This window comes from Bufo bufo, chromosome 1 (assembly GCF_905171765.1).
Source record: "Bufo bufo chromosome 1, aBufBuf1.1, whole genome shotgun sequence".
In the NCBI taxonomy this organism is placed as follows: domain Eukaryota; kingdom Metazoa; phylum Chordata; class Amphibia; order Anura; family Bufonidae; genus Bufo; species Bufo bufo.
In genome coordinates this window covers 665,345,538-665,489,716 of record NC_053389.1, presented here as the reverse complement: position 1 = coordinate 665,489,716, position 144,179 = coordinate 665,345,538, and the positions used below count along the sequence as shown (strand labels likewise).

Genomic DNA, 144,179 nt, shown 5'->3' with positions numbered 1-144,179 from the left:
TACACGGGTGTACCTCCTATATATAGATCAACAAAAGAGAACTGGTACCACAAAAATACCCAAATTATCAAAGTTTATTAATAAAATGTAAAAGACATATATGACATAAATACACATGTACAAACATGTGGAAACCAATAAAGTGCCAGTACCGGCAGCTCATACAATCTCATGGAATCACATAACGCATACAGGTGAATTACCTAGAGTTCAGCCCCATGTGTACAGGGGATATAAGTATCTATCATTAGGTCCCCAGTATATGGAGAGAGTATGGAGGGCAACCAAGACTTGCATAGGTCCAACTATCAATAGTCAGATGTGCTCCAACATTCCCAAGCATTACATGTAGGAGCATACTAAACAAGTCTGGATCTATCTTACCCTGATAGGCTGAGTGAATGAGCTGTCGCTATGTGGCGTGTCCCTCTACGCGTGTTTTGCGTTTGCTTCTTCAGGAGGAATGCAATTTTTTAACATGTTTTAATAGAGTTTAAGTAACCATCTATATTCATATTACAATAATTAGAGGGTAAATGACCGGGCAAGCCAGATCCAGAGTTTCTGGTTTTCCCTATGATGACGTAACTATCCTAAATGAGAAGATTGATCCAGGCTTATATAAACCGCCATACAACAGACGAGACTTGACCACGGAGGAAGGAATCTCTGTTAACTCCGAAACGCGTCTGATGTACACAAGTCTCAAAGAAAAGAAGAAACCGCAGCACACAACCTGTGCACCGCCTTTGAACCTTTGGAAGCGCTTCCGAACATCCTACAGGAAGAAACGAAAGTCCCGTCGTGTCTAGAACAAATAGACACAAAGTAACGCCGGATACTAAAGAGGGTCCAATCACCCACTGACCCCGGCGTCAAAGCGGACTGTTTCCGAGTCTGAAAGTCCATTCACTCACCTTAAAGAGCCGACTGGAGGTAAGACCATCTGTGCTGCAACACGTGGGACGCCATGCTAAGCACAAACACTCGGGCACTCCACCGCCTCAAAAAGTGAGTAACTTGTTTAATCAAATTACGGTGTACTAGCAGATGAACATGCTATAGCTGTGAAGATATCTATTCAGTAAATCGAAAGGCCATGATATTCACCTATAAAATATAGGCGATATTGGAACTTTTTTACATCAAATATCCGCAAACCAATTGCGGACAAACATTGAGACTGTACTTGCTAATTATTGGCCACGATTCAGGAATTACGAATCAGTAACCATTTATTGAATATTATTGCGCACAATATTAACCCTCTAGATCGGTTATATTTTATATACAGTACAGACCAAAAGTTTGGACACACTTTCTCATTCAAAGAGTTTTCTTTATTTTCATGACTATGAAAATTGTAGATTCACACTGAAGGCATCAAAACTATGGCATCCACACATGTGGAATTATATACATAACAAACAAGTGTGAAACAACTAAAAATATGTCATATTCTAGGTTCTTCAAAGTAGCCACCTTTTGCTTTGATTACTGCTTTGCACACTCTTGGTATTCTCTTGATGAGCTTCAAGAGGTAGTCCCCTGAAATCGTTTTCACTTCACAGGTGTGCCCTGTCAGGTTTAATAAGTGGGATTTCTTGCCTTATAAATGGGGTTGGGACCATCAGTTGTGTTGAGGAGAAGTCAGGTGGATACACAGCTGATAGTCCTACTGAATAGACTGCTAGAATTTGTATTGTGGCAAGAAAAAAGCAGCTAAGTAAAGAAAAACTAGTGGCCATCATTACTTTAAGAAATGAAGGTCAGTCAGTCAGCCAAAAATTTGGGAAAATGTTGAAAGTAAGGGCTATTTGACCATGAAGGAGAGTGATGGGGTGCTGCGCCAAATTACCTGGCCTCCACAGTCACCGGACCTGAACCCAATCGAGATGGTTTGGGGTGAGCTGGACCGCAGAGTGAAGGCAAAAGGGCCAACAAGTGCTAAGCATCTCTGGGAACTCCTTCAAGACTGTTGGAAGACCATTTCAGGGGACTACCTCTTGAAGCTCATCAATAGAATGCCAAGAGTGTGCAAAGCAGTAATCAAAGCAAAAGGTGGCTACTTTGAAGAACCTAGAATATGACATATTTTCAGTTGTTTCACACTTGTTTGTTATGTATATAATTCCACATGTGTTAATTCATAGTTTTGATGCCTTCATAGTCATGAAAATAAAGAAAACTCTTTGAATGAGAAGGTGTGTCCAAACTTTTGGTCTGTACTGTATGTATTATATGTTATTTTTAATGACTATTTTAGTGTGATTAATTGAGGTACCGTTCACCTGATTTTATATTTGACATATTAAATAAACATTCATAGTAATATATTGGCTGGTGCTCTATGTGATTTCCGGATGCAGGTGTGCCCCTCTCACCTATTTATTTAATTTGTACTGGGAACAGTTCGCTCCTCCCCTGACCTTATATGAGGTACAGCTACTATTATCCCCAAACCAGACTGCATCCTGGACTACAATATAAAACCACAAAGGGGAGGGCCCCAGTACCTCTGGAGGTGATGGTGCCCTTATTGTACCAGACCAACATTTCCCTGGTGAAGTCCCTCAAACAGGAAGGTAGGAAAGGACCCAAAAAAGTCACAGAGTGTCTTCCAAAAGAAAGATACGAAAGGACACTATTTATTATTGTGAAACCTGCCCTGAAATACTTGGCCTCTGCATATACTCTGCGTGTACCACTCATCCACGGATTATTAATTATTGTAATTGTACCACCTTATTACTCTCTGATATACTCCACACAGCTCACTTTTCACTGCCCGCTGCTCATTCATTGCTGGAAAACACTTGTGGGGTCAAAATGCTCACTACACCACTTGAAAAATTCCTTGAGGGGTGTAGTTTCCAAGATGAGGTTCACTTCTTGAGGGTTTCCACTGTAGGGGTACCTCAGAGTTTCTTCAAATGTAGAAAGGCTCACAAAAACTATTCCTGAAAAATCCACCCTTCAAAAGACATATGGCGCTCCTTTTTTGCTGAACCCTGCAGTGTACCCTTACAGCAGTTTAAGTCCACATATGGGGTGTTGCTGTATTCAGGATAAAATGAGTAACACATTTTGTGTAATTTTCTCCTGTTACCCCTTAAAGCAACATTTTATTGAAAAATTTCATTTTTTATTTTCACAGCCAGGTGTTTCTAAATGTCAAACGCCTGTTGTGTCAAAGTGCTCATTACACCCCTTGAAACATTTCTTGAGGGATTATAGTTTCAAAATGGGGTAACTTTTTGGGGATTTCTACTGTAGGGGTACCTAAGGGTCTCTTCAAATATGACATAGCACCCAAAATCCATTCTAGTAAAATCTGTCCTTAAAAAACCATATGGTGCTATTTCCCTTCTGATATGTGGTGCAGTTTACAGGCACATATGGGATGTTGTCGTATTCTGGAGAAAATGGATAACAAATTGTGTGGTGATTTGTCTCCTGTTAGCCCTTCTGAAAATTAAAAATTGTAGGTAAATCTACATGTTATTTGCAAAAATTTCATTTTTCATTTTTAAAGCCAAGTGTTTCTAAATTCTATGAAACACAGTTTACAACCACATATGGGGTGTTTCTGTAAACTTGAGAATCAATCAGATACTGAATTTTGTTTTGATGTTATCCCTTGCTATGTTGCAGGAAAAATGGATTAAAATAAAAATTATGCAAAAAAAAAGAAGGAATTTTTTAAATTTAACCACAATTGTAAATAATTTCATTTCTCTAGAGCAAACAACGTTTCTAGAATCAGTTTTGAATAATTTGAGGGGTGTAGTTTCTAAGATGTGGTCATTTATGGGTGTTTCCTGTAATGTAATCCCCTCAAAGTGACTTCAGACCTGAATTGGTCCTTAAACATGTTGTTTTTGGAAATTTTCTTGAAATTTTGCTTCTAAAATTCAAAGCCTTCTAACGTCCTAAAGAAATAAAATGACATTTACAAGATGATACCAACATAAAGTAGACATATGGTGAATGTTAATTAATAACTACCGTATTTTTCGCCCCATAAGACGCACTTTCCCCCCCTAAGTGGGGGGAAAATGCCCCTGCGTCTTATGGGGTGAATACTAATGAAGCGCTTCCATTATAGAAACGCTTCATTGGTACCGGAGGACCGGGACGCGGTGAAGGCTCTGTACTCACCGCTTCCTGGTCCTCAGCTCGGCTCTCAGCTGTGCAGGGCTGCGCACAGCGTGAGGGCGCTCTGTGACCTCACACTGTGCGCCATGATACACAGCCGACAGCAGGATGAAGAGGATCGCGATGGTGAGGAGCGGTGGCGTCCAGGAGCAGGAGAGGTAAGTGAGTTTTTTTATTTCATTTGCACTGGGGGCTGATGGGTGACATATAGGGGTTGATATATGAGGCTGATGTCTGACATATAGGGGCTGATGGCTGACATATGGGGGGCTGATGGCTGACATAGGGGCTGACGGCTAACATATGGGGCTGGTGGCTGACATATAGGGGCTGATATATGGGGCTAATGGCTGAATATATTTGGCTGATGGCTGAGATATAGGGGCTAATGGCTGACATATACGGGCTGATGGCTGATATATAAAGAATGCTGGCTGACATATGGGGGCTGCTGGCTGGCATATGGGGGCTGCTGGCTGAATATATGGGGCTGCTGGCTGAATATATGGGGCTGATGGCTGAATATATGGGGCTGATGGATGACATATAGGGGATAATGGCTGACATAGGGGCTGATGACTGACATATAGGGGCTGATGGCAGAATATATGGGGCTGATGGCTGACATATAGGGGCTGATGGCTGAAATATAGGGGCTGATGGCTGACATATAGGGGCTGATGGCTGACATATAGGGGATGCTGGCTGACATATGGGGGCTGATGGCTGACATATGGGGACTGCTGGCTGACATATGGGGGCTGCTGGCTGAAATATAAGGGCTGATGGCTGACATATGGGGCTGATAAATGGCTGATCATTGGGGGTCTGATTGGGGCTGTAAGCTGAGGTCTGAATACATTTAGGGGTCTGATTGCTGGTCTGACCTGAGGTGTAATGGAAAATATTTTTTTCTTATTTTTCTCCTCTAAAACCTAGGTGCGTCTTATCAGGGCCGAGATAGTGTGAGCGGCAGGGGCATAGCGTGGGGGGGCCGTTGCCTCAGGCGCAAAATTGTAGGTGGCGCCAGGCAGAAAACACTTCAATGAGGGTCATGGGAGCCTATGGCTCCGTCCCCTCCGTTCTTCCTCATAGGATTCAGTGGCCTGAAGCATATGAGGCAGTAGAGCGAGCGCAGTGTCTAGAATGTAGTTGATCCTGGGAGGTATGATGTCAGGGGAAGAGGCGGAGTCTCGTCATCCAGGGGGTGGGGCCTAAAGATGTGCAGGAGATTCTACAGAGCAGGAGCAGAGTCTGCAGGTAAGTATGTGGAAGAGAATAGTGACTTATTTTTACTTGGGTTTTTTTTTTTGCAGGGGCTGAAGGGAGAAGGAATCATCTTTGTACTGGAGACTGTATGTTAGAGGGGTCTGAAGAGAGGGTAGTGGGGGTGATATTATTTACATGGGACTGTATGCTGGAGAGGCTGAAGGCAGGGGGGTGATATTATTTTACATGGGACTGTATGCTGGAGGGGCTAAGGCAGGGAAGTGATGTGTCTTACATGGGACTGTATGCTGGAGGGGCTGAAGGCAGGGAGGGGGGTTGTATCTTACATGGGACTGTATGCTGGAGGAGCTGAAGGCAGAGGGAGTGATGTATTTTGCATTGGACTGTATGCTGGAGGTGCTGAAGGCAGGGGGAGTGATGTATTTTACATAGGACTGTATGCTGGAGTGGCTGAAGGCAGGACGAGTGATGCATTTTACATGGGACTGTGCAAGAAGGGCTAGAAGGCAGGGGTGTGATGTATCTTACATGGGACTGTATGCTGGAGGGGCTGAAGGCAGACGGCAAAGAGATGGAGTGTGATATTATTTACATAGGACTGTATGTTGGAGGGGCTAAGGCAGGGAAGTGATGTGTCTTACATGGGACTGTATGCTGGAGGTGCTGAAGGCGGGGGGGTTGTATCTTACATGGGACTGTATGCTGGAGGCAGTGGCGTATCTATCACGAGGCAAACAAGGCATTTGCCTAGGGCGGCACTTGTCAATGGGGCGGCAAAATGCCTTGTTTGCCCCTTGTCCCATCCGTCTTATATGCCGGTATACTCAGAAGATCCGATGGTATATTCTAACCCCCAGGCGTTCCCATGGTGATGGGGAAGCTTGCCTGGGGGTTAGAATATACCATCGGATCTGAGTTTTCACGATCTCAGTGAGATCGTAAAAACTCAAATCCGATGGTATATTCTAACCCCCAGGCGTTCCCATGGTGACAGGGACGCTTGCCTGGGGGTTAGAATATACAGGGCCACGCCGCTCACAGGAGTACATTTATAAACTAAACAGTAACTTTAATCATTGCTGATCTCTTTACTTGGATATCTTACTCTGTCTTAGCTCCGGTAACAGCAGGCAGTGTGGGCGGCGCTCACTCACTGACGTCACGCGCCTGCTCTTTCCACTAGGCGGCGCAGGCGCGTGATGTCAGTGAGTGAGCGCCGCCCGCCCGCACTGCCTGCTGTTACCAGAGCTAAGACAGAGTAAGGTATCCAAGTAAAGAGATCAGCAATGATTAAAGTTAAAGTTACTGATTAGTTTATAAATGTACTCCTGTGAGCGTCGGGGAGGGGGATCTGTGGATGTTACTGTTTAGGGGAGGGGGATCTGTGGATGTCACTGTTTAGGGGAGGGGGATCTGTGGATGGCACTGTTTAGGGGAGGGGGATCTGTGGATGTTACTGTTTAGGGGAGGGGGATCTGTGGATGTTACTGTTTAGGGGAGGGGGATCTGTGGATGTTACTGTTTAGGGGAGGGGGATCTGTGGATGGCACTGTTTAGGGGAGGGGGATCTGTGGATGGCACTGTTTAGGGGAGGGGGATCTGTGGATGGCACTGTTTAGGGGAGGGGGATCTGTGGATGGCACTGTTTAGGGGAGGGGGATCTGTGGATGGCACTGTTTAGGGGAGGGGGATCTATGGATGGCACTGTTTAGGGGAGGGGGATCTGTGGATGGCACTGTTTAGGGGAGGGGGATCTGTGGATGGCACTGTTTAGGGAGGGGGATCTGTGGATGGCACTGTTTAGGGGAGGGGGATCTGTGGATGGCACATAGGAAGGGGTGGGGTTTAGAGAGAAAGGGGTTTGGCCTTGTCAGGAAGGGGTGGGTCAAATTTATATTAGGGGGGGGGTGCCCGAGTTTAGTCTCGCCTAGGGCAGCACAAAACCAAGATACACCACTGGCTGGAGGAGCTGAAGGCAGAGGGAGTGATGTATTTTGCATTGGACTGTATGCTGGAGGGGCTGAAGGCAGGGAGGTGATGTGTCTTACATGGGACTGTATGCTGGAGGGGCTGAAGGCAGGGGGAAGGTTGTATCTTACATGGGACTGTATGCTGAAGGGGCTGAAGGGGGGGCATAATTATTACTATAATACTACAGATGGGGCCATTATAATATTAATAATAATAATACAGAGGAGGAAATAATAATATAGGGGCCAGTATATATTATAATTATACAGAGGGCATTATATATGGGCACTATGGGGGAGGGGAGGTCTGTTATCTGAGGATGATAGAAATCCCCCAAAAATTCTGTGAAACTCTACAGAGATGAGACGCGGCTGAAAGAAGTTATCATGGCGGTCCTATCTCCGAATGAAGATGCTGAGGAAAGTCTACATCACAGGAAAGGTCACTGGATGTAACAGGTATGGTGCGGTATTCTCCTGTATATTTCATAGCAATGTATGTTATATCCATCCAAATATCTGTTTGGGGGGGTGGATATAGTATTTGGCCCATCCTGCCTCAGCCCGGCCCCAGACTTCAGGTCACACTGTGTGTGTTCTGAATTCTCACACCCATCTACTACATTATCTGTACTCAGAGAATTATCACTGTGTTATCTGTGGTGTTACATAGGACTGCAGATGACATCTACTGCATTATTTGTAAAAAGGGGCGTGATCACAGGTTGGGGGGGGGGCGCAATACTTGGCTTGCCCCGGGTGCTGGCAACCCACCCTACGCCACTGGTGAGAGCCTGGGCCTGGTGAGTGGCGAGCACTGAGCCGCTGGTTCCGGAGCGTGGAGGAGGAGCTTAGGGGCTCAGGCGCAGCGTCCAAGTGCTGCGGCCGGCGCCTTCACAGTCCAGAGAGCCGCGGAAGGATCCGCCGCTCGATGTGTGAGGGCGGCGGCCGGATCGGCGGTGCACCTCTGCAGACAGGGGGGAGGGAGCAGAAGACAGACACCACCAAATATCTTTCATTAAGTGGGGCCTGGGGGCAGGAGACTGGATAAGGATAAGTGTGACAGACACTGGGTATGATTAAGGGGGCAGGGGACTGGATAAGGATAAGGGTGACAGACACTGGGTATGATTAGGGGGACTGGATAAGGGTGACACTGGGTATGATTAAGGGGCAGGGGCCTGGGTAAAGGTGACAGGGTATGATTAAGGGGGGCAGGAGACTGGCTATGTGTGACACTGGGTATGATTGTACTTGTTTTGCACTTGCACTTAAATTATCTGTAATAAAAAAAACTGTTTGTTACAAAGATTGTTTTCCTCTTTGTGTATGTTTAGGTGAACGGGAAGGGGGGGGCACAAGATTAGCTCGCACAGGGCGCATGAACACCTAAGGCCAGCCCTGCGTCTTATGGGCTTGTGCGTCTTATATGGCGAAAAATACTATATTTAATGAGGTATTACTATCTGTCTTAAAAGCAAAGAATTTCAAATTTAATGTAGAAAATTGCAAAAAAAATAAATAAAAATTCTGCAAACTGGATTTTTTTTATAAATAAAAGTAAAACATAAAGACTCAGATTTACCACTAACATGAAGTATGACATGGCACAAGAAAATGTGCATGTCACAGAATTGCTTGGATTAGTGAAAGCATTCTAAAGTTATTACCAAATAAAGTGAAACATGTCAGATTTGCAAAGGTAAGCTGTGTCCTGAAGGTGAAAACTGGCTATGTCCTTAAGGGGTTAAAGCGACATATAGCCTGGTAGGGTTGATAACGCAGATTAAAATAATACCTGTCTGATGTCTGTTGGTTGTATCATTGCTGAGAAAAATGTACTTTTAAAATTATGCGAATGAACTATTTGAGCACCAGGAGTCAGGCTTATGCGGTTCGAGCACTGCTCTAGTGACTCCTCTGGTTCTTCATAATGCCCCCCGCCTTTAGATAGACCTGCTAGACCGCACTTGTGTCCAGAACAGTGCGTGCACACATCTTCGCTCATTGGGATGAAGCCGAAGATGTTGTGCGCATAATTTTAAAAGTTCATTTTTCTCTGCAATGATACCACCGACAGACATAAGACAGGTAAAGTTTTAATCAGGCTATATGCCTGGTAGGGTTCATCTGGGTGACTGAGCCGCTTTAATGGTATTTTCCCACCCCCCACCTTATAGTAATTTTGATAGATGCATTGCATCTTTCTACACTGGGTTGTTTATGAGTTAATGATAGAATAGACATACAGTAGCTTGCAATATCAGTTGCTATTCATATACATAATGATCTAGGATTAATACATAGTCAGGTCCATCAATATTGGGACATCGACACAATTCTAACAATTTTGGCTCTATACACCACCACAATGGATTTGAAATGAAACTAACAAGATGCGCTTTAACTGCAGACTGTCAGCTTTAATTTGAGGCTATTTACATCCAAATCATGTGAACGGTGTAGGAATTACAACAGTTTGCACATGTGCCTCCCACTTGTTAAGGGACCAAAAGTAATGGGACAATTGGCTTCTCAGCTGTTCCATGACCAGGTGTGTGTTATTCCCTTATTATACCAATTACAATGAGCAGATAAAAGGTCCAGAGTTCATTTCAAGTGTGCTATTTGCATTTGGAATCTGTTGCTGTCAACTCTCAAGATGAGATCCAAAGAGCTGTCACTATCAGTAAAACAAGCCATCATTAGGCTGAAAAAACAAAACAAACCCATCAGAAAGATAGCAAAAACATTAGGCGTGGCCAAAACAACTGTTTGGAACATTCTTAAAGAGAAGGAACGCACTGTGAGCTCACCAACACCAAAAGACCCAGAAGACCACAGAAAACAACTGTGGTGGATGACCGAAGAATTCTTTCCCTGGTGAAGAAAACACCCTTTACAATAGTTGGCCAGATCAAGAACACTCTCCAGGAGGTAGGTGTATGTGTGTCAAAGTCAACAATCAAGAGAAGACTTCACCAGAGTGAATACAGAGGGTTCACCACAAGATGTAAACCATTGGTGAGCCTCAAAAACAGGAAGGCCAGATTAGAGTTTGCCAAACCACATCTAAAAAAGCCTTCACAGTTCTGGAACAACATCCTATAGACAGATGAGACCAAGATCAACTTGTACCAGAGTGATGGGAAGAGAAGAGTATGGAGGAAAGGAACTGCTCATGATCCTAAGCATACCACCTCATCACTGAAGCATGGTGGTGGTAGTGTCATGGCGTGGGCATGTATGACTGCCAATGGAACTGGTTTTCTTGTATTTATTGATGATGTGACTGCTGAAAAAAGCAGCAGGATGAATTCTGAAGGGTTTCGGGCAATATTATCTGCTCATATTCAGCCAAATTCTTCAGAACTCATTGGACGGCGCTTCACAGTGCAGATGTACAATGACCCAAAGCATACTGCAAAAGCAACCAAAGAGTTTTTTAAGGGAAAGAAGTGGAATGTTATGCAATGGCCGAGTCAATCACCTGACCTGAATCTGATTGAGCATGCATTTCACTTGCTGAAGACAAAACTGAAGGGAAAATGCCCCAAGAACAAGCAGGAACTGAAGACAGTTGCAATAGAGGCCTGGCAGAGCATCACCAGGGATGAAACCCAGCGTCTGGTGATGTCTATGTGTTCCAGACTTCAGGCTGTAATTGACTGCAAAGGATCTGCAACCAAGTATTAAAATGTGAAAGTTAGATTTATGATTATTATTCTGTCCCATTACTTTTGGTTCCTTAACAAGTGGGAGGCACATATGCAAACTGTTGTAATTCCTACCTCCCTACCTCACCTGATTTGGATGTAAATACCCTCAAATTAAAGCTGACAGTCTGCAGTTAAAGCACACCTTGTTTGTTTCATTTCAAATCCATTGTGGTGGTGTATAGAGCCAAAAATGTTACAAATTGTGTCGATGTCCCAATATTTATGGACCTGACTGTAATATGCCTGGTATTCAAGAGTTGGGTTAGGGGAAGGAGGCTTAAAGAGGAGCTGTCACCTCTCCTGACATGCCTGTTGTAGTAAGGGGCTCAATACCGGAAAAAAACTGATCAGTTTTATCCTAATGCATTCTGAATGGAGAGCAATCCGTTCAGTATGCATCAGGATCTCTTCAGCTCAGACACTGTACGGTTTTTGGACGTAGAAAATACTGCAGCATGCTGCTGTATTTTCTCAGTCCAAAATTCCCGGAACACTTGCCAGAATGACGGATCTGGCATTATTTTACATTGAAATGCATTAATGTCGGCCCTAAGTGTTCCAGAAAAACGGAATCTGTTTTGCGGTCTGCGCATGCGCAGACCTTTAAAAATGTAAAAAAGATAAATACCCGATCCGTTTTTTCCGCATGACAACCGGAGAGACGGATCCGGTATTGCAATACATTTGTGAGACGGATCCGCATCCGGATCCGTCTACAAATGGTATCTGTTTGCATACAGATTGCGACGGAACTGCCTTCCGGAATCCAGCAACGCTAGTGTGAAAGTACCCTAACTATTAGCATTCCCCATGTAATACCAATTCTGGAGCATCTATTCTTATGACTTTATGAAGTGCCATTCCTTTATTATTTCTGGTAGAAGTTTTTTGTTTTGTTTTGCAGGGTGGTTATACCCATGGAAACAAGCAGTGTATAATGCAATGGAAAAATGAATCAAGCCATCAAAGGAGGTAATATGGACAATCACAATACATTAGTAAGTGTCTTGTACTAACTTTCTCTACATGATAAATGCCATTTGCTGAAGTGAGACAACCTCATTAATAAAAAAATAAAAAATTGTAAACTTGACAGAAATCTCAATGGGGGGCATACTAAGTTTTGCTATGGGGCTCTATAAGATCGTTGTACATCCCTGGATTTGTAGATTTATTGCAAACTCATCAGAGTAGAACTGCAGATGATTGTCACCACTGTCTCTATCATTTCTGAATAGCAAAACATCAAGTGACAAACACAGATCTTCTTTGCCCTGTGTATTTTGCTGCTGCCTCTGGAGCTTCCTATAGATGATTTGAGACTATTGACGGTAAGTGACCTCTGCCAGGTTGCTAGGCAACAGGGCATCAGCAGAAGTACCAGAAGCAAAGCAAGCAAGCCAGGGTCAGAGCCATAAAACCACAGGTATCAGTAATCCAAGAGTAACAAAGTCTTTAGCAAGGTGGAGTCAAAAGTATGGAACCACAGATTTCAGCAATCCAAGGAGCAAAGCAATGAATAAATCAGTGAGAAGTCCAGCAATGAGGCAATTGGGGAATGGCTGCGCTCAGCAGAGAGAGACTAGCACATTACCGCCATGTGGAGATGTGGTGGATGTGCATAGTAGATCCTCTGAATCAAAGGTATGCAAATTAGCTTTCTTTCCAAAACTGTGCCTCTGGTGCCACCTCTTGTAAGTAGGGTGGCCACTTTTTTAACCTCAAAAAGAGGACACCAAGACCACTCCCCAACTCACTAAGCCACAGCCCTTCCCAATAATGGTGCCGGGCAGGAAAAAAATAAGAAAGGGGGCGACCTCAAGGTGAGTTTCGCATGGACCCTGAGTGCTTCTCTCACCCTCAGTCATAGGGTGACAGGTCGGCCAGCTCTAGTGACTGACTGGGGGTGATAGAAGCACTCAGTCAGTCAGTTTGTGGCTACAACGCACACTCAGTGCAATACAGCTGTCCGAGCATGGAGCCACAGAAAAGGAGGACACCCAAGTGTCTGTCCAGGCCTTGCACTGGATGGAGGATCCAGGAAACTGGACTGTCCATCCCAAAGCCGGACATCTGGCCACCCTAGAAGGCAGCTATCCTATAAGTTGATGCTGGATCTTTTAAACAGGCCTGTTTAAAGGTCGACAGATTTTCTTATAACTGGTTGCACCAAAAGGCCCAGTTTTCTTCTTTGGAAAGAGAACTAATTTGCGTAGCACAATAACTATTAGAGATGAGCAAATTATTAAAAATATTCGATTCGGATGCCCTATTTCATCACTAAGTGTACCATAAAAAATAAAAAAAATAAAAAATCATACTTGCCTGATCCATTTGCTTGCCACGGACTGGCCACCGGGGCAGGCGGCGCATGACCGAGGGAGCTCCCGGTCTGCGCCGTCTTAATGCTATACATACGGTACTACAGTAAGTACAGAACAGTGCGGTATACATTAGATATGGATCGGATTGAATGTACTTAACAGCTGCGGGGCCCGGTGTATTAGAGTAGAATCACTGCACCGGGCCCTGCCATGAGTGTCTACGCCTCCTCCCTCCACACTGATGCATCTGATGGGGGATCTGTAGATGACACTTATGGGGATCTGTGGATGACATAAGTGTCATCCACAGATCCCCCATCAGTGTCATCCACAGATCCCCCATCAGTGTCATCCACAGATCCCCCATCAGTGTCATCCACAGATCCCCCATCAGTGTCATCCACAGATCCCCCATCAGTGTCATCCACAGATCCCCCATCAGTGTCATCCACAGATCCCCCATAACAGTGCATCATCCACAGATCCCCCATAACAGTGCGTCATCCACAGATCCCCCCATAACAGTGCGTCATCCACAGATCCCCCATAACAGTGCATCATCCACAGATCCCCCCATAACAGTGCGTCATCCGCAGATCCCCCCATAACAGTGCGTCATCCATAGATCCCCCCATAACAGTGCGTCATCCACAGATCCCCCATAACAGTGCGTCATCCACAGATCCTCCCATAACAGTGCGTCATACACAGATCCCCAATAATAGTGTCATCCACAGATCCCTCATAACAGTGCGGCATCCACAGACCACCATTAGTTCAAAACCTACCAAAAGCACACCTTTTGGTTCAAAATATTTTTTCTTATTTTCCTCCTCAAAAAACTAGGTGCGTCCTATCATCAGGTGCGTCTTATAAAGCGAAAAATATGGTTATGATTTTCTTTGTTTTTTACACTATTTTAGGTTTAATCGATTAGCTACCATGAAGCACGAGAAAATTTGGCTTTGCAGCAAATTGAATTTATCCTACTTCGTGGACTTCAATTCTCTCAACACTAATAGCTATAATCAAGCAAATTCTTCAGAACAAGAAGTGGCTTTAAATCTGGTGCTGCAGTACAGGAGAGCTGGACCGGAGTCTGGTGATGTCCTGGATCCTGGACAGATGAGAAGCATATTATTTAGAATGTGTCTGTTATTCTCCAGTATCCTGCAATTAATTTGGAATGATCTAGATAACTATAAATGCCTGGGGAAGGTATTCTGGGACATGTAGATAACAAAACTACAATTCTGATCCAAAAAAGTTAGTCTGAGTTTGCATGGAGGAAAGTAGAAGTTCACTGTTATATTGTACGCTAGGTTAGAGGGCGGTGGGAATGACTTCATGCCTCTTTTGAAGTTTCTGTTTAATGACTTTTGTACAGGTTGTGACACTGGAAAACACATTTCACCGCATTTAGATTGGATGTTACAGGACATCTAACAGTTAAAGGGGTTTTCTGAGACTCAAATACTGATGACCTACTGATGATCTATCATCCTGTTGCCTCCTCCTCCGCTTTCTCCCCTACCACCTCCTCAACTGGTCAGCGTAACACCTGCACCACCAACTTCAGCACAGCCAGGGGGAAACGACAGCATGCTGTTTTGAAACTCGTCTGTTTGGGGGAAAAACTCCACACCGCGTGGGAGCTGTGGATTGGCATGGAACAACAGATCGATGAGTGGTTGGTGCCACTGAGCCTCAAGCCTGGCCTAGTGGTGTGCGATAATGGGCGAAATCTCGTAGCAGCTCTGGGCCTAGCCGATTTGACGCACATCCCTTGCCTGGCACATGTGCTGAAATTGGTAGTGCAGAGGTTCCTGAAAAATTACCCCGATATGTCAGAGATGCTGCAGAAAATGCGGGCCGTCTGTGCGCGCTTTCGGCTTTCTCACCCTTCTGTTGTTTGCCTGTCTGTGCTGCAGTGTAACTTCGGCCTTCCCGCTCACCGCCTAATATGCGACGTACACACAAGGTGGAACTTCAACTTGGACATGCTGGAGAGACTGTGCGAGCAGCAGCAGCAGCAGGAGATAGTGGAGTTTCAGCTGCAGCACGCACGGGTGAGTCGGAGAGGACAGCTTGTCGTTGCCCCTGGGCACCCCGTCACACATGAGCGACTACATGCTTTAGTGCCGAGTTGCCCACATTCTAACCATTGCTGATTACTGGGTGGCCACCCTGCTGGATCCCCGCTACAAGGACAACGTGCTGTCCTTAATTCTATCACTGGAACGTGATCGGAAGATGCAAGAGTACAAGCGCACGCTGGTAGATGCGCTGCTGATGGCATTCCCACCTGACAGCGGGGGCTCAGTGGAAGCACAAGGCGAAGGCAGAGGAGGAGAAAGAAGTCGCCAACGCAGCTGGGGCACTGCCAGCACCTTAGAAGGGAGGGTTAGCATGGCCAAAATGGAAAAGCTTTGTCAGCACACCACAACAACAGGCACCCCCACCTGATACAGAATGTCTTAGCAGGAGGCAGCACAGTACTGTACTTGCCCTTTATAAGATGCAGTGCATCTTATAAAGGGAATACTAGCGAATAGTGTTGAGCGAACTTCTGTTTTAAGTTCGGCGTCTAAAGTTCGGCTTCCGGTTAGCGGAGAATCCCGGTATGGATTTCCGAATTCCGTTGTGGTCCGTGGTAGCGGAATCAATAATGGCCAATTATTGATTCCGCTACCACGGACCACAACGGAATTCGGAATCCATATCGGGATTCTCCGCTAACCGGAAGCCAAACTTTAGATGCCGAACTTAAAACAGAAGTTCGCTCAACACTACTAGTGAGCGCTTCCATAATTGAAGCGCTCACTAGTCTGCAGGAGGAAGGGGAGAGAAGCGCTGTGAGCGCTGTCGAGTACTTACCCCTCCTCCTGCTCGCTCTTCTCACGGCCCGCTCTCCTGTGTCCTGGCTGCCTGCAGCATCAGGACGTCCAGAGCATACTCTGACCTGATGCTGCAGGAGGTCAGGTGACTGCAGCGCGGGCCCTGAGAAGAGAAGACAGCCAGGACAAGGAGAGTGGCGGCAAAAGAGGTAAGTTACTTTATTATTTTACAGTCTGATCTGAGGTCTGATATGGACGTCTAAAGGGGGGTCTGGAGAGGTCTAATGGGGGTCTGGAGTGGTCTATGGGGAATCTGGAGGTCTGACTGGGGGGTCTGGAGGTCTGACTGGGGGTCTGGAGGTCTGACTAGGGGTCTGAAGTGGTCTAATGGGGGGTCTGGAGGTCTGATTGGGAGGTCTGACTGGGGGTCTGGAGGTCTAATAGGGGTCTGATTGGGGGTCTAGAGGTCTAATGGGGGTCTAATTGGGGGGCTGAAGGTCTAATGAGGGTCTGATTGGCAGTCTGGAGGTCTAATGGGGGTCTGATTGGGGGCCTGGAGGTCTTATTGAGGGTCTGGAGGTCTAATGGGGGTCAGATATGGGGTCTGGAGGTCTAATGGGGGTCAGATATGGGGGTCTGGAGGTCTAATGGGGGTCTGGAGGCCTAATGGGGGTCTGATTGGGGGTCTGGAGGTCTAATGGGGGTCTGATTGAGGGTCTGGAGGTCTAATGGGGGTCTGATATGGGGATCTGGAGGTCTGATATTAAGGTCTAGAGGTCTAATGGTGGTCTGGAGGTCTAATGGGGGTCTTATCTGGGGTCTGGAGTTCTAATGGGGGTCTTATCTGAGGTCTGATATTGGGTCAGGGTCTTACATGGAGGTCTAATGCGAGTCTGATCTGAGGTCTAAAGCTGGGGTCTTATATGGGGTCTAACATAGAGGTCTAAAGGGGGTTTGGTCTGAGATGGGGGGATCTCATTTAGGGTTTTATATGGGGGTCTGATCTGAAAGAAAGGGGGGATTTTTTTGTACTAGCGCACAATATAAAGGGGTGTTTTTGTGCTGACACACTATCTGTGTGGTACCAGTATTTTCAGGGGGACTGTTTCTGCAGGAAAATACTGGGGAGCACAGTGGACACAGTATTGGAGGTGGCTTGATGGGGTGTTGAGAAGGTGAGGAGGAGGATGGAAAAGTAGGAAAGTAAGATGTCTGTTTGTTTAACTCTACAGAGATGAGGCGCGGCTAAAAGAAGTCACCATGGCGGTCTGGTCTGACAGGAGAAGAAGAGGAAAGAGAATATCTACATCAGAGAAAAAAAGTCACTGGATATAAGAGGTACATATGTGGCGCCGTATTACCCTGTATGTTCTGTTGCACTGTATGTCATGTTTTCCAAATATGTCTTTAACCCCTTCAACCCCGGGCCTGTTTTCACCTTCCTGCCCAGGCCATTTTATTTATTTTTTTAACTCGCTTTATTGAAGAATAGCAAGCAAAGTGTGTTATAAAGCAGTCAGAAAATTATGCAGTGACATACATAACCCTTAAGACATATCAGAATTCCACAACATAGTGGCAAATGAGAGCAAAGATACATCAATAATACAGTATGCTAATGAGACATTAATATTAACAATTCCAAAGTACCTGGTGATTCCTTAAGTGAATATATTCCTATATTCTAAAGTGAGGGATAGGAAGATGTATAATGCTACTAAGCAATAGAGTGTAAGTGGGCCGCCGTAACAGTCGGCGGAGAGGCACACCATGGCCCCCATATCTTTTGGAATTTTTGAGGACATCCCCTGCGGGAATAAATAATCTTCTCCAGGGGAATAATGTTGTTGACTAGGGACTTCCATTGGCCAACCGTGGGGGGCCTATCCGCCACCCATCTGAGAGCAATCGCCTTTCTGGCAAGGAAAAGAGTTTCCCTGATAAAGGTGAGTGTATAATGTGAGCGTAAGTCGTCCTCAAGTATCCCCAGGAGACAAGCCTTGGGGCATACCTCTAGGGTATCTGGGATCATGGTAGATATAACATCCACCACTGCCCTCCAGAATGGGCGAATGTAGCTGTAGTCCCATATGAGGTGGCAGAAATCCACATTTAGCTGCGCACACCTGTGGCATCCCGTATGGGGCCTCCTACCCATTTTAAAAAGTCTGGTCGGGGTGAGGTAATATCTATGTAGGATAAAGAGTTGTGTCAGCCTATTAGTGAGAGACGGTGATACAGCTACCGGGGCCTCAGCTGATAAAGTGGGTATGTTGCCTCTCCACTTACTCTCCGCACCCAAGGGAGAAATAGAGATTCTGAGGTTTAGCAGGTGAGTGTAAAGGGCAGATATTAGTCCCCTTGGCCCCTGGGTTCTAAAAACCACAATGAGTGGATAGGCTGAGACCGACCTTTTAAGAGCCCGCAATTGGGCCTGAAGGGCATGTCTCAGCTGTAAATATCTAAAGAAATGTGGGCGTAAAATTCCAACTTTGGTCTGTAGCTGAGAAAAGGAAAATAGGATACCATTTACATATAGATCTTTCAGATAATGTACCCCATATCCTTTCCATATATTCTCCCCTTCACAATGTAACAGATGAGGAAACAGTGGATTATTCCACAGTGGAATATCATCCGGTAGGTCATTGTATTGCTGCAGCTTTGCAGCTCTCCAAACCTGGTGCGCAAGTCTATGGATCTGTAGAAGTGAACCTGATATAGATGCAAGGCCTTCAAGAACGGGCCACAGATTGGAGAGCCGCAAATGTTCTTGCAAATTGTATTCAGAATTGGGAAGCAAATCCTGGGACACCCATGGCACCAAATATCACAACTGACCAGTAAGGAAATACAAAAAATAGGCCTGGCAAGGCCGCTCCCCCATTGTCCCAGCTCCTTTGCAGAGACTGAATGGCCATTTTCCGTCTGTTCTTGCCCCATATGAATGTCAGCATAATTGAGTGCAATTTATCAAAAAATGTTCGGGGGATCGGGACACAGGCGTGTTCAAGTATAGAGCTTTAGGTTGGAGAATCATTTTGATTAGATTTATCCGACCCATGGTGGACAACGGTAGGGTGTTCCAGGATTTAAATTTATCCGCAAAATATGACACCAAGGGGATTGTGTTTAGTTCATGTGAAATAAGTGGTTCTTTAGTGATAATGACTCCTAAATACTTGAATCTGTCTACTACCATCAAATTCTAATAAATGGAAGGCCAGTCTGAGGTCCATAAAGGCATAATGGCCGATTTTGCCCAGTTTATGCAAAGACCAGAAAAGGAGCCGAACTGCTCAATAAGGGTTATTGCCCTGGGCAATGTAGACTCCACTGAGCCCATGTATAAAATGAGGTCATCAGCATTATAAGCCTAACCGATCCTCCCTATTCCCCAGAGATATTCCTTTAAATGTGGCGTCCTGGCGGATCCTTAGTGCTAGATGCTCAATAGCTACCGCAAATAAAAGGGGAGACAGAGGACAACCCTGCCTGGTTCCTCTATATAGCTTAAATGTTGATGACAGGGAGCCATTTATCATAATATTCGCGGATGGGGATTTGTAAAGGATATTCATCCAGCTGATGAATGCAGGACCGAAGCCAAAGTATCTGAGGACCTGTACTAAGTAAGGCCATTCTACTGAATCGAATGCTTTGGCCGTGTCTAACGCAGCCAAAGCCCATTGTTTCCGGTCCGCACATCCAAGCTGAGCAATAACCTGTGCCCTTCTTATGTTACTGGAAGTGGAGCGGCCAGGGATGAAGCCGGACTGGTTTTCGTGTATAATGGAGGATATTACCCTATTTAATCTGTTCGCTAATATCTTGGCTAGAATTTTATAGTCTAGATTTAGCAGTGATATAGGGCGATATGACCCACACTCCAAAGGGTTTTTGTCAGGTTTTAGCAGAACTACAATGGAGGCCTCATACAATGATTTCGGGAGCGCACCACCAGCCAGGGACGCCTTATACATACGCAGGAGCTGCAGTCCCAGAATGTCCACATATCTAGAATAAACTTCCAACGGAATCCCATCCGGTCCCGGGGCCTTGCCCAGATTCAACCCCTTGATTGCCTCAGTTACCTCCTCCAATGTGATCTCCTCATCCAACAGCTCCCTATCAGGAACAGATAACTGCGGGTGAGAAATCTCCTGGACATATTCCTCCAGTTCAGGAGTAGAATACTGAGCAATAGATCTGTATAAGTCCTGATAAAATTCCCCAAATCGGTCTAGTATACCTTCAGGTTCAGTTATTACTACCCCACTATTGTCCGCGATATGTAATATCGGTGGAGCCATATTGTTCCTACAAACTACCTGCGCCAGCACCCTTCCCACTCTGCTACCTTGTTCAAAGGTCTGCTGCTGCAGGAATAGCATCTTGCGATCACTCTTTTCCTGCAGATGGGTCATGTATTGCCTGCCCTTCAACATCCAGTCTACCCTGTTCTCCTCTGTAGGATTGGCGACATACACGAGTTCTGCATTCTTACACTGAGTACCCAGGTCCTCCTCCCTGCGGCAGGAGAATTTCTTGATGGAAGAGATGGAAGATCTAAGGCACCCGCGCAGGAAGGCTTTCAGAGTCTCCCACAGCAGGGCCGGGTCAGTGTCATCTAAGTTAATTGCGAGAAAGGTATGGAGCTGGTCAGGTACCCGATCGTTTAGGGACATTAAAGATAACCAGAATGGGTGAATGCGTTGCTTGGGGATTCGAACAGCAGTGTAAGGGTTAGTGATTGAGGCCATTATAGGTGCATGGTCAGACGGACCCTGGGGCCCATAATGTATGTCCCGCATTGCCATAAAGGTGCCAGGGGTGCCCAGGAGGTAATCAATCCTAGATAGAGCTCCCCTAGAGGGAGGGAAGCAAGAAAATTCAATTCGGTCCGGGTACCTCTCTCTCCATATGTCAATCCATCCCAGCTCAGACAGCAGGCGCGCCAGAGCAGTATTGGGTGACCGGCGAATAGAACTATTGGACGGGTTGCGAAACCAGTCCCTTGATTCGTCCAGGGGCAGGATAAGATCTCCCATGCCAAGAATCCCGGCTGAAGGGAATTGTGCTGCAAACCCGGCCGCTGTCTGAAGCAGCGAGAGACTAGCTGGAGGAGGGTTATACATATTTTACATATTTAGTATTACATACGGCATTCCATTAATATGAGCATACACAAAAACATGTTTCCTCTCTGGGTCAATACTCGTGTGATGTGGTTCCCACTGGACTGCCCGGTGTATCAATAGGGAGACCCCTTTAGAGTATGAATTACCATAAGCACTCTCCATCCACTGAGCCCAGGGTTTCTTGACTCTCCCTCCTGTTTCCATGGTAAGATGTGTTTCCTGCAATCCTAGTATATGTGGGGCATAACCCTGGATATGTGTGAATACCACCATTCGCTTTCTAGGCCCCACCAAACCCCTCACATTCCAGGACATTACTCTAAGATCTGCCATAGTGGAATCCAGGCAAAGTAATAAGAATAGGCACCTAGCCACTGGGGTTCACTATGGCGAGGAAGGTACATATTAGCATGAACACTCATTGCTTGACTACAATACACTTCAGTAATAGCGTGTAACATAAGAGATACTCTCAACCACCCAAACGCTGGGTTAACTATTAGAACATAGGCATAACCAGAATAGCTAATGGCCTAATGTGCACGGGGGACCTGCACGGTGCAAGAAGGTGGAATTCCAGTGCAGGTACGGTAGCTGGCTCCGCACAATAACAGTAACACTTGCCAGTGTTATAGGTGCGTTCAACGTTGAACGACCAGTAAGTAAACCTCAGTGTCCCCGAGTCCATATACAAATGTAATTCAATACATTACCGAACCATGAACCAAGAAAAACGGAGATCAGTGGTCCTAACACAGTCCTTGCAGGAACCTTTTCATCCCCTTTCTACATATCAATGGAGACCTTGTCTCCGAACAGGATGTTACGACCAGAGGATGTGGATCCTCTGTGTCAGCTGATAGAGGACTGGGAATTAGTCCAATATTGCTGACTGCTGACTCTCAGAGACAGGACCCTGGTGTCTGCACTGGTTACCTTGAATGCAGCTACCTGCAGTAGTGTGAACAGAGTCCAACAAAGGCAGAATAAAGGAACAGATGGTCTTTACTGGCAGACAATATTCAAAAAGTCACTTGACAGATACAGGCAACACAAAGTTCAGAGCAATATAGCATGCAGATATAAGCAGTCTCATAGGCAGCGCAGGGTCTGGATCCAGGCAGACTTACAGGAGGAGATGGGCAGATGAGTAGTCAGGCTGTGCAGATATAAGCAGTCTCGTTGTCAGGCAGTGCAGATATAAGCAGTCTCATAGGCAGTGCAGGATCTGGATCCAGGCAGACTTACAGGAGGAGATGGGCAGATGAGTAGTCAGGCAGTGCAGAGGTCTATAATCCAGGTGATCCAATAAACAGACAGCAGGCAGATGCGTGGTCAAACGAAGCAGAGGTCAGAATCCAGGAAATCCAATAAACAGACACAGATGAATGCTTCAGCGGGAGTCAAGAGGTACAACAACCACGCTTGGGCACTTCATGATGAGTGAAGCTGTCTTAAATACAAATAGTCCCGCCTCCGGGTGGGGATGGTAATCAGGAACCAGCTGCCTACTCCTATAAGAAAGGGAGAGGTGCGCGCGCGCATGCTATAGCACATCAGATGACACCTGGCAAAGAGGACGGATGCGGCGGTATGCTGGCGGGCACCTGCGTCTCCTATAAGGTAAGCCAGTACTGGGACCCATAGTGCTGCAATGTGTAGACAGCGGTCTGCCACCCTGCAGTGGAGATGCAGATCCCATACTGACAGTACCCCCCCTCTTACGCCCCCTCCTCCACACGGCTGACCTGGAGAGGAATTTCTTCAGCAACAGAGGGGCATGAATATTCTCTGCAGATTCCCATGACCTTTCTTCAGGCCCGTAGCCCTTCCAGTCCACCAAATAGAAGGTCTTACCTCTGACAATCCTCCTGTCTAGAATGTCCTTAACTTCAAACTCATCATCCATAGTGACAGGAGGAGGGTTCTGTGAAGTGCCTTTGCAAAACCTGTTAAAGACAGCTGGCTTAAGTAACGAAACATGAAATGAGTTGGGAATCCGCAAGGTAGCAGGTAGTTTGAGCTTGTAGGCAACAGGATTAATTTTCTTGATCACAGAAAAAGGTCCCAAGAATCGCGGAGCCAGTTTGTAGGAGGGAAGTCTGAGACGGATATTCTTAGAAGAAAGCCATACCTTGTCTCCAATGGCAAACTGAGGAGGAGGTCTGCGCCTCTTATCCGCAGACCTTTTCATCTGGTCCGCTGCTCTCCGAAGCGATACTTTAGTGTCAGACCAGACCTGAGACAGCTGCTCCACACAGGAATCTGCCGCAGGAACTCCAGAAGAAGGCCGCACGGGAAGAGGAACACTTGGATGTCGTCCATAGACCACAAAAAATGGAGATTTACCTGTGGCTTGGTTGACTCTATTGTTATGAGCAAATTCCGCCCAGGGAAGAAGCTTCACCCAGTCATCCTGATGGGCATTGGTGAAATGTCGCAGGAAACTGACCAATATTTGGTTCATGCGTTCCACCTGGCCGTTAGATTGTGGATGATAGGCAGAAGAAAAGTCCAAAGAGACATTCAGAGACTTACATAAAGATCTCCAAAACCGGGAGGTGAATTGTACTCCTCTATCCGAGACGATATGGAGGGGAAATCCATGAAGGCGGAAGATATGTAAAATGAATAGTTCAGCCAGACGAGGAGCAGATGGCAGACCTGGAAGCGGAATAAAGTGCGACATCTTAGAAAAACGGTCAACGACAACCCAAATGACTGTACAGCCCTCTGAGACAGGTAAATCAGTTATGAAGTCCATACCAATATGCTGCCAGGGGACCTCAGGCACCGGAAGAGGCAATAATAAACCTGCAGGTTTCAGTCTGGGAGACTTATTCTGAGCACACAAGGTACAGGAAGCCACAAAGTCTACAATATCCGCGGTTATGGATGGCCACCAGTAATGTCTGGAGATGAGATTCAAGGTCCCCCGTTGACCTGGATGGCCAGCAATCTTGGATGAATGCCCCCACCATAAAACCTTCCTTCGTTTAGATTCCGGAACAAAGATCTTACCTGGGGGAACCTTGGACAGGTTAACTGGAGCCACTGGGACTACTTTAGTTGGTTCAATGATGAACTGGGGTTCGTCTTCTGAATCTGTGGTTTCAAAGGACCTCGAGAGAGCGTCCGCTTTGATATTTTTGTCAGCGGACCGAAAATGCAATTGAAAATTAAATCGGGCAAAGAAGAGAGACCAACGGGCCTGACGAGGATTAAGTCGTTGAGCTGTCTGCAAATAGGTGAGGTTCTTATGATCGGTGTAAATTATGACCGGTAGGCTAGAACCTTCTAGAAGATATCTCCATTCCTCTAGAGCCAACTTAATTGCTAGGAGTTCCCTGTCCCCAATAGAATAGTTTTTTTCGGCAGTGGAAAATGACTTAGAAAAAAAACCACAAGGAGACATACGACCTGAGGCATTCTTCTGTGACAGGACCGCCCCGGCTCCCACGGAGGATGCGTCCACCTCCAAGAAGAACTGTTTGTTGGGTTCTGGGCGTCTAAGGACTGGAGCTGAAGAAAAGGCTTGCTTGAGGGAGGAAAATACCGTCTCTGCTTCAGGGGACCATTGTTTGGGATTGGCACCCTTCTTGGTCAGACCGGAAATAGGAGCTGTCAGGGTAGAAAAATTACGGATGAATTGACGATAATAATTGGCAAAACCCAAGAACCTTTGTATTGCCTTCAGGCCGGAAGGACGGGGCCAGTCGAGCACTGCTGCCACCTTTCCAGGATCCATTTTGAGACCATGATCTGAGATGATGTACCCCAGGAAGGGCAGGGACGACTTTTCAAAGACACAGTTTTCCAATTTAGCGTACAGACGATTCTCTCGTAAGCGTTGTAAGACCACCTGCACATGCCTGCGATGAGTTCTGATGTCACTGGAAAAAATAAGAATATCATCCAAATAGACAACAACACAAGAATAGAGGAGATCTCGAAAAATGTCATTGACAAACTCCTGGAAGACAGCAGGGGCATTACTGAGCCCGAAGGGCATCACGAGGTATTCATAGTGGCCATCCCTGGTATTAAAAGCTGTCTTCCATTCGTCACCCTCACGGATCCGTATTAAATTATATGCCCCCCGCAAGTCCAGCTTAGAGAAGATCCGAGCCCCACGGAGTCTATCAAATAATTCTGAAATTAACGGTAAAGGGTATTTATTCTTGATGGTGATCTTATTCAGACCACGGTAGTCTATGCAGGGGCGAAGAGACCCATCTTTCTTTTTCACAAAAAAGAATCCTGCCCCTGCAGGTGAGGAAGACTTCCTGATGAAACCCCTCTCAAGGTTCTCCTTAATGTAATCTGCCGTTGCCTGCGATTCAGCAGGAGACAGAGGATAAACACGACCCCGAGGAGGAGAAGTCCCAGGTAGTAAATCAATTGGGCAGTCATAGGGGCGATGGGGAGGTAGTGTCTCAGCCTCTTTTTTATCGAACACATCCGCAAAGGAATGATAGACCACCGGCAAGGCCTCCAGGTTTTTAGGGAGGGATATAGAGACCCTTCGTTGAATAGAACATAAGCACTTGCCTTGGCACAGCTGACCCCATTGAAGAACCTCTCCAGAGCTCCACTCGATTACTGGATTGTGCATCCTAAGCCAGGGCAACCCCAGCAAAAGAGAATGGGACAGTTCAGGGAGCACATATAGAGAAATCTTTTCAACATGTAACCACCCTACCTGCAGTTCCAACGGCTCAGTGATGAACCGGACTGGATCCGTCAGTACTTGTCCACTGACGGCAGTCACCAGCAGGGGATTTTTAAGCAGGCGTACAGGAATGTGGTAGTGACTCACCATAGCTTGGTGTATGAAGTTCCCCGCAGACCCGGAATCTAAGGAAGCAGATATGGAGACCTTGATGCCCCCAAGAACCAGAGTCACAGGAATTTGAAGAGTAGAACAGTTTTCGCCTAGGGCCGCCTCTCCCAAAGACCCTAAGCATTGGAGTTTCCCGACTTCTGGGGACAGTTTCGGACACGGTGACCCGGACCACCACAGTAGAGGCAGAGTCCAGAAGACATGCGAAGACGACGTTCCTCATCCGAGAGCCGAGTGGAATTCACCTGCATGGGTTCAGGATCCGAAAAGGAGGTGCGTAATGGAGGTTGAGACGTATTAGACTTAAACAGTTGTTGTGGAAGTCTTTTTTCTCGACGGGCCTCCCGAGCTCGCTCCGAAAACCGTATGTCGATTTTAATAGCCAGAGAGATCAGAGCCTCAAGGGAGGTAGGCACATCACGACCTGCAAGTTCATCCTTAATACGTCCAGACAAACCTTCCCAAAAGGCCGCCACCAAAGCCTCCTCATTCCACGAAACTTCAGACGCTAAGGTGCGGAACTGAATCGCATATTGGCCCACCGACCAGCTTCCTTGACGGACGTGCAGCAGAGAGGAGGCCGCAGAAGAAGCTCGACCTGGCTCCTCAAACACCCTCTTAAAAGAGTCCATAAATAGTGCCACATTATTGGTGATAGGACCAGATCTCTCCCATATTGGATTCGCCCAGGCCAGAGCCTCACCCTCGAGATGAGAGATAATAAACGCCACTTTAGCGCGGTCTGATTGAAAGTGATGAGGAAGCAGTTCAAAGTGAATTGTACACTGGTTAAGAAACCCACGACAGACTTTCGGGTTGCCGCTGTAATGGGGCGGAGCAGATAATCGTGGTCCGGAAACGCTTGGCTGTGCTGCAGCCGCAACAGGGACAGCAGAAGCAGTAGGAGCCTGTGCAGACTGTGCTGTAGAAAGGGAGTCCAGGCGAGCAGCTACATGCTGCAAGTAATTAATCACTTGTTTCTGGGTGGTACGCTGTTGTTCAAGTTCATGTAGTACTTCAGACATTCCTGGTTTAGAGCCAGCGGGATCCATGGCCCAAGCGTACTGTTACGACCAGAGGATGTGGATCCTCTGTGTCAGCTGATAGAGGACTGGGAATTAGTCCAATATTGCTGACTGCTGACTCTCAGAGACAGGACCCTGGTGTCTGCACTGGTTACCTTGAATGCAGCTACCTGCAGTAGTGTGAACAGAGTCCAACAAAGGCAGAATAAAGGAACAGATGGTCTTTACTGGCAGACAATATTCAAAAAGTCACTTGACAGATACAGGCAACACAAAGTTCAGAGCAATATAGCATGCAGATATAAGCAGTCTCATAGGCAGCGCAGGGTCTGGATCCAGGCAGACTTACAGGAGGAGATGGGCAGATGAGTAGTCAGGCTGTGCAGATATAAGCAGTCTCGTTGTCAGGCAGTGCAGATATAAGCAGTCTCATAGGCAGTGCAGGATCTGGATCCAGGCAGACTTACAGGAGGAGATGGGCAGATGAGTAGTCAGGCAGTGCAGAGGTCTATAATCCAGGTGATCCAATAAACAGACAGCAGGCAGATGCGTGGTCAAACGAAGCAGAGGTCAGAATCCAGGAAATCCAATAAACAGACACAGATGAATGCTTCAGCGGGAGTCAAGAGGTACAACAACCACGCTTGGGCACTTCATGATGAGTGAAGCTGTCTTAAATACAAATAGTCCCGCCTCCGGGTGGGGATGGTAATCAGGAACCAGCTGCCTACTCCTATAAGAAAGGGAGAGGTGCGCGCGCGCATGCTATAGCACATCAGATGACACCTGGCAAAGAGGACGGATGCGGCGGTATGCTGGCGGGCACCTGCGTCTCCTATAAGGTAAGCCAGTACTGGGACCCATAGTGCTGCAATGTGTAGACAGCGGTCTGCCACCCTGCAGTGGAGATGCAGATCCCATACTGACACAGGATCACTTGGGAGGGGAGCGGCGAGGTCTCCTGGATAGCTAGTCCTCCGCCTCTGCAGGGTTGGAGAAAAAAAGTGACTTGTCGCCGTCCATAATACGCAAACATGCCGGTTACGCCATTGAATACTTGAGATTGAGCTCTCTAAGACGCCGTTTAATGGAGACAAAAGTAGCGCGCCTCTTCTGCAGGTCAGCGGAGAAATCTGGATACAGGGAAATATTCGCCGATCCCAGCGAGATGGTTTGCGTGATCCTAGCTTGCGCCAGGATAAGATCTCTGTCGCACCAATTTAGCATGCGGGCTAGAAGGGGCCTTGGAGGGGCACCAAGAGGAAGTGGTCTGGCTGGAACACGGTGCGCCCTTTCTACTGTGTATGCGGATGAAAAAATTGCATTGGGGAACACCGATTTAAACCACCCTTCCAGGAAAGCCGCTGGATCTGGGCCCTCTGCCCGCTACGGCATTACGATGATGCGCACGTTGTTGCGCCGCGGCCCGGTTTTCAAGATCATCACATTTTTGGCGGCACAGTTCCACAGACGCTTCCACGGCAGTGAGTCTTGCCGGCAAGGGACCAGTCAAGTCCTCCAGGTCTGATACTCGCGTCTCGGTAAGCTTGACTCTCTCGCGCAGCTGTTATACGTCCTGGCGTAGGAGACCCACGTCCACCCTGACCTCTTCTATCTTCCCTGTCAGGGAGACCTGGCACCCAGTGATGGCCGCCATTAGTTGTTGATGCGAGGTTTGCAGGGTGAGCTCGGGCTCAGGCTCAGCATCAGGATGTGGCTGCTGTGCCGTTGACTCCTGGTGCTGGTTGCACGTGTTGGTGAGGAAGCTGCAGCGCCATGTTGGGCGTCTTGCCTGACAAATTCTTTAAGGCGCTCCGCCGCCATCTGGGCTTTGCTGGGGCTCATGACTCTGTTCTAGCACTCTTGGAGACCCAGGGACACCTCTCGGGTCAATATTCGGCAAGCGTACAGGTCAGGATGGCTCAGTATTGAGGATGGGAGCCGGAGCTGCTCTTAGATGCGTCCAGCCATAACGGCAGTTGGCCACGCCCACCCCCCGCCCAGGCCATTTTTTGCAAATCTGACATGTGTCACTTTATGTGGTGATAACTTTAAAACGCTTTTACTTATACAGGTCATTCTGAGATTGTTTTCTCTTCACATATTGTACTTCATGACAGTGGTAAAAATAAGTAAAAAAAACAAACATTTTTAGTCATAAAAAAATACCAAATTTACCAAAAATTTTGAAAAATTAGCAAATTTCAATTTCTTTACTTTTATAATAGATAGTAATACCTTCAAAAATAGTAATTACTTTACATTCCCCATATGTCTACCTTATGTTTGGATCATTTTAAAAATGACATTTTATTTTTTGGGGACGTTAGAAGGCTTAGAAGTATGGAAGCAAATCTTGAAATTTTTCAAAAAATTTCCAAAACCCACTTTTTAAGGACCAGTTCAGGTCGGAAGTCACTTTGTGAGGCTTACATAATAGAAACCACCCAAAAATGACCCCATTTTAGAAACTACACCCCTCAAGGTATACAAAACTGATTTTACAAACTTTCTTAACCCTTTAGGTGTTCCACAAGAATTGATGGAAAATGGAGATGAAATTTCAGAATTTCACTTTTTTGGCAGATTTTACATTTTAATCCATTTTTTCCAGTAGCAAAGCAAGGGTTAACAGCCAAATAAAACTCAATATTTATTACCCTGATTTTGCGGTTTACAGAAACACCTCATATGCGATCGTAAACTGCTGTACGGGCACACGGCAGGGCGCAGAAGGAAAGGAACGCCATATGGTTTTTGGAAGGCAAATTTAGCTGAACTGGTTTTTAGATGCCATGTCCCATTTGAAGCCCCCCTGATGCACCCCTACAGTAGAAACTCAAAAAGTGACCACATTTTAGAAACTACGGGATAAGGTGCCAGTTTTATTGGTACTATTTTGGGGTACATATGATTTTTTTAGTGCTCTATGTTACGTTTTTTTGAGGCAAGGTAACAAAAAAATTGATGTTTTGGCATCGTTTTTATTTTTTATTTTTATAGCGTTTAACCGAGGGATTAGGTCATGTGACTTTTTTTTATAGAGCAGATCGTTACGCACGTGGCAATACCGAATATGTATACTTTTTAAAAAAAATTCACTTTAGCACAATAATAGCAGATTTGAAGCAAAAAATAATCATATTTTAGTGTCTCACAGTCTGAGAGCCATAGCTTTTTTATTTTTTGACCGATTCTCTCAGGTAGGGTCTAATTTTTTGCGGGATGAGGTGACGGTCTGATTGGTACTATTTTGGGGGGCATATGCCTTTTTGATCACTTGCTGTTACAATTTTTGTTATGTAATGTGACAAAAATTGCTTTTTTTTACACAGTTTTATTTTTTTATTTTTTTACGGGGTTCACCTGAGTGGTTAGGTCATGTGATATTTTTATGGAGCTGCTTGTTATGGACGTGGCGATACCTAATATGTATACTTTTTTTTTTTTTTTTTCACTTTAGCACAATAATAGCAGTTTTGACACACAAAAAAATGATGTTTTAGTGTCTCCATGTTCTGAGAGCTATAGTTTTTTATTTTTTGGGAGATTGTCTTAGGTAGAAGCTAATTTTTTGCGGGATGAGGTGACGGTTTTATTGATACCATTATGGGGGCATACGCCTTTTTGATCGCTTGGTGTTGCACTTTTTGTGATGTAAGGTGACAAAAATGGCTTTTTTTTACGCTGTTTTTATTTTTATATGGCGTTTATCGGACAGGGTGGATCATGTGATATATTTATAGAGCCGGTCATTACGGACGTGGCAATACCTAATATGTGTGGGGTTTTTTTCTTTCAGTTTTTTATTATAAAATAAGGGGAAAGGGGCGTTTTTTTTTCTTTTTTACTTTATTCATTTTATTACTTTATAAATTTTATTAAAAACACATTTTTTTTTACTTTACTTTATTTATGACATTCACTTTTGGGGGGTCTGATCCCCTCTGCAATGCATTACAATACATCTGTATTGTAATGCATTGCCTGTTAGTGTATGACACCGAGTCATACACTAACAGGTTGCCTAGAGGAGACCCAGCCTGAGTCTGAATCTCCTCGGCTCCCGTAGAAGGCAGTTCCCGATGCCATGCAAGACATTGGGCAGCCTCTGCACGGCATCAGGCTGCCTTGTGTCGCATCGGGTCCCAGCCACAGCAGAGCGGGGACTCGATGCTCTCCCTCACCCGACACAAACCTCTTCTATGTCGCGGTCAGCGAATAGAGCAGGGGCCCGGCTACCACGGACTGCCAGGCCCCTGCAGTGATCGCGCCCTCCAGTGCCCGCGCGATCCTTTTGACATACTATTACGTCAAATTGCGGGAACTCAGTGGTTCCCATGACATAACAGTACGTTAAAGGTCGGGAAGAGGTTAAAGGGGTTATCCGCTTCTTTTTTTTTGTATGAGCGCTGCCTTCTCTGCTCTGTTTACCTGCTCATCACTGCAAATGCTACGGCAAGCAGGTGAACAGAAGAGAGAATGCAGCACTCCCCCCACCCCCAGAATCAGTTTTATGTGACCTTACTTTCTAATAAAGAGATTTAAACATTTTAAAAGCAACAGTTACAGGCAGAACAAATGTTAACCCAGTGCCTGACAGCTGATATTGACACTGATTGGAGTTGTTCACTTTTCTTCTCCATTTGGTCCAGACTAGAGATGAGTGAACCTTTTGACAATGATTTGTTTCAGGTTTGCTGAATTTAGCAAAAAATTTCAGTTTGGACCTAAATCAGTTCAGTTGCTCCAATTGCCCTGAAAATTGGTATATAACGCCCTCTAGTTTTGTAGGACTATTTTTGTTAAGTTTTTTTAAATAATTTTTGCATTTTCTCTCCCCCCTTCTCCCTTGGTGCATTTGGGTGTCACCCCCTGCTGTGCTGAAAACCTTCTTCGAGATAACACTGGAGGCTGGGCAAGAAAAAAGACAGAGAGCATACTGGACCAGTTCGGGCAACTGTTTTAGTCTGCCTGCCCAGAAGTCCATGGGGTCAGGGATCAGTGTATGCGCCAGAGTTAGGGCAGAGTCCAGGTAGGACTGCACCTGGGCATTGAAGTGATAGGCTTTGATGCACTTTAGCAAGTGGCTGTGTGGCTACTGTCACTCAAGCCGGTCAGTTCCAACTTTCCATGGCAACACTTGACTTGACACATGTGATAGTAGGGGAGCAATTCTCTGCCCTGTTGCTGTTGGGAACAGGAGGATGTCCATAGAGGAGTAGGAGGCGGATAAGTGCCTGGTGTGGGAGCCACAAAGGACCTGGCCTGGTTGCTGGGATGCTACTTTGCCGCTGACGCAAAAATTATTGACCCAATGGGCCGTGAAAGACATGTACTTTCCCTACCGATAACAGCTGCTCCAGATGTCCACCGTGGTGTGCACCTTGCTGCACAGTGACAATTGCAAGGATCAGCCTACGTTCTCCTCCACGTTAGAGTACGAGGCACGGATGCTTTTTTGCGAGAAATCATGCTGGCTAGGTATTTTCCAGCCCGCCATAAGCTCCTTGAAGGCATCAGACTCTACGGCACAGCAGTGACTGCAACATCAGCAACTTGGCCAGATGGGTATTAATCTTGCGCACCATCGGGTTGCTGGGCAGACAAAGTTGTTTCCTGGCCACACATTCTATTATCGATTGCTGATGACGGAGTGTAGGAGGAGGAGTCTGGGCGGGAGTATATACGTACTAGTTTTTAAACAAAAAAGTTTTTAAACAAAAAAAAAAACGCTGTCTCTATTCAAATGAGAAAAAAAGGAATCAGGTTCTGCAGCAGCTGTGTTATTAATCACTGACTGTGCACCACCCACCCCTTCACATATTGAAACTGCTTTCCTTAAACAGACCCTAGTATTCTACACAATTATTTCTTCCTATTCTGTTCCTAAACTGGGTTAATTTGGCATACAAATATTTTTCGTGCAAAACCCAGTTCATTACGAATTGCTTTGCTCATCCTTAGTCCAGACCATCATGACAATTCATGACATCATGAATTCCTGCTCTCCTGCCGACCTGCTGATGACTGACCGTCTTCTACCTAGTTTTCTCCCTTTCTCTCTAGGAGGGAACTGTCAATCATCAGCAGATGGGTGAGAGTGCAGGAGATTAGGAATAACCATGACTCTTCTCATGGTCTGCAATGATTATGATGCTGGTTCTCGACAACCACTTACTTTTAGCTCATGAGTAACACACCGCTGAAATCAGCATTTCTGTCAGTATTTTATGCTTCCCTCAGTGAGTTCAGCATAAAGTTAATGACAGGTTCCCTTTAATATATAGCAAATGGTAGATGGTGCCATGTTACAGATTTTGCATTAGGGGCCAGCAGATTCAGGGTACACTTATGACTTTTGCTTCATGCTTCTGCAGTCCATCTCCACTCTTCAAGACAAAAAAAACAAACCTCTATCTGGCTGCCCCCATAACACTACCAATCTTATATCTCCCAGCAATACTGTTTCTGCTGGTGCCCCACGTACCTACATTACTGTATCAACAGTGCTTACCAATGCCCCCAAATGCTGAAATCTCAAAATAATGCCATGGGGTGCAGATACAGAACTAGAAAATGATGGGCCCCAAAGCAAAGTTAGTCATCAAACCCGGGAACTGACCACCAAAATAGATTCAAACACCAGATTAGAACCAAAAATTAAAGAGATTGTTCAGCCATGTCATTTTTTTAAACTTGTTACAATGGGATAAAATAATAAAAGTAGCGATAATTTATGGGTGCACCAGTACACTCTACCAGTCCAGGCCCTGGACGTGGTGAAGTTTTAACTGAGTATATAGACTGCATAATTTGACAATGTGTTAAAGGTAAACTGGACTTTCATTATTAGTGGAAAGAACCTGATGTGAAAACTGGATTATGGGTCCTTTTCAGCAGATTAAAAATGATAACTACTGGAAACGTTTTACTTCATTATTCTTTTGCTTTGCAAATTGCAGCTAGCTTAGAATATCTGGCATTTAGAACAATATGAAATTTATGTATTGGCAGTGGGATGGTGTTAGCAAACAATGTGGGGGTACAAATAGCAAGCTGCCCATGCACTGCATTATACAATAGTGAGTCAGGAAGGTAAATATAATTTCCTTTTTGCATGTGCTGAAAGGTATATATACAGATATGAGGACATATATTAATGGGAAGAAAGAAAAGATTACACAAGCTGGGATTTCTACTAGCTTATACCAGACATAGACTCTGATAGTGAATGATAATAAAAAACAAACATAAAGGAAGCGTATGATCATCAATGCATACAACGGTCTTGTGATTTAAGAGGAGATTAATCCGCATACCATAGCTGATCATATGCAGGAACACACTTAAGACAATAAAGGCATGTTAAGCACCATAGTATAGCATTGCAACATCACTTTAATCTTGTGTGTCGCAAAAGTAAACAGAAGCACAGACCACAGAGGAGTCGTGTGTGTGTGTGTGTGTGTGTGAGATGCAAACTGCATGTCAAGGGTCACATTTGTTCTTTTTTGTCCGTTTTCACTGGCCATACAATTGAAGTGGACCATTTCAGTTGTCAGTGTCTCAGAAAGGCATCAGTGAAAAAAGTCAGTTTAAGGCCTCATGCACACGACCGTATTTTTTCACGGTCCGCAAAACGGGGTTCCGTTGGTCCGTGATCCGTGACCGTTTTTTCGTCCGTGGGTCTTCCTTAATTTTTGGAGGATCCACGGACATGAAAAAAAAGTCGTTTTGGTGTCCGCCTGGCCGTGCAGAGCCAAACGGATCCGTCCTGAATTACAATGCAAGTCAATGGGGACGGATCCGTTTGACGTTGACACAATATGGTGCAATTTCAAACGGATCCGTCCCCCATTGACTTTCAATGTAAAGTCAGGAGTTAATATACCATAGGATCGGAGTTTTCTCCAATCCGATGGTATATTTTAACTTGAAGCGTCCCCATCACCATGGGAACGCCTCTATGTTAGAATATACTGTCGGATATGAGTTAGATCGTGAAACTCATATCCGACAGTATATTCTAACACAGAGGCGTTCCCATAGTGATGGGGACGCTTCTAGTTAGAATATACTACGAACTGTGTACATGACTGCCCCCTGCTGCCTGGCAGCACCCGATCTCTTACAGGGGGCTGTGATCCGCACAATTAACCCCTCAGGTGCTGCATCTGAGGGGTTAATTGTGCATATCATAGCCCCCTGTAAGAGATCAGGGGCTGCCAGGCAGCAGGGGGCAGACCCCCCTCCCTCCCCAGTTTGAATATCATTGGTGGCCAGTGTGCGGCCCCCACCCCCGGCCCCCCCTCCCTCCCTCTATTGTATTATCATTGGTGGCCAGTGTGCGGCCTCCCCCGCCCCCCCTCCATTGGAATATCATTGGTGGCCAGTGTGCGGCCTCCCCCGGCCCCCCTCCCTCCCTTTATTGTATTATCATTGGTGGCCAGTGTGCGACCTCCCCCGCTCCCCCCCTCCATTGGAATATCATTGGTGGCCAGTGTGCGGCCTCCCCCGGCCCCCCCTCCCTCCCTTTATTGTATTATCATTGGTGGCCAGTGTGGGCCCCCCCTCCCTCCCTCTATTGTAATATCATTGGTGGCCAGTGTGCGGCCTCCCCTCTTCCCCCCGATCATTGGTGGCAGCGAAGAGTTCCGATCGGAGTCCCAGTTTAATCGCTGGGGCTCCGATCGGTAACCATGGCAACCAGGACGCTACTGCAGGCCTGGTTGCCATGGTTACTTAGCAATATTACAATATTAGAAGCATCATACTTACCTGCTGCGCTGTCTGTGACCGGCCGGGAGCTCCTCCTACTGGTAAGTGACAGGTCTGTGCGGCGCATTGCTTAATGATCTGTCACTTACCAGTAGGAGGAGCTCCCGGCCGGTCACAGACAGCGCAGCAGGTAAGTATGATGCTTCTAATATTGTAATATTGCTAAGTAACCATGGCAACCAGGCCTGCAGTAGCGTCCTGGTTGCCATGGTTACTGATCGGAGCCCCAGAGCGATTAAACTGGGACTCCGATCGGAACTCTCCGCTGCCACCAATGATCGTGGGGGGGGGGAGGGAAGGCCGCACACTGGCCACCAATGATATTACAATAGAGGGAGGGGGGGGCCGGGGGGGGTCGCACTGGCCACCAATGAAATTAAAACTGGGGAGGGAGGGGTGGCCAGTGCGACCCCCCCGGCCCCCCCCTCCCTCTATTGTAATATCATTGGTGGCCAGTGTGCGGCCTCCCCGGTCCCTCCTCCCTCCCTCTATTGTATTATCATTGTCATGTACACAGTTCGTAGTATATTCTAACTAGAAGCGTCCCTATCACTATGGGAACGCCTCTGTGTTAGAATATACTGTCGGATATGAGTTTTCACGAAGTGAAAAAACTCATCTCTGAAAAAGCTTTTATGCAGACGGATCTTCGGATCCATCTGTATGAAAGTAACCTACGGATCACGGACGCGGATGCCAATCTTGTGTGCATCCGTGTTCTTTCACGGACCCATTGACTTGAATGTATGCGGCTGCAAAATGGTGCTTTTCCGATTTTTCCACAGAGCCATTGAAAGTCAATGGGTCAGCGAAAAAAAACGGAAAACGGCACAATGGCCACGGATGCACACAACGGTCGTGTGCATGAGGCCAAAAAAACAGACCGATTTGCAGTTTTTAACTAACTAATGACATACATTTACTGATAGGGAACTTCGGTTGTGAGCACCATTGGGGAGAGTGTGATGCTAATGTCTGTAAAGCTCTGCGGAATATAGTAGCGCTATATGTGCATAAAATAATAAAATATAAAAAAAATATATAATTTGGAGTACTCTTTGGTACTAAGCCTTTTTTGGTTGGGAGGGTACAGTTAGCTGATCGTAATGGTCCGACCCCCAGCAATCAGCTAAAATCTGTGGGCTATCCTAGCAGCAAATGTTCACCAGAGTACCATAGGATCCTCCACTGGGCTCAGGCTCTGACACCATAATGCAGGGGTCAGCAACCTGAGGCATGCGTGCCAAAAGTGGCTGGCAGACCACATTTTTCTGGTACAGCAGATGTCGCAAGGCTTTTCAGTCTTGTCGCTATTTGTTACTTGCCTCACTGACACATCACACACGTCTGCTAGGCCCACCCGTCGCCCTTCCCACCCCAGGCCCCACAGAGTAGCAATAGCAGAGTATGGAGCTGTGCTACGCAGCAGCTTGCCTGCTACTTCACTGCGTCTGTGATGCTCCTCCTCAGGACTGCCTCAGAAAGGTATCTGAATGGACTGGGGATCGGGAGAGCAAGGTAAGCTTGGGAAGATAGGGAAATGAGCTCTTTAACCTCTTTGGGGGTGGGGGAGATTGGGGCACTTGGAGGAACGAGCACTGTGACAAGTTTGGGGGTGGGAGAGAGTATGGTTAACTTGGGGGAATGGGGGAACTAACACTGTGACCAGTTTGGAGATGGGAGGGAGGATAGTGAAATGGGGGAATGAGCGCTGTGACCAGTTTGGAGGTGGGGGGAGTATGATGAAATGGGGCACTTGGGGGAACGTGCACTGTGACCAGTTTGGGGGTGGTAGGGAGGATGGTGAACTTGGGGGAATGGGGGAACGAGCACTGTGACCAGTTTGGGGGTGGGAGGGACAATGGTGAAATGGGGGAACAAGCACTGTTATCAGTCTGGGGTGGGAGGGAGGATAGTGAAATGGGGGAATGAGCACTGTGACCAGTTTGGGGGTGACGGGAGGATGGTAAAATGGGGGAACAAGCAGTGTGACTAGTTTGAGGGTGGGAGAACGATGGTGAAATGGGGGAACAAGCACTGTGACCAGTTTGGGGGTGGGGGGAGGTTGGTGAAATGGGGGAACAAGCACTGTCACTAGTTTGGGGGTGGGGGGAGGATGGTGAAATGAGAAAACTAGCACTGTGAACTCAGGAAAATGGGGGAATGAGTACAGTGACTAGTTTGAGGGTTGGGGGAGGATGGTGAGCCTGCATGTAATTGTTGGGGGGAAGATGAGAAGCAAACTTTCTGACTACTTTGGGGAAGGGGGGGCAGGGAATGGTGAGCCTGAATGTGATTGCTGGGAGGATTAGGGGCTGGTTATGGGATGGAATGGGAAACCAGCTTTCTGACTACTTTGGCGTATTTTTTATTTATTTTTGGGGGGGGGGGGGGGGGGGGAGTGGTTAGCCTGAAAATTGTCAGTAAGTGCTTAGTGGGGGAGTCCCCATTAACTGGTCCCCCATATATTGGGATTTTAGGCAGATTCAGTTGAGCTGTGACATGCTTTATTATCCATATATTTACCAGAAGGAGTTATGAGCATGCTCCAAAGCTTTGCCTTGCCCAGCACTGTATCACGCAGGGCAAGGGCTGTTTGTTTATATTTTTCACACTGCTAGGCGGAGGCTTTTAGAGGCCAGGGCAGCGCGAAAGACCACCCATTAGAACCGGTGACATCACAGGGCTCACTGCTAGGAGGAAGCCTCCGCCTTGATTTACCCATGGAGAGCCCAGTAAGTCACCGGATCTAAAAAAAAAAAAGCCTCCAAAAGGAGAGCATGCTTATATCAGGGCAAAGGAGAGACGCTTATATCAAGGTGCTGCCTGGGTGAAAATGGGGACATGTCCGGGTTCAGCGCTGAACCCGGACAACCTTTTTAAACCGTGCAAGTCAGGCAGTGTTGTTGAGAATTTTGAATGTGGCTAGTAAATACCTGGTTTATGTCATATGTTTGTGTTGTATGACTTTGTAAGGCACAGCACAGTAAGAGCTTCAGCTTTTTCTTGCATTCCGTACAAAAAAGGTTGTCGACCCCTGCTATAATGAGTCCCAATGATCTAGGGGGAAAAAAGCATTTGTCTGCCTTTGGAGTCAATTAGCTGCCACTACAGTCTATTTCTTTGATTCAAAACCAGTTAAATGTTATTGATGATATAGGGGTTGGGCCTAAAGAGTAATTTCCTTTGGTGGGCCCCAGGCACCTCAGTCCCCTAATTAATTCAAAAGGGGGTGTTAGGATTGGGGAGCATCTCAATGACATTTGCAATAAAACGGGCACGCCAATAGCGAGACACGTGGAGGAATGTCATGCCGCTGATATAAAAGCTATTGTTTTTAAGGACATTGAACCTATCAAATCTTCACCACGTGGGGGAGATATTGACAGAAAACTCCTACAGAAGGAAGTGCAATGGACGTTCAGATTGCAAACGTTACGCCCTAATGGCTTAAATGAATATATCTCATATATCTCATTTTTGAGATGATGTGATCAGGTGGACCAATCTGTGACCACCATCCTTTGCCACGTTCAAAATAAGCAATCATTGGTGTCCTGCATGTTTACATCATTTGTGTAACATCGCTCCTTTAGTCGCTCTCTTTTGCATCAATAACACACAGTTGGCATCACCCGTGCTGGTAGGCCCACTAGTGTGGGATGCTTGGCATCAATGAACTTATTGTGACTACAGACCTAGTTTAGTCCCCAGTTTTGGGACATTTATACTGGTGGCGTAATTGACATATTATAGTGAGTGCAGCAGATTGTCAGATTCGGCCTTTAATTGGCCTCACATCTAGTCCCCTATATTACATTCAACATCATTCCTTGTAATTAACCTTTGCATTATTTTTATTCATACATTGTGTGTACCATGTATTATTATTATCTTGGGTCTGACTGCCATTGTGATGCCATTTAACAGTGTTTATGAATGAGACAATCAGACCCAGCGTATGTGGAGTTAAAGCTGATGAGTGCTTGTTAGGCTACTTTCACACTAGTGGCACGGACCTCTGGCAGGCTGTTCCGTTGTGTGAACAGCCTGCCGGATCCGTCCTGCCGCTAGTGACTATGTGCCACTACAGATTACATCATTCACCTTTCTAACAGGTCAGAGAATATAAAAAAATTTGCGGGAGTTCTACTTTAACCACTTAAGGACCACAGGTTTATACCCCCCTAGTGACCAGGCCCTTTTTTACAAATCGGCACTAAACAACTTTAACGGTTTATTGCTCGGTCATGCAACTTTGCACCCAAATACATTTTACCTCCTTTTCTTCTCACAAATACAGCTTTCTTTTGGTGGTATTTGATTGCGCGCTAAGATTTTTAGTTTTTTTTTTTTTAAACATCTTTTTATTGAAGTGGAAGATTACATACAAAACAAATATTTGTGTCATACAGAAAAAAAAATGACATTTTCACTTGATAATACATATCGTTGGTCATAACTCAAGTCCATCTTTCCACATCATTTTCAATTTTTCTCTTCCCTCCCCTCAACAATCCTTCCCCCTCCCCCCCCCCCCCCCAAAAAAAACCCCCAACCAGGAACACTGATTTGAGACACTAATGCCTTTATGTTTCCAATTTCCCTAATCTATTAGCCAGTTGCTCTTCCAAGTACCATTTTGTCAACCTGAACGGGTCCATAAACTCCTTAATCTCGCTACATGACAGCAGCTTCTCGGCAAAGGTCCTCCATTTTTTGATAAATTTCTTGACCAAACGCTCCTTATCCTGTTCTACCTCAAGCCTCTCCAAATAAAGAACCGCCTTCATCATACCCAACACCTCTTCCCGAGACGGCACTTCTCCTTCCAACCAATGCCTTAAAAGGGCTTTCTTTACAGCCATCAACATAAGATGTACCCCTCCTTTGGTGACTACTGTACCCATTTCCTCATCCTGATTTATGGGTATATAGTGAAAAATGCACTGTTGGGGTGATAATCCCACCGTTTCCCCCCAAACTTCTTTTATTGTACCTATCGATTCTTGCCACAAGGGGTTCACTTTCGGGCATTCCCATATAGCATGTAAAAGCCCAGCTCTTGGGAGGTTGCACTTGGGGCATTTCCGCAGGTAATGAGCAGGAGCGTCTCGATATGACAAATTATAGGCATACGTCGCCCTATGCATAAGTCTTAGTTGCGTTTCTCTCCACTGCTCATTATATGTGGCCCGCCTTACCAAGTCAAGACCCACTCTCATTTTTTTTGCAATATTTTGGTCCTGCAGCTCTCTTTTCCAGGGCTTGTATGCCCCCTTCACCAAACCTATTGTTTGGATATTATGAATCCTATTGTGCAGTTCTGACAAAGACATGCGGGAACCACTTCTGCCTAGCAAAGCTGAAAACCATGCCAGGTTCTCCAAGTCTCCTAAGGAGCTCGCCTGCGCTTTACAATAACTTTTGATCTGCTGGTAAGGGAGATAGTGTGCGTCTCGCATGTCATATTTCTGCTTGAACTGTTCCCATGATTGCCATTGGACCGTATTATCCAGCAGCAGATCACTAAGTCTGGTGATGCTTTTGTCCCTCCATCTCTGAAATAAAGTATTCTCCCTACCTTGGGGAAAAGCCGGGAGCGTCCACAGCGGCATCCTAGGAGAAATGTAGTAAGGGAGCCCATACATCTTTCTGATAGCCTTCCATGCCACTATAGTGTCTTTCAACAATACAGCCTGTCTAATTGACGCTGGGATGTCTCTTAGCCAAGATTTTTAGTTTTTCCGATATTAATCAAAATAGGCCGCAATTTTCTCAAAAAAAGTGTATTTTTAACTTTCTCTGGTTAAATTGTTCAAATATAATTACATTTCTATACAAGTTTGTGTCAGAATTTATTGTGCTACATGTCTTTGATTAAAAAAAATCAAATGTGTATATTTATTGGTTTGCGCAAAAGTTATAGCATTTACAAACTATGGTACAAAAATGTGAATTTCCGCATTTTGAAGCAGCTCTGACTTGAAGACACCCCAAAGTATTCGCGGAGGGGCATGGTGAGTTCATGTATGATTTAATTTTTTTTCACAAGTTAGCGGAAAATGACACTTTCTGAGAAAAAAAAAAAAAAAGTTTCCATTTCTGCTAATTTCTGGCAAAAAAAAATAAAATCTCCCACGGACTTGTTGGACTTTCGGCCCCTTTACGCACCTAGGCTGCAAAAAAGTATCACACATGTGGTATCGCCGTACTCAGGAGAAGTAGGGCAATGTGTTTTGGGGTGTATTTTTACATATACCCATGCTGGGTGAGAGAAATATCTCTGTAAATTGACAACTTTGTATAAAAAAAATTAAAAAGTTGTCATTTACAGAGATATTTCTCACACACAGTATGGGTATATGTAAAAATACACCCCAAAACACATTACCCTACTTCTCCTTAGTACGGCGATACCACATGTGTGACACTTTTTTGCAGCCTAGGTGCGCAAAGGGGCCCAAATTCCAATGAGTACTTTTAGGATTTCACAGGGCATTTTTTACGCATTTGGATTCCAAACTACTTCTCACGCTTTAGGGCAGTATGGAAAAGGTTAATGAATACTGAGAGACTTTTTAGCTAATAATGAGAAGCTAATCATTTTCCACAGTTACCATAAGGGTTAAAGAACAGTATGTTTTGGAGGGAAAAAGCTAGACTTGTTTACCACCAAAACCAGACAGCCTGACCTTTTCAATGTCTGGTTACTTCTGAAGACTTCTTTTTGTCTGGAAAAACTGCTGTCATTCCTTTTAGGTATTATTGACGTTCTAATGCAAGTCTATCACAGACAGAAATTGTAACTTTGAATCTGTTTCTTCTGAGTTTCTCCACCCCACCAATTACAATGTTCAGAGAGAGAGAGAGAGAGAGAGAGAGAGAGAGAGAGAGAGAGAGAGAGAGAGATTCTTCTGCCTGGGAGGAGACTAGAAGATGCAGCCCAGTGTCTTGCCTGTAAAGTTTTGCCCTTGAGTTTCTCCAGTAAAAAAAGCAAACTGGTTTACTGCAGACCCTGACTCTCTGGACTTATTTTCCATTGGGGTGCACCACGCCTTACCATTCCTTCTGGAGAGCAGCAACAAGTGGTGACACCTTGATGGTGCCCGGGGGACCCCTCATAGCATTGCATTTTTGTTCAGATTGGAATACTGTTGCAGAATATTTTGGCAAGCACAGAACAGGCAAGCCACCTCACCTGTATCTGATTGGATGGCTCTCTGGACTTGGAGATTGCATAACTGCAGCTTGCCTCCCCCACCCTTCACTTCAAGTGGGTCACGTCAATGGCCAAGGCTATTGGGGGACCATTTCTGTTTGCTCATTCTTGGCCCCTGTGTTGCAGTTTCACATTAGTTTGGTGTTTTTGGCATCAGCCATGACAGCTTCTTCTGTCAGGTAGGTGTGCAACCATGCACATTAGCAGTGGAAGGAGCGTTTGTGTGTGTCATCTAAGGGTACAGATCTATAGGGGGAGCGATGTGGCCTGAAAATATGCTTTTGAACAGATTGGAATACTGTTAAAGCATATTTTGGCAAGCATAAAGAAGATACGTCACCTCACCTGGTTCTGATGGAATGGCCCTCTGGACTTGGATTGACAGGTCTGTCCAAGTGCAAATCACATTGGCAATCTCTAGAAAATCAGTATTGCATCTCAAATTAAAATGGACATAGCCGGAAGACTGCACATGTCACAATGCAGCCATGCAGATCTGTAGGTGAAAGTGTGTTTATGGGTGTCATCCAAGGATGTACACCTATAGGGGAAACAGAACCGACAAGACATCTCAACCATTTATGATGGAATGAAAAGTGCACTAATGCACCCCAGGGACAATTCAGCATGTGGTGCATTTGGAATCAATGGACTGTTTGCAAATGTATAGACATTTGGGGTCCTTCAGAGCAAGAGACTTTGTAGCTGCTGTTTGCTCTGTTAAATAAATGAAGATCCTGAACATGGACAACCCCTCTCACTTTGACTTATAATTCTCAAGTAGGGTATATGAAATGAGTTTTCAAAATTTAAAACATGAACCATAAACTGAATTGCATATTGCAAATAATTTTCATGACTAACCACAGCATGTTTATCTCTGAATCTTACCTTTGAGGAATTAAATTCATCTATCCTGTCATCCTTTGAGATGCTTCCATTCCACAAAAATAAAATAATAGGAGCCTGCTGAAATGGTCAATGTCATTTCAACAGACTTTAAATAGATCAGTAGTACAAGCAAATATGAGAACATTTGCAAAACATCTTATTTGAGAAAAATTCTCCACTTATGAACAACTTCTCTTTCCCTTCCTTCTACACTGATCTTTTAATCTAATTCACTGCTAAATCTGTTAGGAGAGACTATTTGGGTTAACAGTTCACTGAGGGAATCTATGGAAAGAGTAGAATGTGGACCATTGTGGTCCTATCATATGATTGACTAACAGGCACAAGACACGACCATTAGAAGAATGTAGGTACCGTACTTTTTTTGTGTATATGTTTCAAGTAGACAAAGCGTTTAAAGATTCATTGACTCCTTTCTCACGTCTTGGTATGAATTTGAGATATTACAGGCACTTGCAAGCGTCATCAACAGCTCTGATACAAGGTGGCTGATGGAGTGGGAGGCTGAACGTTCTGAGGCAGCATGGCAGGTGGCTGCTAAGTGCCGATGCTGCACTTAGTATCCTCACAGCCGCCTGCCACACTGTACTGTACTAATCAACATCTAATAGGCGAGTGTGTTATATACCCCCCCTGGGGACTGTCGAGTCAAACATACTTAGGCTAGTTTCACACTAGCGCATAGTATCCGGCAAGCTTTTCCCTGCCGGATATCTCTGCATTCTGGCACTGCCGGAAGCTTAATCATTGCCATATGGCTGAATTAACTATAATGGGGACCAGTGGAGACCCGGCCGCAACCCGTCAAATATGCAGATAATCGAGCTGCGGTTTTCTTCCTGCTGATTCTCGGCATATTTGGCGGGGTTGTGCCCGGATCTCCACCAGTACCCATTATAGTTATTGGGGCCGGACGGCGATGTAAGCAATATTGGAATGCAGAGAGATTCGGCAGGCTGTTCCCTGCCGGATGCTAAATACTCGTGTAAAACTAGTCTTACCCTAGGGGCGCCTCTCTCTCTATTGCCTTTATTTGTGCAAAGAGGAGAGGGGAGGAGGAGAAAGCAGCTACAGCATGAGAGAAAAAGGCAGAGCTACACAAATAGATTCTAGTTAGTTTTCTCTTACCCAGTGCTGGATTCACAGCTATACTGTTTAGTATTGCTGTACAATGTCCAAGATCTCCTCTTCTCTGTGTGCTGTATACTGGAGACATCATAGCAGCTAATCTCTAACCAATGGCTCAGGGAAAACAGAGATTGAGCCTGCACACATACGACAGCTCATTGTGACCTTGCCCACGCTGCACCAGAAAAAAGCAAGCCGAGGGACCGGAAGATGGACACACCAGAGCCATCGCAGAGGACCTCAGTGGTGTAGGGCAGGTAAGTATGAATGAATCTTTGCTTACTGAGGAAGACTGCTGGCATTAGGTACAAACTACCTACTCACAGAGAGCCCCTTTAAGCACTTGTCTGTGGACAACTGAATCTAGTTCAGCAGCTCTTATAGAAACAAGATTATTTTAGCCTTCATGGCATCATAGACAATGGGTTCTAATACACAACAAAAATGTATGTGTGGATGTCCATAGAAGCTTACCTGTGGGAAGTGAACTGATAAGGACTGACCTTTTAACATGGGGTGATGATCGTTCATACAAATGTTCGTTCCTGGTCATTGCCCAGTGGAATGTGCCCAGTGATCAAACGACAAACAATAAAAAGCTTGTTTGTCATTGATCACATCTTTGATGTAGACATAAGAATTATCATTGATGCACACTTCTCCTTGTGTAAAGAGGGGGTGTGCTGCTGACAATAATATAAACTGTATTGGGGGGGGGGGGCAAAGGATTGCACAAACAATCATTTGTACAAACTCCTCACGATAATTGCTGCATGATATAAAAGTAAACTAGTACTGAGTGACTTGTTATATTGTTGATTGGAGCCCATTATGGGCATATATTCCTGTGTAAAAGGACACTTAATGGTTTAGACATGATCCAATTTTCTTATTTTGATAACTACAGTAGTTGTCTTTAGTTTCTAATATAAGTTCTGAGGAAACAAAGCATCCAGAGGATGATCTACTTTATAGAAGAGATGGACATTTCCTTTAAACCCCCTTAAGAATGCATTCTAGTTTGGTATTTAAGAGGTTATGCCACAACAGGTTGTGTTTTTAAAACCACCATTTTGGGGTACCTCTAGTGTTGTATAACTACACATTTTTTGGGGGTACAATTGTGAAAGAAAGCAATTTTATCATTGTTTTTAGGGTTTCATTTTTACAGCACTAACTGCATGGTAAAAAATCAAATGGTAACTTTATTCCGTCAATACAGTTATTGAGATACCACATTTAATTGTTTTTTGTTATGCTTTACTACTTATTAACCACTTACCGTCACGCTAACGCCGAAAGGCGTCATTTCTGCGGCGCTCCCAGGTCACACTAACGCCGATTGGAGTCATCTCGCGTGAGCCGAGACTTCCTGTGAACGCGCGCACACAGGCGTGCGCGCGCTCACAGGAACGGAAGGTAAGAGAGTTGATCTCCAGCCTGCCAGCGGCGATCGTTCGCTGGCAGGCTGGAGATGTGATTTTTTTTAACCCCTAACAGGTATATTAGACGCTGTTTTGATAACAGCGTCTAATATACCTGCTACCTGGTCCTCTGGTGGTCCCCTTTGTTTGGATCGACCACCAGAGGACACAGGTAGCTCAGTAAAGTAGCACCAAGCACCACTACACTACACTACACTACCCCCCCCCCCCCCCGGTCACTTATTAACCCCTTATTAGCCCCTGATCAAACCATATAGACTCCCTGATCACTCCCCTGTCATTGATTACCCCCCTGTCATTGATCACACCCCTGTAAAGCTCCATTCAGATGTCCGCATGATTTTTACGGATCCACTGATAGATGGATCGGATCCGCAAAACGCACACGGACGTCTGAATGGAGCCTTACAGGGGCGTGATCAATGACTGTGGTGATCACCCCATATAGACTCCCTGATCACCCCCTGTCATTGATTACACCCCTGTCATTGATCACATCCCTGTAAAGCTCCATTCAGACGTCCGCATGATTTTTACGGATCCACTGATAGATGGATCGGATCCGCAAAACACATACAGGCGTCTCCCTGGAGTCTTCCAGGGGGGGTGATCACCCCATATAGACTCCCTGATCACCCCCCTGTCATTGATCACCCCCCCTGTCAGACTGCATTCAGACGTCCGCATGATTTTTACGGATCCACTGATAGATGGATCAGATCCGCAAAACGCATACGGACGTCTGAATGGAGCCTTACAGGGGCATGATCAATGACTGTGGTGATCACCCCATATAGACTCCCTGATCACCCCCCTGTCATTGATTACCCCCCTGTCATTTATCACCCCCCTGTAAAGCTCCATTCAGACGTCCGCATGATTTTTACGGATCCACTGATAGATGGATCGGATCCGCAAAACACATACAGGCGTCTCCCTGGAGCCTTCCAGGGGGGTGATCACCCCATATAGACTCCCTGATCACCCCCCCTGTCATTGATCACCCCCCCTGTCAGGCTGCATTCAGATGTCTGTATGATTTTTACGGATCCACGGATACATGGATCGGATCCGCAAAACACATACGGACATCTGAATGGAGCCTTATAGGGGGGTGATCAATGACAGGGGGGTGATCACCCCATATAGACTCCCTGATCACCCCCCTGTCATTGATCACCCCCCTGTCATTGTTCACCCCCCTGTCATTGATCACCCCCCTGTAAGGCTCCATTCAGACATTTTTTTTGGCCCAAGTTAGCGGAATTTTTTTTTTTTTTTTCTTACAAAGTCTCATATTCCACCAACTTGTGTCAAAAAATTAAATCTCACATGAACTCACCATACCCCTCACGGAATCCAAATGCGTAAAATTTTTTAGACATTTATATTCCAGACTTCTTCTCACGCTTTAGGGCCCCTAGAATGCCAGGGCAGTATAAATACCCCACATGTGACCCCATTTCGGAAAGAAGACACCCCCAGGTATTCCGTGAGGGGCATATTGAGTCCATGAAAGATTGAAATTTTTGTCCCAAGTTAGCGGAAAGGGAGACTTTGTGAGAAAAAAATAAAAAATATCAATTTCCGCTAACTTGAGCCAAAAAACAAAATTTCTATGAACTCGCCATGCCCCTCATTGAATACCTTGGGGTGTCTTCTTTCCAAAATGGGGTCACATGTGGGGTATTTATACTGCCCTGGCATTCTAGGGGCCCCAAAGCGTGAGAAGAAGTCTGGTATCCAAATGTCTAAAAATGCCCTCCTAAAAGGAATTTGGGCACCTTTGCGCATCTAGGCTGCAAAAAAGTGTCACACATCTGGTATCGCCGTACTCAGGAGAAGTTGGGGAATGTGTTTTGGGGTGTCATTTTACATATACCCATGCTGGGTGAGAGAAATATCTTGGTCAAATGCCAACTTTGTATAAAAAAATGGGAAAAGTTGTCTTTTGCCAAGATATTTCTCTCACCCAGCATGGGTATATGTAAAATGACACCGCAAAACACATTCCCCAACTTCTACTGAATACGGAGATACCAGATGTGTGACACTTTTTTGCAGCCTAGGTGGGCAAAGGGGCCCATATTCCAAAGAGCACCTTTCGGATTTCACAGGTCATTTACCTACTTACCACACATTAGGGCCCCTGGAAAATGCCAGGGCAGTATAACTACCCCACAAGTGACCCCATTTTGGAAAGAAGACACCCCAAGGTATTCCGTGAGGGGCATGGCGAGTTCCTAGAATTTTTTCTTTTTTGTCACAAGTTAGTGGAAAATGATTTTTTTTTTTGATTTTTTTTTTCATACAAAGTCTCATATTCCACTAACTTGTGACAAAAAATAAAAACTTCCATGAACTCACTATGCCCATCAGCGAATACCTTGGGGTCTCTTCTTTCCAAAATGGGGTCACTTGTGGGGTAGTTATACTGCCCTGGCATTCTAGGGGCCCAAATGTGTGGTAAGGAGTTTGAAATCAAATTCTGTAAAAAATGACCAGTGAAATCCGAAAGGTGCTCTTTGGAATATGGGCCCCAAAACACATTCCTCAACTTCTCCTGAATACAGAGATACCAGATGTGTGACACTTTTTTGCAGCCTAGGTGTGCAAAGGGGCCCATATTCCAAAGAGCACCTTTCGGATTTCACTGGTCATTTTTTACAGAATTTGATTTCAAACTCCTTACCACACATTTGGGCCCCTAGAATGCCAGGGCAGTAGAACTACCCCACAAGTGACCCCATTTTGGAAAGAAGAGACCCCAAGGTATTTCGTGATGGGCATAGTGAGTTCATAGAACTTTATATTTTTTGTCACAAGTTAGTGGAATATGAGACTTTGTAAGAAAAAAAAAAAAAATCATCATTTTCCGCTAACTTGTGACAAAAAATAAAAAGAAGTTCTATGAACTCACTATGCCCATCAGCGAATACCTTAGGGTGTCTACTTTCCGAAATGGGGTCATTTGTGGGGTGTTTGTACTGTCTGGCCATTGTAGAACCTCAGGAAACATGACAGGTGCTCAGAAAGTCAGAGCTGCTTCAAAAAGCGGAAATTCACATTTTTGTACCATAGTTTGTAAACGCTATAACTTTTACCCAAACCATTTTTTTTTTACCCAAACATTTTTTTTTATCAAAGACATGTAGAACAATAAATTTAGAGCAAAATTTATATATGGATCTCGTTTTTTTTGCAAAATTTTACAACTGAAAGTGAAAAATGTCATTTTTTTGCAAAAAAAATCGTTAAATTTCGATTAATACCAAAAAAAGTAAAAATGTCAGCAGCAATGAAATACCACCAAATGAAAGCTCTATTAGTGAGAAGAAAAGGAGGTAAAATTCATTTGGGTGGTAAGTTGCATGACCGAGCAATAAACCGCTAAAGTTGTGGAGTGCCGATTTGTAAAAAAGGGCCTGGTCTTTAGGGGGGTATAAACCTGTGGTCCTTAAGTGGTTAAAAAGCTTCTTTTTAGAAAAATAGAAGATTCCTTTGTGTCACCATATTCTGACAGCCATAACTTTTTTATATTTTCTACTGACACAGCTGGGTTATTGCCTTTTTGCTGAGCAATCTGTAGTTTTTATTGAAACCATTTTGGGATATATGCAACCTTTTGATAATTTTTACTGACAGACAGCCTCCTGCTGTAACTGCTGGCATTGGAATTAACTCTGATACTGGCAATTTAACCCCTTAAATGAAGCAGTCAATGCTGAGCTCTGCATCTAAGTAGTTTACAGAGGGAAGGGCTTCCTCCCTTAATCTGTGATCGCAATGTGATTGCAGGGTGCCGATGGTTCCTATTGCAGCTGGAGGTCTTACAAAGGCCTCTGGGTCTGCCAGCTACTGAAGCCTATAAAGCCCATCCAAAGGCAGGGTCTAATAGGTGAACTGTGTAAAACTGACAGTCACAATGCATTACAATACAGTACACAAAAGCAAAAATATCCTACAGCTCGCCATTATGTGCTCACTGAAAGGCTCAGCAGTGTTTTGTAGGATGATTGGATTCATCTGCAACGCATAAGGCAATACTGTATATTTTAATGGAATGAAATAAAAACGTTTGGTTTTACAGTACAGTATTAGACCCTCAAAAGTTGAAGTCCCATAGTAGGACAAAAATAAAGAGTAAAAAAAAAAGAAAAGAAAAAAGTATTTTACAAGAATAAAAAATAAACGTTTCAAGTAGAACAAAAAAAAATGCCCCTCCCCCCATCAAACCATTTACTATTGAAAAAAAAAGTAAAATAGACATATTTTTGTATCGCCAGGTCCATAATGACTGGCTCTATAAAAATATCACATGATCCATCTTGTCAGGTGAATGCATTTTTTGGTCACCTAGCCTCCCAAAAATCATAATATCAAGCTATCAAAAAGTCCTCTCCTGCATAATACTGCAGTTTACAACCACATATGGTTGTTTTTCAAAATCTTGTGCATGTGCAGTGCCTAACACTGTCTGCGCCTGCGCACTGTGTCCCAGAGGGCATCAGCCTCAAAACTGCAACTGGGCATGTGCCGAGCCCAGTGATGTGTTCGGCCTGTGAGATTTAGACGCTTTGTGACAGGGAAAGGACCGGCTGGGTTATAGCAGGACTATGACGTAGCTGGGGGGTGTGGGCGGACATTAATTCCTGTGGAACATCTAAAGGATTACAAAGTTTCTAAAATCAGTTTTGAATAATATGAGGGGTGCAGTTTCTAAAATGGTAATTTATGGGTAGTTTCTATTATGTCACTCCAGAACTGAATACGTCAGACATTTTCTTGAAAATTTTAAAAATTGCTTCTAAAATCCTAAGCCTTCTAGCGTACTAAAAAATAATATGACATTTACAAAACGGTGCCAACATAAAGTAGACTTATGGTGACTGTTAACTAATAACTATTTTGTGAGGTGTCACTATCAGTCTTAAAAAGGTAAAGAAATTTTAAGTTAGAAAATTCAGAATTTTTCTAAATTTTCTGTAAATTTAGGATATTTTTTATAAATACAGTATGGCTAAACCATATTAACCCAAATTTACTACTAACATGAATAACAATGTGCCACAAAAAAACAGTCTCAGATTGGCTTGGATAAGTAAAAGCATTCTAAAGTTATTACCTGTCACATCTGTGACATGTCTCAGAAGGTCTGAAAGATTATCTATGCATTAGTGGTGATCTGACAGCCTCTTTTGGTTTCACTTTGTCTCTGTGTTGCTGGTATGTCCACACCTCCTGTTCAGGTGTGGATCATGTGACCGTTACCTCGCCCTATTTAGTCTGACTTTACCCATCACTCCTTGCTTGGGATAGCTTCATTTGGTTTTGGAAGAGCTGGAGTGTGGTTCTTGTTGGAGTCCTGTTCATCCATCATCCTCAGAAGTTAAGTGTTCCGCTTGTTGTGTTTTGTATCCCCCCCCCCCCCCGGTTGTTTACTAGGCCTCAGTGAGACACTAGTTCCTTCACGAGGGAAGGAACGGGTGGTCTCTGCCCTGTCAATATCTTTAGGGCATCCAAGGGTCACTAGGGTTTTTTAGGTTCCTGTGTATGGGCATCTCTACCATCGAGAGGTGCCCATACGGATAGGAGTTAGGGCCAGGAGCAGGGTTTTATAGGTGGTGACCCTTTTCCTTCCCTAGCGGTGAGGCCTAGTGTCTTTCCCCTTCCTTCTTGTCGTCTTTTGGTGTTCTCCCCTACTACATCCGTGACATTACCACTTAAAGGGACACACATCAGATTTGCAAAATTAGCCTGTGTCAAACTGGTTGTGTCTGGAACAGGCTAAGATAAAAACAATGAGTCAGTTTCTGATGACACATTCACTTTAAGAAACTTTAGATTTAGGGCTCTTTCACACTTGCGTTGTCCGGATCCGTCGTGTACTCCATTTGCCGGAGGTGCCCGCCGGATCCGTAACAACGCAAGTGAACTGAAAGCATTTGAAGACGGATCCGTCTTCAAAATGCGTTCAGTGTTACTATGGCACCCAGGATGCTATTAAAGTCCTGGCTACCATAGTAGTAGTGGGGAGCGGGGGAGCAGTATACTTACCGTCCGTGCGGCTCCCGGGGCGCTCCAGAATGACGTCAGAGCGCCCCATGCGCATGGATGACGTGATCCATGCGACACGTCATCCATGAGCGTGGGGCGCCCTGACGTCACTCTGAAGCGCCCCGGGAGCCGCACGGACGGTAAGTATACTGCTCCCCCGCTCCCCACTACACTTTACCATGGCAAACAGGACTTTAGCGTCCTGGAAGCCATGGTAACCATTCAGAAAAAGCTAAACGTCGGATCCGGTAATGCGCCGAAACGACGTTTAGCTTAAGGCCGGATCCGGATTAATGCCTTTCAATGGGCATTAATTCCGGATCCGGCCTTGCGGCAAGTGTTCAGGATTTTTGGCCGGAGCAAAAAGCGCAGCATGCTGCGGTATTTTCTCCGTCCAAAAAACGTTCCGTTCCGGAACTGAAGGCATCCTGATGCATCCTGAACGGATTTCTCTCCATTCAGAATGCATTGGTATAATCCTGATCAGGATTCTTCCGGCATAGAGCCCCGACGACGGAACTCTATGCCGGAACCCAACAACGCAAGTGTGAAAGAGCCCTTAGTCAATTTTTTTTTTAAATAACATTCTCCATCTGCAATTACAGCATTAAGCTGCAAAGTTCTCACGAGTGGCATCACACAGATGATCCATTTATAAACACTTATGATTCACACAATTGATTATTTAAATTATGCATTTATTAAATCACAACTTTAGTTTAAAAATATTCCAAATACCAGTTTAATTTGACTAGTTAGTACAGAAACCAGAAACAGTTATAAAATGCAAGACAACTGATTACCATAGATTATCAAAAGTACTTTCACAAGTCATATGTCTGTACCAAAAGGTATAAAAATTTTCTGAAAAAAGCCTTTTCGGAGCTTGTTAAAGTCTTGTATTTACACCATACTGTACTGATGTGTACATATACATAAGAACCAAACAGGTTGAAGCGCTCATGGACAGATTGCGACGGTCATCTCATGGTGATATTTTGTATACCCCCCCAAATGTTTTGTTAGTGCTACACAATGTATCCTAATTAAAATTCACAACATCTGATGTACTTTAGCACTGTAGAACATGGGAGGATGAAAGCTTGCTGACTAATATATGCAAATATGTAACTGCTTATGCCAAAATTGAAAACTGGGACAATGTTCTTTCAGTAGCTACAGTGGATAGGAAAAACGTCAATGCACTCAAGTAATGACTCGATATATAGGGCAGTGGGGAGGTTTGACACCTATTTCAAGCTAAAACTATATGGTATACTATTTGTATGGCACTATTCTCATAATTATTCTTCACAAATATATAAACTATATTCTCTAGTTTCAAGGGACTGCTCCCATCTGATATTTATGGCATATCCACAGGAGGTGGAGGTCCTAACTCCTGCCATTAGGAATCTTCGCTATTTTCGGAACTCACACTCGGGAATATGCCATAAATGTACAGACAGGAATATCAATATCCCTTTTAGCAACTTCACACGATTGCTTTACAAATGACAATTTCAGACAATTTCGATATTGGGCAACTGCCATACAGAGGGTTCCCCTATAGTCTTCACATGTTAACTGCAACTTGACCGCAGGCCACCTAAACCTAAATTGTGTATTGTCTGTGCTACAGGTGACTGAACTGGTCACAGTGAAAAATTGTTTTTCAAGGATAGTGTATGGAACGGGATTCAGTCAACTAGAGATGGACTCTCTAACATTTACAGATATAGCTGTTAGCAGCACGAAAGCAAAGATAAATATAAAAGAAAATCAAGACGCTGTTGGAAAAACTAATTAAACCTACATTTTTTTTGCTCATTTTTGTTCAAATGTTATAAAAAACTGACTTTAATAGAAATATATAACTAAAAAAAGGATTGGCTTTAATAGTTGATGACAACCATTCCATTAAATTAACAAAATGTGTTTTCAATAGATTAAGAGGTTTCGAAGAGTTCTGTATATTGGACACAGCAGCCCAGCAGAAATTCTAAGTGGTCAGGAAAGTGACATGGACATACACTAACATGGACAGAATATAATCACTTAAAGCGGTTGGCCATCTTTCGGGGGGTGGGGCCCTTCCTAGGAAGACCTGCAAAGGGAAGCACACTTACTTGCTCCCTGTTCCCTTGCTCCCCAAACTCGGCTGCTTTGCTCAAGTTCCCTGCTATCAACATCCGCTTTGACACCAATGGAGCCAATAGCTGGTACTGGCCGCAGTGGTGATCTTCTCCCCCTGGTTAAGTTACGTGTGCTTCCCTTTTCAGCTCTGGGGGGATGCAAAAAAACTAACAAAAAAGGTGGCCAATCCCTTTAAGGCTACTTTCACACTCGCTTTTTGGTTTTCCGTTTGTGACATCCGTTCAGGGCTCTCACAAGCTGTCCAAAAAGGATCCATTTTTTTCCTAATGCATTCTGAATGGAAAATGATCCACTGAGTTTGCCTCAGTTCCCTCTCTATTCCGCTTTGGAGGTGGATACCAAAACGCAGCGTTTTGGTGTCTGTCTGACGAAACTGAGCCAAACGGATCCGTTCTGACACACAATGTAAGTCAATGGGGACGGATCCGTTTTCTATGACACAATCTGGAACAATAGAAAACGGATCAGTCCTCTATTGACTTTCAATGGTGTTCAAGACGGATCCGTCTTGGCTATGTTAAAGATAATACAAACAGATGTGCAGATCCATGACAGATCGTCACCAAACGCAAGTGTGAAAGTAGCCTAAGTTGTGTGCATTCAGACACATTTTATGCTCATAGGGTACCTGGCTCCCGAGCCTTGTTTAGCTGGTCATGTGAAATACAGTAATCCCAGTAAGGACAAGGAAAAATATAGTTTACATAGAAGACCAGGTGAAACGCAACTATTCCTGCAGGTGAATATTCAAATTATCCTGATGAAGACGTGATACCGCCAATGCTCTACGTGTCAGGATAAAGGATAACACCCTTGTTTATCAAGTTCACAGTTACTTTGTCAATCATCAATGCAAAGCCATAGGCCTGTAACCAACCTGACATATTAAAGGGCTCCTCTATGTAAGCAATGTTTAAGGGGTAATTGTAGGACTTAAATATTGATGACCTATCCTTAGGATAGGTCATCAATATCAGATTGGTGGTAGTGTGCCTGCCGCAACCACTGATCGGATGATAAAAGGAGCCAAAGTATGCCAAACCTGGCACAGCGTCATAGACTGAGGCGTAACCAAGATGTACTGCAAGCTCATTTCTATTCAAATGAATGGGACTGAACTTGCCATATATTCCTTCTCAGTACAGTGTACAGAGCTGTCCCAGCAACTACAGACTGTACAGAGAAGTGCTGTTTCCTGCACACTGTGGATCCCTGTATTAGCTGATAGTGAGGGTGCTGGGAATTATGCCTCACTCACACGTCAGTGTTCGGTCAGTGATTTCCATCAGGGATTTTGAGCCAAAACCAGGTGCGGCTCTAAACACAGAACAGGAGCAGATCTTTCTCTTATAACTTATCTCTGTGTAGCCCCCAATCCTGATTTTGGCTCCTAATCACTGGTGGAAATCACTGACCAAAATACTGACGTGTGAATGAGGCTTTAGATCCCCACCTACCTGATATTTATGACTTATCCTAAGCATAAATCACCTTTAAACTGAAGCTCCAATTTTTGATCTAAACATCTTCAAGCAGAGAATGCACATAGACCTTTTAACTGTAGGAGGACTCATTAGGAGGACTCTGATCATTTGCCTCTTGACATCTGCTGGCAGTTCTTCCAGGCTTTAGAGCCATGGTCCTTTTGCTGCAATGGAAACATGCTCACATTTCTGTATAACTAGTACAATAGTCCCAAACAACATCTTGTCAACCAAGGACACCATCTATAGGCAAGACTCAAGAAGACAGCCCAAGAAGAAGTAGGTAGGTCTACGGAGACTGTACTGAGGTGAAAAGGAAGCGAGCCTAGCTTACCTTAGGGAACAGCAGTTAACTGCAGGGGTGCAAACGCCAACATGAAAACTTCATGAGCTGTGGACTCCCCTGACGTGAATTGACAGCTTTCTTCCAATTATTGTGAATAGTGAGGCCTCATGCACATGACCGCAAAATGTACACGGTGGTGTGTATGAAGCCTGAAAAAGATGCCAATCAGTGGCAGATGGGCGAGAGGGAAGCCCATAGCTCACGCTGGCATTGTGCTCCAACTAATAATCTGCATGTTTCCAACACAGCCAACACTAAGGGGCACACCGCTGAAATCAGCATGCCTGACACTACTTCATATTACTCAGAGAGGGCAGCATAAATATGCCAACACGTTGCCTTTAACTTTCCATGAACAGCAATAGTCGTGAAGTATTGCAGCGCACAACATACAGCATCTAAAATACAAATCAGATAAACAGAATCACAGCAAGGATAATGTAAAAACGGTCTGCTTGATGGAAAGAAGTTCATCATGGCACAACTATTTAAGCAGAAGGTACACACATACAAGTACATTATAGTGAAGGCTTAGACAATGTTGTTGCTTAAAGGATTTGTCCAGGATTACAAAAACATGGCTGCTTTCTTCCAGAAACAGGTTGTGTCTGGCACTGCCTCTTTGCTCCATTGAAGCGAATGGGGCTTATTTGCAATACCACACATAAGCTATGGACAGGTGTGGTGCTGCTTTTTGAAGAAGACGTCCATGTTTTACTAATCCTAGAAAACCCCTTTAAAGTGTGCAAAAAAATGAGACAACTAAAAAGTTTAATTCTCCGTAACTTTTTCATTCTGCTGTTAAATGCTCCTGTATCACTGATCTCCTGTGCTCAGTGCTGCGGCAGAAATCTAGAAACAGTGTGCGCTATCATCAAGGCATCATAATCAGTTTTTATGTAGGAGTTAATAATTGCATTCTGGCAAGCCCCATTTACTGAATAACGAAGACAGTGGGCACGCTACGTCTAGATTTTTGCAGTTCATGCACAACACAATATTTACTGAAAGTCACCAGAATATGTTAAAGGGGGTTTCCAGGATTTAAAATACATGATCACCTATACTCAGTGTATGCCATTAATATCTGATTGTTGGGAGTCCAACCTTCCGTCGTTCACCTGGCTTTTGTGTATCTCAGTCCCATTCAAATGAATGCTTTTGAGCTGCAATACCAAGCACAACCGCTGTACAATGTACACTATGAAGAGGCTGCAGCGTTGCTTAGAGCCTTGCAGCCCCTTTAAAAAGCTTACAGCAGGGGTGCTAGGATTTGGACATCCACCGATCAGACATTGATGGCGTATCCTGAGAACAGGTTAGCAACATTTATTTGCCAGATAACCCCTTTAGTTAAAGATCTGTATTCATTACATCACTGAGTCAGTTTACGCTATTTGTATACTGATCAGGCGGTACACTTTAAGAACTCCAGGTCCAATGCTAGAGATGAAGAGGCAAGAAATACAATATCATTTTCTTTCAGAGTGCATAGATCTTAAGACCTTTCCTAAGTCAAATAAGGCACAATTAAATGGAAAAATCTCTCACAGTATTACAATCCTCCCTCAGATTTATATATGATACAAAAAAATTCTAGAAAATGTTTCAGATTACATTTTGTAATGGGATAAAATCAGGAAAATATTCTAAAACCAAGCAGAAATAATGGATTTCAATATAAAATAACTGCACAGCATAACGGTTACATCATGGTTCTTCTTGTTCTTCGTCTCGTATAATATTTTCTTCACTAACAGTGTTATCTGTTTGATCCATTATCTATATCATACAGGAGAGAAAAAAAATTATTATTGTACACTGAATGTGGAAAACATTAAAATAACAAGTTATAAAAGTAACAAAAACCAAAATTTTCCAACAGCCCCACATGAGAAGATTCACCAGTGTTAGCATAAGTTGCTTATTTTCAACGGGCACATTTCTTAGCCATTTAACATCAACATGTCAAGTACAACCACAAACCCATTATATGTCTTTTACAATGGCTAATTAGCAAGTAATTTATTAGAGACGGTTTAGGCTACTTTCACACTAGCGTTCGGGGCTCCGCTTGTGAGTTCCGTTTGAAGGCTCTCACAAGCGGCCCCGAACGGATCCGTCCAGCCCTAATGCATTCTGAGTGGATGCGGATCCGCTCAGAATGCCTCAGTCTGGCTCCGCTTGGCCTCCGTTCCGCTCAGCAGGCGGACACCTGAACGCAGCTTGCAGCGTTCGGGTGTCCGCCTGGCCGTGCGGAGCCAAACGGATCCGTCCAGACTTACAATGTAAGTCAATGGGGACGGATCCGTTTGAAGTTGACACAATATGGCTCAATTTTCAAACGGATCCGTCCCCCATTGACTTTCAATGTAAAGTCAAATGGATCAGTTTGCATTATCATGAAAAAAAAATAATAAAAAAATAAAAAATAAAATATATATATATTTTTTTGTTCATGGTAATGCAAACGGATCCGTTCTGAACGGATCTAAGCGTTTGCATTATAGGTGCGGATCCGTCTGTGCAGATACCAGACGGATCCGCACCTAACGCAGGTGTGAAAGTAGCTTTAGGCTACATTCACACTTTCAGTTTTTCATGCCCCTTTTCAACTATTTTTGCTCCAATGGACTTTGCACTAAGAAAATTAAGTACATCTAGGCACATTCATGCTGTGCAAAACATTCAGACTATGGGGCACATTTATTAACACCAGCGTTTTAGACACTGGTCTTAATAGGCCCTATAGCTGGAGGTGGATCTGCTGTAGTTATGTTGAGGCGCCACAGAATTCTGGAGAAATTTACATGCTTTGCAACACATTTACATGATGTAGCCGGGTTAGCACTCAAACTCCTAACTCATCGTGTTATCTTGAAACAAAAGCCATTAAAAAGCAATTGAATGTGTTTGCTTAGTTTAGATAACACATCTCAGAAAGCATGAGTGTTAGGCTACTTTCACACTAGCGTTCGGGGCTCCGCTTGTGAGCTCCGTTTGAAGGCTCTCACAAGCGGCCCCGAACGGATCCGTCCAGCCCTAATGCATTCTGAATGGATGCGGATCCGCTCAGAATGTATCAGTCTGGCTCCGTTTGTCCTCCGCTCCGCTCAGCAGGCGGACACCTGAACGCAGCTTGCAGCGTTCAGGTGTCCGCCTGGCCGTGCGGAGGCAAACGGATCCGTCCAGACTTACAATGTAAGTCAATGGGGACGGATCCGTTTGAAGTTGACACAGTATGGCTCAATTTTCAAACGGATCCGTCTCCCATTGACTTTCAATGTAAAGTCAAAACGGATCCGTTTGCATTATCATGAAAAAAAAAAAAAAAAATTTTTAATTTTTTTGTTCATGGTAATGCAAACGGATCCGTTCTGAACGGATCTAAGCGTTTGCATTATAGGTGCGGATCCGTCTGGGCACATACCAGACGGATCCGACCTAAACGCAGGTGTGAAAGTAGCCTTAACTCTACTACATTGGTATTAAGACGTTTTTTTGTTACCCTGACAAGGGCACAGTTTAAAACTAAGTTTACACTGTCTTACTTCCATCTAGACCAGGGGTGCACAACCTGAGGCCCCCAGAGCCAAGGTTTGCAGCCCCCGTCCTCCTGGACAGAAACACAGCTGATCATGCGATCAGCTGTGTTTCTACCCGCAGCGCCGTACGATGGAGCATTATAGCTCCTGCAGTGTAGTAGGAGCAGGACGGGTCCCCGGCTGTCAGACACCACAAGACCTAAGGAGAAGGCAGAAGCAGTGTGTCAGCGTGCACTGTGCAGTTTAACCTGGCTATCGCGTGATCGACAGGTGTCAGGGGCAGAGGACTGCAGAGCCTCAAAAGCTCTGACCTGTACAAAGCCCCCCCATCCCCCCCAGCAGGCTGGTTTTCCCTGTAACTGGGGTGACTTTGGATGCTCCAGTTACAGTGGAAATAGTGCAAAAAAGTAAAAAAAAAAAAAAAAGGAAAAAAAAAAGGAAAAAAAATTGTGCAAAATAACAAAATAAAGTCTGTCACCCAGAGGTCTTTTAAAGACCTCTTGGGGGGTATACAGTGCTGCAAAAATATATTTCAAAAAAATATATAAAAAATATGAAATTTTTGGCAAAAAGATGTTAAATAAATGAATAAATAAATAATACAAGTAACAGAAAATTATAAAATGGAAAAATTGTTCACTGTCATATTAGGTGTCAAAAATATATTTTTAAAATAAATAACAAAGTAATGATAAAAAGCCCAAAATAAATAAAATAAAAAGGAAAATGTGCAAAATAAAGTCAGTGTCCCTTAAAGGTCTTTTTGTAGCAGAAATATATATTAAAAAAAACACCCACACCAACCAAAACCATTACAATTACAACCCCATTCATGTGAAACTATTCATATTGTATAATAAAACGATCCAACACATGTAGGGAACTAATTATAATAATTTGCATATTTAAATAATGAGCTATAGTTTGAACAAAAATGACTAAAAAAAAAACTAAAAAACTGTAGTTTCCCCCTAATAAAACTTAAAAATATATATTAAAAAGCCCTGTGTTATGTAATAAAAAGCTGCAAAAGTTATTTTGGTCGTCCAAAAAAATAAAAAAAGTTACAAGTGTTCAGGGGCGTAGCTATAGGGGGTGCAGAGGTAGCAGTCGCTACTGGGCCCAGGAGCCTAAGGGGGCCCAAAGACCCTTGTGCCACATAAGAAGACACCAGTATTATAGAAAGTGCGTGCTGGTCAAGTTACACCTCTGGCTCATTGAGGTGCCGTTTAATTTTTGCCTCGGGCAGCACGAAGGCCTTGTGTTTCCCTGCCCCTGGCCACAAAGCACTGAGGGAAGGGGGGCCCCAAGCTGAACTCTTGCACCAGGGCCCATGAGCCATTAGCTACGCCCCTGCAAGTGTTTGAACCATGTGCACTAAATCACGAAAAAAGTGACTGGTCATTAAGGGTTAACCAATAACTGCTTTCCAGGCTAGTAAGGCCTCATACACACGACCGTACCCTTTCTTTTGGTTGGCAGGACATCAGCCATGTGTGTTTTGCATTTTGCAGAACGGAGTAACGGATGCGGACAGCACATGGAGTGCTGTCCACATCTTTTGTGGCCCCGTTGAAGTGAATAATAAAAAAACTGCGTCTCAGATGCGGACTAAAACAATGGCCGTGTGCGTGAGCCTTCAGGGAAAATGCTTACTGGTTATTGCAGGGCACCTGGGGGCGCAGGAGGCGGTAATAACCAGTGAGCGCCGTCCTCTGCAGTGAAGTAAAGCGCTCATTTGTAAATAGGAGGCAGGAAGGAAACATCGCCACTAAAAAGGAGTTTCCTAGTTAAAATGATTTTTTTAACAAGTTCTTGCAGCATGGTCCCTGACAGAAGATTCCTACTTTCCTGCTCCGTGCTGCTCTCGCTGTCTCCATCTTCCGGTCCCAGAGCACCTCTCTAGCAAATGACTGGCTTCAGCAGTGAAACGCTGCTTGTGGCCACATCACCACTGAGGCCAGTCATGGGCTGGAGAGATACAAGTGACTATGCCCATAGCCAACCGGATGTAAACAGCGCCGGAACCAGAAGATGAAGATAGCGGGAGCAGGAACGTATGAATCTTCTGTTTCAGGCCCATGCTGCAGAAACATGTTAAAAATCTTTTTTTACCATGAAATCTCTAAGCTCCTGTTACACGGCACGATATTCAGGACAACTACTGGGAACAAGAGTTCGTAGGAGCGCTCATTCCTGATATCTGGCCGGTATAATCGTGCCGCTGATTAGCCGATAAACAAGGAATCACTTGTTTGTCGGCTGATTAGCATTTTTTATCTGGATAAAAGACATACAATTATCGTCAGCACATCTCACCGTGTAATCAGGAATGTGCCACCGATAATCAATAGAAGTGAATGAGGGAGGAATGACTGTCGTAGTGATCATTCCTCCCCAGTCACTTTGCATTAGCCTGTGTAATAGGCTGATGCAAACAAGCGCTGATTAACTTTTTTTTGCGGCCCTTTGAAATAGAGCGATGGGACAATGCGGCCCCCAGACCAAAAAAGGTTGCACACCCCTGATCTAGACAGTATCAGTAAATGTAGGCCAGTGCTGGCAGAATGTATGCTGCCACCTGGTGACTTCAAACCATAGGACTTGGATCAATCTGAATGGACATGTGTAACAGCAGAGATAAGATTCCATAAGTAAGTCCTTCCTCTGTGCTTCTCTTTCCATAAGTTCACAATGCTTAAAAGGGTTGTGTCACTTCAGCAAGTGGCAAAAGTGCTGGCCTCTCTGGTGGCCAGGACCAGGGAGCACACATAGGCTGGTGCTTTTTCCTATAGTGTGCAAGCACAGCAATCACTGTTGGATTGCAGGGTGGTCTGTAACCATGGAAACGAGCCGTGTATAATGTAATTGAAAAATGAATCGAGCCAGCAAAGGAAGCAATATGGACAATCACAATCCATTAGTAAGTGCCTTGTATTAACTTTATCTACATGGTAAATGCCATTTGCTGAAGTGAGACAACCCCTTTAGATGTCATGAAATGTTGACGTATATTCCATGCTGCAATCCACGAGAAAAAAACAAAACAAAGCACATCTGCGTCCCAGTGTATTCCAATGGGAATCTGCATTGCTGTGAATACGGTTGTCGGTAAGGGGCAAATAAGATAAGTAGAATAAGTAAATATCTGAGTGTCATTCCTTACTATACCGTGTATAGGTAGAAAGACGCCAATTAGTCATGGTGAGGGATATACGAGAATTCCCAATGGGGTAGGTGATACACAACAATGACTCTCAATCCCACTGGAGATGATCACCAGTGAATTTATGAAAAATACAGCAGTAAAAATAAAAGTGACCTGCATCATAGTCTGGGTCCCAGTCACCAGTTTACGCTGCTCTAACATCTAACTTGATGTTATCCGCTATCCACAGTGTAGAAGATAACTAACTGATCACTGGGGGTCAGACTGCTGAGACAGGGGTCCTGTTCCCCCAATCTGATGGAGCAGCAGTTCAGTCATGCACCCTGCCTAATTGACCAAAATGTCCCCTGTGTTTGGGAAATAAAGACTTCAGATTAATATTATTAATACTATAAATGTCCAGATGGGAATACCCTTTTAATCTGAGAAACTGTCACAACGACAGACGTCTGTACAATTCTCCAATATATCAACCAATGCACCTACAGCAGAATGTGGTCTGACGTGTATTATCTTCTCTCCCTGAGCAGCGCATAGACGAGCACAGGACACAATAAGTAGTTGTATTTTTAAAGAACAAATGCAAAATCAAATAGATCTGTCTGGGCCAGTGGGTCTGCAGCTCTTATGAACTTACAACCCCTAGCATTCCTATAGGCTATCATAGAATAGTGGGAGTTAGTTTCACAGCGGCTGGAGAACCACAGGCTGGAGATCACTATCAGCCGCTAGTATAGTGCCATCAGGGAATCCTGAAGTTCGCCGGATTTGCAATGTGATAGTTTCTTTTCTCCTAGGGATTTCTCAAGGACCAACACAATATTTATCCTCCTTATGTAATAAATGAAATCTGGAAATGGTTTCTGGATCCCCTGCGGTTTGTAGGTACACTTCATGAATAGTGCACTGACAGCACAGGACTTTAGTGGTTAATACCTCATAGCAGCCGCCATTCCAAAACTTTTTCATTTCCTTTCTTCTCCAGGCAACGAGAGAACTGGCGAGAAGTGTGCAAGGCACGAGATACAGCAGGGCTGGCTGCCCCATGTTCATTACAATCAGAATTACTAAAGTCAAAATCATCCCCACAGCATAACCTACAAGAGAATATTAACATTAGCAGCCGACAGATGGCAACGGGAGGAGCTCTACATGATCACACTATACAGTATCGTAGAAAACCGCATCTTATGCCTATTGATCTAATAAACCATCCCCAAATACATGGACTGCAAATGAATCCACCATGCAAATAAGGCTACTTTCACACTAGCGTTTTGTGCGGATCAGTCATGGACGGATCCGTTCAGATAATACGACCATCTGCATCCGTTCAGAACGGATCCGTTTGTATTATCTTTAACATAGTCAAGACGGATCTGTCTTGAACACCACTGAAAGTCAATGGAGGACGGATGCGTTTTCTTTTGTGCCAGATTGTGTCAGTGAAAACGGATCCTGGCATATAATGTAAGGCTACTTTCACACTTGCGTTCGGAGCGGATCCGTCTGGTGTCTGCACAGACAGATCCGCTCCTATAATGCAAACGATGGTATCCGTTCAGAACGGATCCGTCTGCATTATATTTCACAAAAAAATCTAAGTGTGAAAGTTGCACCATATTGTGTCAACTTCAAACGGATCCGTCCCCATTGACTTACATTGTAAGTCTGGACGGATCCGTTTGCCTCCGCACGGCCAGGCCGGACACCCGAACGCTGCAAGCTGCGTTCGGATGTCCGCCTGCTGAGCCGAACGGAGGCCAAGCGGATCCATCCTGATGCATTCTGAGCGGATCCGCATCCACTCAGAATGCATTGGGGCTGGACGGATGCGTTCGGGGACGCTTGTGAGAGCCTTCAAACGGAGCTCACAAGCGGAACCCCGAACGCAAGTGTGAAAGTAGCCTAAGTCAATGGGGACGGATCAGTTTTCACTCAGTTTGGCTCAGTTTCACCAGACAAACACCAAAACGCTGCAAGCAGCGTTTTGGTGTCAGTCTCCAAAGCGGAATAGAGACTGAACTGATGCATTCTGAGCGGATCCTTTTCCATTCAGAATGAATTAGAATGCAAACTGATCCGTTTTGGACCGCTTGTGAGAGCCCTGAACGGATCTCACAAACGGAAAGCCAAAACGCGAGAAAGTAGACTTACCCTTGCTCACAAATTAGAAGTTCAAACTATACCAATATTATACATACCTATAGTGCAGGATATGTAATATGTACTAGTAGAGGTAAATCGTACGTCAAATCTTCTGCAATATGCTACCAACAGGCCTACAATGCAAACACAAAGCTGGGGCTTAATTACAGCACACAAGATTTATCCACATAACTCTACATTTAAACCTTCTACAAACACTCATTTATGGGATTAAGTACAAGTGAAAGGAACAACTAATATACTTTAGCAACAGGCCCATGTCTAGAAATCCAAAGATCATGAACACCCTGACAACCATTTATTGCTGCAATGCATCTAAAGTAAAAAAAAAGAAGCAAATGGCATTGACTAAAAATCTACTGTTAACCCTTAGGATACCAGAGGTTTTTTAGTTTTCATTTTTCTTCCCTATCTTCCTTGAGCCATAACTTTTTTTATATAGCTGTATGGGACTTATTTTTTGCAGGACAAGTTGTACATTCTAATGCTGCCATTAATTATGGCATAAAATGTAGTGGGAAGCTGTAAAAAATTCCAAATGGGGTGGAATTGGAAATAAAAAACGCAATTCCTCCACCGTTTTACAGGTTTTGTTCCCACGGTGTTTCGTTTGCGGCTAAACTGACCCATGTCTTTCATTCTCTGGGTCAGTATGATTACAACGATACACCATATGTATATATTTTTTATGTCTAAATAGTGTAAAAATAAATGTAAAAACTTTGAAAAAAAAATTTTTTTTTACATCACCATATTCTGACCCCCATTTTTTTTTTTATAGTTAGATCTACTGAGCTGTGTGGGGGCTCATTTTTTGTGGGACAATCTGTAGTTTTTATTGATACCATTTTGTAGTGTGTGACTTTCTGATCACATTTTATTACTTTTTTTGGGGTAAGAGAAGAAGAAAATTGCAAATTGGACATTTTGACACTTTTCTCCCATTACACCATTTGCCGTATTGGAAAAAAGGGCATTTTCGGTTGCGGTGATACCAATGATGTTTATATTTTTTGTTATTTAGGTATTTATTTTTTTTATTATACAGAAACTTATTTTTAAAATTTTTATATATATATTTTTTTAAACATTTTTTAACATTTTCTGTAATGATTGGAGCTCACATATCAGCCTATAAAATCTGTTTTTTTATTTTTCATTTTGAACAATCAGGGAATTTTAAAATGAGTTTATTACTGTATATTGCTCATTTCTTATGTTGGCCTGCCATCTGGTTGCCAAAATAAGAATTGCAGCAAGAATGGTGTGAGTCTCGTCAGCCAGGCTCAGAGCATTTAAAGCAACTACCGACATTTCCATTGGCTGCAGGGGATACCGGTAGGATGCCCAGAAACGTGAGCTTCTGTGTTTTTGACACATTAGATGCAGTGATCTCACTTGAAAGTCTTTAATTACTGCGATCGGCATTACTGTCGATCACAGTAATTAGCCACAGGTCTCTGCTGTTTGAAACAGCAGAGACCTGCCGGCCATGACGCTGCTGAACGTGCGTGCAGGCACCATGTTTACACATTGCTCCAGCACCGTACATGTACGGCACTGGTAGCAAAAGAGTTAATAGTTACTATGTGGACCTGTGTGCCCCCATGGTAACAGACAACAAACAAAGCCTGTATAGTCAGATCCTACAGACACACTGCTTTCCATCTGATAACTTACAGTTAGCATGATAGCAAAATGTATGGAAACATATGGGAGAGAGGGAATGCAGGTTTGCAGAACATGCAAGGTTAGATTGCAGTCTGTAACCAAAAAGACATAGAACTGCACTGGAGCTGTAAAATAAAGATTATAATTAAGGCCTCTTTCACACGGGCTTCGCGTCTGAGGGCCGGATAGGAAGCGGGTGCGTCGTGGGAAAATGCACAATTTTTCCACACGAGTGCAAAGCGTTTTAATACGTTTTGCACGAGCGTGAGAAAAATCGGCATGTTTGGTACCCAGACCCGAACTTATTCACAGAAGTTCGGGTTTGGGTTAGGTGTTGTGTAGATTTTATTATTTTCCCTTATAACATGGTTATAAAAGAGAATAATAGCATTCTAAATACAGAATGCTTAGTAAAATTAGGTATGGAGGGGTTAAAATTTTTATTTTTTTTATTATTTAACTCACCTCATCTATTTGTTCGCGCAGCCCGGCTTCTCTTCTGTCTTTTTCTTTGATGCCCAGGAGGAAAAGGACCTGTGGTGACGTCACTGCGCTCATCACATGGTCCATCACAAAAAAAAAAAAACTTCCATGTATCATTTTCCTCTACCTGTATCAGGACCTCGGCCACATAAGGCCCCTTTCACACAAGCAAGTTTTCCGTGTGGGTGCAATGCGTGACGCGAAGCATAGCACCCGTACTGAATCCTGACCCATTCATTTTAATAGTTCTGTGTACATTTATTTTTTTTCACGCATCAGTTCTGCGTTGCGTGAAAAATGCAGTATGTTCTATATTCTGCGTCTTTCACGCAGCCCTAGCCCCATAGAAGTGAATGGGGCTTTAGTGAAAAAAAAAAAAATTGCATCCGGAAGCAAGTTCGGATGCAATGCGTTTTTCACTGATGGTTGCTAGGAGATGTTGTTTGTAAACCTTCAGTTTTTTTATCACGCGTGGAAAAAACTGAACACAATTGCAGACAAAACTAACTGAACTTGCTTGCAAAATGGTGCGAGTTTCACTGAACGCACCCTGAATGCATCCGGACCTAATCCGTCACACTCGTGTGAAAGAGGCCTAAAGGGTAATTTGGAATATGTATGACAGGGCCTTCTGTTAAAGGGGTTTTAAGGGAGTAAAATAAAAAGGATAAGCCACAGCTCACACAAGAGCACCACGTCTCTTCAAAGAGCTGATCGGCAGCGTTACTAGTAAGACCCCCACTGATCAGATATTGATGACCTATCCTGAGGATAGATCATCAATATTGTACTCCCCTTTAAAATCTGCGTTAGATGTTCCATTAGGGAACAAAGCCTTATGCAGCAGGTTTCTTGTGACACATTAAGCAGAATACCGGTATTACATAATGAAAATAAAAAATGTATTATTTTTATTTTTTTTACTTACCAGGTACAATTATATCTCCAAAGCCCAATAATGAAAAAGGCATCACACATAATTTAACAGCAGAATACTCCAGCCTAGGTACCCTAATAACTACTGGTAACTGGAAGACAAAAAAAAGAAAGACATATTTTAAAGTGGAATATCAAAGCTGGCCATAGACAAAGATTTCCTCCCAAAAACAAGCATTCCTTCTCGTGAAGGGGCATTAACAGAAAATCATGTGTAGTGTGGGGAATATCATCAGATGGAACGGCTATAGTTATTGAAAATCTGAGGTGTTTAAAAGGGGACCTGTCACAGGAGCTAGGAAACCAGACCACATGCAAATGCAGGTAAAATAAGGTTGTTTATTTAAAGGAACATAAATAAATCAGGGACAGCGAGGTTAGGAAGAAGCCGGTCAAGTCCAATGCAGGTAGTTGTCCAAGCCAGAATCAGGTCCAAAGAGGGTAGTCGTCCAAGCCGGGGTCAGATCCAAAGCGGGTACGCCTGCCGATGCGGGGTCGAGAGCCAGAGGAAACGTCAGCCAGGCCGGATCATATACAGGAACACAATGAACCTGAAGCCTGAGCAGACTGATATAGTCAGGTGTTGCCACATCATCACTGCACGACGCCCAGGCAGCAGGCAATTGATGATGCACTCAGAGGTTATAAGAGACTACAGTCTGCACATGTCCAAAATGGCGCCACCTTGAGGACAAGGTAAGACCTTGACAGTACCCTCCCCTCAATGGCCCCTCCTCCACGGAGCAAAAAACAGTTTCTGCGGAAAGAGAGTATGGAAAGCACGGAGAAGGGCGGGCGCCCAAACATCAGCGGAGGAAACCCAGGAGCGCTCCTCAGGACCATAACCTCTCCAGTGAAACAAGAATTGGACTCGACCTCGGAGCAGACGAGAATCCAGGATGCTGCTAATCTCATACTCCTCATGATTGCCCACAGGAATGGGACGAGGAAGTGAGGCGGTATAGCGATTGCAAACCAGTGGCTTCAAAAGCGACACGTGGAAGACGTTGCAGATACGCATGCCAGGAGGAAGGTCAAGGGCATAGGCAACCGGGTTCACCTTACGGAGGATGCGAAAAGGTCCAACATAACGTGGGACCAGTTTCGGAGCAGGCACCTTAAGGTTGAGATTACGAGTCGATAACCACACCCTCTCCCCAACTCGGTACGAAGGAGCAGGCAAACGCCTCTGGTCAGCCTGGAGCTTCTGACGCTGAGGAGAAACCCGTAACGACGAAGAGGAACGGAGGGCATGAAGATAATCCTCCACAGCCGGAATGTCCTGTGGCAAGAATGACTCAGGCAACACAGAGGGCTGGAAACAAAAATATACCATAAACGGAGACATTCCGGAGGATGAGTTGATGGCAGAGTTCCTGGCAAACTCCACCCAGGGCAGCAGATCCACCCAATTGTCATGATGGTCAGAGATATAGCAGCGGATAAATAGCTTCAGGGCTTGGTTGGAACGCTCAGTGGCACCATTAGACTGCGGATGGTAGGCAGAGGAGAAGGAGAGGTGAACACCCAACTGAGAACAAAAGGCATGCCAGAACCTAGAGACAAACTGGCTTCCGCGGTCTGAGACAATCTCCTTAGGCAGCCCGTGTAAACGGAAGACCACCCTGGCAAACACCGAGGCCAGCTCCTGAGCGGTAGGCAGCTTCTTAAACGGAACACAGTGGCACATCTTGGAGAACCGATCGACAACCATGAGGATAACCGTGTAACCTCGGGATACAGGAAGTTCCACAATAAAATCCATGGCCAGGTGAGACCAGGGACGCTCTCCATTGGAAATGGGATGCAGTAGACCCAAGGGTAGGCGGCGGGAAGATTTGATAAATATATATAGTGGGCACTCAATATCTGCAGCTGCATTCAGGGTACAACACGTTTATTATATGATATTAAATAAAATTCAATAAAACATTCAAAAACACATAGTAACACATAAGAATCAATGGCAGTTAATATGGCAATCTGATAAAAATTGTTAATTCATTAGAACCATCCTAAAAGTTCCTAAAAGCCTTTCACACTAATCATGTGATTAAATCAAGTCCCAATATTTCAAGCACTTGTTGGTGCTATATCCGTGCTGTTTATGAGTTAAGATAGTCTCAAGTATAGATGATCAGGGTGGTAATGAGGGGTTAGTTTTATACAGTGTATAATTTGTACTCACTGTCTATAGTCCGCTCTTTTTCTATCACTGACTGCAGAGGCGTCCCACTACAAGTCAGCGCACTCACCCATCTTCTTCTGTCCGGCAGCGTGTGTGGATCTGCGGTTTGTCCTAGTCACAGATACCGCGTCTGTTTGGTAAAGTAGTTCCGGTTTCTTCTCAGCGTCCCACGTGTTGAAGATGTCTCACGTGATCGGAGCTTAGGGAAATTCCACGTGATCTGTGTTCTGTTCCGGAGGCGGTACCAACCCCCGTGTTGAAATATGTTAGCACAGATGTTTCCTGGAATTTTTCGCAATAATGCCGGTAATTAAGATGCTGTACAGTGTCTTCTTGGTATGGGGATCTCATCCGCTATCGCTATACGCGTTTCGGGGTCACCTACCCCTTCATCAGTAGCTAATTTCTGAGATCCATCTTACTTCCTTATATAGTCATATAGGTTACACCCTTTGGTTTAATTGGAGTTCTTTATAAAATCTGGTACGGATCTTGTAGGATTTTGGAGTCAGTTACATTCTTCATATCAGGATATATTCATGCAGTGTATTACTTATAGTATATTCATACGATTCTTTTTCTTTCTTTAATATTCTATATATCTATAGGGCTATAAATTTCATAAAACCCTAGATTTCATAAAACCATAGTCTCCATCCACAATCTATTATCAAGATAGTGGGTATTCTCTACTCCATATGTATTTACTATCTAATGTTATCAATATTTTTCTACCACAATTCATAAAATTACTAATAGTTAATAATTAATACATTATAAATACAACAAAATTTTTTTTAAAAAATTTTATAAAAATTTTAAAAGTTCCTAAAAATTTCATAAAATTTCATCATGTAACTTCATTTTTCTGCTATATATTCTCAGCTGTATGTTTTCTGAGGGAGTAAAGGTGAGGGGCCCCTCATCAAGAGGAAATCGGATGTCCACGATATATTAAGGACACCGATATCCCATCAACGAGGGGCACCACACCCATTTATAGGAATCCAAATATCTCGAAGTCCGCATTTAGACCTTCAGGTTGCAAGGTATTAAAATCATATATACGCCTTGCTTCCTGTCGCGACATATTCGAGATATGGTCCCCTCCTCTCCAATGTATATCAATTTTTTCAAATGCCATAAATTTTAACAAGGTAGGATCTTGATTATGAAAAATTTTAAAATGTTTAGACAGTGAGTGTTTCTCATATCCTGACCTGATTTTCGTCATATGTTCTCCTATTCTGGTTTTCAATAATCTTTTTGTGCGTCCTATATATTGTTTCCTACACGGACATTCAATTAAATACAGGACGTTAGATGTATTGCAGGATAAAAATGTATCGATTTCATATGAAAATGTACTTGTATTAGAGGAGGCTTTACTTGTTTTTTTGGGAAATTTCGTATTCTTACAATTATTGCACTTATTGCATCTATAGAATCCCTTTAGACCAAATATATTCTGTTTCGTGTTCTTCCTATTTCTTTATTGTTGGTGCTACCTTTAAAGATAGATTTGGGGCCTTCGTGTATATCATCCGTGGACCACTAGTTAGATATGGTCCTATTAGTTTATCTTTCACAATATGGTGCCAATGATTTTTTATGATAGTCTCAATTTTCTTATATTGTGCGCTATAGGGTAGAATGATCCTCACTAGATCATCTGTTTTCTTATCCATTTCTTTATCTATCCCTAAGCTTTCTTTTTCTTCAAAGAATATTCCTCTGTTCATATTATATACTTCTTTCAGGGATTTATCCACCTGTTTGATGGGATACTTCTTTATAAGAAATTGTTCCTTCATATCTGCCGCCTCCCTAATGTAATCCTCGTTCTTTGTGCAATTTCGCCTCAACCTTCTAAATTGCCCCTTAGGAATATTTAGCAGCCACCTTGGTAGGTGGCAGCTGGTGTATAGAATATAGCTGTTTCTAGCCACCTCTTTCTGGTATGTGTGGCATATTAACCTTTCATTTTCCACTTTAATAGTCAAGTCTAAAAACTCTATCTGTTTCTTGCTCATATTTAGCTTGAATCTTATATTATTTTCATTCATATTTATTTCATTAGAGAACATTAATAGTTCTTCTTCTGTTCCCTGCGGGAAGATTTGTTCTGTGCACAGACAGAACACGCAGCCACATACGCAGCAACATCAGTGCGGAGAGACGGCCAGCAGAACAGAAGGGAAACAGCCCAGGACATCTGGTTCTTACCAGGATGACCGTCAGTCCTTCAATTCTGGTACGTGCGCAGCAGCTTGATGCGCAACCCCTCAGACACAACATTTGCCAGCAGGTCTCACCGTGGGTGCATCGGACTGAGCAGCCAAGATCCGTTCCCCAAGCGGAGAGGTCAAGTTGGGGCGGATAGCAGCCAGGATATGATCGGAAGGTATGACTGGCGTCGGCACGGAGTCCTCCCTGGAGAACTCAGAATACTGGCGAGACAAGGCATCAGCCTTAACATTCTTGGAGCCGGGCAAATAGGAGACCACATAGTTAAAACGAGACAAGAATAAGGTCCATCTAGCCTGACTGGGTGTAAGCCTCTTGGCCTCCGAGAGATACGTCAGATTCTTATGGTTGGTAAGAATGAGAAGCGGAACCGCATAACCTTCGAGCAAGTATTTCCACTCTTTGAGAGCCAGGATGATAGCCAAGAGCCCTTTGTCTCCAATCTCGTAATTGCATTCTGCTGGAGACCGCTTCTTAGAGTAGGACCCACAAGGAAGCAAAGGTCCATTAGGTGTCCGACGCTGCGACAGGAGGGCGCCTACTCCTGTCTTAGACGCATCCTCCTCTAGGACAAAGGGCAAACCAGAATTGGGATGAGACAGAATCAGAGCCGAAGCGAAAGCAGACTTGATGCCCTCAAAAGCCTGGGAAGCGTCAGGCGTCCAATTGTGGGGATCGCTGCCCTTCTTAGTCAGATCTGAGATGGGTTTGGCTAAGGAAATGCTGAATGGAACGGAGACCACTGGGGCGAGGCCATTGCAGAACTGCTGAAACCTTCTGAGGGTCTATGGAGAACCCTTCAGCAGAAATGATAGCCCAAATAAGCAACCTGAGACAGGTGAAATTCACATTTCTCAAGCTTACAGAAAAGCCCATTCCTACGTAACCATTGAAGCACCCGTCTGACATCCAGGTAGTGTGATTCAATGGAGTCCGAATAAACCAAGATGTCATCCAAATAGACCACCACACATTGTTGCAACATATCACGAAAGACATCATTAATGAACTCCTGGAAGACAGCAGGCGCATTGCACAAGCCAAAAGGCATGACCAGATATTCATAATGACCGGTTCTGGTGTTAAACACGGTCTTCCACTCGTCACCCTCCTTGATACTTATGAGGTTATATGCTGCCCTTAGGTCAAGCTTGGTAAAGACCGTTGCTCCCTTGAGTCGGTTGAACAATTCGGTAATCAACGGAATCGGGTATGCGTTCTTGACAGTGATACGATTGAGAACCCTACAGTCAATGCAAGGTCTCAATTCGCCTCCCTTTTTCTTTACGAAGAAAAAGCCAGCACCCGCTGGAGAAGTGGACTTGCGAATGTGTCCCCGGAAAAGGCACTCCTCCATCGCCTTATTCTCCGCAACGGAAGGAAGATAAACCCTGCCACGAGGGGGAATGGCATCGGGTTGCAGATCTACAGCACAATCGTAAAGACGATGAAGAGGAAGGGCACCAGCGTGCATCTTGTCAAATATATCCATTTACTCAAGATATTCTCGGAGGCAACACAGAATCTAAGGAGGTACAATGTACCTTAACAGGCCCATTTACGCAAACAGCGTCACACTGTGGAGACCAAGAGAGGATCTTGGCTGACTGCCAATCAAAGGTCGGATTGTGCCACTGAAGCCAAGTGAACCCCAAAACTACGGAGTAGTGCGGGGACAAAATAACCTGAAAACAGGCAGATTCCCTGTGAACAACCCCAATCGCCATATCGACCGGAACAGTCTTGTGGATAACATGCGCCGGTCGCAGAGGTCTCCCATCAATGGCCTCGATGGTCAGTGGAGTAACACGAGGCAGCAGAGGTATGGAATTTGCAGCAACAAATGTACTGTAATTAAAATAACAGCCAGCACCGGAGTCCACCAATGCTTGAGTAACTGCTGTGCCCCCTGTCCAGGAGAGGACAAATGTGATCAGCGGTTTATCTTTGTGGGATGTCGGGGACAAGAAAATTCCACCCAAGATCTGCCCCAGACAGGACCTTGGGTGCGAGCGTTTCCCGGACGGGTCGAGAATGACTTCAGGAAATGCACACTGAGACCGCAATACAGGCGCCGGCCCTCTCTCCTCCTAAAGGCCCGCTCAGCCTCAGAAAGGCTGAATCCCAGCTGCATAGGTTCACTGCCAGACGCACCATCCCCAGGAGGTGTGGGAGGAATGGGTGGGAAAAAAAACGTAGGAGCCAATCTGGTAGGAGGTCTCCGCAGATGCTCCTTAAACGAAGGCCTCTCCCTGAGCCTGGTATTGATCAAAATCAGGAAGGAAACGAGAGCCTCGAGCTCAACAGGAAAATGCTTAGCCGCAACCTCGTCCTTCAATGCATCAGAGAGACCATGCGTGAAGGCAGCCACCAGTGCCTCATTATTCCAACCCACCTCTGCAGCCAGGGTTCAATTGCATATTCAGCTATGGTTCGTATGCCCTGCTGAATGGACAGGAGCTGCTTTGCAGCAGAGGAAGAACGAGCAGGTACATTGAATACCTTACGAAAGGAGGCAACAAAACTCGGGAAATCACGTATCATAGGTTTATCGTTCTCCCATAAGGGATTTGCCCAGGCCAAGGCCTTGTCCGAGAACAACGAAATCAGGAAGCCCACTTTTGAAACGCCTGAGGGACCATCTCAAAATATATGTCCACTTGGTTTTGGAAGCCATGACACTGACATGGTTCACCCCCATATCGCTGCGGCAGGGGGGCTGAACCAGTCATCCCTCTGGAAACAGGGACCTCAGCTGTAACTGCAGGAGCAAGAGTGGCAATGGGAGCAACAGCAGGAGGAACCATCGGCCCAGCACCAGGAGGAAGGTGTGCAGTGCGTGCAAGCAACGTCTGCAACGCCTGAGCGAACTGACCCAAAAGGTGATCTTGTTGATCGAGCCTGAAACCACAAAAGTGCAGCAGCACTTCTTAGAGCACTCCACATTATTGGGTTTCATTGGCTGTTTGACTGTTCCAGCATGTGGAGTAGGGATCTATAGAAAGTATAAGAGATCTGTACTCCGCACGTTGGAACAGCCAAGGAAACCCAAAGGTGCAGAGCACTCTGAAAAGCACCGCTGCACCTTTGTGGTTTCAGCAAAGGTTTAGGTCCCTTTTAACAATAATGATGACATCTCAGCAGACACAGGTTGTTGTAAAATAATGTCTATGGGAATGTTAATTCCCTACAGCTTCCCTGCTCTATTAAGGAGATGGTCCAGCTCATAAAGGGAGAGATTCTGGTAATAGTTATATATTAGGGAATACCTATTCATGCAATTCCTCATATGCCAGTGTAGGGTCACATAAAGTAAAAGCTATATCTACAGGTGGACAAACACATTAGACAGCTTTCGGTCAAAGAGCTCTTTCTCCCGACTCCTCCATACACATGCATGATGAGCTGAGCAGCAATAGTGCATGCTTAGCTGAGCAATAGGTGCAGCAATATAATGATTAACTGCAGAGTTATAAAGCTCCCCTGACTCAGTCTAGGGTTGGGCGATATCAAAAATGTTCAGACGATAACGATATTAAGAAATTTATCGCGATAACGATATATATCGCGATAAATACCCATTTAAAAAAAAAAAAAAACACAAGGTGACATTATACTGTATGGGGCAGCCACAGGGAGACATTATACTGTATGGGGCAGTCACAAGGTGACATTATACTGTATGGGGACGGCCACAAGGAGACGTTATACTGTATGGGGGCGGCCACAAGGAGACGTTATACTGTATGGGGGCGGCCACAAGGAGACGTTATACTGTATGGGGGCGGCCACAAGGAGACGTTATACGGTATGGGGGCGGCCACAAGGAGACGTTATACGGTATGGGGGCGGCCACAAGGAGACGTTATACTGTATGGGGGCAGCCACAAGGAGACGTTATACTGTATGGGGGCAGCCACAAGGAGACGTTATACTGTATGGGGACAGCCACAAGGAGACGTTATACTGTATGGGGGCAGCCACAAGGAGACATACTGTATGAACAAGTTTTGACCCCCCTCAGCATAATAATGTCATGTTGCTTATGTATGGAGGACTCATTATTCCCTAATGCCTGCTATTATACATCTGTGTGCAGCTTGCAGGCAGGAAGGAAGGACCAGGCCACAGGGCTGCAGAAGACAGACAGACATAGCACCTTTATGTATGACATCTTGGCCGATTCTATTCTATGTTTAAGGTCTCGTGTCTATCACTCCTCGCAGGCCAAACTCTGTGTGTGGGAGTTGGAGAGACTTTTCCCACCTGGCTTTTGAGCTCGCCTCTGCTGTTATCCGATTCCGACGTCGGTGGGCGGAGACATGAATATGGGGAGCTAGGAGGAGTTGGGGGCGGCTGCTGCGGGCAGTAATGTGGTTGTGAGTACTGTTATGGAGGATGCAGGGGTGGGCGGACACACATTTAGAAGCTGTCAGCACACATGTGACGGTCACAAAATACAGCGGTTATTAGGAAACAGCGATATCGCCATATCGCTGTTTCTTAATACCGTGGTATATCGCTGACACCGGTTTACCGCTCAATCCTAACTCACACTGCCAGTTCCTGCTATCTAGGTGTAGAATCTCCAGTGGATTTTTTTGAGATGCAGCTTAACACTGCTCTTCCATGCCTCCTGCTTGTAAGAGCTCACAGAGAGAGATCTACACATCCCCAGCAGGAGACAGGGTAGAGCAGTGTGAAGCTGCATCCCGTAGGATACACAGACTCTGCAGAGTGAGTTATGGGACAGATGTTCTATGTCACTGACCTATCACTTGCTGTCCTTATATAGGACAGGGCAAATGTGGTGTGACTCTGCCCCCTCTGTCTCTACAAAGCAAAAGGCTGCATTAGGGCAACCACATAAGAAGGTAAGAAAACCCATATATGTAACATCAACTAACACAGGTATACACAAGTCATACACAAGAGTCTAGAAGCCCATGCTGCACTATATAGGAAAAAGTCCTGGAGTGCTTCTTTAAGGGGGTTGGATTCCATGCTATATTCTTGTGTACCCTGTTACCCAGGGGAGTTTGACCAAACCTCAGCATGAGTGGCATGGAGATGCAGTGCACTGTTATAGTAGACAGGACTTACTGTGACCTCTTCTGAACATGTAGTGAAGTGTAATTAAATGGTAGTCATGTAGACAGGAAGACAAGTATCTGCCAGGCATAAGATACCAACGTCTGCAGAATTCACTAACGTGAGCACCAAGAACAGAAAGAAACTTTAAACACTATAACATGCATTTGCAGAATCAATCTATGTGTAAACCTCCAGCTCCGAATTATTAGTAAAATGTAAAAATTTGGTTTTCAAGCAGAGGTCTTGTGGACTGTGACCATGTAATGAAGTCATTTTCATATATCAATGCACAACCATACGATGGAGACACGAGGTGGCCATCAACTGGCCATACACTTGAGACAATGATCAGCTGCATTAGGTCTGATCAGTCATCCATGGGACCGTTCGTATGAATGATTCCACCAGACTACACTGACTGCCTGGTCCTTGAACATAATGCCAAATCATCTGCCATATTTAACCGATCATGCCATAAACACTCCATTTCAGCAGACAGCCGCTAAAAATTTTCAGCATGGCTGATTACATTTTAGTCAGACTAGAGACTGATGTTGGCCATTCCACAACTTTTGTCTCATGTGTATGGCCAGCTTAACCATGTTCAAAACCATGACTGCTCCTCAGGGACAAGATGATTAAAGGGGTTATCCTATGACTAATGTAAAAATTAAAAAAAAAATCAGACATCATATAGTATATAGTACATGCGAACCTCTTTCTAACAAAGCTAAAACCAGCCCTGTACCTCACATGGATCCAGAGATCTCCACATTCATTGCTCTGCTAGATTTATAATATCAAGCTGGCAGCTCAGGGGAGTGACTTTTCTGCTGCAGCTAAGGGGGCGTGTCTCAGCTCTCCCTATCACAGCTCAGGAGGCAGTTGAAGGAAGAAACTGAGCATGTGCGGCCATCTCAGTGAGCAGGACAGAGAAATAAGAAAAAGGAGAAGCAGCGCTATACAGATACATTTTATTGAATAACTCAGTGGCTATGCTAAATTTTTAATGACATGCAATGTCAAAAGTATTCAGATACAGGTGCTGGTTTTAAACTGTTGAATATTTTCCATGGGACAACCCCTTTAATGCACATGTAACGTTCAAACTACTGGAGCAAACAATATTTGGTAAACTTCTGTAAAATCATTTGAACGCATTTATAGTCTGAATGTTGCATCCTCCTGTGGACCGGATTAGGATGCTATGAATACGGACATGGAACATATAATTATAAATGTACAATTAAGATCCTCATTTACATTTCATTAAAAAAATGCCATCGAAATGGCAACCAAGACATATGTATCATGAAAGCAACAGATCATATGAAAAAACACATGACATACAAACATGGGATAGACATGGTACGGATTTCCGCGAGAGTGTGATAAAAGAATCCATTCAAGTTATCTTAAAGACAATCCTTACTTTCTCGTAGGTGGCTTGAGAGTCAGCAGGGACCTCCACATAGTTCTCACCATTCTAGGATCAAATCCAAGTCAAAGACATTTAATATCCAAATGGATCAGCCAAACACAGGCCAGATTTGATATACTTAGTGTATCTGTATCTCTTAAGCAATCACAGGACTGCCCGCAGGCCACTTCACATGTCATGCCTTTGAGTCTTTATGGGTTCCAGCCAAATAGTATAGACTGGTATAGGAATTAGAAAAAGGTGAAGATTTCCAGCTAGCCATCAAAGGGTTAAAAATCTGAATGTAAAATAATCCCATGCTAAAATTATATCTGGCGGTATGTGCCGCTGCAGGAAGTTTATTCACACGGAGGTTTACATCCGCGTGGTATCAATTTCACTCTGCTTGCACATAGATTAACCATGAATTTTGCAGAGATGAGGATTTTTGTATGTTGACTTCTATAAACCTTTTATTTCAGCATGGCTATCGTGTAATCATACTATGCGGTCATGTTTATCGTGTAATCATACTATGCGGTCATGTTAAGTATTATGGAAGAGAAACACCTTGTGAATAATCCCTTTATACTTGTAAGCAATGTAATGAAATAAGGACTCATTTATACCTATTTGCCTTGGATGCTCATGACTCAGGCTTTCCAATCACATAGTTTAAATAGGTTTTCTGGGCTCCTGACATAGTTGACCTATCCTCAGGAGAGGTCATCAGCACCCGCTTGTTGGGGGTTCGACACTCGGCCCCCACTGATCAGCTGTCTACTGTGGCCCCCGGTGCTGGAACTAGGACTTTGAATGCATCAGGAAGCAGAGTTATGCGAGGTTACTGCAGCTCTGCTCTCATTCTAGGATAATTCTATCCAACAATGTCTGATCCATCTGTTTCCAGAAAAGCATGGTGATAGCCATGGTGGCTGCCATTACAACAAACAATGAAAATGGTCACCAAGCCTTCCTAGTATCCTGAACAAGCAGGGGATATATTACTGCTCAATCTGCCATTCAGGAGTCTGGGAATGTAGTCAGGACAAAGCTTGTAAGATCTATGACTGTTTGTAGCAGCAGTTTTCCAAAAAATATATTATATTATATATGGCTTGGGCCCCATTCACACAACTGTGGGACCACCGTGCCTGTGTTAACTTCAGTGGGTCCGCAATCCGCACGGTGCGGTGAAAGACAGGACATATTCTGTCTTTTGTAGCGCAGAGACATGAAAGGCTTCCACGAGCTTCTAGGTCCATGCCTCCCCACAGCAAAAGATAGGACATGTCCTATCTTTCGTCACATCTTGCGGATCGCGGACCCACTGAAATTAATGGGTCCGCATCTTGATGCACGGTTCCCAATGCCTGTGTTTTGCAGAACGAGCAAGCTGGTCCCACGTTGATTCTAATGGTAGTTGATCCTCAGCACTCTTTGCCGAATAATATTTGCTACATAACACACATCTTCTAAATAAATATTCTGAGAACAGCTATTAAAGGTTAATACGATTTCCATTTGGCATGATTTTCCAACATATGTACTCTGTGTGACCTCTAAAGCAGACAATGCATGGGGACATTCTGACTGTCGAACAGCTATAGTCTTTCACTTGCAATCCCTACTGATATACCCTTCCTGTCCAAGCAGTCTATTGTCAGTCTCTTACTGTCTGTAGCCTAGCTGTACTTAAGAGGGGCTTCCTGAAATTCTGATATTGATGACCTACCCTCAGGATAGGTCTTCAATATCTGATCGGCGGGGTCCGAATCCTGGCACCCCGGCCAATCAGCTGTTTGAGAAGGCAGCAGTGCTCCAGTATTACAAATCAGTTCTGTTCACTTGAATGTGATTGAGCTGCGCCTAGGCAATGTGACTGATGAACGTGGTCTAGGAAAATGCCGTGGTGCTCAATGCTGATCTGTGGGGTTGTCGGGAGTCAGATCCCCCCCCCCCCCCCCCAATCAGTCACTGAAGACCTTTCCTGAGGATAGGCCATCAATATCAGAATCTTGGAAAATCCCCTTAAGCTGCCATATATAGGTCAAATCTGGCAGCAGATAAGAATGGGCAGGGAGATGGCAAACAAAGATATTTGACTTTTAGTAGTCTGTAGCACCCAGTAGTTCCAAGGTTTGCAGAGGCACACTCTCAAACTCTCCTGTCCAACTTAACAGTGGGCATGTAGAGATGCAACTTCAGAAGGGGCGCACAGATACAAAGGCAACCGTCTGATATGACTGTATAATGCACAGGTCCCATTAATTAGTATATGTATCTGCATGATGCTTGCTGCATCTGCCCCTGTACTGCACAGCATGCAGTTGCATCTCTCGATACCCAATGTCGGACTCAGCAGCAGAGTATGCCTGGACACCCCTTTTTCTAAAAGACTGAGTGGAACCAATGCTAAACTAGCAGTGTTGCTCAAAACGGAAGTAAGCCCCAGCTCTGAATTTTAAAGGAGCACTCCCACAAAAATTCTCACTAGTGACTGTATTTATGAGTTCTACCTTCCCTTCTGATCCTCAGCTGTGTCAGTTACTTCTCTATTCTATGAGACTGACATTGAGGCTCCCATGGAAATACATAGAGAAACTGGCTTCCTATTCACACATAAGATGCTGTGTTATTTGGAGTTAGAGCGTTGGTCACATGACCCAGCTGAGGATCAGAAGGGAGGGAATAACTTACAAATGCACTCTCTGGAAAGAAAATTACCTTGACTACAGTTTACATCATGTACCTTTCTAACAGGTTAGAGAATCATTTTTTTTGTGGGAATGCTACTTTAATCACTGGATCAAACTAATTAAATAACTGTTATGAATACAAAGTATTTTAAAGGGAATCTGTCACCTAATCTGAGCCTTTTAGACCGCTCAGATCAGGTTATAGACTCCTTTGCCCACATTACGATGGTACCTTTATTTGTGCTGTCCCTTGCCAAAATCGTCCAAAAAAGACTTTTAACTTATGCTAATGAGGTTCGGCAAGTGCCCAGGGGCGGCGTTACTGCAGCAAGTGCCCAGGCCCGTCGGCGATGTGCCCAGAAAACCACACATTTCACCCCTCTGGCCCGCCCTCCTTTCCTATTATTACCTCCTCCCCCTCACAAATCTCGCTCCTTCGCCGCTCCACACTTGTCCTGCACCTGCGCACTGCTGTGCCCATTATGGGCAGAGGAACAGGGAGTTGGACTGCGCATGCGGCGGTCCGTAGCCCGAAATCCAGCGGGCGGAAGTAACCAGCCGCTGCAGAGGACTGCAGTGAAGCCAAAGAAGGGGCGGGTTGGCGCAGCAGCGTCTTTCCTCTAGCAGGCGCGAAATTTGTGAGGAGGAGGAAAGGAGGGCGGGACAAAGGGGTAAAATAGGTGTGGTTTTTTTGGGCACATTGCCGAGGGGCCTGGGCACTTGCTGCAGTAACGCCGCCCCTGGGAACTTGCCGAACCTTATTAGCATACGTTTTAAAAGTCTTTTTTGGAAGATCTCGGCAAGGGACAGCACAAATAAAGGTACCATTGTAATGTGGGCACAGGAGTCTATAACCTGATCTGGGCAGTCTAAAAGGCTCAAATTAGATGACAGACTCCCTTTAAACATGTATAATTCATTTCTGTGATTAGAGTACATACCTTTTCTGTACTTCCTGACGGCCCAGCTGCCACTTCAATCATGATGCTCTGGCCATTCTGAAAATATCCATTAAAACAGAATAAAAAATTAGTCAGATGAATACAAGAATACTGACCAATGCCTGTAATGCTTAGCCTCCACATGTCCAATTCCCATAGAAAGCTCCAGGTTTCCAACATTTGTTACTGACATCTTTCCACATAATACAAGTTACAAAGTAAACTATCGGTTTTCCTGTTTGTACCCTTGAAGTCACTTCAATGTTTTTTTTTGTTCTAGCAATTTGCATTCATGTGTAATAAAGTCACATTTCATTAAATCAGAGATCTCAGAACGTAATTCAGATATACAGAAATCTTTGGGACGCAGTCGTCTTTCTCTCAGCGATATATCATAAAGAATTAAAGAGGTTTTGTATAAATGTGAATGTGCCTTAGGCTACATTCACACGACCCGTTTTTTTTGTTTTGAGGACCGCAAAACACATACGATGATATGGCATCCGTTTTTTTTTTGCGTATCCATTGTAACAATGCCTATCCTTGGGAGCAAAATGGACAAGAATAGGACATGTTCTATATTTTTTGCGGGGCTACAGAACGGACATACAGAAGCAGATAGCACACGGTGTGCTGTCCACATTTATTTTGGACCCATTGAAATGAATAGGTCTGCATCCTATCCACACAAAAAAAAAAAAACGGAACAGACACGGAAACAAAATACGTTTGTGTGAATGTAGCCTAACAAAGTGTCAGCACACTGCAAACAGTGCAAGTGCAAATACCTGAGAGAACCAGACGTGCCTTAGGGCTCATTCAGACGATCATATGTGTTTTGTGGTCCTTAAATAACGGATCCACAAAATACGGACACCGTCCGTGTGTATTCCGCATTATGCGGAACGCACACAGCCAGCCCTATGATAGAAATGCCTATTCTTGACTGCAAATGCGGACAAGAATAGGACATACTCTATCTTTTTTGCGGCGCTGTGGAACTGAAGCATGGATGCGGACAGCACAAGGTGTGCTGTCCACATATTTTGCGACCCCATTGAAATGAATGGGTCCGCATCGGATCTGCAAAATTGCGGATCGGATGCAGACACCAACATACAACCATCTGAATGGGCCCTTAAGTGGATCTGTAACCTGAGATAAATATATTAAAGATTGCAGCAAATTATTGTCAGATTATTGGTGTATCTGAACCATGAGGTGGTGTAAGGTAGATATATAAAAGCAATCCAACATTATGGGCCATTCACACAATCTTTTGCAGGCACAATTCCGCACAAAAAAAACGGCACAAGGAATCAACTCCTATTATTTTCAATAGGAGACCATGGTTCATGACTCCGCCAATAGAGGACATAGCCTTTCTTGGTTTAATCACGACAATAAACCTTGGCCGTATGAACAGCAGCACAGCCTCCCACTGAAAACAATGGATGCCGTGTGAATGGCCCCTTAAACGGAGTATGTCACCAAGTGTTTGCCTATTAAACTAAGCATAGTGGCTGGTAGAACTTGGAGGCACAATTAAACCATTACCTTTCTTATCGCAATCTGTTTCGGAGTGGTGTACAAAAAGCATTTTGTTTTACCATGCAAATGAGCAGTTTGCTGTACTCAGGGCTAGCCCGAGCCCCTCAGTGCACCAAAATGCAGTTTCCCTGCAGAATGATCTCCTCCTTTCTCAAGTTGATTGAAAGAACCAAGCATATGAATACAGTCCTTGCCTGGCCCCATAAACTGTGTGCCAGAATTTCGGCGCATGCACAGTAAAGCATCTTGTGAGAGCAGCTGCAGTACCTACAGAAATTGTGGTGCGCGGCAAATGCGCAAGGGATTACGTGGGCCTTTATAAGGAAGTATTCAAATGCCTGGTCCTGTCAGTCAACATGGGGCCTGCCCTTTGTGCAGTGAACAGTTAATTTACATATTAGAACAAAGTGCATTTTCTACACGATGCAGCATAGGATTGCCCTTCACTCACTCTGAACTCAATGACAAAATCTATATCCAGAGAGAAGATTATCAGCTCACTGAGCAATAAGGTTGACCATAGAAGTCTATGAAAAGTGAGGGAAGGAGGAAGCAGCTGCAGAGGGACAGAGGCAGAGAGACACACAGGGATGCCGCTGAAACCTCTCTGGGCTGGATTCCCAGCTACACTGTTGAGTACTGCTTTACTATGTCCTCCTTGCTGCTTCAACTTATGAAGATATGCTACAAAGGAAAGAGGAAAAGAATCTTCTGTCTGTGCGCTGTGTATAGGAGACAACATTGCAGATAATCCCCTGCTCCTGCTTTCCTCTCTACAGACTTCTATTGGCAACTGTAACCTGATCTCTCATCAAGGCAGATTTTAGATGTGAATTGAAAATGAACAATGTTCCAAAGGAAGTGGGGGAGAAGTCCATAAGTGGAGTAAGAGGAATTCTTCCTTAAGATATATTACAAAGTTTCTTATATTTACTTGTACAATTGATATATGGAAAGTTGTTTATAATCAGTTGTACACGTTAACACTTTCTAGGTATATTGCTATTTTATTTTTTTTACATACCTTTGTGATGAATGGCGTTATAAAGACAAAAAATACATCATACAAAAGCAAGAGACCTAGGAGAATGACACACGCCTGTAATAAGATAAAGCAGCATAAGTGGACATGGAACAAAAAAAATATAAGCAACATTTAGAGTATTGAAAAGAAGAAAGGTGAATGCAGTTAGTATCCATATAAACACAGTTGGTGAGATTTATTAATGCAATAATCACTAATTGTGGTAAGCCTAGATATTGTTTTGTGGGTGAAAGAATTTTATTTAAACAGACAATTGGACAAAGTTTAAAAGCATGGATGGACTAGGCAAACCCCAAGCATGGGAGAATAATTAAAGTGCAACAGTGCATAAATGATCATGCCAAATGACATTTTTGTCATTTGGCATGATCATTTATGCACTGTTGCACTTTAATTATTCTCCCATGCTTGGGGTTTGCCTAGTCCATCCATGCTTTTAAACTTTGTCCAATTGTCTGTTTAAATAAAATTATGTCTTATTTTTGGATGTGCGACTGCAGTGTGGTATTTCTTTTCTTGTCGCTTTTCATGGTTGCTTTTTGATACCAGGTCTGCACTCCTCTTATTATATATATTTATTTCTCCGGTGTGCCCCTCATTGTATAATTTTGTAATTGTGGGTGAAAGAAGGCATGGCTTACCGCTAATAGCCCAGGGAGATGCCACAGAATGAAATGCAGATAGAGGCCTGTATCCATTTGCCCATTTTTTTTCTGTTATCAGTTAGTACCAGTTACCAGCAACTGCTTTGTAATTATTCCCTTTGTGGTATGGCTTTTATATGATTTCCTATGTTCTTATATTGAGACCAGTGCATTATACACTGCTCAAAAAAATAAAGGGAACACAAAAATAACACATCCTAGATCTGAATTAATTAAATATTCTTCTGAAATACTTTGTTCTTTACATAGTTGAATGTGCTGACAACAAAATCACACAAAAATTAAAAAATGGAAATCAAATTTTTCAACCCATGGAGGTCTGGATTTGGAGTCACACTCAAAATTAAAGTGGAAAAACACACTACAGGCTGATCCAACTTTGATGTAATGTCCTTAAAACAAGTCAAAATGAGGCTCAGTAGTGTGTGTGGCCTCCACGTGCCTGTATGACCTCCCTACAACGCATGTGCATGCTCCTGATGAGGTGGCGGAAGGTCCCCTGAGGGATCTCCTCCCAGACCTGGACTAAAGCATCTACCAACTCCTGGACAGTCTGTGGTGGATAGAGCGAGACATGATGTCCCAGATGTGCTCAATTGTATTCAGGTCGAGGGAACGGGCGGGCCAGTCCATAGCATCAATGCCTTCGTCTTGCAGGAACTGCTGACACACTCCAGCCACATGAGGTCTAGCATTGTCTTGCATTAGGAGGAACCCAGGGCCAACCGCACCAGCATATGGTCTCACAAGGGGTCTGAGGATCTCATCTCGGTATCTAATGGCAGTCAGGCTACCTCTGGCGAGCACATGGAGGGCTGTGCGGCCCTCCAAAGAAATGCCACCCCCACACCATTATTGACCCAATGCCAAACCGGTCATGCTGGAGGATGTTGCAGGCAGCAGAACGTTCTCCACGGCGTCTCAAGACTCTGTCACATGTGCTCAGTGTGAACCTGCTTTCATCTGTGAAGAGCACAGGGCGCCAGAGGCGAATTTGCCAATCTTGGTGTTCTCTGGCAAATCCCAAACGTCCTGCACGGTGTTGGGCTGTAAGCACAACCCCCACCTGTGGACGTCGGGACCTCTTATCACCCTCATGGAGTCTGTTTCTGACCGTTTGAGCAGACACATGCACATTTGCGGCCTGCTGGAGGTCATTTTGCAGGGCTCCGGCAGTGCTCCTCCTGTTCCTCCTTGCAAAGGCGGAGGTAGCGGTCCTGCTGCTGGGTTGTTGCCCTCCTACGGCCTCCTCCACGTCTCCTGATGTACTGGCCTGTCTCCTGGTAGCGCCTCCATGCTCTGGACACTACGCTGACAGACACAGCAAACCTTCTTGCCACAGCTCGCATTGATGTGCCATCCTGGATAAGCTGCACTACCTGAGTCACTTGTGTGGGTTGTAGACTCCGTCTCATGCTACCACTAGAGTGAAAGCACCGCCAGCATTCAAAAGTGACCAAAACATCAGCCAGGAAGCATAGAAACTGAGACGTGGTCTGTGATCACCACCTGCAGAACCACTCCTTTATTGGGGGTGTCTTGCTAATTGCCTATAATTTCCACCTGTTGTCTATCCCATTTGCACAACAGCATGTGAAATTGATTGTCACTCAGTGTTGCTTCCTAAGTGGACAGTTTGATTTCACAGAAGTGGGATTGACTTGGAGTTACATTGTGTTGTTTAAGTGTTCCCTTTATTTTTTTGAGCAGTGTATATATTGCCATTATAGCCTGGCATTATTTTCAAATGGTTTGTACACTGCATTTTTATGATGTATAATTAGAGATTCTATTGTTCTATGGTACAAGCCTCATCCTCTGCTACTACCTGCAAGTAGCTTGGACCATTTTCTTCACCAGATAGGAGATCAGACCTGTACATTTAATTTATCAGCATTATAAGAAATGATGATGCAGAGCTGCCGTGGAAAGAATAAAATAGATTCCAGGTACTTTTCTTACCTTAAAATTTGGCATTCTTAAAGTTTTAATAAAGTTAAGGCAGAATGCAATTCCAAGAATATCTTGAAGTATCCAAATCCACCTAAAAAATAAAATAAAAATTTATATATAAAAGGGGATTTTTATCTCACAGCAATAAATGTAACAAGCATATCAAATCTGGACTACACTGTATCTATGCCCACTATGTGTCCGATTACATGCTTGCACTTACATGCTTATCTCCAGCACTTACAGGCTATTAATAGGACAGTGAAAAATGTGCCACGTGCATCTAAGAATATTGTTCAGTTTGTATCATCACACACAGTACCTGTCTTCATTCCGAAATACTGCCCAAATCACAGATACAGCTACACAAAAAGCCGCCAGGAAGACTAGTCGCACTTCTGCGCTTTTACTAAAACATGAAACTCTGTGGAAGGTAAATAATTAAGAAAAATTAGACATGATGCCTGGATAAAAAATAAAAAAATAATAAAAAGAAATGAAATCATCCCCATCACATACCTGCATCTTCCATATGGGATGTATTGGATCAATGCAGAGAGACAGTTGAACATACTCAAGGCAGATGCCAAGCAAAAGACGCAAATGATAACATACACTGGAAACAAAAGAACCGTCAGTTAATTCGTACATAGACTATAAATCTGTTAAAATATGAATGAACGTGTCAGACAAAAAGTATCACCTCTTAGGGTCCATTCACATGTCCGTAGTGTATTGCAGATACGCAATACACCCAGCCGGCACCACCCATAGAACTGCCTATAGTTGTCCACAAGAATAGGACATGTTCTATTTTTTTGCGGAGCCGCAGCCCGGAAGTTCGGGGCCGTGCTCCTTGAAATGCAGATGCGGAGAGCACATAGCAAGCGCAGCCGCCCCCTATTCATTTTCTATGGGGCTGGCGAAAACAGCCGAGCCAATAGAAGTGAATGGGAGTGGTGGCCGGACCGGAGTCCTCCAGCCACCACCTTGTGGGGCTCTGTTCTCGATATAGGTGCGGGACCCGCACCTACAAGACAATGGGAGTATATCCTAACAATATTCCCCCATTGTCTATGATGAGACAACCCCTTTAATGTACAAATGGATTTCCTCCTGTCAAGGAGTAACCATCGACATTGGTGTGCAACTAAAGGTGACATTTTAGCAGTTCTAAGTTTTCAATTTGTCATCAATCTAAAGGAATCAGTCTACAAAGCACAATACCTTGTATAATTACAGTAGCTCAGAAGAATGTAATAATATATTTCACTTGTGATCCATTGTTTCATTCTGGAGAAAAAGTACTTTTAATCCATATGAAAATGAGTAGGTAAGTGCACCAAAGAGCGGACCCAAGCCACCCTACACGCTTGCTCCTCCTGGTTCCTCTGCCAGTGCCTTCCTCTCCTTCTTGATTGAAATAGCAGGCAAGATGACGATGCAGGAACCTGTCCTTGTCAATCAATCAGGAGAGAGAGGAGCTGGCAGAGGAAGCAGGCGGAAAAATGGTGCACAGAGTAGCTTGTGCCCACCCTTGTGCACTTACTGGCTCATTTGCATATGGATTATAAGTACTTTTTCTCCAGAATGAAGTGATAGATCACTAAGTGAAAGGTATCACTACATTCAGCTGAGCTAGGCCTGGGGACAGGTAGTCTTTAAGGCCGCAATCACAAGACCGTGGGACGAATGTGGCCATGTTACAGACTGCAAACCACGGGCATTGGCCGTGTGCACTCTGCACCTTGACTTCAATGGGTCCGCAATCCTCAAGATGTGGCGAAAGCTAGGAAAGGAGTGGAGACACAGACCTGGAAGCACATGTGCTTCTGGCTCCGTGCCTTCACCCCGCAAAAGACAGGACATGTCCTATTTTTCAGATCGTGGACCAATGGGTCCGTACTGCGATGCAAGGTGCACATGTTTTGAAGCTCCGCGGTTTGCGGTCCACAGCACGGGCACGGCCGTCCCATGGTCATGTGAATGGGGCCTAAAGTCAAGCACAAACAGGTAGAACACGAGAAATAACTGAGTGTTACTTACCCAACCACTTATAGAAGAAGTAGAGAAGAAGTAACATGACACAGCATATGACAACAAACAGGATAACAGTAAAAGAAGTGAATGTCACATTGTCATCTTTCTTCTTTCCGCCTTCATTTTCCCCTGTATTCTGGGAGGGTCGTAAGTCTTCCCTGCAATAAGAAGTTAATATTTTTAATTACATTTCTGTCTACATTGTACAGTCATCTGTAATAAGTTTCCCTGGATGTGGCTTCAGTCATCTGCCTAAATTATGCATTTCCCTTTAATGCCAACTACATAAATGTTTTTTACCCCAAAGCAGACATCATGTGACAATTGGACACCCACATACACACAAGACTGTTGTGGGATTAACCGACATATATCTAAATTGTGCATGGATTTCCAGTCACACAATATGCACATTACTGTAGCAGTTATAAAAACAAGATGGTCGCACATGTCATTATTAACCCCCTCTACCCTGGGCGAGTTTTCGCCCTCCTGTCAAGGCCATTTTTTGCAAATCTGACATGTGTCACTTTGAGGTAATAACTTTGGAACACTTTTAGGCCTCTTGCAGACGAGCGTTCCTCCCACAGCGAGTCCGCATCGCAGCACCCGGCCTGACCTCCCATCGCTGCCGGGAGTCCCATAGCATTATATTGATTTATGATGCTATGTAACCCTTACAGTTCTGGAATGTACTGGATAACACTGGCAGCATTACATAGCATCAAAAATCAATATAATGCTATGTGACCCCCGGCAGCGCTGGGAGGTCAAGCCAGGAGCTGCGTTGCGGACTCGCTGTGGGAGGAACGCTCATCTGCAAGGGGCCTTACTTATTAAGCCATTCTAAGACTGTTTTCTCGTGACACATCATACATTATTTTAGGACGTTAGAAGCCCTAAGAATTTTAAAAGCTATTCTAAAAATTTTTAAGAATTTCCAAAACCCACTTTTTAAGGACCAGTTCAGGTCTGAAGTCACTTTGTGGGGCTTACATAGTGGAAACCCCCCATAAATGACCCCACTGTGGAAGCTACACCCTTCAAGTTACTCAAAACTGATTTTACAAACTTTGCTAACCCTTTAGGTGTTCCACAAGAATTAAAGGAAAATGGAGATTACATTTCTAAATTTCACTTTTTTGGCAGATTTTTCCATTTTAATAAATTTTTTCTTTAACACATCGAGGGTTAACAGCCAAACAATATTCAATATTTATTACCCTGATTCTAAAGTTTACATAAACATCCCACATGTGGTCGTAAACTGATGTAAGGGCACACGGCAGGGAGCAGAAGAAAAGAAGCGCCATATGGTTTTTGGAAGGTAGATTTTGCTGGACTCATTTTTAGATACCATGTCCCATTTGAAGCCCTCCCTACAGTAGCAACTCCCAAAAAGTGACCCCATTTTGGAAACTACGGGAAAAGGTGCCAGTTTTATTAGTACTATTTTGGGGTACATATGATTTTTAACTGCTCTACATTATGTTTTTTGTGAGGCAAGGTAACCAAAAAATGGCTGTTTTGGCAGCATTTTTATTTTTTATAACATTCATCTGACAGGGTAGATCATGTGCTATTTTTATAGAGCAGGTTGTTACGAACGCAATGATATCAAATATGTCTACTTTTTTTGTTTGTTTCAGTTTTACATAATAAAGCATTTAAAAAAAATATATATTATTATTAATAATAATAATAATAATAATAAATATATATATATATTTCTGTGTCTCCATTTTCTGAACGCCATATTTTTTTTATTTTTCTGCCGATCAAGAGTTGACGTTTTTATTGGTACCATTTTTGAGTACATATGATTTTTTGATCATTCATTATTACAGCGTTCACTTGAGGGGTTAGGTCATGTGACACCTTTATAGAGCAGATCGTTACGGACGTGGCAATACCTAATATGTATACTTTTTCTTATTTAAGTTTTACACAATAATAGCATTTTTAAAACCCAAAAAAATGATGTTTTAGGGTCTCCATAGTCTGAGAGCCATAGCTTTTTTACTTTTTGACCGATTGTCTTAGGTAGGGTCTCATTTTTTGCGGGATGAGGTGACGGTTTGATTGGTACTTTTTGGGGGGGGGGGGGATATACCTTTTTGATCTCTTGGTGTTGCACTTTATGTGATGTTAGGTGACCAAAAAATGGCATTTTTGGCACTGTTTATTTTATTTTTCAGGTGTTCACCTGAGGGGTTAGGTCATGTGATATTTTTATAGAGCAGGTTGTTAAGGACGCGGGAATATCTTAGCCTACTTTCACACTAGTGTTTTGGCTTTCCGTTTGTGAGATATGTCAGGAAGGGGCTAACACTAGCGCAGCTCAATACATTTTAAGCAAAGAACATGGACATTTGATGTACCTAATAGAGCCATCATGATCCGCTGACAATGTGATAGCAATGGTGCCTAGTAAAGTGTCAAAACGATTTGATACATATGCAAATTAACCTGAGATGAGTCAGAGTTTGAAAATATGACTCTTCTCTGGTCACACAAGTAAGATATGACTCTTATGTTAATTTGCATATGTATCAAATCGTTTTGTTTTTTTTACACAATAAAAGCACACAGAGCTATGGGGACTTGGTATTGAGTATGTGCTAGCGGCCATCTAGCAACCCATGCCCTCAGCTCTGACAGGTTCCCTTTAAGAGCAACATTTTACACACTAGTCTTAATCTATCCCCAATTGCATTAGATGTGGCACAAATATTAAGAAGCACACCCTCTTAATAATTTTGGTGCTCTGTGCAGGTCCATGTTCCAGAAATCTATGCCAGCGACAGATCTCATGTAGATTTCAGGTATAATCTACTGAGTTTCCTGGCTATGCCCGGCCTCGCACATTCCTACCCCGCTCACTGTTTGGAAAGAATGGCAAGTGGGGAGCAAACCCACCAAAAGCCACAACATTTTGTGCAAGCAAAGTGTACGCCAAACATTGCAAATTTAGGATGGCAGTTTTCTGGTGTTGATAAATGACCCCCATAAAGAATAGATAGTAATGTCTATGTTAGGTGTTTCTGAAAGTAATATACATGGTTGACTAAAAAAATACTGTTGACATGTACAGCTGCGTTGTTGTATAGGTAGATAATGCTTATATGGGGGTTATATGGAGGCATTTATGCTGTATGCCAGTGTGTGACGTTATATGGAGTCGTACTGGCTGTATGACGACGTGTCAATATACTAGCTGCATGCTGAACATATGTTGGCCTGCAAAGCTATATAGAAATACTATGGATCTATAGTCTTTTGTAAGGCCATAGAGATATATTTGACATTTGGTGGTGTGCTAAGCTGTATTGTGATACTCTGGACCTACAGTAAGGCCATTACAGACATGTAGAAAGGTACTGTTGCTTATGCAGAGCCATAAAAAAAATAGGTGTAGACAAGCCGTACGTTTTCCAAAGGTGAAAGTAAAGTTTCATTACAGAGAATAAGAAGCGCAGTACTATATATTCTAGACATAAGCATTTGGGATAAGAGTATAGGTTCCTCTCTTCATATGCAAAATACATAGTAAAAGACAGACTCATTTTTCAGCACACTTACAGCTCTGATACTCCACTCCAGTAGCCACCGAGTGCCACGGTGAACACAGAGATAAGGAATATGACCAACATGCTGTAATCAAACAATGGAGGTGCTGGGGAATACATTGTCACATTAATATTCCTTCCAACATCCTAAGAAGGTGGAGAAAAAAAAACACTTTATAGATTATGACATTCTGGTTTCAAATTTCAATAAATGCCTACACAAAGATTTGAAAGGGGTACTCTGGATAGGTCATCAATATCAGATCAGTGGGCGTCCAGCTGTCAAAAACAACTGATCAGTGGAGGTGCTGGATCCCCTGATGGAATATTAAAGCTGGAATACCCTTTAAAGGAGTTATCCAAGATTAATACAGAGCTCCCAGTGGCCAACCCGAGGTGGAGGTTATGCTTACCTGGTCCCCTCCACTGGGTTTGGTGTCTGCTGCTCCCGGGCTGGTTCTTCCTCTCCCTTCAGCGCTGAAAGCAACATCCGTCAATGGAGATACATGTGACTGCTGCAGCCAATCAGAGACCACAGCAGTGACCTGCTCCCCTTGTGTCAAGACAATTGGTCACATGATGGAAAGAGAGCAGGTCACCTCTGACTGACTGCAGAGGCCATGTGTCCTTCCATCGAGCGATGTTTCAGCGCTGCAGGGAGAGAAACAGCTGGTCCAGGAGCAACAGACACCGAAGCCAGCGGGGGGAACAAGCAAGTATAATCTCCACCGCGGGTCGACCACTCTGGGAGGTCTTTATTAGTCTTGATAACCCCTTTAAAACCTCTCTCTTAAAAGCTGATCAATTTCTTTTACGCTATTTAATACTGTGGACCACAACAGGACACACAGATTACTTGACATTTCACTTTATTAGTAAGAGGATTGGGACAAGACATTATAAGCCATCTAGAACGAAGACAAGACGTACAAGGAAAAACATGACTGAAAGTGAAGTAAGCATACCCTGCCAGATCAATAGATTAAAACTGGGGTAAAGGGAAGAAATAGGTGGAGGCAACAATGTAGAAGGAAATTTGGAGCCGAGGTGTCGGTACAAGAGCATTCTAGGATTCTAATCAAGTAAATTTTAGCCTATGGTACCAGGGGCGGACTGGCCATAGACCCTACCGCCAAATTTCCCAGGAGGCCGATGCACTGGGGCCACCCAAGGCCTCCTCATGGCCGCCAACAGGTATGTAAAGATCTGATGCTCTAAGCATTCATTAATGTAGGAGCATAAGGTACTTATGCACCTGGCCAGTGGCTGAAGATGCCCTCCTGTATTCAACGGTATTGATGCACTTTCATAAAGGCGGGCGTAATGCTGCAGTGTGGTATTTGGTTCTGAAGTCATTTGTGCTGCACTACAGTATTGCAGGCCTTGACGAGTTCGGTTGTTCCTGCCTACTTGTGTTATCCTGCCTTCGGTAAGTTTGGATCCACATACAACATGGGGCCAATTTTAGTTTTTTTTTCCAGGGCCACTTTTAAGTACCCAGTCCGCTCCTATATGCTACAACGTTTTTTAGTGCAGGTTGAAGGCTAAAACTTAATGGAGGAAGGATGGATTATGTGTTCTCTAGATAAGTGGGATGCATGCTCTAGCAGCCTTTAGTTGGAGGACCTTCTATGCCAGCATGTACAAGTGACACATACCTGCGCCATGTCAACGATATCTCCATATTTCACATAAGCAATAGGTATTGTAAGGCTTTCATATCCACTCCTGTTGTCTGTTGGACGAGGCTGTAATAAACAAAAAAAGTCGATAAATTACACAAATATCATCCATTTTCACAATACAAACATACGGTAATGGTTTTAGAAATGTTTTGTCCTTAAATCTTTTTTAACAGTTAGAAAAATAAATTTGATGACAAAGAAAAATAATAAAATTCATCTAATGACACAAAAGAAATGTCTAAGGTGTACCGTGAAAAATCATATTAAATACATGTAGGTTGGCTCAGAAATTAAATAGTTATTAGTGGTTAAATAGGGTCATTGCTAGAACTGCAAAAATGCCTGGTAAGGAAAGGGGGGTAAACACTCCAGTAATGAAATGGTTAATATTAGTTGTATAGTATATCATTTGGCAGTGTATAGCACTGTAAGCACATTACTTTGTGTACATTGCTTCTAGCTGGTCACTGTATGTAGTGTTTGCTTTGAGTTGAGTGATATTAATGTAAGAACGGTATATTATTTTTGCGGTATATGGTCATGGCAGCGCTATAAAACATAGTTAGGTAAGTTATGTAACACATAATCAGGACTGATCGGTATGGTTATTTATACACTGTAAGACATTACACCATATTGGGTGCAGGGGCACTATCTAAGGTACTGCACAAGGCACCAATGTAAAGCTATCCATGCACCAATGTTATGGTCTTAGCTACTATTTCAAAATCTCTCTGTGTTGACTTGCTGTACTGCTATGGAAGGTCAAAATTTGAGACCCCGTTTGTTTGTTTTTGTGGCATGGCACCTGCTCTTTTGTAGCATGGCGCCAGCTGATTTGTGGCATTGAGCCAACTGTTTTATGGCATTGCTTTGTAATGTACAGTAACAGCTGTCACCTTTTCCGCTTCCTTACAGGCATTAAAAGGGTTGTCAGGTTTTTACTGTTCCCATGTACTTATTTATAGAACAAGAAATGATACAGTCCTCTAAAGTTCTGCTCAGACACCTTTCTTATACTGATGCCTCAGGTATAGCCCACAGATTGGTCCTGTGTAACGTATCCGTGGGCTAACTGAATAGGATAAGAGATACCTGGATGCAATACCAGGGATACATGACTGACACCAAGTTTAGTCCATTCAGTTATACCATGGGATGCATTGTTATGGACTAATCTTTGCATTATACCATTTTTTTCAAGACAGGGTCCTATAAGTAAGGTATGGGAGCAGAATATTTAAGGTATGTATAATAGTAAAAAACTGACACCACTTTTAACAAAGTGCAGAAAAAAATAAATAAAAAATACTCAATCTGTGTAATCTGAACTAATCCATAAGCTTTTAACAACCCAATGGAATTTCGCTTTAAAGCAATAAAACTCAGCATTATAATCCAGACACCTACCAGACCTTCCTTACTTGCCACAAGCAACATTTTAGCATTGCGGCTCTGAGCGATCACAGCTTTGTCCAAAATCGAGCAATTGCCGACCATCACCACCACGGCTTTATCCTTCAGACTAACGACAGGTAATTCCGACTCGCTGCACAGCCAGACAGAGGTTACATTTTCTAGCTTGAAGGAAAGCTAAAAGAAAAAATTTAATTTGTTTTCAAACCTTGCCATTTTTAATAAAAAATTGAATCAAATCCTACAGTGAAGAAGGGCGTGCTATTAGAACAAGGTAGAGATGAGCGGATTGATTCTATCGATTCACAAATCATCCCTAATTTTCCAAAATTTGGATTCTAATGAACTTGAATTTCTTGCGCCATTCATTTCGGGTGAATCGAGAGAGAGAGAGAGAGAGACAGAGAAAACTAAATAAGGCATGTCTTACATCTGCTGTAAAAGTCATTTGCATATCTTTGGGTTTGCAGGAAAGATATTCAAAAGTGGAGCTTTTCTAATGCCACCAGATGTCTCACATGCTAATTTGCACATATTTTTCCCAGAAACCAAGAGAAGCGTTGCCTAGCCTACAATACACCTCACATATACCGTGCGGTCACCATAATAGAAATATTACCCAAGGCCCCCCAAGGCCTCTCAGTTAAAAAACAAAACAAAAAAAAAAAACAACCTTGTCTAGTCTGATAAAGGGCATTTGTCTGGAAAGAGATATTTGTAGATGGCTTAACTGTTATCTTAGTTATCATTTTTTACTTTTTGGGAGGAAGTCTCCACTGCATGTGTTTTTTGCACGTTTGCTTTCTTTTTTTCTTTTCTGACATGTGTAACTACATCCATCTGGGTTGGCCTAGGTCTGTCTGAAAATATTCATAGAAAATCAATAGTTTATAGTCTACATGCATACAATCGTATCCACTCTGCGCTTAGGAAACAGTGGTCTGCAAAATCCACATAGCTTCCGTGTGCAATCCGCAGTCCTATTATAGAAATTGCTATTCTTCTGATTTTTGTCTGTTTTGCGAACAAGAATAACAATTTCCATATTGGGACTGCGGATTGCACACAGAAGGTATTTGTGGATCTGTGGTTTCCTGAGAGCAAAATGGATACAGTTGAGTGCATAAATCCTAAAAACAAGTCATTTTATTACAGTTTCTTTCAGACTGACACCAAGGCATGAGGATGCACTTTCATGTTGCAAGAAGACAAAGCTAGCTAACATATGAAAAACACACACAATGCAGCCTTCTTTCCAAGTGGAAAAGAAATCTGATTGTCTAACATCAGCTGATGTAGCGTGGCCAAACCAAATCATTGACTGACCTTTTAAACAGGCCTTCAAGCATAACTAGAAAAATAGCTAAGCCACCTGCAAATTTCTCTTTCCAAGAGATTTCCCTTTATCAGACCAAGACAGAGCAATGTTGTTTTTTTTGTGGGGGTTTTTTGTTTTACCCAAGAGGCCTTCGGGGCCTCTGGGCTAGTACTATTTTTTATTAAGGAGACTGCCTACTATATGCGAGATGTATTATGGGCTACGCAAAACTTCTCAAATTCCGTTTGCTCAGGAAAGGTATTTTAAATGTATTTCCCAGAAATCCAAAGATAAGCAAATTACCTTTCCAGCAGAAGTAAGATATGCTAATTTTCACATATTTTTGCCCGGAAACCAATAGCAGCAGTGCCTGCCCAACAATACTCCTCATGCATACTAGCCACTCTCCATTCTGAGAAAGAGTACCCACCAGACGAATCACATATATTCTCTTAATATCCCTCTCCATCTCTATCTAGGACTCATACTGCATTTATTCTGCAAGATCATAGTAAGTTATATACCAATTTTCAGAGCAACTGGTGCATATTTGATCGATGTAGAATTGATTTGGGTCCAAATGGAATTTTTTGTAAAATTCATTGAATCAGACCCAAAACAAATTTCAAATGGTCATGTGACACAAGGGCAGCATAGCTGGAAAACCCAGATGCAGAGTAGTACAGACCAAACTCAGGGGCAGGGACCAGGTAAGTATGATCACAGGGGATCAGCCATTCTGATGTAATGTTGGATAACCCCTTTAAGGGGCCGTTCACCGTTCCCTTCTCGGCAAGTCAGAAACAATGCAGCCGCTGGCTAAATTTTGGCACGGTGTCCACGCCTAAATTCTACCATTAAAAAATGCTAGGTGAACGGCCCCTAAAAGTTGTGGCAGTTTTTCCCAACTAAACAATAGATACTACTGCTCAGAAGGAATAGTTACTATGTGCGCATGGAAATATAGGAGAAATTGGGGCAGATTTACAAATACCGTCTAATAGTAAGGCAGACAGTCTTAAACTGTGCCAGATTAATCACAGTGTCTGATGCTGGATTATATATCTGGTCCACCTTTAGATTGTCTAATGTAACTTTTCACCACCTATTTGTTGGCATAGTTTTACAACAAACTTCTGGCGCTTTTTAAGCCACACCACCTTTCCCACAAAGCCATCCCCATTTCCGCCAAGTCTCACTCCTATTTGGACATGGTATAAAAAAAATGTCAAAGTGTAAAACTCTTCATAAATGCATAAAAAAATAAATAAAAAAAAGTTAAATAGTAAATCTGTCCCATTATCTCACTACAGTAATTTCTCAGGACAGACATACATGTGTATATCTAGTGCAGTAAACTCACAGCATTGGTGTAAGATGTTGGGAGTGACGTCCATGAAGAATTGTATGTGATGCAATAATCTTTCGCAGAATTCGATCCCCCGTCAACTGCATGTAAAATACCTTGAGTTGCACGGATCTGTAAAATAAATACAGCTTTGTATGAGACCGTATCAAACAAATACGCCGCAGGCTTCCCTCACGTTCTCACTTTATTTGACAAAGGAAAGGCAAATTCTGAGACTTACCTTGAAGTATTTTCTCAACAAAGCAAATAGAGGGAGACGCAAAGGAAAATGTCTTTTGCCATTCTATATGCAAAAACTAACACAAGGAGAACCTGTCACCACATATTTCCTATGAAATAAACATAGTAGAGTGCGCTGCGCCTGAAGACACTCAAAGTGCAACCGTATAGTGTCGCCATTAGACACCACAGTGTCCCCTCTAGAATATTTGCTCCCAGGAAGGGAACGTCTCTCTTATGTTACATGCAGTGAAAATGCACAATATGCACCAAAAACCTGATTCATACAACATGGGCCTGTAACATGGCTGTATTCAAGAGGCCTAACCTTTGAAATGGGTTTGTTCACTCCTAGACATCAGCATCTAGGTCTAGACAGTGAAAGTTATTGTGAAGGGGTTAATATCTGTATGCCTGGTGATCTGAGGCATTAAAGAGGTTGGCCACCTTTTAAGGGATCTGCAAGGGAAACATACTTACCTGCACCCCAACCTCAGCTGCTTCGCTAGGGTCCCCTGCTGTCAATATCTGCTTTGACACCGCTGCAGCCAATCGCTGGCCGCAGGGGTGACCTGCCCCCCTTGCATCACATGACCAATCGGCAAGACAGGTCACTGACTGCGGACAGCGATTTGGCTGCAGCGGTGTCAAAGCAGATATTGGCAGCGGGGGGACCCACGCAAGGCAGTCGAGGCCATAGAGCAGGTAAGTATTCTACCCTTTACAGGTTTCTTCAGGAGGAGGGTTAACCGATGTATCTATGGTGGTCTTTTGCAGTGAGGAGGTTAAAGAGAACCTGTCAACAGTTTCTGAACAACAGGCAGTATGACATACTGATAGGCTCCACCTTTACAAATAAATATGCTTTAGGCCTCATGCACACGACCGTTGTTTGGGTCCACATCCGAGCCGCCGTTTTGGCAGCTCGGATGCGGACCCATTTACTTCAATGGGGCCGCAAAAGATGCGGACAGCACTCCGTGTGCTGTCCACATCCGTGGCTCCGTTCCGCGGCCCCGCTAAAAAAATATAACCTGTCCTATTCTTGTCTGGGCTTTGCGGACAAGAATAGGCATTTATATTGCCAGCGCCCGTTCCGTTTGGCAAATTGCGGAAGGCAACACGGGCGGCTTCCGTTTTTTTGCGGATCCGCAGTAAACGGCACGGCCGTGTGCATGAGGCCTTACTCTGAAATAATGCCGTATATCAAAGAAAACACAGGAGTTTTTATCCCTGAATTCTGGCTTCTAAGAGTCACAAAATAGGGCTGTATGACTTTTTGGACTCTTACTCCACTCAAGCCAGTTTTCAAAAGTGGGAGGGAAAGTGAGTGTTGTTAGCCTGTCGAGGGGGGTGTTGTAGAAAGTGGAGTAACATCTCAATACAGAAGTGTTAGACTCCTGCATAGATGACCTTAAAAATTCCCCTCATGGTAAATCTCCCTCAGTTTTAAAACTCGCTGGGCATGGTTGGAAGTGTCCACTTGGGTTGGTATGCCTGGCATATTGGTCACCATACACAAACCAATATTTCATGCTGCTTATAGTTCATGTGGCATAAAAATGTTGACAGGTTACTAGGCCTCATGCACACGACCGGATGCATTTTGCTGTCCGCAAAAAACTGATCCATGTGTGGACAATAATAGGACATGCTCTATGATTTTGCAGAACAGAAATATGGAAACGGAATGCACACGAAGTACCTTCCTTTTTTTGCGGACCCATTGAAATGAATGGTTCCGCATACGGTCCGCAAAAAAAAAAAAAAAAATGAACGGACACAAAAAGAAAATATGTTCATGTGCATGAGGCCTTAATTTAAGGATCCTGGGTGGTCTAGAGCAGTGAAGAGATTGCTTACAGTACATCTGGTGATTTAGGGCAGTGATGGGGTTAATGTATAAATCCCTGGTGGTCTACGTAATTGAAATTGTTAATTTTAAGATTCCATAGTTTTTGAGGTTGGAGGGTTAAATGGAGATTCTGGTTATAACAAGTTATCCTCTATCCAATTACTGTACTGCATTCATTTCAGGATATGATTGGTGGTGGTCCTTATTATCCCCTATCCATTCTTACAACCACAATATCCCTTTAATGCTGAATACCTGGGGTCTAGTTGCCTCTCACCTATCTAGCTCCAGTTTTGTTCTGGAGGTAACCGGACGCTGAACACGGATAGTAGTGCCTAAAATGTATGGGCTTCTAGGATAATTCAGCCCTGCCCTCAAACAGTATTCCAAACCCATGTCCACCACCACGCCAACCTTAAAGGTGTTTTCCAAGGCTTTACAACTGACGACCAATCCTCAAGACCCCACACAGAACCCCTTTAAAAAGGTGGAAGCAGACTTTCCCCAAGTGTGTGTACCTTCTGAGAAGCATGGCTATGCTGCTGCACATCTTATTAGCATGTCTACCAGCTGTTAGTGCACAAATGGATACCAATCATGGAGAATATGACTATTAAAGGGGTTTTCTGAGATTTTTATACTGATCACCTATCCCCTATAGGTCATTAGTATCTCAACAGTCAGGGTCCTGTGAGCGCCGTGGCCTGTTATCTGCTTTTCCAAGGCCGAGTGACAAAACGTTTATGCCTATGCGCAGCTCAAGCCCAGTCGAGTGAATGGGGGGATACCAAGCACAGCCGCTATACAATGTACGGCACTGTGCTTGGTGAACACAAAGAAGGCTGCAGAGCTCACAGGAGCACCGATGCCTTCTCAAATAGCTGATCAGAGGTCTCAGGTGTCAGACCCCCACCAATCACATACTGATGACTGAACCAGAGGACAGGTCATCAGTATAAAAATCCTTAAAAACCCTTTTATTAAAGGGGTTATCCCATGACTAATGTAAAAAAATAAATAAAAATCAATCACATGGATCCACAGATCTCCACATTCATTGCTCTGCTAGATTTATATCAAACTGGCAGCTCAGGGGAGTGTCTTTTCTGCTGCAGCTCAGGGGGCGTGTCTCCGCTCTCCCCATCACTGCTCAGGAGGCAGTTGAAGGATGAAACTGAGCATGTGCGGCCATGTCAGCAAGCCGGACAAACAAATAAGAAAAAAAGAAAAAAAAAAGACAGCCAGATACATTTTATTGAGTAACTCACTGGCTTTGCTAAATTTTAAATTCCATTTGATTACAAAAGTATTCATAGCCAGGTGCTGGTTTGAAAACTGTAGAATATTTTTCGTGGGACAACCCCTTTAACTAAAATGAAGAAAAAAAAAAAAAGTGCCCCCCATGAAACACTGCTTGTGTGTCAGCAGCATTTCCCAGACTGACTCACTGCATCATAGTGATTTACAATGCTGCTCTGACTGCAGGTCTATTGTACTGTACTCACATGATGATGTGTTTCCCGGACCAGAACGTGTGCATGTGGACTAAATCTGATGCTGTTGCCCAGCAGGACATGAACATTTCTTGACTAATAAAATGGTTGAAATTTCACTGAGGGCAACATAACTACTGGATTGTAAAGGGAGGTAATGTGAGTATATAATCCAGGAATACATGACTCCTGATGCCTGACTTGTTAATTCTGACACTGCGTTAATTAATGCTGCCATCCTTCCATTGGTTTGCTGTTAAGCCTCTTAAGTGTAATACAGATGGTAGACTGGTGTACTAGTAATAACCGGTGGAGATTATCCAGAGGATCCGCTATGATACCTCCCTAATCACTACCAGGTAGCACACTTGGGGGTCTTGGGCTTTAAAAAAAATATAAAAATTTGATGTGTGCAGTGTTTCGGTGGGGGTCCGACACCCGGAGGATAGGTCATCAATATTTAAAGCCCGGAGAAGCCCTTTAAGACAATGGCTGACCTATTTAAGACCCTTGAAACATGATCAGGAATGGACATCGGCCAAACCAGAGACACCCATCTGTGGAGTATAAGCTGTTTTAACATCCAGGGATGGAAAATTTGGTTTCCCTTGATTACTCTAAAGGTGTCTTCACACACGGCAGATTTTATTGGAGAGATTTGTGCGACTGAAAAGGGGCCTGCAGAAGTCCATGTGCATGCCGCCAAAACAGACCCGTTAAAATGAATGGAAGTAATTTTCAGTTCCAAAAATTTCGGCAACAGAATCTGCCACGTGTGAAGGTCCCACTCCTGTTTTGGCTAACAAAAAATGATGAACAATAACGACCAAATATGGACCATGTGAAAGCGGTCTTACTGAAAATTGTTGTTAGTGAGGCCAATTGCACAAAAGCCTATTAAGTGTGTGAAATACTCTCCGTGTGACAGCAGTATTTCCCGGACTGAACACTGCTCCTGCGACACAAACTCACAGCATTATAATGCTGTGTAATCCTGCGCGTCCTCGGCTGTACTGAATTGTACTGATGGCATTATGCAATTACAATCCACTACAGCCAAGGTTGGCCAGGAACCCACAGCTTTATAAATCATTATAATGCCGCGAATTCCTGTCTCAGAAGCAGTGTTCAGAAATACTGCCGTTACGTGGAGCGCATTTCACACACTGAATACGCCGTGTGAAACTAGCCTTAGCTAGGGCAGCCATGCCTGGTTCTTGTACTTCTCTACAGCCCTGGGGCCCAAAAAGAAAACACCAATTAGTTTTCTAGTACTAGAAGTCAGTCCAGGACAAAGAACAACTGGCTTCTGACAATCCCGCCATGTAAAAGGCCCCATGCAAACGACCGTGGTGTGCAAATTGCCGATCCACAAAACACTGATGGCGTCCGTGCGCGTTCCGCAATTTTTGGAACGGCACGGACAGCCTTTAATATAAATGCCTATTCTTGTCCGCAAAGCACAGACAAGAATAGGACATGTTATATTTTTTTTTAGCGGGGCCACGGAACGGAGCAACGGATGCGTTCAGCACACGGAGTGCTGTCTGCATCTTTTGCGGCCCTATTGAAGTGAATGGGTCCACATCCGAGCCACCAAAACGGCGGCTCGGATGCGGACCAAAACAACGGCCGTGTGCATGAGTCCAAACCAGGATGAAACAACATCACATATCCTCAGGGACCAGGCATTTCTACATGGCAAGTAATCAATGTAAGGCCTCATGCACACGACAGTTGTTTTTTGCGTCCGCAAAAAAAAACCAGATGCGGCATCCGTTTTTTTGGGAGGATCCGTTTTTTTCCACAGATCCCTTGTAATAAATGCCTATCCTTGTCTGCAAATGTGAAAAAAGTAGGACATGCACTATTTTTTTTGCTGAAGGGAAACACGGACAATGGACGCGGAACACAAACGGATGAACTATCAGTATTTTTTTGCTGACCCATTGAAATAAATGGGTTCCCATCCTATCCACAAAAAAAACAGAACGGAGGCCGAGAAAAACAACTGTCGTGTGCATGAGGCCTAAGTCTGCTACTACCCAGGCTATTCACACGTTAGGGTTTTGCGCTTCATTTGTCAGTATACACTGGTTTATTACATTATGTCATTACGGCACATAATATAGTAATGTTCAGCAGTGTATTCCACAATCTAATTTTCTCATAATGTTCTTTATCAGCCGCTTTCTACTCTGGAAGGTTTTTGCAGGCATTTTTCTGCACTTTTTGTGCTTTTTTACTGTAAAAAGTCCACCTGCAGATGTTAGCTGAAGGTCTATGAGAAATATGAAACGCGAGACACACAAGTATTTTTTAAATATTTTTGCTATCGCTTTTGTTCATTAGGTAGCGATTCAGACTACTTTTTAAAGACGCAGCATGCTGTAGCACTTGCCGTTTTTTTTTTTTTCCCATTCAATTTCACAACACCTTCTTCTACAGTGGAAAAATGGCATGAAGAAAACATTAGTCGGCACACTGTTTGCAAAAAAAAAAAAAAAAAGGGGGGGGCCAAAAAAATGGAATTGGCCCAAATAGGTCAAGCAGAGACACGCAGCATTATAATGCCGTGCAGTTGTGTGAAAGGAGCAGTGTCCATAAAGGGAAATCGTGCTCAGACGCAGTTTTCCTGCACTGGATACGCTGGCCTGAAATTAGCCTACGAACGTATGTTGGCTGTGCCCGTGTTGCAGACCACAAACCTTGGAGCAGCAAAACACGGGCACGAGAAGTGTGCACTCCGTGTCGTGGTGCAGACCCATTGACTTCAATAGGTCCGCGATCTGCAAGATGCGGCGAAAGATAGGACATGTCCTGTCTTTTGTGGCGGGGAGGCACAGACCAGGAAGCACTTCTGCCTTAGGGCTCATGCACACAAACGTACTTTCTTTCCGTGTCTGTGTGTTTTTTTTGCGGACCATATGCAGAACCATTCATTTCAATCTGTGTGCAAAAAAAGGAAGTGACTCAGTGTGCATTCCGTTTCTGTATGTCCAATCCGAAAAAAAAAAAAAAAAAAAGAATATGTATTATTGTCCGCATTACGGACAAGGATAGCACTGTTCTATTAGGGGCAAGCTGTTCCGTTCCGCAAAATACGGAATGCACACGAATGTCATCCGTATTTTTTGTGGATCCGTGTTTTGCGGACCGCAAAATACATACGGTCGTGTGCATAAACCCTTATAGAAACAGCAGAGCAGGCAACCGGTGTAGCAGAACAACCTATGCTGCTTCCGTGACTCCCAGCAGCTGTTCGCATAGCTCCAATTTGGCAAGATTTACATCTTTTCCAGCATTGAGTTCCGTCCTGGGGGCTCTATACCGGAAAAGAACTGATCAGTTTTATCCTAATGCATTCTGAATGGAGAGCAATCCGTTCAGGATGCATCAGGATGTCTTCAGATCAGTCTTTTTGCCTTTTCAGGACGGAGATAATACTGCAGCATGCTACGGTTTTATATCCGGCCAAAATTCCGTAACTCTTGCCGGAATGCCGGATCCTTCATTTTTTCCCATTGACATGCATTAACCTGTTCCGGACATAGGGCGTACCGGTATGCCCTGATGTCCCGGTACTTAAGGACACAGGGCGTACCGGTACGTCTTATGTATTTCCGATCAGGCACCTGGGGACAATGCGCCGGAGGGTCCGGTGACCCCCCCCGTGTAGGCGATCGCAGCAAACCGCAGGTCAATTCAGACCTGCGGTTTGCTGCATTTCCGGGTTATTCGGGTCTCTGGGGACCGGATAACCCGGAACAGGATGATGATCAGTGGTGTGATAATACACCACCAATCACCGACCTGCGATCCTGAGAGGTGATGTGACATCACCTGTCAGGATCGCCTCTCATTGGTCGGCTGGGCGGGCAGGCATTTCAAATTACATCTGCATCGGATCTCCAGCCAGCACCCCCATCTGTTCAGAGCTCAGGATCGTCATCCAGCACCCCATCTGTGCCCCAGCACCCCCATCTGTGCACCCAGGTATTTAGGGAAAGGTTAGGTTAGGCATGGATATTCCGGGAAAGTTAGTGGAAGAAAAAAACAAAAACTTTTCTGATTACATCGCCCTAGATCAGGTGTCTGGGGTCACAGCTGTGTGACCCTAAACCCCCCAGGGGTGCTGCAGCTTGCCCCCCTGCCCCCCCCCACAACTTTTTTTTTGGGCGCAAGCGTCCGGCCACTGTTAGCGCATCGCACACCCCACCGCTGATCAACTTCAGACGGTTGATTAGCGATTTAGAATTTTTGTATATTTTTTTCACATTTTATGGCCTTTTTTTAGTCTGTTAGGTTTAGGGTGAGTTCGCGAACACCCGTGCCCCCACACCAAATAAAGTTTATCATGCACGCACACACACACTCCCCTATGGTGCCGGATGTTCTCGGCCGAGGAGGCATACGCCCAGCTTGCCTCCGACTCAGAGAGTCCCAGTGAGGACGAGTATGACCCCACTTTCCTTTTGTCATCCGCGTCCTCCCCCAAGGCGGCGAGCAAGGGGACCGCCATGCTAGGGACCCTGTGGCCCAACCTAGTACGAGCAACTCTGGGACTTGTACTAGTTTTCCGGCCCACCAGTTAAGTCCACTGGAGCCCCCTGCCGGTGAACTTGTCTGGTATACCCCAGAGCGTTTTGAGCCCGTGATTCCTGATTTTGTAGGCCAACCAGGAATCCAGATTTCCACAGTGGGCTTCACTGAATATGACTATTTTAGTCTTTTTTTCAGTGACCACTTTGTAAATCTAATGGTGGAGCAAACAAACCTGTACGCCCAACAGTTTGTTGCTCAACACCCGGGCTCCTTTTTGGCTAGGCCCGGTGGCTGGACTCCGGTCAGTGCAGCCGAGATGAGGACATTTTGGGGCCTCGTGCTACACATGGGCCTAGTCAAGAAACCTAGTGTCAGGCATTACTGGAGTGGGGACGTCCTCTACCAGACCCCACTTTACAGTACGGCCATGACACGCTCCCGGTTTGAGGCCATGCGGAAATGCCTGCATTATTCAGATAATGCAGAATGTCCCCCCCAAGGTGATCCTGCCTATGACCGCCTGTACAAACTCAGGCCGGTCATCGATCACTTTGGGGCCAAATTTGTACAGGCCTATGTACCTGGAAGGGAGGTCGCGGTTGATGAGTCTCTCATTGCTTTTAAGGGGAGACTCCTGGTGAGGTATGGCGTGAAGCTGTACAAACTTTGTGAGAGTACCTCAGGGTACACTTACAAGTTTTGTGTGTACGAGGGGCGAAATTCCCGTATTCAACCCCCGGAATGTCCCCCCACTCTGGGTGTTAGCGGGAAACTTGTGTGGGACCTTATGCACCCACTGCTAGATAGGTTACCACCTGTACGTGGATAACTTTTATACTAGTATCCCCTTGTTCGAGTCCCTCGCCGCCAGATCCACGTCCGCTTGTGGGACCATGCGGAAAAATCAACGCGGCCTCCCTACCTACCCCCTCCAGGTACCTATTCCCAGGGGTGAGACCCGTGCCCTTACCGCTGGAAACCTGTTGCTGGTCAGATATAAGGACAAGAGGGATGTCCTTGTACTGTCCACAATTCACGGTAATCGCATCACCCCTGTCCCTGTGCGAGGTACCGCGGCAACGGTCCTCAAGCCCGATTATATTATCGACTATAATCGGTATATGGGAGGAGTCGATCTCTCTGATCAAGTCCTCAAGCCATATAATGCCATGCGCAAAACCCGGGCATGGTACAAAAAAGTTGCGGTCTACTTGGTGCAGGTTTCCTTGTACAACTCTTTTGTGCTGTCCCGGAGTGGCAACACAGGGACATTCCTTCAGTTCTATGAGGCAGTCCTCAAGGACCTGATCTTTTCAGACCGGGAAAGAGCAGGCCGGAGTACCTCGGGAACTGGAGGCGCCCGGATCATCCCTGGCCAACACTTTCCAGGTGTGGTCCCCGGGTCCCTCAAACTGGAAAGAAGGGACGGACCCAAAAAAAAGTGCAGAGTGTGTCACAGGAGGGGGATACGGAAGGACACCACCACTCAGTGTGACACGTGCCCCGATCATCCGGGCCTCTGTACTGACGGTTGCTTCAGGCAGTACCACACTTCCATTGAGTACTTAATTTATATCCCAATTTAACCACTGACAATCCGATACAAAACTGGTTCTTAGACTTGGGACACTAAAACGAAAAAAAAAAAAAAAAAATGACTCTTAGACTATGGAGATACTAAAATGTTTTTTTTTTTTTGCTTATAAAAAGATAATATAGTATAAAACAAACAAATTTTTTAAAAGTAGACATATTAGGTATCGCCGCATCCGTAAGAATTTGCTCTATAAAAATACCCCCCCTAACCCCTCAGATGAACACGGTCAAAAAAATTTAATAAAAAAGTTTTTTTCCATTTTAATCTTTTTTTTTTCCAGTAACAAAGCAAGGGTTAACAGCCAAATATTTATTACCCTGATTCTACAGTTAAAGTAAACATCCCATATGTGGTCGTAAACTGCTGTATGACCAAACGGCAGGGCGCAGAAGGAAAGGAACGCCGTATGGTTTCTGAAAGGCAGATTTTGATGGCCTTTTTTTTTTTGGCACCATGTCCCATTTGAAGCCCCCCTGATGCACCCCTAGAGTAGAAACTCCATAAAAGAGACCCCATCTAAGAAACTACACCCCTCAAGGTATTCAAAACTGATTTTACAAACTTTATTAACCCTTTAGGTGTTCCTCAACAGTTTATGGCAAATGGAGATGAAATTTCAGAATTTCTATTTTTGGTAACCTTGCCTCACAAAAATGTAATATAGATAAACCAAAAATCATATGTACCCTAAGAATAGTCCCAACAAAACTGCCACCTTATCCCGTAGTTTCCAAAATAGGGTCACTTTTATGGAGTTTCTACTCTAGGGGTGCATCAGGGTGGCTTCAAATGGGACATGGTGTAAATAAACCTGTCCAGCAAAATCTGCCTTCCAAAAACCACACGGCGCACCTTTCCTTCTACGCCCTACTGTGTGCCCGTACAGTAGTTTACAGCCACATATGGGGTGTTTCTGCAAACTACAGAATCGGGGCAATAAATATAGCATTTTGTTTGTCTGTTAACCCTTGATTTCTTACGGGAAAAAATGGATTAAAATGGAAAATTTGCCCAAAAATTTAAATTCTCAAATTTCATCTCCATTTGCCAATAACTCTTGTGCAACACCTAAAGGGTTAACAAAGTTTGTAAAATCAGTTTTGAATACCTTGAGGGGTGCAGTTTCTTAGAAGGGGGTCACTTCTATGGAGTTTCTACTCTAGGGGTGCATCAAATGGGACATGGTGTAAATAAAAAATCTGCCTTCCAAAAACCATACGGCGCACCTTTCCCTCTACGCCCTACCGTGTGCCCGTACAGTAGTTTACGGCCACATATGGGGTGTTTCTGCAAACTACAGAATCGGGGCAATAAATATAGCATTTTGTTTAGCTGTTAAACCTTGCTTCGTTACTGGAAAAAATGGAAAATTTGCCAACTCTTGTGGAACACCTAAAGGGTTAACGACGTTTGTAAAATCTGTTTTGAATACCTTGAGGGGTGTAGTTTCTAGAATTGGGTCATTTTTGGGTGGTTTCTATTATGTAAGCCTCACAAAGTATCTTCAGACCTGAACTGGTCCCTAAAAATTGGGTTTTTGAAAATTTAGGAAAAATTTCAAGATTTGCTTCTAAACTTCTAAGCCTTGTAACGTCCCCAAAAACTAAAATGATCCACCTGGCTAGGTAGGAAAAATGTCCTGACCACCTATATTCTCCCATTGCTTATGTACACCCTTAGAGCCCTTCCCATATTAATTCCTGGCAACTTTATAAATAGAGTTCAATCCATTATGAGTAAATACCTCTGGAATGGAGGTCACCCTAGAATGTCCTTCCGCTTGCTCTCTCGCAGGAAAAAAAACAAGGTGGCATCTCTCTCCCAGATCTTCCAACCTATATACAAGCCATTAACCTAGAAAGATGGCTTTCAATGACTAGATGTAAGTCTCAATATATGCATATCGACTTGGAGTTGGCCCTCTTGGGCAAAGACTCGTTTCATAGAATATGGCTACCTGGGGCATCCGGGGGAGAGACCAAAATTGACAGTGTACTCACCAGAGGAATGTTACACACCTGCCACAGATCAAAGGAACTTAATTCAGGGCAAAGTAAGATTTCCCCCCTGGCTCCTATCTCAGTATTACCCACTCTTTTGTGCCCCCAAATTAAATATCCCTCTGATATATGGCTTTCACTGTCAAATCATAGATTGGGAGATTTAGGGAGACTTGAAGCTACTGTTGATTTCTTCAACACCCTTTCAGGCGATATAGACCTGGGGAAAAACTTTATTCAGAGAAATGATTTTGAGTCCATGTGTAGACAGTTCAAGTCCCCTTAGCAGACCCAACGTGGCTGGAAAATTTTGTTTTACTCCCACGTTTGCCTCATAAATGCACCACTCTTATATACAGACAAATCCTCAATGCCAGGGACTCCAAGCCCCCGCCATGGGTAGCTGACTGGGAAAGGGAACTGCAACTCACTTTAAATGAAGCCGATAGGAAATGGATCCAAAAGTGTTCACACGGCTTTTCTAAATGTATAAAAATACAAGAAAACTCTGTTAAGGTAGCATTCAGGTGGCATAGGGCACCTGAATTTCTATATAAAATCCAGTTGCTCCCCACAGATTTGTGCTGGCGATGCAATATTGCCACTGGCTCCATTTCTCATATTTGGTGGACGTGTTCAGGCATCCATAATTTCTGGGCGGAAGTGGAGCGTACTATAAATATGATTTGTAGCACGTCCTTGAAGCACACAGCCCAATTAATACTACTCTGGTTACCTACCCCAGTTTTTCGCCCTGGGAAACATAACCTGACCACACACTTGCTGATGGCTGCTAAACTTCTGATCCCTATGAAATGGAGGTCAGTAGACCCCCCGACCCTGGATATGTGGAGAGATAGGGTCCACCAGATATGCCAAATGGAGGAACTGATTGGGTGGACATACCATAACAGAGACCGCTTCCTACAGATCTGGCAGCCTTGGCTGCACTATAGAGCGGAATACCTGAACTCATTGCAACCCGCTACTACTTAACCTATGAAAGGCGAGATGTCCATTCTGGCCACTTTTTGAGACACCCCCCCCCCCCCCCCTTGCCTCCTCCCAACATACCTGTTTATCTCCCTCACCAATAGATTTTGACCAGAACTGATATGTTTGAAGATTTAGTTGATGCAATAAGCTATATTTTCATTCTCAAACACTATGCGGATTGTAGTTTATTACATGAGGTGACACAGTGTTAGAGCCATTAGCTCTATTCACTTGTTTTGTACAACATTCTTGTTTCTGTAAGATCATTTATCTAATGAGACTATTTGGTCTCAGATGAGTGGTCACCTCGTGTTTACATGTATTGTTAGGCTATGCCCTTGATGATGTATGCCTTGCTTCCATAACGATGTGACTCACTCAACTTTGGATTGCTTTATTGAATTATGATCTTTGTCTAATAAAAAAAAAGATTTCAAACATATAGGGAATGTAAAGTAATAACTATTTTTGGAGGTATTACTATGTATTATAGAAGTTAAGAAATTGAAACTTGGAAATTTGCAATTTTTTCAAAATTTTTGCTAAATTTGGTATTTTTTTATAAATAAAAATGATTTTTATTTACTTCATTTTACCAGTGTCATGAAGTACAATATGTGACGAAGAAACAATCTCAGAATGGCCTGGATAAGGCTACTTTCACACTAGCGTTCGGGTGTCCGCTCGTGCGCTCCGTTTGAAGGGGCTCACGAGCGGCCCCGAACGCATCCGTCTGGCCCCAATGCATTCTCAGTGGAGGCGGATCCACTGAGAATGCATCCGCCTGCCAGCGTTCAGCCTCCGCTCCGCTCAGTGAGCGGACACCTGAACGCTGCTTGCAGCGTTCGGGTGTCCGCCTGGCCGTGCGGATCCGTCCAGACTTAAAATGTAAGTCAATGGGGACGGATCCGCTTGAAGATGACACAATATGGCTCAATCTTCAAGCGGATCCGTTCCCCATTGACTTACAATGTAAAGTCTGAACGGATCCGCTCAGACAACTTTCACACTTAGAAAATTTTCTAAGTTTTAATGCAGACGCATCCGTTCTGAACGGATGCGAACGTCTGCATTATCAGAGCGGATCCGTCTGATGAAACATCAGACGGATCCGCTCCGAACGCTAGTGTGAAAGTAGCCTAAGTCAAAGCGTTTTAAAGTTATCACCACTTAAAGTGACACTGGTCAGATTTTCAAAAATTCCTTAAAGGGGTTCTGCACTTTCATTTAACTGATGATCTATCCTCTGGATAGATCATCAGCTTCTGATCGGCGGGGGTCCGACACCCGGGACCCCCGCCGATCAGCTGTTTGAGAAGGCAGCAGCGCCGCGGCCTTCTCACTGTTTACCGCCGGCCCACTGATGTCACGACTAGTATCAACTAGCGTAAGCTCTGTTCACTTGAATGGAGCTTAGCTGCGCCCACGCTAGTTGATACTAGTCGTGACGTCAGTGGGCCGGCGGTAAACAGTGAGAAAGCCGCGGCGCTGCTGGAGCGCCACTGCCTTCTCAAACAGCTGATCGGTGGGGGTCCCGGGTGTCGGACCCCCGCCGATCAGAAGCTGATGATCTATCCAGAGGATAGATCATCAGTTAAATGAAAGTGCAGAACCCCTTTAAGGTGAAATATGGCTGTGTCCTTAAAGAGTTAATGCCGTATCCGGCCCCGAGTGTACCGGCAAAATGGATCTGGCATTGCGGTCTGCGCATGCTCAGACCGCAAAAAAATGTGAAAAAAATAAATGCCGGATCCGTTTTCCAGGATGGCACCGGAGAGAGACGGATCCGGCATTTCAATGCATTTGTCATACGGATCAGGTTCCTGATCCGTATGACAAATGCCATCAGTTTGCATGCGTTGTGACGGATCCGGATGCGACGGAACTGCCTGCCGGAATCCTCTGCCGCAAGTGTGAAAGTACCCTAATCCTGCTTTACGACAGCCTGCCTGCAGATTACACTGCTTTTCCTGGTGACAGGTTCCCTTTAAGTTCTCCACAAAATATAGACACCAATAAAAAAAATATATATATAAAAAAAGAAATATTTAACACAGCATGTGGTCAGCTGAGGATTCCCGTGGCAGTCCTGCAGCATTTTTGCCGTCCACAGGGAATACACATTGTAGTAAGAAGATATTACAGCATTTCTTAGTGTAGTAAATAGCTCCACAGATGATTATTGACAACCCCTGGCTACCAGTCAGATACATATCCCAAAAACTTCCAGCACCAGTGTCCCAGAAAAACTGAAGCATATTTAAAGGGGGTCTCTGACACTGGGACCTCTTTTCATATCTGCGGTCTGGGTGTACGCTCCCCCATATCTGGTGCTCTGGTTCCGGCACCGAGATCCCTTGCCCTTCGCTTCTGTCCTCGCTGGGCCAGAAGTGTGACATGCCATCTGCACACGTCACCACTGCCAGCCAATCAGCAGTAAAGTGCCACTGCTGAGGCCACAGATTGGCACGACATACATGTAGATGGCACGTCACACTTCTGGTCCAGTGGGGACCAAAAGTGGGGGAGAAGGGAGCTGGGAGCACCAGTGACGGGAGGAACCCCAGCGCCCTGCCTCCACATATGATAAGGGGGTCCTGATGTTGGAGAACCCCTTTAAAACAGCAGAGAAGATACAATTATTTGCTGGATGCCATTTTAAATATGCTTTCATAAACTCCATTTTTATCGGACACCTTGGTGTCGGATGTTTTTCGGACATTTATCTCAGTGGTGTCCCTGAGGTGAGTAAAAAGCAGCAGATGCTCTCATACCCCTGCTGCCAGCGCCGGGGGCATCCTGCTGACTACGGGGGGCCAGAGAAACGAAACCTGCGGAAATTGGGGCGTCTTCATTCTGAGGGGTCAGCAGGTTAAGAAAACTGTGTTAATTGATGTGGATAAATGGTCAGCGATATGATAATGTATAACTCCCATCATCTTCACGTAACCCCTCATCCAGTAGATGTCAGAGCCCCGTTAGGCCGGAGGTGACCCTAGTATGGGTGGTACACCTGACAACTGGCCCCCGGCAGGGCAGAATTACAGGTATTCTAGATGTAAGCACTGTACACAGGGACAGGTCTGTCTGTGGAACTACAAGTCCCAGCACAGCTATCATAACTGGTTAGTCATGTAGACAGTGACCTCCTACTCTCTATCTATCCTTGTAGCCCCACTTCTGCAGGTAGTCACAGCCCCTCCCCCAGCATATGGACAGTGCAGGGCAGCTCCCGGTTACCTGTGGTACGTGCAGCAGTAACAGGAGGCCCAGCAGACCGGACAGCTCCATTTCAGCTGTCATTCGGGACAGTCAGCCAGGGCGCGGGGTTTCATGTGTCAGAATGGCTGCTTTCTGGGATCTTCACTTCCTGTCGGCCGATGACTCCCTGTAAACAGAAGAAGGAGAGGCCTGCTGCTTCCTGATCCCCCTCACTGCACCGCTCTGCCCGGGGCAAGGGACGCGCACTGACTGGAGGTGTCGGATCAATTCCCGGATCCTCCTACCAACGTCTGCCTAGCAACAAGTGACGCTTCCACAGTCGACGCTGAGCCGAATTATTTTTTATTTTATTTTTTTCCAGGCGCATGCGCAAATCTCTCACATGAAGTTCCCTGTTTTTGTCTGTTGCACTTTCGGTCATGAGTGATATTTCCACATCGGTGCCAAGTCTCATTCTGCCCTGCGATATTGTTATACAAGGCCCTCAGGTTCTAATGAGCAAATATCCGCTCACGTAGATAAGCAGATTTTATTAACCACGGCCAATTGTATAATAAAAGATCTACAGTATGTAGATACAGTAGCAGCCATAGACTATATAACTGAGTAGACATAATTCTAAAGTGCATACTTTTAAGGCTTCGTTCACATCTGCACTATCGAACGCCATTCTTCAGCTCCGTTATAGAAGCAGAAATAACGGAAGTGCCGGATTCAGCAAATAAGCCCTAGTTCACACCTCGGTTATTTCCATCCATTATTGTGAGCCCAAAACAGGTATGGGTCAAAAACACAGAACAGGAGGAAATCTTCCCATTAGGGCGCATACACACGACTGTATGTTCGGTCTGCATCCGATCCGAGTTTTTTGCAGCGTACCCACTCATCTAAATGGGGCTGCAAAAGATGCAGACAGCACACTGTGTACTGTCCACATCCGTATGCCCGATCTGCGGCCCTGCAAAAATATAACATGTCCTATTCTTGTCTGTTTTGTGGACACGGATATGGCATTTCTGCAGGAGAAAAAAAACATGGTAGCATGGGGTCAGCTGGTATCCATGTTTTGAGGATCTGTGATTTGCGGACCACAAAAACGGATACGGTCGTATGCAGGAGTCCTTGGATACCTTATCTTTGAGTAGCGCTATATAAGTGAGTAAAATAAACCAGGTTGCAGACTATCCCCTTAAAGGGAATCTGTCACCTGGTTTGAACATATTAAGGTGTTACTACTGCCATGTACAATAAAATACCTTATTTCTTGCAGTAGTCTTGATTTTTTGTTTCATGGTTTCATTAGCGATAAAACCCACTTTTTATGTTATTCAAATGAGTGTCCAAGGTGCCCAGAGGGGCATTATTATCCTAATCTGGAGCCCAGTAACTCGCCCGTACAGTGCCCAAGCACGCCTCTTCCAGCATAAGTAACTGCCCACACCCAAACTCTTTGCCGCCACCCCCCTCCGCTATGTGAAATCTCACGCAGGTGCAGTACCATGGACGGCCTGCGCGATGTAGAAGCTCCTGAGGGCAACAGCTTCAAATGTGTCACTGGGCATGCGCCGGGCCCAGTGACAAATTTTAAGCAATTGCCCTCAGGAGCTTCTACATCGCGCAGGCACAGGCAGTCCACGGTACTAGGGTCCCCTATATCGAGAACGGAGCGGGGAGCACTGTGGCTGGAGGACCCCAGATTTCCCGGGGTCCGTCCACCACCAAGCGCTAATCCCCGCCTCTCCCATAGAAGTGAATGGGAGCGTGCCGCGCATGCACGGCCCATGCTCCCATTCATTTCTATGGGGCAGACGGCAATAGCCGAGCCAGCACTCGGCTATTTTCAGCGGCCCCATAGAAATGAATAGAGGGCGGCTGCGCATGCGCAGTGTGCTCTCCTTCACTTTTTAGGGCTCCATTCTCGATATAGGTGCGGGTCCCAGCGGTGGGACCCGCACCTATAAGACAATGGGGGCATATCCTAGCGATACGCCCCCATTGTCTGAGATGAGAAACCCCTTTAAGGACCAGCCAATTTTTTGCAAATCTGACATGTGTCACTTTATTTGGTGATACCTTTAAAACACTTTTACTTAAGCCATTCTGAGAATGTTTTCTCGTCACATATTGTACTTCATGACAGTGGTAAATTTAAGTCAAAATATTTTATTTTTATAAAAAAAACGAATTTAACAGAGTTAAATAGAAGAGGTTATATGCAGATAATAATGTCTAAAAACAAGGTAAAAAAGTCAGTTTATGTGTGTTGATTGCACCCACACACCCCTCCTCACAGTTTCCTCTCTAGCAGAGGTATCAGTCTGTACCTCAGGAAGTGCGGGGGGGGGGGGGGGGGGGAGAGGAATGGAAACATATGTATGGTCTTATGATTTATATCTTGTAACCGCAAATGTCATGTTTGTCATGTGATGGTCTTTTCCTATATATTGTGAGCTTGTCTTTGAAATAAAGAGAAATCTGATACAACTACATACAATGTATATGTCAGTTTCCGCGAGCGCTCGTATCCCTTTTTAATTTGGATTCCAACAATTATAGGATAAAGGGATATTTTCCTAACAAAATCTTGGCGGCCAACGTGGGGCTCAACTAAAGGACACATCGGGGGCGGAGCCAACGGAGCATGGTGCAGGACGCTTGAACTCAGAGCTCCTCACCACACCACCCGGCTTATTAGCTAAAATAGCGTTTACTACTGCTGAACCATGGGCAAACTCAGTAAAGAAAGAGGGAGAGACTCGGAGGCCACCCCGAGGGTCAAGAAATCTCATGGGGACATGAACAAGTTCTTCCAAAGGAAGCTGTCCTTAACGGCCGAACACAGCAAAATGGCGCCGGCTGATTACAGCGATGCGGCGCATGACGATGAAGACTCTGATGGAGCGAGTTCCTGCGCTCACTCTGAACCACCAGATCGGGAGGACCCGATGCCTATCACCAGATCCTTCTTAAAGCACACACTGGCACAAGCTCTTTCACCAGTCATGAAGGAATTGGCTGACATAAAATCAGAGGTGACACACATGGGGCACAGAGTGGAAGCATTAGAAGAGTCACAAGCTTCAGTCATCCAGCACAGCAAAGGCATGCAATCACAGATGCAAGTGCTTCGCTCGCAGGTCAACAATGCTTACCTGCATCTTGAGGACCAGGAAAATCGGGGTCGGCGGAAGAATGTGCGGCTGAGAGGAATCCCCGAGTCAGTTCCCCCTGACGAGCTGATGGAAGCGGTCCGCCGTGTATTCGCCACGCTCCTGGGACCAGAACGTGCGGCAGCCATTACAATAGAAAGGGCTCATAGAGCATTACGACCGAAACCTCCTGCAGGTGATCCCCCCGGGGACACCATTTGTGCCTTACTTAATTATCTAGACACTGCAGACGTCCTGAGAGCGGCGAGGGATAAAGAAGAAGTTCTGCTTGACAACAGCAAGATTCTGCTATTTCAGGACCTAGCTGCTAGCACCCTGGCTAAGCGCAGTGCCCTACGCCCGCTGACGGCGGAATTGAGAGCTAGGAAGCACCCCTTGAGATGGCCGTTTCCTTTCGGCCTCAGTACCACCATAAATGGACGACAGATCCTGGTGAAACACCCGGACGATTTGCGTAAGATCTGGGAGGCATTAGATATCGCACCGATGGAAATTCCACCTTGGTTGCCGTTTGCTGATTTTGATGAACTTCCCAAGTTAACCGTTCCTTCTCTATGGAACCGAGTGGGGAAGTTCAAATCCCCCAAGAAGAGAGCTGATCCAGCGGACTGAGGTCCTTCCCGTGAGACTTTCATGACAATGTCTAACACTTTACTTTTCAGGGTCGAGTGAAGGGACTTGTTATCATGGTTGTCTATTGTTAGTATGCTTATATCTATGTCTAGAATTACATCAACCTGGGTCATAGAAAGCTGCGCTATCATAGGATATGGATGTATGCACAGTTAATGGTTGATGTTTTTCACATCATTTGTTCATGTGGACGACTAAGTTACTGCTTTCACAATCCAAACAGGTGATAGTGAGCCCAGGTACAGACCTACGGGTATAATTGTATAAGGGTATTACTCCCTTCATAGGCTCTCTTAGGATTAGGCAGGTTTCACTCTGCTCAAGCCGAGGTTGTGGTGCTCCAAATGTGACCTTGGCTCTCACCACTAAGTTACCTCCCCCAACATACATCCCCTTGTATGTTGCCTTTGTTCTCTACAGGTGTATGTTTCTGACATACCTCATCCTTTATGGGGGTCTGATTTTGGTTTTTGTTCACCATTTTTTATTGTTAATTTTTAAGTCAGTTCAGGAATGGATAGCAATGCTTTCTTTCTACCTCAAACAACTCTCATATGGCTAAAGTCACGGCGGTGACATTGAATTTGAACGGGATGAATGCACCACAAAAACGCAGCCAGGTATATCACATGCTCAGAAAAGAGAAAGCGGGCACTGCGTTTCTGCAAGAAACGCACTTCAGACATTCACACATACCCAATATAGTAAATAAGCATTTTAATAGCTGGCATCATGCTACGTACACATCAGCAGCTAGAGGGGTCTCAATAGGGATCAACAGCAATATTCCTTTAGTGATACTAGATAAAAAGGTGGATACTGAAGGAAGATTTTTGTTCCTCAAAGGTAGAATTCTGAATTCTATTGTCACCCTTGCTAACTTATATGCTCCTAACTCCAAGCAGACATTGGAGGTTCTTAAAGGGATTCTGTCACCTCTCATAACCCAAATTCGGATTTTAAACCAGTCATGCTCCACAGCTTACCTTGAATCGGCTGTGCTGTTCTATCTTGTAATCCGTCCAGTAGTTTTGCAGAAAAACGACTTTTATAATTATGCAAATTAGCCCTGAAGGTGCCCAGAGGGGCGTTATGTTCCCCTTTGTGTGCCCAGTAACGCCCCTCTTACAGTGCCCAAAACGCCTTCCTCCAGAATCCCTAACCGCCCACTGCGTCTCATCCCTCTCCTCCCCCTCCCTGACGGCCGAGCGAAGTCTCGCGCAGACGCAGTACCCACTGAGGGCTGCGCCAGTGCGATTTGCTGGAGACTGAGGGCAGGAGCTTCATCGTCGTCACTGGGCATGCGCCGAGCCCAGTGACGTTCGATGCTCGCTCTTCCCTCAGTCTCCAGCAAATCGCACTGGCGCAGCCCTCAGTGGGTACTGCGTCTGCGCGAGACTTCGCTCGGCCGTCAGGGAGGGGGAGGAGAGGGATGAGACGCTGTGGGCGGTTAGGGATTCTGGAGGAAGGCGTTTTGGGCACTGTAAGAGGGGCGTTACTGGGCACACAAAGGGGAACATAACGCCCCTCTGGGCACCTTCAGGGTTAATTTGCATAATTATAAAAGTCGTTTTTCTGCAAAACGACTGGACGGATTACAATATAGAACAGCACAGCCGATTCAAGGTAAGCTGTGGAGCATGACTGGTTTAAAATCTGAATTTGTGTTATGAGAGGGGACAAAATCCCTTTAAGTCATTCACTGAAAGGACCCTCATTTTGGGGGGAGATCTTAACCTGGCATTGGACCCTTCAAAAGATTCCACTTCCAGACATGCCTCTATCTCTCTGAAACAGATACATACGATCCAAATTAGTCTGGCTGATTTGGGAATATCTGATGTCTGGATACTGCACCCGAGTGATAAGGACTATACCTATTTCTCCCAGGTCCATAGATCCTATCAAAGGTTGGACTATTTATTTATTTCTAATACTGCCCTAACGTCTGTCACTAGCGCATCGATAGGTTCTATAACAGTGTCGGACCATGCCCCAGTAAGTATATGTTTAAGGCTCCAGGACATACCACCTAAAGCTTGGTCTTGGCGACTCAATACTGCGCTCATAGAAGAAGTGGTTAATAGACACATGATCAAGGATAAAATATTAGCGTATTTCAAGGTTAATGACATACCCGACACTTCAAAAACCATATTGTGGGAAGCTCATAAAACAGTTGTTAGAGGGGAGTTGATTAGCCTGGGTACCAGGGTGAAAAAACAAAGAGCGAAAAAAATAGAACAACTCCTGTTACAATTCTCCATATTAGAAAAACGGCACAAGTCCATTATGACAGATGATGCTCAAAATACTTTGAGTCTCTTACGCTCCCAATTGAAGGATACGCTCAATGTTAAGTCGGCCAGAGCCCTGCAAACGTTAAAGTTTAAGTACTATTCACATGGGGATAAGGGATCTAAACTAATGTCATCTCTTTTGAAGGCCCAGAGAAATAAGACCTTTATTAGTGCAGTAAAGTCTAATAAGGGTAATAGACTGACCTTGACCCCAGCCATAGCTGAAGAATTCTGTAAATTCTACACTTCACTTTACAACCTAGAGGAACAAACGGATGCTCCTGGGATTTCTCCCCCCCATATACAGGATCACATTGACTCTTTTCTCCATTCCATCAAAATACCTACTACTATCTCAGAAGCAGGGAAAGCTAGCCTCTTAACACCTTTCACAATACAGGAGATAAATAAAACACTTCATACTATCCCTTCTGGTAAAAGCCCGGGTCCTGACGGGTTCCCGATTGCCTATTATACAAAGTTCAAAGAGGTATTGCTGCCACACTTCACCAATATGTGCAACTCTCTGATGTTGGGTTCCTCCCTCACTCCCCAGGCCCAGTTGGCGCATATAACTATTTTGTATAAAGAAGGGAAGGATCCGGAAGAATGCGGTAGCTATCGACCCATTTCCCTCCTTAATACGGACCTGAAGTGGTGGGCGAAGCTTTTGAGTCAACGCATATCAAAACTGCTCCCAGACCTAATAGGGGATGAGCAGGTGGGTTTTGTGCCGGGGCGGGAGGGTAGACACAACGTCAGTAGAGTACTGCATTCCATATTTTTAGCTAAAGAAAGAAGGTCCCCACTTTTACTCTTAGGGACAGATGCTGAAAAGGCGTTCGACAGAGTTAATTGGCTTTTCATGAAATCCTGCTTAGTTGCATTTGGCTTTCCCTTACAAATCATTGACGCAATTTTTTCACTGTACTCAGCCCCCTCGGCCAAAGTACTGGTTAATGGAACTCTGTCGAACGCCTTTCAGATTAGAAACGGAACTAGACAGGGATGCCCCCTTTCCCCCGCCCTGTTCGTTTTGACTTTAGAGACACTTCTCTTGAAATTTAGACAATCCCCCAACATTAAAGGATTAAGAATAGATGGCGTACATCATAAGATGGCGGCGTTTGCCGACGACCTTCTACTGATGATAACGAACCCAGAAGAAGCTATGCCTCATGTCCTGGAGATTTTTAAGACATTTGGAAGTGTCTCTAATTTTAAAATTAATATGGGGAAGTCTGAAGCTTTAGGAGTCTCATTTGACCCTGCTAAAAAGAGACATTTAGGAGCCTCGACAACCTTTAAATGGCCCTCTGAAGCTATAAAATATTTAGGGATAATGATACTGGCTAATCCAGCTCGCCTCTTTAGACTTAATTATATCCCCTTATTAAATAAAATAAAAACGTTTCTCTCTAAACCCTCGATGCCTAACCTCACTTGGTTGGGGAGAAAAAATGTTTTGACGACGTATATTCTTCCTCAGGTTATGTATACATTCAGGTCTCTTCCAATCCCTGTCCCAAAACTATTTCTGAATAAAATTAAAACATTTATGGGTAGATTTCTCTGGGCAGATAAAAGAGCCAGACTCTCTTTTTCGCTTTTAACCAGACGTAGAAAACAAGATGGTATCTCCCTCCCGGACTTGTCTTCGTATATTCAGGCTATCCACCTGGAAAGATGGTTGGCCCTGTCCAGGCCGCAACCTCTCCCACTGCATATTTCTCTAGAAAGGGCTCTATTAGGAGTGAATCAAGAACACCTTCTGTGGAGACACAGTAGCAAGATCCCCAATAGACAAGCAGTTAAGAGTGAGATTACGAGGTGTACCATTATGCACTGCAATGCTTCCCCAGCTCTCAACATGTGTGGGAAACGTCTTTCACCCATAATACCCCTTCCGCTACTGCCACATATACTCTCCACTAATCCACTTAAACGGTCTAGGGTTTGGAGATCTGTTCATAATCTCAGATTGGGCGACCTAGCTAGAATTCCCCCGAACTCTGACTATTATTCTGCCCTTACTGGAAACCCTGCAGTTGCAATAAATATGATCCAGAAATGGGACTTTGAAAGCACATGTGCCAAATTTTCAAGGTCTTCGCACCTTCCCCTTCCAGATCCTACCTGGCTGGAGAATTATGTCCTTCTCCCTTCCATTCCCCCAAAGTGCCCCTCTTTAATCTATAGACAATTACTAGCTGGGAGGGACCAGCAGACCCCAGCTTATTTGAGGGAATGGGAGAGAGAACTGAATATCACAATTGATGATCCAGATAAAGCATTTATACTTTCTCATTCCCATGGATTCTCTAGGTGTGTGAGGGTCCAAGAGAATTCGGTCAAGATACTGTCACGTCTGTATGTGAGCAACAAGAGCATACACAGTGAATAAGCTACTGACCGGACCCAAACTAGGGAGGATAAAGGGTGACCCCTGTCAGACCCTAAAAGCTCTCCCTATGCTGCTAAGCACATGTCCAGATCCAAATGGTGGATCGAGACATGCCCGCGTACCTAAGGCTGATGACCACTGTAACCCCTACAATAGTGGAAGGGGCATGGCCACCGGTGCCCTGCTCAGAATATGGACGGAACCGGGGTCGCCTCGGATCCAGTCAGCAAACAAACAGAAACACACAATGTCTGCACACTTAACTGAAGGAGCTGCAGCAGCAGTGAAAACAGATCCAAAGTCAGCAGACACTATCCGAAGTACTTGCTTCAGCAGCACTCAGGTCCATAGAAAGATATCACACAAGTGAAGATACTCAAGCGAGAGATACAGCTCAAATGAAAAGTATAATCCACACCCTACAAAGGAGGAGGGGTGATTTAAAGGCAGAGAAATCAAACACAGGAAGGACAGCTGGGAGGAAGGAAACAGAAAGTAAAGACCTCAACACAGGGGCGGAGAAACAGAGCAGAGGGAACTCCTCCAAGCTCTAGTAGTGACATCACAGGGGTGGAGAAACAGAGCTGTGAGAACGTCTCAAAGCTCTGGTAGTGACAGATACTTACTAGATGGTATCGAACACCGGAATTTCTTCACAAAATTAACTTAATCCCTTCCAATAAATGTTGGAGGTGCACTACTGGAATAGGTAATATCTCACACATCTGGTGGACTTGTCCTGCCCTGAGACATTTCTGGCATGAAGTTGAAACAACTATTAACAAGATTTGTCGCATCCAAATTGAACTCACAGGCCCACTGATCTTACTGTGGCGCCCCGAGAAAAACTTTAGGCCAAATAAATCTTCGCTAGCCACTCATATGATCAGAGCTGCAAAGCTCCTTATTCCCATCAAATGGAGGGAGGTTGGATCCCCCCACTTTGTGGTATGATAAAATGAATCTTATGTGTCGAATGGAGGAATTGGCGGGGTGGGAGAACAACAACAGGAGTGTGTTCCTTAAAACTTGGCAACCTTGGCTTATGCACATGGAGGAGAAATATCCCCAGGCCAAGGGTTAGTCCACCTGGTGCCCCCTTTCCACAAATCTGGTGTTGTGGATTTTGCATTCCCCAATTGTTCACATTTCTTATACCCATGAGGTTAACGGTTTAACGTGTATTTTTCCCCCCTATGTTGTTATTGTATAATGTTATCGTTGTCTGTCCTCTAATTTTACTTTAAACAATATGGAGCGAGATCCTTCGGGGGCCTTGGGTCTCTTAACCAAATTTCCACCCAGGGCCTATGATTAAAGTAGCATGATTGGAAGAGTTAGTAGACTCTAGCATAAAGTTTTGGCCACAAGTGTCCCTTACCTGCGGCTTGGGGTACCCGGAGCCCCTCCAGTTGGTCTTATCTCCATCTTGATTGATTATCAGAGTGGTGACTTATTGATGATTATACATGCTTTAATCTCTGATGTACTTACATGTGCTGTGTATGTCTTTGTGTGAAAATATTGACATAAATAAAGATTTTTTTTTAAAAACCTAAAGGACACATCTGGTCTCCAACAAATTGGACGTTCCGGTCCGGGACTTGCAGATATAAGAAATAGTGCTAAAAGGTAAGAGACTTTATCTTACACTATATCTGTGTCTCCCTGAGTGGTTTGTCCGGTTCGAGAATCTGGTGATTGAATGTACGTATAAGTCCTTTTATAGTTGAGCCTATTTTTGGTAAGAACCTAAAAATGACTATGATTGTTGGATTTTGAGACCTAAGAGATGAACAGTTTCAATTGGGAAGTCTTTGGTTTAGTTTTGGGAGTTTTGGTATATGCCTTATTTGTTCTTAATTGTATGTAGAAAATCTTGGAGAATTACAGGAAGGGTAATCAAAGTCCTTGGGCTCCAATGTTCTGTTTGTGAGGTTTTGATTGGTTAAGAAACTCAGTAACAGAATACACTAGGTAAATATAGTGGGGAAATTCTGAGGAAACTGAAAGAAAAGAGACGTCTGATGAGGCAGGCGTGCACACGTCACAGTGCTGCATCCCGGCAAGGGCGCGCAATGATGTCATCACGCACGCCTGCGCCGGGATTTCACTACCGCATAGGCCTCAGGCCTACTAGGCCTGAAGCCTATGGCGGTGATCGGCAACGGGACAGGGAGTTATGCGCTCCCGTGCCTCGCCGCAGTATGTGGGTGTTCGGGTTGGCGTTGGGCCCCCCAGCGGTGCTGGGCCCGGGGCTGCCGACCCGAACGTCCCTATTGTAATCGGCTACTGTTCACCAGGATACATGTATTGAAATAGTTATATTACCTTACAGTGTGGCCCCCAGGGATGTCTTTCCGCTTTTTTTTTTTTCAAAGGACCCCCTCTTTCGTAAGCAGAGGGTTACAAAACAGCTAAGACTTTAGTCGAAGAGAGGGAAGGAAAAGATGGTTTGAAAAATATTGACAGGGTGTTGAAGAAGGTAGGAATGAAGGATGGAAATTTGAATGTGGATACTTGGGAAAAATTCAGAAGGACACATTGTGGTTGGATAAAGGATCATGGATGTGAAGAAGTAGTTAATACCTGGGTTAAAGTGGCAGGGGAAGTTGAAACTGAGGGGTGGCGAGGAGAAGTAGTCAGAGGTAGACTGTTGTATACTCAGAAATCAAAAGACAATGACGCTGACAAACGACCTCCCCCATATCCAACTGCCCCTAGACCTCCAAGAGAGAATGGACTGGTGGGATGGACTTGTAATGTCTGTGGCAATCAGAATCCAGACTGGGCCAATGCGTGCCGAGCCTGTGGTGCCACCCGTAAGACTCTACCCTGTTCTGACTAAGACATGACTCCTACCCAGACCCACAACAGGACAACAAGGGGCGACGGGAGGAGAACCCGATACAACATCAGGACCACCCGGATAGGTCATTGGAGCGACCAGCCGGAATCAGGAACCTGAATTTCTTCACGCCAGTGTGAATGAGTACCACCCCTGGAGTCTGAAAGACCAACTCGGACTTTTGACCCGACTGCCCGACTCTCTGACGAGACCTATGCCTACTTCTAGGACTCTTCAACAGATACAGGTGACTTATGGGGCTACGTGGACTGACTTAAAGGATCTGATGTTGCTGAAGATGGGCGAATCACAACATCAAATGGTGAATGACTATATGAATGAACACAGAAATGTCCCCATGGATATTATGACTAGAGACTGGGTCAAAACTTTACAGTCTGGGACTGAACTTGTCAGGGTCCTCAGGATGCTGCAGGACTAAGGACTATTTGGACTGACATGGGTTAGGATCAAGCTGGAAACATGGGAGAAAAACTGTTGACATATGCATTCATGGAGGGGCTTCGACCCACTATCCAGGCTAAGCTGAAAGATTTTAAACCTGAATGGCGTATGACCCCTTTAACCCAATTGATTGCTGCAGCCAAAGCGTTAGAACTAGACATGAAGAAAAACCCTACTTCGGTTAAATACATGGGGCAGGGCACCGGTCCAAAACCCAAACGTGATTTTAAACCAGGTCACATGAAGAGAGATTGCAGGGCTCCCAGGAAACCTAGACACAACGGTGGCCAATTTAGTCCACAATCACCACCATCTTCAGACTAGATGATTTTCTCCGAGCAGGTGTTCTCATCAAGACTGTGTCCCCGGCAAACACTCCCCTATTTCCAGTGAAGAAGAAGAAGGCCGTTAAGGGTCAGCCAGTCACATATCGAATGGTCCATGATCTTCGAGAGGTCAACAAAGTCACAGTCCTACAAACCCCAATAGTGCCCAATCTGCACACTCTGCTGTCCCAAGTTCCGTCCACAGCTACCTGTCTACTGTGATTGACCTGGCAAATGCATTTTTCAGTGTACCTCTGCATCCAGATTGTCAGTATCTCTTTGCTTTCACTTTTAAGGGGAACCAGTATACATGGACTGTTTTACCCCAGAGGGCCCAGAACTCGCCCACCATGTACAGTCAGGCCCTACAGTCTGTCCTAGCCAACTGGTCCCCTCCTGGAATTGTGGTCTTATTGCAATATGTCGATGAATTAGGCTACTTTCACACTCCCGTTTGGTGCGGATCCGTCATGGATCTGCACAGACGGATCCGTTCAGATAATACAACCGTCTGCATCTGTTTAGAACGGATCCGTTTGTATCATCTTTAACATAGCCAAGACGGATCCGACTTGAACACCATTGAAAGTCAATAATGGACGGATCCGTTTTCTATTGTGCCAGATTGTGTCATAGAAAACGGATCCATCCCCATTGACTTACATTGTGTGCCAGGACGGATCCGTTTGGCTTAGTTTCGTCAGACGAACACCAAAACGCTGCAAGCAGCGTTTTGGTGTCCGCCTCCAAAGTGGAATAGAAATGGAACGAAGGCAAAGTGATGCATTCTGAGCGGATCCTTTTCCATTCAGAATGCATTAGGGCAAAACTGATCCGTTTTGGAACGCTTGTGAGAGCCCTGAACAGATCTCACAAAACGGAAAACCAAAACGCGAGTGTGAAAGTAGCCACTCTGTCACTCCTAATTTTTCTCCAAGAAAATGGGTGCAAAGCTTCTAGGCATAAACTGCAATTTTGTAAAGACAAGGTGATATACTTGAGTATACTTAGGTCTGGTCTCATACTGCCGCCCCTGGATACGGCACGCATCTATGTTAATGCAGCCCCTCTATGACTGTTTGTCTTCTGATCCCTTTCATCTTACAGAAGCTGTTAATAACTTTCATACTTTGAAATTGTGCATACTGTCTGCCCCCGCTCTGGGCATTCTAAAATATGAGGAACCTTTCTGTTTGCTTTGTTCTGAAATGAAGAGGCATAGCACTGCTGTACTGACTCAGAAACACGTAGATCGGCAACGCCACGTTGCCTACTTTTCTGCTCGCCTCGATTCTGTTGCCAGTGTCAGGGCAGTAGCGGCAGTGCAAGCCGTGATTGAAAAAGCTTCTGGAATTGTTCTGGACTACCCTGTAACTGTTAAAACTCCTCATGATATTTAAGGCATTCTCACTCAAGTGCAACCAAAACATATCTCCATGGCCAGACAACGGAGACTACAGTGTGCACTACTCATGCCTGCAAACATCTCATTCAAACATTGTACTACTCTGAATCCTTCTACTCTATTACCGATTACAGATTCAGAAATGAGGGAGGGAGGTGTATCAGAACTTTTAACTTTTACATACAATTAATGCAGCAGGAAACGTCAGGTTTTGAACACGTTAATAAAAAACCTCTTTCTAATCCTGACTGAGTACCGTATTTTTCGCCCTATAAGACGCATCGGCCCATAAGACGCACCTAGGTTTTTGAGGAGGAAAATAAGAAAAAAAAAAAATGTTTAACCAAAAGGTGTGCTTTTGGTGGGTTTTGAACTAATGGTGGTCTGTGCATGACACTACTATGGGGGATCTGTGGATGGCACTGTTATGGGGGGGATCTGTGGGTGGCACTGTTATGGGGGGATCTGTGGATGCCACTGTTATGGATGGGATATGAGGGGGGCACTTATGGGGGGGGGGGGGGCCGTGGATGGCACTGTTATGGGGGGGTGATCTGTGGATGGCACTGTTATGGGGGGGTGATCTGTGGATGGCACTGTTATGGGGGGGTGATCTGTGGATGGCACTGTTATGGGGGGGGGGGTGATCTGTGGATGGCACTGTTATGGGGGGGGGGGGTGATCTGTGGATGGCACTGTTATGGGGGGGTGATCTGTGGATGGCACTGTTATGGGGGGGTGATCTGTGGATGGCACTGTTATGGGGGGGGGGGGTGATCTGTGGATGGCACTGTTATGGGGGGGGGGGTGATCTGTGGATGGCACTGTTATGGGGGGGTGGGGTGATCTGTGGATGGCACTGTTATGGGGGGTTGTTCTGTGGATAGCACTGCTATATATGTGTCACCCACAGATCCCCCACCCCATAACAGTGCCATCCACATATCCCCCACTCCATAATAGTGGCATCCACAGATCCCCCACCCCATAATAGTGGCATCCACAGATGCCCTAATACACGGGAGCTAAACTGTGGGAGGGGCCGGTGTCATGCAAATGCGGCAGGGCCGATGCGGTCATTGTACTCCGGCCCCACCGCTCACTCACTGCTTTATTGCCTAAGCATTTTATAATAATAGCTTTCATTGAAGTTCCGATCCCCAGCCCCATCTGTACTGCTTACTAAATGTCCTGTAGCAGGCAGAGCAGGGCGTGCGGCCGGCACTCACTGACGTCACGTTCCTGCGCCGCCTACTTTAAAAATACTGTATTTTGTAGATGGAAGCAGGTTCATGGGAGAGGATGGCCGGTTCCATACTGGATATGCAGTGGTCACACAGCACGAGGTAGGTACAGCTGAACCACTCCCACCTCATATTAGCACAAGAGGTAGAGTTGAAGGCACTCACTGAGGCATGTAAAATGGCAGAGGGGAAGATGAACATCTACACAGATTCAAGGTATGCTTTTGGTATTGCACATGACTATGGACCTATTTGGTGGGCCAGGGACTTCCTAACATCTGCAGGCCAGCCTATAAAGAAAAAGACTCTGTACTAGACCTTATGAACTCTCTGTTACCAGAGGAAGTTGCCATCATCAAGGTCAAGGCACACCACGGTGAAGGCAAAAGGTAACGATTGAGCTGACAAAGCGGCCAAACAAGCCGCACTACAGCCCGTAAAGACTGTTCCCACCTTGGTAAAAATCCTGAAGACGTGTCTGTAAGCATGCTCCAGAAAATGACTGATCAAGCCCCTCCAGAGGAAAAATAACTTTGGGCAAAGCACGGGGCCAAGGTTGATGAACAAGGAAGCTGGAGAAACAAAGAAAGGACTTGTTTACCTCTTCCAATGTATCCTGTTATGGCACAGGAGGCCTACCCATCTGTCTAAAGGTGCTATGGTAAGTGTTGTAAATGCTAGTTGGATTGCACCAGGGTTTTCCACAGTAGCAGCTCGGTTTGTACAAGGGTGCATGATTTGTGCATTGAATAATCCTGTTCAAGTGGTAAAGACTCCAAGCAAGGACACCCCGAGGCCATTTTACCCATTTCAGAGATTGCAGATAGACTATATACAGCTACCTAAGGTAGGTGTGTATGAGTTTGTTCTTGTGTGTGTTGATCTCTTCAGGATGGCCGGAAGCCTTCCCAGTAGCAAAGGCAAATGCAAAGAATACCTCCAAGAAATTGGTCAATGAACTGATATGCAGGTACGGTGTTTCTGAAGCCAGTGAGTCAGATAGAGGGTCCCATTTCACAGGAAAAGTAATGAGGGAGGTCATGCAGGTGCTAGGGGTCACTCAAGCGTTTCATACGGCCTACCATCCCCAAAGCACCAGACGAGTTGAACGCCTCAACGGCACATTGAAGTTAAAGATCCAGAAAGCCATGCAGGAAACCCAAAGACCTTGGCCAGAATGCCTGCCCCTCGCCCTATATTCTGTTAGGATCGCTCAACTGAAAAACAGTACTGTCTCCTTTTGAGATATTGTTTGGGTGCACTCCCAGGCTTGGGTTGTACTTCCCTCAGCAGTTACAGATGAACAATGACAATCTCACTGGGTATGTCCAGGCCCTAACAAAACGGCTTGAACATACTCAGAAACAAGTGTTTGCTTCCCTTCCAGATCCTGACTCAGTAGAAGGAACTCACAGCTTGCAGCCCGGAGACTGCATGGTGATAAAGAGGCATGTGAGAAAAGGACTAGATCCAAGATTCGATGGTCCCTTTCAAGTACTGTTGACCACCCACACCACTGTAAAGGTTGAAGGAAAATCCAACATAGATATAAACGCTGTACCTAAACATACTCTGTATCGAAGGGCCAAGGACAATACACCCAGACCAAATGGTAAACCTCACATAGTAGAGATGAGCATCTCCAATAAGATTTTCAGTACCCTGTTCTTGTACCACATGGTAATGCAGATGTGGGACAAGCTAGTGGTGGCAACTGATTATTTGTATGATCTTATATGGGAGGTGTTAAGACTCATGAACACCTCTAACATTGTCCAGAACCAGATAATCATTGTCGCCAATCAAAACACCTTGGTTTTAGACTACCTGACAGCAAAGGAAGGATGTATGTGTCAGGTTGTAGGAACTGCTTGTTGCCATTAAATAGATCCCCAAGGTAACCTACAGGTAAAAGCTGGAATAGAAAAGGTGAAAGCCATGAGAGACAAATGGTTACAGGAAAATAGTGCAGACAGACTTATGGTGGGGAGGCACATTTTCCTTCCTCAACCCTGCCAACTGGTTCAAAACTTTGGGAGGGTGGTTTATGAGAATTCTTCAAACGATTGTCCAAGTCGCCATAGTTATCCTCATAGCATATGTATTGCTTAGGCTATTTTATGTGCACAAAGTATGTACCGAGAGAAGAGATTATAGAGACTATTGAGAAAATCTTCTGTCCTGCACCAGCTACAGAACTGAAGATCTCTCAAAATGGGGAATTAGTGGGAGATGGAGGTTAGTGTATTGAATGGAGCTTACAGAGTTAGATAGAAGAGGTTAGAAGTGCGGGGAGGGGGGAGAGGAGAGAGGAATGGAAACATATGTATGGTCTTATGATTTATATCTTGTAACCGCAAATGTCATGATTGTCATGTAATGGTCTTTTCCTATATATTTTGAGCTTGTCTTTGAAATAAAGAGAAATCGGATACAACTGCATCCAATGTATGTGTCAGTTTCCCTGAGCGCTTGTATCCCTTTTAAATTTGGATTCCAACAATTATAGGATAAAAAGGGATATTTCCCTAACAATAGCATGTACTATAACATTTCCATTAACACTGAAAGCACATGTTAAAATGGCTACCTATATATAGGATCACATGTCTAACAGTAGTAACAACTCCCTGAGTAACAATTATAACTAGCTGAACAACTCTACATAACATCATGTCCCTGAAACAAAGGTAGATCTCTCACCAGATATGCTTATACAAGGATGATGGAGTTTAAGAAGGAGATATGCAAAAGGACATTTTCCTTTAATTCTTGTGGAAAACTTAAAAGGGTTAGCAAAGTTTCTAAAATCAGTTTTGAATAAGTTGAGAGGTGTAGTTTATAAAATGGGGTCATTAATGGGGTGGGGTTCTACTATGCAAGCCCCACAAAGTGACTTCAGAACTGAACTGGTCCTTAAAAAGTGGGTTTTGGAAATTGTGTTATTTTATGATTTGCTTTTAAAATTCTAACGCCCCTTTCACACAAGCATGATGGATTAGGTCCGGATGCGTTCAGGAAAACTCGCACCATTTTGCCAGCAAGTTCAGTCAGTTTTGTCTGCAATTACGTTCAGTTTTTGCCGCGCGGGTGCAATGCGTTTTGATGTGTTTTTCACTCGCGTGATAAAAAAAAAACCTGAATGTTTACAAACATCTCCTAGCAACTATCAGTGAAAACTGCATTGCATCCGCACTTGCTTCTGGATGCAATGCGTTTTTCACTGAAACCCCATTCACTTCTATGAGCCAGGGCTGCGTGAAAAAAGCAGAATATAGAAAATCGCTCATGTACACAGACCCATTGAAATGAATGGGTCAGGATTCAGTGCAGGTGCTATGCGTTCACGTCACGCATTGCACCCACGTGGGAAAACTCACTCATGTGAAAGGAAATCATGACATTTACAAAATGATGCCAACATGAAGTAGACATATGGGGAATGTTAAGTAATAAATATTTTATGAGGTATCATGTTCTGTTTTAAAATTTTATAAGATTTTTTTATGAATAAAGGCGAAATATATTGACTCAAATTTAAGACCGTCATGAAGTACAATGTGTCACGAGAAAACAGTCTCAGAAAGGCTTGGATAAGGAAAAGTGTTCCAAAGTTACTACCACATAAAGTGACGTCAGATTTGTAAAAAAACAGCCTGGGCAGGAGGGTGAAAACTGGCCCGGGGTAGAAGGGGTTAAAGCTACCACAAAAATAAATAAATAAATTAAAAAAACACAACACACAAAAACAATGCAGGTATCTGGGACAAAATCATCAATAGGAGAAATAATGCAAGAGCATACTGCAATTTCAAAGAAATTTGTAATATAGAAAAGAATGGGCACTCTTATAGGCTACTTTCACACTAGTGTTCGGGGCTCCGCTTGTGAGCTCTGTTTGAAGGGGCCCCGAACGCATCCGTACTGCCCTAATGCATTCTGAGTGGATCAGTCTGGCAGCGTTCAGCCTCCGCTCCACTCAGCAAGCGGACACCCGAACGCTGCTTGCAGCGTTCGGGTGTCCGCCTGGCCGTGCGGAGGCAAGCGGATCCGTCCAGACTTACAATGTAAGTCAATGGGGACGGATGCGTTTGAAGTTGACACAGTATGGCTCAATTTTCAAACGGATCCGTCTCCCATTGACTTTCAATGTAAAGTCTGGACGGATCCGTTCAGGCTACTTTCACACTTAGAATTTTTTTTAAACTATAATGCAGACGGATCCGTTCTGAACGGATCCGTCTGTGCAGACATCAGACGGACCCGCTCTGAACGCAAGTGTGAAAGTAGCCATAGCTGGACCACAATATTAGTAAAGTGACACTGATTTATTAATAGCAGTATATAGATTGGTACAGATAGTTACCTATTGTCACTATGCACAGATTGAAACTAAATGATATACCCTAAAAATATATAGGCCTCTAAAAATACAATAAAATAATTGATAAAAAAAACTAGTTGATAAAAACTATTCAATCTAATATCAGTCCACTGGTATAGCTGATAAGTGAATAGGCTGCAAGGTCTGGTTTCCCGGCCAAATAATAAATGTTATCTGAAGTCTGAGACAAGTCTATTCAGGCTGCAGATACACCAATAAAATGGCTGTACTCAATTAACTACAGCAGTGACTGGTACCAAATGAATATCCGTAGAATACACAATCCCTGTTAAAACACAATCCAAAGTGCACAAGTGTTGACAAAAAATCAATGAATCAATTATAACAATACATAAGTGCTGAAAACAAGATGATAATAGAAAAAGTGATGCAAAAAACAGTCATGGAAAAAATTGTGAAAAAGTATATATAAAAAAAAATAGTATCATGAAGCGGTCTTGCTGATTCTGATACTGCAAGAAGGTGCACGTGCAAATATCTGTGGAATATAAATATAACAGTGCTCGAGTCCTTAGAATATTCAGTACCAATGTAGCTGGGTCGGCAATACTAGTGTACAGTCCGTCTCACTGATTTATTATATTGTTGAAACTCAGTCTTTCTGTTATAATATAGCGAGTCTCCTGGGAGTTGAACTTATGTTAGAATGTTGCAATCCACACAATTCCTGGGAGTAAGCTAAATATTGGACAGTTGCTATATACTGCTATTAATAAATCAGTGTCACTTTACTAATATTGTGGTCCAGCTATAAGAGTGCCCATTCTTTTCTAGATTACAATTTTCTCTTGGTGATCAGGGTACGACATCCGTCTGGTGCACCTTGCCATCTTGAGTCAGGGGCAGAGCCGTCCTTTACCCCAATTTCAAAGAAATGTCTGGAGATTATTTTTTTTTGTCTAACAAAAAAAATAAAAATACAATAAAAACACCAAAAACCACTTAACCCCTAAAAAACAACGATCGAGAAAATACTGTGCGACACCAGCATGACTGTGGAATGGTGAAGCGAGTATATGCGAACTACATTATATTTTTTTCACCTGTAAACTGTTGCAGACAAAATATGCATTGCTTTGCAAAAACTGTGGCAACCCTACAGCCAGGTGTATGGGCACGCAGTCTATAAATTCTTTTGTAACCTTTTTCCAGACAGATGGCCATTGACAGCTCCCTTTCTGAGGATTAAAAGGGGTTTTCTAATCCTATTAGAAGCCCCCCTAATATGCCGGGCCCCCCACACTAAATATACTTACCTGTGTCCCCACTCGCTACGCTTCTCCTGGTCCCCGCACCGCCGCTGCTGCTTCTTCCCGTGCGCGGATGAAAATATCATGCCAATGGCATGTGGTGACAGGGAAAGGGGGTGGGGGGGAACTCTCCCTGCATGGAGAGAAGCAGTAGCAGCGGCGCGGGGACCCAGGTAAGCATATTCAGTGGGGGGGCTCGGCATATTTATAGGATTGGATAACCCCTTTAAGCAAGGCATGGCTTGCTTTTATATGTAGTCATTACATTTTATGTGTAGTTCGTGTTGACCGATTGCGTTTGCACAACTGGATCTGTTATCACCAAAAATTTCCATTTTCTACTCATTGCATAAAGTTATCAGCATAACGACACCGGGACTATAAATAATACATCCTTATGAATACTTGTATAACCTGTTACAAGGGTAACTGTGCGCCTGACAATGTACTTCCTGAATGGTTTTTAACTGGGCAGATCCTATGTACATACTGTAAATAGCTAGAACAAAACAGACTAATTTAATAAAATACTTTTTATTTTCTATTAATTGCATTAGCAGTCAATGTAGACTGTCGATTAATGCACACACAGTGTACATAAAAATACATTCAGGATTCAACAAAACCAAGTGAAGCGCATGCTACAGACTGTAAAACTTGGTATAGAGAAGCGCAAGAGCAACATCTAAGAACACACTGTTTAAATTAACTCTTTACCCTAGAGATTTGTGTGAACAGTTTCCTGTAGAAAAATAAACTGGTGTAAAAGAAAAGATATAAAAGAAAAATTGTGAAAGAATTACTTTACGTGGTGCAATGCACAACTCCCTTCGGACATGAACACATCCTGAGGATTAGTTTGACCCATCATGTCTCTCTAATACCATGCTCTGGTCAAAAAAAGATCCAGGCCACTAATCCACCAGAAAGGTCCTGACTTGTCTTTTCACAGGGGAATAAGCACAGCACATATGCAGGAAGCCAGTAGTAATACCATTCTGCACTAAGCAAACAAATGTATATATTAAAGGGGTGTGCAGTGGCTTAATATTGATGACCCACCGGCCTACCTGATATTGATGACCGATCCTGAGGATAGGTCAGCTATATCAAGCCACTGCAAACCCCTTTAAGAAAAATAAAAAATAAAAAAATTTCAAAATGATTGATTTAATCACATATGAAAAAAGTGTCTTTCTAGATTATATACACATGATAATGTGACATATACAGTAAGAACATCAAAGGTTCACAACAAAAACAGGGACAGCGCACTATTACATAGGATTGGGAAGCAGGACAGAAGATATGGGAACATAGCATGACATTAAGTGCCATACATTTATACGCTCATGTGCCAGTGTTGAAAGGAATTATTATTTTTATCATCATTATTTTTTAAAGGATATCTGTCGGCTCCGAACCCCCCCCCCCCCAAACCAGAGCGGTGTGTATTGTAAGTGGTGAGGAGTCCGATCATGTAATTTTTATCTTCATACTTGCTTGTATTCTGATGCGGTGTTCCAACGAACCAGCAGTAAAATCATTGAGAGGACTCCTGAGCTCACAAACATAAGGGACAGGAGTCCTCTCAATGCATTTTTCTGCTGGTTTGTCAGAGCACAGAGTTGGAATGCAAAGGAGTATGAAGATAAAAAAAGAAAAGGGGTATTGGAAAGCTGTGTGCGATCAATGAGGGGAGTATTCTTTATTTTTAATAAGCCATTCTAATCCTTCTGTAAAATATAGAAGCCAAATGATTTCCAAGAAGACTTGATGACTTTCATCTCGTTCTCTTATTCTTGAGGTGAGTTTTCAGTGAGGAATCTCTGTGCAATGTGCAAAACACTCTTCCAGACAAGTCTGCTCTGAAATATATAAAATTACATCATAAGTAAGTGACTTTACACTATGCAGACAGCTTGTTATAGAACAGGAGGAGCGGAGCAGATTGATGTATAGTTTTATGGGAACAAATTCTGTAAAGCGTGTAAATTATACATTTATATCTTTGCTTTTTCTAAGTCACCAACACTTGCACTGTGTACTAAGAGTTGTTCATGGGGGTGGTCTTAAAGTAGTTGTCCCATCTGGGACATTGGGGTCACATCGCTAAGATATGCCCCCAATGTCTGATAGGTGCAGGTCTCAGCTGTGGGACTCGCACTTATCCTTAAGGTCCATTCACACGTCCGTAAAATGGGTCCGCATCCGTTTACGCAATTTTGCGGAACAGGTGCGGAACAGGTGCGGAACCATTCATTTTCAATGGGGCCGGAATGTGCTGTCTGCATCTGCGGATCCGCACTTCCGGATCCGCAAAAAAATAGAACATGTCCTATTCTTGTCCGCAATAGTGGACAAGAAAAGGCATTTTCTATGAGAGTGCCGGCAATGTGTGGTCCGCAAAATGCAGAACGCACATGGCCGGTCTCCATGTTTTGCGGATCCGCAACATACGGACGTGTGAATGGACTCTTAGAACGGAGCAAGTAAAGTGTTGGAGGGTGCAGGTTCTCCTTTGTTATTTATACTAGACATTTATGAACGAATCCTCAGCAGCTTGCAGTAAAGGTACAGATGGGTGTTACCAGTTGGAGGTGTGTCCCTGTGCAGTCTGACACCAGCAGCACTGATTGGACAGTCAGACACATCCAATAGTATTAACACCCAGCAGTACCTTTACTGCAGACTGCTGGCAATTTATCTGTAAACTTCTAGCAGGAATAATACAGGAATTACACAACAGAGCCATAAAAATAGATGCTCCAGAATCATTATATGGGGAATGCAAGTAGTTACTAAAACGTACATGTCAGGAGAGTGTACAGGTTCTCTTTAAACTCAGTTATCCATAAAGCAGAGATACTACAAATAATACAGTATACGACACTCTCACAAAATGCATTCATGCAGTTCTTATGAGGGCAATATGATCATGCATGCAGCTAATTAATATTAAGGATTATTTATCTAAAAATAGATTCCAACAATTTGTAAATAAAGAATCTTACTGGATATTTCGCCTGCAGACCCTGGTACCTGAAGGTCTCAATGAAGTCATAGAACATACTAAATAAACAATATTCAGGCTTCCTACCACAAGCACTATAGAATAATAAATAATTATTTCAACAGAGCTTCTCTTTTTAAACAGAGCTTTTTATTATAAATAATGATTTTATGTCAGTTATCCTGCTTTTTGTTTATTATTTTTTTATTTATTTAATATTTAACTATTAGTATTTAATTAGAATTTGTTACCAAAAGAGTATATTGCTGCATTATTTATAATTATATATATATATATATATATATATATATATATATATATTATACATTATACACACACTATTAATTATTTATGTCTTTATATAATATATTTGCACAATGTTTTATTCAGTTGTTAATTATTTATGCAACTAAATGTATTTGTGGACTGAACTTGTCAATCCAATGATGTAATTTTCAGTTTTTTTTGTGTGTAAATTCTGTTGTTATTTGTTTAGGTCTAGTTTTATACTAAAATAAAGTGTGGTTAAATCTTAGCGCCCCGGTAGTACTGCCATTTTTTCCCTAAACTTATCCATGTTATTTACATGGGACTGTTTGGTGGAGAGAGGAATATAACTACAGGGGGCATTATAAATACCGACAGCACTTCAGGGTGAGCATTATAACAGTAGGGGGCAGTATAAATACTGGGGGCACTGTAGGGGAATTATAAATCCAGTGGACATTATAGGCGGTCTTATTACTACCGGGGGCTCTATAGGAGGGACTTATAGATCCACCTTATTTCTACTAAGAGCACTATGGGGGGACTTCTTACTATTGATAGGTCTGTAGATAGCTTTATTACCACTGGGGGAACAATAGGAGGCCTTATGTCAGCGGTTCTAAACCTAGGGGTCGCGACCCCTTTGGGGGTCGATTGGCCCTTTCCGGGGGGTCGCCTGAGGCTTCCTATTGTGGGTCGCCCACACAACGGCAGCGGCCCCTTATCCTCGCGGACAGGAAGTGATGTCCTATCACTGCCTGTGCTTGAAGGAGCCTGACGTCTGGAAGGGTAAGTCGGGCCGCCTGTCTGCTGAGGTCCGAGTTTTTTCGTTAATGACACCGCCGCTGAGCACCACTGCCACTAATGATTTAATTGAGCCTGGCTAATTTTATTTTAATTATTTGGCTGAGCAAGGCTTAATTTATTTGGGGGGACATGAAGCACCGCTGATTTATTTATTTGGGGGACCCTGAGCACCATTGATTTATTTATTTGGGGGGGGAACTGAAGCACCGCTGATTTATTTATTTGGGGGTACCCTGAGCACCGCTGATTTATTTATTTGGGGGAGACCTGAAGCCCCGCTGATTTATTTATTTGAGGGGTACCCTGAGCACCACTGATTTATTTATTTGGGGGAAACCTGATGCAGCACTGATTTATTTATTTGGGGGAAACCTGAGCACCACTGATTTATTTTTTTTATTTTTTTTTGGGGGGGGGGGGGGGGGGTACTGTGAGCACCACTGAGTTATTTATTTGAGGGGTACTGTGCGCACCACTGATTTATTTTTTAGGGGGTATTTGTTGTTTATTATTTATTTTAAAGTTATTTATTTGGTTTACAAATATTTTGTATTTATGCTAAAGTTCTGTGGTTATGAATGAATACTTGTGTATTTGAATTAACATTTGGTGTATTGGTGTCTGTGCGTGTTTTTGGTGGGTCATCATAACAGTAGCAAAATTAGTTATGACACAGCAAGGAAAAAAATGTAATGGTTGGGGGTCACCACAACATGAGGAACTGTATTAAGGGGTCACGGCTTTAGAAAGGTTGAGAACCACTGCCTTATGTCTACTGGGGGCATTATTATTACTGGACGGCTCTTCTACTAATGGGGGCACTCTTTGGGAGCGTTATCGTGGTTGGGGCACTGTAGGGGGCGGTATTACTAATGGGGGTCACTCTTAGGGAGCATTATCACTGTTGGGGGCACTGTTACTAATGAGGGCATTCTAGAAGGGAATTACTATTGGTTGGACTTTGAGGAGCACTATTACTATGGGGGGCACAAATTTTTCTTCAGGATAGTATTTGGGGGTACTGGGGGGCACAGCAAGCAGCAGGATAACACTGTGGGGATTCCAGGTTGGGGCATAATGATAGAAATGTGAGGAAGCTAAGATGTCTGTGTGTCACACTCTGCAGAGACGAGGCGGCTGAGAGAAGATGTCCGGACCAAATGGAGAAGATGATGACAGAAAAGATCTACATCAGAGGAGACGTCACCTGGGAGGCCCTGGATGTGACAGGCATGTGCTGCTGTACAGTAAGTACAGCAAAATGCGGTGTGTGGGGGGAGGGGGGGGGGACTTAGAGAACTGGGCCATATTCATTGGGGCTTGGACCCAGAATCTTTTGAGACCCTAGCAACGCCCCTGCAACTTGAATCTACATACACACATATATACACATACCCCTGATCTTTATAAGCAAAAAAAGAAGACAAAGCTAAATACGATAAGTCCAGAGAAACAAGAAATCTTGGGACACAATCTTTTTGATTATGCATGCCTTTCACCATTTATTCTGATATCAGTTTATCAGGGTAAGGCCTCATGCACACAACCGTTTTATTCCATGTCAGTTGTTCCGTTTTTCGTGATTTTCTGCGGACCCATTGACTTTCAATGGGTCCGTTGAAAACTTGGCTAATGCACCGTTTGTCATCCGCGTCCGTGATCCGTGGTTCCAGTCCGTCAAAAAAATATATTATTTTCGTGGAAAACGGTTTGCGGACCCATTCAAGTCAACGGGACCGCTAAAAAACACGGAGGCACACAAGATTGTCATCCGCGTTCGTTTTTTTCCTATCATTTGCATGGCAAACCTGTCTTAGATTTTTTTTTTACTTTCCTTCATGTCTGGTGATCCTCCAAAAATAAAGGAAGACACACGGAAACAAAAACTGAAACGGATCACGGAACAACGGAACCCCATTTTGCGGAACGGAACACAACAACGATCGTGTGCATGAGGCCTAAGCCCAAGTCACAAACTTCAGAGATATCAATCTGTCCAGTTAGGAAGCATAACCGATTGTGAATTAGTTTCACCTGCTTTGGTGCAAATGAATGAGACCACAGGTGCACTGACAATCCCCAAAAAGCTAATGGTTTTGCAGATGGTGGCTACAGGTATTTTTCTCTCCTTATCATTCCTGATTGATTCTTTTATAGTTTTGCTTTTTGCTAGTGTCCCTGTCAATACTGGTAGATGAGGTGGTACTTGCAACCCAATCAGGTTTCACAGGTAGTCCTGCTTCTCCAGGATGGTACATCCATATGTGCCATCACAGAAAAGGTTTGTTGCAAGGTCTCAAGAGTATGAAGATGAAACTAGGATACAGGCTGTTACATGAGAAGAGCTGGACAGAGCATCAACCCAGTAGCAGGTATCTGCTCCTTAGTGCAAGGAGGAGCAGGAGAAGCCCTGCAAAATGACCTCCAGTGTGCTAATGGTTTCCATATTGCTGATCAAACTGTCAGAATCAGACTCCATGAGCGTGGCATGAGAGCCCGATGTCATGTAGTGTTCACAACTCCGCACTGTGCAGCTCAATTGACGTTCACCAGAGAACACGAGAACTGGCATTTCCTCCACTGGCACCTCGTTCTCTTCAAAAACGAGGCAGGTTCACACTGAATATATGTGAGAGATGTGAGAGTCTGAAGACACCATGGTGAATGTTATGCTGTCTGCAACATCATCCGGAAGACTGGTTTGGAGGCAAGTCACTGACGGGTCTGGGGAGGCATACCCTTGGAGGTTGTACAAATCTCCACGTGATAACAAACGGTACCTTGACTTCTGTTAGGTACAGAGATGAAATCCTCAGTCATTGGATTCACCTGTGATTTGAATTTTCTTACTTTTGGGCTGACTTGAACTCTGGCCCTCAATTGGTTGCAGACTTAGTTTTCCACTGACTGTTGATCATTTTTTTCCTCAACAAATTACACAATTTATATCAGTAAAGATTTTCAGCTTGAACCTTTCATTCATTGAGATCCAATGTGTGCTTTCAGTGTTCCCTTAAAGGGAGTGTCACCAGCATTTCACTTTTTTAACTCTTCCCACAGCTCCCGGGCATGCTTACACAGTTAATAAAAACGTTACCTCTGGCATCAATCCTGGACTTCTAGAACCCTCAAAAACGATCTTTATAAGATATGCAAATGAGGGCTCGCAAGTGCCCAGGGGCGGAGTTACTCTCTTAGGTGCCCTGCTTGCTCAGCCTTCTCATTGCGTCCCCCCGCCCCTTCCTACCCTCTGCCCGCCCATCCTTTCCCTCTGACCGCCTTTGTACTAACTTGTTATGCTGCCGATATCCCGCGCCTGCGCACTCATTCCTTTGGCCAGCGCATGCACACTGCGATGCCCATTCCTTGTACGGCATCACAGTAACTATTGCGCATGCACCGGCAAACGACGCGAAAATCTGTGTCGTTAGCCGGCGCATGCGCAATAGTTACTGTGATGCCGTACAAAGTGAAATGCTGGTGACAGACTCCCTTTAATCTATTTTATCAGTGTGTTTTTACAAGTTATTACTAAAACAGTAGTATATGTATTATAGCAAATGAGGAATGGGTACAATCCAGAGTTTGCTATGAATAAATCAATTTCAAATAAAATATACGGTAATACGTAATATACTTACAAATGCTACAGTGCCACATCTGAATTCTCTGGAGTATAACCACCTTTTGATTTCATCTGATCCTGAAATGATCCAGCCTAATAAAACAACAATCTGAAGATCATACACTATAGAACAAGTCA

The 144,179-nt window shown here is 44.2% G+C and overlaps 1 protein-coding gene and 1 long non-coding RNA gene across 3 annotated transcripts; one reads left to right on the top strand and one right to left on the bottom strand.

Moving 5' to 3' along the window:
• The first annotated feature begins 16,400 nt into the window (after positions 1–16,400).
• On the top strand, positions 16,401–20,167 carry LOC120987158. Its single transcript, XR_005775938.1, has 4 exons — positions 16,401–16,447; positions 17,471–17,576; positions 18,406–18,409; positions 20,156–20,167. It is a non-coding gene; the product is annotated as an uncharacterized LOC120987158 (long non-coding RNA).
• Positions 20,168–56,670: 36,503 nt separating this feature from the next.
• On the bottom strand, positions 56,671–116,164 carry SPPL2A (signal peptide peptidase like 2A). 2 transcript variants are annotated; one of them, XM_040414035.1, is made up of 16 exons: positions 115,898–116,164; positions 99,947–100,063; positions 97,260–97,442; positions 95,823–95,912; positions 94,178–94,311; positions 90,602–90,753; positions 89,075–89,171; positions 88,878–88,979; positions 88,565–88,646; positions 85,917–85,991; positions 83,342–83,398; positions 79,714–79,767; positions 68,745–68,844; positions 65,698–65,775; positions 64,430–64,590; positions 56,671–58,561 (listed from the first exon to the last, which is right to left on the bottom strand). In XM_040414035.1, exons 1-16 carry the CDS (start codon positions 115,958–115,960, stop codon positions 58,490–58,492), a joined length of 1,617 nt encoding a protein of 538 aa, XP_040269969.1. In that variant the 5' UTR covers positions 115,961–116,164; the 3' UTR covers positions 56,671–58,489. The 2 variants fall into 2 exon arrangements, with proteins under 2 accessions (XP_040269969.1, XP_040269970.1); XM_040414036.1 differs by lacking the exon at positions 79,714–79,767.
• Between the last annotated feature and the right edge of the window lie 28,015 nt (positions 116,165–144,179).

Bases quoted from the DNA above. Each gene is read 5' to 3' on its own strand.
- SPPL2A (XM_040414035.1), bottom strand. From the start codon at position 115,960: ATGACAGCTGAAATGGAGCTGTCCGGTCTGCTGGGCCTCCTGTTACTG. The intron at 95,913-97,259 runs GTAGGTGTCTGG...TGTTTATTACAG, and splicing joins TGGCAAGTAAGGAAGGTCTG to CCTCGTCCAACAGACAACAG. The intron at 64,591-65,697 runs GTATGTATAATA...ATTCTCTTGTAG, and splicing joins TTACATATCCTGCACTATAG to GTTATGCTGTGGGGATGATT.